The sequence below is a fragment of the Panthera onca genome, chromosome F2 (genome assembly GCF_046562875.1).
Source record: "Panthera onca isolate mPanOnc1 chromosome F2, mPanOnc1 haplotype 2, whole genome shotgun sequence".
NCBI classification, from domain to species: Eukaryota; Metazoa; Chordata; class Mammalia; order Carnivora; family Felidae; genus Panthera; species Panthera onca.
Genome location: NC_138356.1, coordinates 49235465 through 49377283, shown reverse-complemented (window position 1 = coordinate 49377283; position 141819 = coordinate 49235465). Strand labels below are relative to the sequence as shown.

At 40.4% G+C, this 141819-nt stretch overlaps 3 protein-coding genes and 1 long non-coding RNA gene across 6 annotated transcripts; 1 reads left to right on the top strand and 3 right to left on the bottom strand.

Moving 5' to 3' along the window:
* Nucleotides 1-45219: 45219 nt before the first annotated feature.
* Nucleotides 45220-52786, bottom strand: LOC145713443 (uncharacterized). Its single transcript, XR_014136518.1, has 2 exons — nt 46448-52786; nt 45220-45725 (listed from the first exon to the last, which is right to left on the bottom strand). It is a non-coding gene; the product is annotated as an uncharacterized LOC145713443 (long non-coding RNA).
* Nucleotides 52787-53171: 385 nt separating this feature from the next.
* Nucleotides 53172-80913, bottom strand: DCAF13 (DDB1 and CUL4 associated factor 13). 2 transcript variants are annotated; one of them, XM_078441661.2, is made up of 11 exons: nt 80565-80911; nt 77725-77924; nt 77040-77147; nt 72768-72857; nt 71151-71306; nt 66996-67073; nt 64832-64914; nt 60384-60548; nt 55384-55519; nt 54049-54212; nt 53172-53349 (listed from the first exon to the last, which is right to left on the bottom strand). In XM_078441661.2, the coding sequence occupies exons 1-11, from the start codon at nt 80632-80634 to the stop codon at nt 53262-53264; spliced, it is 1338 nt and encodes a 445-aa protein (XP_078297787.1). In that variant the 5' UTR covers nt 80635-80911; the 3' UTR covers nt 53172-53261. The 2 variants fall into 2 exon arrangements, with proteins under 2 accessions (XP_078297787.1, XP_078297788.1); XM_078441662.2 differs by lacking the exons at nt 77040-77147; nt 77725-77924 and having other exon boundaries at nt 80565-80913.
* Nucleotides 80914-81037: 124 nt separating this feature from the next.
* Nucleotides 81038-101867, top strand: SLC25A32 (solute carrier family 25 member 32). 2 transcript variants are annotated; one of them, XM_060611068.2, is made up of 7 exons: nt 81038-81299; nt 85656-85806; nt 87539-87624; nt 88935-89095; nt 90015-90128; nt 90673-90818; nt 101733-101867. In XM_060611068.2, the coding sequence occupies exons 1-7, from the start codon at nt 81146-81148 to the stop codon at nt 101779-101781; spliced, it is 861 nt and encodes a 286-aa protein (XP_060467051.1). In that variant the 5' UTR covers nt 81038-81145; the 3' UTR covers nt 101782-101867. The 2 variants fall into 2 exon arrangements, with proteins under 2 accessions (XP_060467051.1, XP_060467050.1); XM_060611067.3 differs by lacking the exon at nt 101733-101867 and adding an exon at nt 91736-94672.
* A 1690-nt stretch (nt 101868-103557) lies between these two features.
* Nucleotides 103558-114872, bottom strand: CTHRC1 (collagen triple helix repeat containing 1). Its single transcript, XM_060611070.2, has 4 exons — nt 114528-114872; nt 109963-110184; nt 107147-107363; nt 103558-104090 (listed from the first exon to the last, which is right to left on the bottom strand). The coding sequence occupies exons 1-4, from the start codon at nt 114678-114680 to the stop codon at nt 103948-103950; spliced, it is 735 nt and encodes a 244-aa protein (XP_060467053.1). The 5' UTR covers nt 114681-114872; the 3' UTR covers nt 103558-103947.
* Between the last annotated feature and the right edge of the window lie 26947 nt (nt 114873-141819).

Here is a 141819-nt window from a genome sequence, read left to right as displayed (position 1 = left end):
CAGTGTTCTTGCTATTACAAACAATGCTGCAATGAACATCTTTTTTACATTTTCTTGTGTATTCATGCAAGCATATCCTAGAAGAGAAATGTCTAGGTCAAATGGTAGATGCATGTTACATTTTTTAGTGATTGCCAAATTCTGTCCTCTAACAAAGGTTGCACAAACTCCCACTCCCACCATCTATTCAAGAGTGTTTCTTGTTTCCCTATGCCCTTACCAGTACTGGGTATTACAACTATTTTAAATCTTTGCCATTCTAATAGATGAAAAGTAATATCTTCTTACCGTTTTAATGTTAATTTCTTTAATCATGAGTAACAAATGTTTATTGGCCATTTATGGAGAGTGAATGAAAAATGTCTGTTCCTCTCCTTTTTTGTCTTTCTGGCACCAGTTTAGAACAATTCTTTGCATATGATGGAAACGTCTTTTGTCTGTCACATATGTTGAGAATATATTTTCTAGTTCGCTTTTTTTCTTTTAAATATTTTTATGTTATATCTTTCTCATATAAATGTTTCAATGTTTCATGTTGTCAACGTTATCATCATTCTTTTGTTCTACAAAGTATGCACTTGTACCATAAGAAAGGTCTTCTGATCTCCAAAAGTATTTTTGAAAGTTTATTCATTTTCCCATTGGCATTTTCATGGTTTCATTTCTTTTTTTCAACTAAATATTTTATCTCTCTGAATTGGGTAGGGGGACACTGTAAGAAATGTAGTACAAAAAAAGAAAGAAAGAAAGAAAGAAAGAAAGAAAGAAAGAAAGAAAGAAAGAAAGAAATGGAGTACAGATACAGATTTTTTCTAAACAGCCAGTTGCCCCAAAATGATTAATTGAATAATCCATCTTTTTCTGATGTACTTAAGACACCCACGTGCATGCACATATATAAACAAACTTTGTTACTAGCTATATTACTATTGTCATGCACAAGGTAAGGTCTGACTAACAGATTTGGCAGGAAAATAAACAACAAGCCGTTTTTTAGACTCAGTTTACTACCTACATTCACAGCAAAAAGAAGAGAATCCAAAGGTACGAGCTCCCTGGGGCCACGGGGCATGGCAATACCAAAACATAAGAGGCCTGACCACCACCACACAAATAATGGGACACCCTGTTGCTGAGAAGCCAATGTCATGTTGCAGCTAAGTAGTTTTATAAGCTGCAGCTGTGCCCTAAGCAGGGACTGAGGCAAGTCCGAAAGCCTCATACCTCATCAGAACCTAGGAGGTGATGAGAAACAGCTCATGACATCCTACCTTACAGATATAGGGGCAAATGGGAATGACCATGTAGCCACAATTTATAAGCCTCCCATGCTCCCGTGTTCTGGAAAAAAATCAAGCATTCTGCCAAATCAGCCGCGGTTCAGTCTTGCTTGCTTAACATGACCTATGTGGATACATGCAAGGTCATCAAGGGCCAGCATGAAGCTGTTCCTCTACAACTGTTGAAATATATTCTTGCTGCTCTCATGTGAAACCTGATGCCTCAATATATAGGATTAATGAACCCATAATAGTCAGCTCGAATATTTCTGAGAGAAATTTATATCATGTAGTTGAATAAGAGTATTATCTGGCCCACACAGAGGGAAGGAGTAAAAACCAAATGAATTATACTTGAAAAGTGAAATATTTCTCCAAAACTTTTTTAAAGAAAGATTGTAAATAGAAATGTTAAAACCAAATGTATAAAAGAGAAAGAGAAGTGTCTAAATGGCTTATGTTTTTCTAAAGACCAAATTGATTTATAATTTATATGAAGCAATTTTTTCATTAATAACATACCAATACATTATTATCAGTGAAGCTGAGAGTTTAATGAAAAGATTTCAAATGACTACACTAATTGTTATTGGTATGTTTCTTTCTTAGACAATATCTTCTCAGAGTAACTAATCCATTTTAAAATAATTTTTACATTAAAATGTTATTATATCCAAAACATTAGCACATTCTATATAACCATATTCATTGGAAATATAAATGTGTTGATTCCTTAGGAATCTTAAATATACTGAACTTTTTAATGCTATATTTGCATACAAAAATTTCCGGCAATATGTTTCTAAACCATTATATTTATCAAACGTCACATTAAAAATAAGCATTGGGGTGCCTGGCTGGCTCAGTTGGTAAAGTGTGTGACTCTTGATCTTGGGGCTGTGAGTTTGGGCCCCATGTTGAATGTAGAAATTATTTAAAAATAAATCTCTTTTAAAAATCTTAAAAATAAGCATTTATCCTATGAATAAATTTAACCAAGGAGGTGAAAGACATGTACTCTGAAAACTATCAAACACTGATGAAAGAAATTGAAGATAACACAAATGGAAAGATATTACATGCTTATGGATTGGGAAAACCAATATTGTCAAAATGTCCATACTACACAAAGCAACCTACAGATTTAAAGCAATCCCTAGCAAAATACCAACAGAATTTTTCAGAAAACTAGAACAAACAATCCTAAAATTTGTAGGGAACCACAAAAGATACCAAATAGTCAAAGCAATCTTGAGAAAGAAGAACAAAGGTGGTGGTATTGGAAGATTTCAAGATATACTACAAAGTTGTAGTAATCAAAACATTATGGTACTGGCATAAAAATAGACACATAGATCAATAGAACACAACAGAGAGCCCAGAAATCAACCCACATTTATATGGTCAATTAATCTACGGCAAAAGGAGGCAAGAATATGCAATAAGGAAGACAGTTTCTTCAACAAATGGTGTTGGGAAAATGGGACAGCTACATACAAAAGCATGAAACTGGACCACTTTTTTACACCATACACAAAAATAAACTTAAAATAGATTAAAGACCAAAATGTGAAATCTAAAACCACAAAACTCCTAGAAGAAAACATAGGAAGTAATTTCTTTGACATTGGCCATAGGAACATTTTTTCTAGATATGTCTAATGAGGCAAGGGAAAGAGAAGCAAAAAACTACTATTGGTACTACATCAAAATAAAAAGCTTCTGCACAGCAAAGGAAACAATCAACAAAACTGAAAGACAACCTACTGAATGGGAGAAGATATTGGCAAATGGTATATCCAATAAGAGGTTAGTATCCAAAATACATAAAAACCTTATACAACACAACACCAAAAAACCCCCCAAATAATCCAATTAAAAAATGGGCGGAATACATGAACAGATATTTCTCCAAAGAAGACAAACAGATGGCCAACAGACACATGAAAAGATGCTCCACATCACTCATCATCAGGGAAATGCAAATCAAAACCACAGTGAGGGGAGGCCTGGCTAGTTCAGTCTGAGAAGCATGCAACTCTTGATCTTGGGATCATGAGTTCAAGCCGCACATGGGGTATAAAGATTACTTAAATAAATAAAACTTCACAAAAAAAAACCAAAACAAAACACAATGAGATCTCACCTCACACCTGCCAGCATGGCTAAACTCAAAAACACTAGAAACAAGTGTTGGCAAAGATGTGGAGAAAAAGGAAACCTCATGCGCTGTTGATGGGAGTGCAAACTGGTGCAGCCACTGTGGAAGACAGAATGGAGGTTTCTCAAAAAATTAAAAATGTATATACCATATGATCCAGTAATTCCATTACTGAGTATTTACCCAAAGAACACAAAAAAACACTAGTTTGAAAAGATATATGCACCTCTGTGCTTACTGTAGCATTATTTACAATAGCCAAGATAAGGAAGCAACCCAAGTGTCCATTGACAGATAAATGGATAAAGAAGAAGTGATATATTTATTACATATATATAATATGTATATAATAGAATATATATAATGGAATATTACTCAGCCATAAAAAGAATGAGATCTTGCCCTTTGCATCAACATGGATGGAGCTGGAGGGTATAATGCTAGGTGAATTAAGTCAGACAGAGAAAGAAAATGCCATACGATTTCGTTCATTTGTTGAATTAAAAAAACAAATGAGCATATTAAGAAAAAACAAACAAACAAACAACAAACCAGACTCTTAAACACAGGGAACAAACTGGTTGTCACCAGAGGGGAAGTTGGTAGGGAGATGGATGAAATAGATAAAGGAGATTAAGAATACACTTACTGTTAGGAGCACTGAGTAATATATAGAATTGTGGAATCATTATATTGTACATATGAAATTAATATAACTGTTAATTAAATTTCAATTAAAAACATGTATGTATTTTTTTTTTTTAATTTTTTTTTTCAACGTTTTTTATTTATTTTTTTTGGGACAGAGAGAGACAGAGCATGAACGGGGGAGGGGCAGAGAGAGAGGGAGACACAGAATCGGAAACAGGCTCCAGGCTCCGAGCCATCAGCCCAGAGCCTGACGCGGGGCTCGAACTCACGGACCGCGAGATCGTGACCTGGCTGAAGTCGGACGCTTAACCGACTGCGCCACCCAGGCGCCCCTGTATGTATTTTTTAAAAACAAGCATTTTTTGAAAACAAATTTATATTGTAAAATTTATTTGACCCTGTTATTCAAAAATGAAGATTCTTTAAAACATATTAAAACATCTTTTTTTCATATAAGAGGATATTTCTAAGTGAAACAGGGGGATTTTTTTTAAGTTTATTTTTGAGAGAGAGTGAGTGGGGGAGGAACAAAGAGAGAGGGGGACAGAGAATCTGAAGCAGGCTCCCACTGTCAGCACAGTGAGATCATGACCCAAGCTGAAGTCAGACTCTTAACCGACTAAGCCACCCAGGCGCCCCAAAGAGGAGCATTTTTTAAATATTAGCCTGCTGCTGGGCTGATGGCTCAGAGCCTGGAGCCTGATTCCGATTCTGTGTCTCCCTCTCTCTCTGCCCCTCCCCCGTTCATGCTCTGTCTCTCTCTGTCCCAAAAATAAATAAAAACCGTTGAAAAAAAAATTTAAAAAAAAAAATAAATATTAGCCTGCTTGTTGCCAATTCAACATGTGAACATCTAGATTTACAGAAAAATTAGGATAATTTGTTCTGTAAAAGAAACGCCTTTCATAATAAATTCAGATTCAAGTAATATCTTTCAAATTCTTACTATACAACAATTACCTAGTATGCCTAGTATGCTTCCAGACACAATATCTCATGTGATTCTCATGAGCCTATATGAAACTGAACTTTTCTCCTATTCTTTGACATCTGTGTCTAACCATAGTGAAGTGTGGGGAAGTGGCAACAGATTTAGCAGAGTGGATTAGGTCAAAACACTAGGTGCTTGCTAGGGGTGAAGTTGGGGGTGGGGTGGGGTGGGCAGGGAGGGAGGATATTAAAGAGCATGAAGTGGAATGAACCCTAAAACCATAGAAAGGCTTCAACCTGAAGGCCCAAGATGAAGCAACTAACAGAGGTGAGGTTTGGGGCTGAAAGAATTGGTTGAAACATCTGGACAGGAAATGATTAGACTCCTAGGTTCCCTTCTCACCCTCATAAAATTTGTGACTGCACATCCGCTCACACCATCCTCCACCCAACCGTGTACCCAAACCCTGTCATTTAGATACCATAGATATATGGGGGCCCCAAACCAAAGAGGCTCTGGACTAAAGTTCCCAGCCTTGGGGGGGGAGGTAAGAAGACAAAGGGCTAACATAAGAAATTAAGAAGATCTAATGGACCCTCTCTCCTACCCTGGTTCCAAGACACAGGCACCAATACCTGTTATAGTTGATTAAAAAGTGTCCTCCAAAAATTCACGTCCACCCAGAACCTTAGAATGTGACCTTATTTGAAAATAGGATCCCTGTAGATGTAATTAAAGTAAGAAGACATCATACTGGATTAGAGTGGGCTCTACATCCAATTATCAGTGTCCTTAGAAGAGGAGAGGGCACACAGAGACACACAGAGAGAAGGTCATGTGAAGACAGAGGCAGAGACTGGAGTGATGTAGCTACAAGTCAAGGATTGCTGGGAACCATCTGAAACGATCAAGGATTTCTGGGGCTGTCATATACAATAGCTAATACTTGAGCCAGTGTATTTGGGGATATCTTTGTCACAATACCTTAGCCTCTCTCCTACTGGTTCAGTACTATTTTGCTTTTTAAAATTACTCTGATAGAAATAAAAGTTTATTTTAAAAGCAAAAAGAGTCTAGGAATAGAATGAATATACGTGTGTGTGTGTGTGTGTGTGTGTATAGATATATAGATATAGATATAGATATAGATATAGATATAGATATAGATAGTATCTCTCTCTATATATATAGTATCTCAAAATACCAGGCAAGCAGGATTTGTAAACAAATGAGATTTAGGGGATTTATAGGTCTTACATATTCTTCCTTGGTGCATATACAGCTTATTCTTTGTTTGGAAGGGGCACAGAAAAATGTAATGTACCTTGCTAAATAACAGTAGACCATAATCATGGTTTTCTAATCCCATCTGCTTCTCAGGAGAACAAAGGTCTAGGAGGCTTCTGCCTTCTTCCTGTAAGAGACTGTCCTGAGGGCTCTACATCATCATCACATTTTGCTTGTTTGCTACTTGGTGGAACTGGATTGAACAAACTATGCTGCTATGTAATATATTGATTAAAGCGTTTCCCAAACTCATGGGCAGCAAACACTCTCTTCCTAAGGGAGAGAGAACAAAAGACAAGGGTGTCATGGTTCAGGTATTGTCCTATACCTTCCTGCTGTTCCCACCTCACTGCAACTGTTACTGAGGAAGCCACATGCCATCAGAGATTGATAGCTTGTACAACTAGCAAGAGTAACAGTAGCAGTAACAGCAGCAGCTGTAGTAACAACTGTAGTAGAGGATAATGCCATCTGAGTGTGTGTGCCAGGCACTGGGCTAAGTACTTCAAATACAGTATCCTCCTTAATTCCCACAAGAACCTCAGTGTAGGTACTATTCCTGAAGGAGGATAAAATAAAATGATTATGACTGTGGCTTTAGAGCCAGACTTGCCTGGGATTGCATCCGGCTCGACCCTTAGCTGGCCACGTAATCTCAGAATTACCTAACCTCTGCCACCTGTAGAAAGAGGATAATAGTAGTCCTTATCTCCTAGGGTGTTTTGGTGAGCAATTTATGAGTTAATACGTATGTATAAAGTTCTCAGAATAGGACTGGTCTAGAACGTGCACTGTGAAGCCAGACTGCATTTACACCCCAGCTTCACCACCTATGAGCTATGTGGCCCTGGACAAGTTACCTAACTTACCAGGGCCTGCGTTTCCTCCACTGTGCAATGAGTGTGGAAAGAACAGTACCTACACCTCAGAGTTTTTATGAGGATTAAATGCATTGTATCTGTAAAGCGCTTAGAGCAGTGTCTGGCAAATAATAAGCTTCTCCCCATTCTCTCTCTCTTCTCCTGGGACTCCAGCTACATGTGTTAAACCGAGTCACTGTGTCCCATTTATCCCATTTACTCTCTTTTCTGTGTTTTCCATCCCATTTTGTTCCGAAATTTGAATAGTTTCTTCTAACTCTTCTTCCAGTTTGTTATATCAAAAATAAATACGGACATGTACCTTACTGTTCTAAATGAACAATTTCATGCACTCTGAAAAAAAAAAATAAGTGAAAAATACTCTGTGCATAGCATATACTTGACATATGTTAGCTGTGACAATTAACCCCTATATAACATTAGAGGAAACCAAAACTTGGGAAGATTAATTCACTTTTCAAGGTTGCACAGCTAGGGGCGGATGCAGCCAGGATTTAAGCTCAGAGTCCATGCCTTAATTACTTTAATTATCATGCCACGCTGCTATTGCCAGAAAAGAGCTACCTTGTTCTTGAGGGTGGATACTGCCTTTGTTATCCAGCCTATGTGTGTGTGTGTATTTCAAGGGCTCTTTCAGAGTGGGGTTCATTTCAACCCAATCCACCCTACCTATACAATCCTTAATTTTGCTCAAAATACCCACCTCACAAATAGAAAGCCCAATACTTATCTGTCATTCTGTATATTTAGTCAGTGGGATCTCCCCCCACCCCAGAAGAGATGATCAGTGAAACTAACAGTTCTCAAGCAAGCAGACTGTGATTCCAGAATTAACCTCATGCTGCTGCCATCCTGAGCCCTTGGGCTGAGATGTGGCTCTGGTGGAGGAAATGAATGAATCATCATTTGTTTTTTTTTTTTTTTTTTATTAGTCTTTAGCTATTTGGAACAGCAGCACTTTATATAATTAAAGGAATCCAAAGGAAAAAAAATAAAAGAAATAGTGATTTCTTTCTTTGCTGATAAAGCCAGAATGTATTGACTAGGTGAGAAAAGAGAGAGGAAAAACTTTCCGATGATTCTCTATAAACAGTTCTGCTTAACTAAAAGGCACAGATAGCAGGAAATCAGATTAAAGACTGGAATAATAGGGGCGCCTGGGTGGCTCAGTCAGTTGGATGTCCAACTCTTGATTTCGGCTCAGGTCATGATCTTGTGGTTTTGTGGGTTCGAGCCCCACATTGGGCTCTGTGCTGACAGCACACAGCCTGCATGGGATTCTCTCTCTCCCTCTCTGTGTCTCTGCCCCTCCCCCATCTCTCTCTCAGAAATAAATAAATAAATAAGCTTTAATTAAAAAAAATTGGAACGATAGACTACAAAGAAAATGTATTATTTTGTCCCACCATCCGCTTCCCATCAAACACAGACATATACACATTATCTTTTTAAATTTTTTTTAAATTAACATTTATTCATTTTATTTGTATTTTTTAAACATTAATTCATTTTAGAGAGAGCTTGAGCAGGTGGAGGGCTGAGGGAGAGGGAGACACAGAATCTGAAACAGGCTCCAGGCTCTGAGCTGTCAGTGCAGAGCCTGACATGGGGCTTGAACTCACAAGCGTGAGATTATGACCTGAGCTGAAGTCAGACACTCAACCGACTGAGCCACCTGGGGGCCCCAAACATCTTTTTTACAGTAAGTTCAATGATTTCATTCTGTGTCTCCAACCATCAGCTCTTTTTTTTCCAGTTTATTTTTCCCCTAAAATATTATATTCCATCAGCTTTGATGATCACATCTACAGATAACACCTGAATTTTCATGTCTTTTGTTTCACATTTGTTACTACTTCTTAGAAATACCTGAATACTTATCCCGCCACAAGCCCAAATTAAAAGTAAACACAATTCCAGTTCTATCGAGGATGTAGGAAGCTGGAAATAATATTGTTTGCACCCTAATAAAAGAGAAAAAAAAAACAGGATAATCAACATAATCATACCTTTTCTTAAACCTGTCAAAGAGCTGATATCACAGGCAGCAAAGTACACTGAAACCCAAGGAAAGACAGAAACTTCCAAGGAGAGAGAGGTTGAGAACATTGGCTCACTTGTGGCAGAGCTTAGGAGGAAGAAACTCCAGGTGTCATACAAGCGAGTAAGAAAAGAATACAACTAATGTTTCTTTAATGCCCAGTGTGGGGCTCCAACTTATGATCCCAAGATCAAGAGTCACATGCCCCACCAACTGAGCCAGCCAGACACCCTGGAATACAACGAATTTTTAAATGAATTGCTGAAGTGAGTGTGGGCCGGTGAGAGTGTTTAGAATCCCTGGAAACTGCAGACACAAAGGGAGATCACATCCACTTACGGTCTTTCTCCACGAATATCCACTGAGCGTGCATCATAGGTGCTTCATGTATGTGTAGTGGAGAGAATATGGGGTGTGAACCAGGCCATTCCACAGAGACAGGACACATTTAGAGATAAACATCAGAGACACCTTGATGGGAAAAAAGCCTCAGAGAACTACAAACAACCTGGGAAGGAAGATAGAAGGGGCAGGAGGGGGACATGAATTCTCACTTAATTTGCCTCAGAGACCAAGGGTTTTAGGCATCGACCATAGCGTGGCTCCCTTCCCACAATTTCCTTGGCGGTGGAATGATGACGTGGTACTTGCTAATGCCATGATGGGAAGATGGAGAGGAAGCCATGTGAAATCAAGACTGAGAAACGGTAGAGAAGGAAGACGAAGTTTGACAGCCTCTTACGCGGCTGTTCCTTTCTCAGAAAAAGCCTTATCCATCACCCGCACCACCCCACCTGCTCCCTCAGGCTTATATGTGCAAATGTCAAATTCTGCCTACATTTCTAGTGGCAAGTATATGTTGAGGAAATTCTCACCTTATTACCTGCGATAATGGATCATCTTTTTCTCCCCTTATCCAAATGCCCCCCTGAGTTTTCAGCCTACTTACTGCACTAAACAAAGAGCCCGGGGACAGGTAGGGCACTAGACAAAGAGGCGGGAGAGTATCCCCGGGTTTGTCTTATCTGGTTGATGACTGTCCCTGAGCAAGGTGCCGTCTATTACTGACACTTAACATCAGTCTCCCATTTCTGAGATAGCACAGTGTCATATGCCCTGTGTTCCCTTTGTCACTCAGACGTCCGATTCTACCACCACGTCCTTTCATTTCAGTAAACCTCCAGATCTTTTCCATATCCCCAAATCAAAATTTTGTGCTGCCTATGATATGATTATGTGCTGCCACCGGTTTCAATTAGCAGCTTTTTTTTTTTCCACATGTTTATTTATTTTGAGAGAGAGAGAGGGGGGTATGTGTGAGCTGGAGGTAGGGGCAGAGAGAGAGGAGAGACAGAATCCCAAGCAGGCCCAGAGCTCAATCTCAAGAACCCTGACATCATGACCTGAGCCGAAATCAAGAGTCAGAAGCTTACCTGACTGAGCCAATCAGGCACCCCAGCAGCTTTCTTTTAAAAAGACACCATCTCACTCTTATGTGGATCCTGAGAAACTTAACAGGAACCCATGGGGGAGGGGAAGGAAAAAAAAAAAAAAAAAGCAAGGTTAGAGTGGGAGAGAGCCAAAGCACAAGAGACTCAAAAACTGAGAACAAACTGAGGGTTGATGGGGGGTGGGAGGGAGGGGAGGGTGGGTGATGGGTATTGAGGAGGGCACCTTTTGGGATGAGCACTGGGTGTTGTATGGAAACTAATTTGACAATAAATTTCATATATTGAAAAAAAATTTTTTTAAATAAATAAATAAAAAGACACCATCACCACCACCACCAAGAACAAAAAACTATTTTAACACAGAATTGGTCTTTGAGGGGAGGAGCTCTAAGAAAAGTGTGTTCTGAGTTTTATCCATCCAAAACAAAAGAACTTAAAGGTAACTTGGGGCGCCTGGGTGGCTCAGTCTGTTAAGCATCTGTCTTCGGCTCAGGTCATGATCTTGCCGTTTGTGAGTTAAAGATCCACATTGGGCTCTGTGCTGACAGCTCAGAGCTTGAAGCCTGGTTCAGATCTGTGTCTCCCTCTCTCTCTGCCCCTACCCCGCTTGTGCTCTGTCTCTCTCTCTCAAAAATAACTAAGCATAAATAAAAAAATTTAAGGGCGCTCTGGTGGCTCAGTCAGTTAAAGTGTCCAACTTTGGCTCAGGTCATGATTCCATGGCTCGTGAGCATGGAGCCTGGAGCCTACTTTAGATTCTCTGTCTCCCTCTCTCTGCCCCTCCCTAGCTCGCACTCTGACACTCTCTCTCTCTCTCTCTTTCTCTCTATCTCTCTCAAAATAAATAAACATTTTAAAAAATGTTTTTTAATTTAAAAATAAAAACAAAAAACAGCTTCATGATTTTTAACTCATTAAACCCAATTTTAACGGACTGTGACTCAAAATTCACTGTCAGGTTTAGTGGTCATTAAGCTCAGTTCTAGCCTTGGTCCCAGTTCTAGTCCTTGGTCCCAGCTGAAGACCACTTTCTCTCTGCACCCTCCAGATGCTGCTTGAGCAGTTGTCTTTGATTCCATCTGAACTCTCTTCATCAAATTTCTCATCTCAGGAGCCCTTCGGTCTGTTCAGACGAAGTGATTTAAGCTTCTGCTTCCTCTCTCCAAGCTTTTTCTGGATATTTGTCTATATAAAGCTAATGTACTTCTCCCACTGGACTCCGCTAGCATCCTTCCAACCTCCTATCCCTGTGGGTTTCCCATTTTTCTGGAAATTTCCCCAACTGTCTCGTTAAGTAACTTCTACATTTCATTTTGTCCATCTTCTTCTCTCACAGTTACACCTCCAGAGACTTCATCCTTTCCCTCTCAGAGCAACATAAACCTCACTTACATTTCAGTTATTCTTACCTCCATATGGGCAGGAACGCTACACTCTTAAGTCCACACATTCATTGGGAAAGGGTTATCTTTTTAATTTCTTTAAGATTTTATTTTTTTAAGTAATCTCTATGCCCAACATGGGGCTCGAACTTACAACCCTGAGATCAAGGGTTGCAGCTCTACTGACTGAGCCAGCCAGGCATCTTGGGTTATCTTTTATAGTCACAACTTTTAATCAATGAAAACCCTGTTAGCAAAGATCACTTTACATCTGGGCCTGAGACCGAGACAGGAAGGCCCCGTCTCAGGTCGTAGATTAGGGCCTGGACACAGAGACGCTGAAAAATTGCATGGAAGAGTATAGTAATTCATTAAGTTTCCAAATAGGATATAGCTCCAAAATTGGGCGATGAGGTCACGGTAAAGTTAGCTTCTGGTATAAAAACTGATGGAAATTAAATTCTGCATCTGCAGAAATGACTCGATCTAAGTCATTTATAAACATGTCCCAAACAGAACCATTGTCTCTTAGTCCAGTTGAGAAAGTCACTGGATTTCTCAAAAAAGACGTATAGACTCTTCAGAGATATTGCCAAATGCCTCCGATTTTTGTTGTGCTGTCAGAACAGAAGGCGGATTGGAAATGTCCCTTAGACCGAAGGAAGAGGAAGGCAGAAGAACAAGCTGATATTCGTTTTATCCAGCCTGTGCAGATGGAAGGAGCACTTTGACTTCGGAGGGCCAATGTCAATTATTTAGTTAAAATATACCTTTAATAGAGCAGGGGCAAGCTACACTTAATTTTATAAAAATAGCCAGTAATTACATCTCACTATTTTTGTTGTCATGATTTTCACCAAGCGTTGCAGTAGGCAGAAAGAACTAGGAAGAGGAGTGGATAGGAATGTCATGGGTGAGGAGAATAATGTACATTTAGTGCCAGATAGGAAAATAAATTGCTAAATGGAAGTTTCAAGAGGAATGCAACTCAGGAGTGGGTGAAGAGAAAGGAACACTAGGAGAAAGGCAAGGCTGACTTACTGATAAGAGGAAGTTAGGATGAGGCATAATCACAAGAGTGTGTTTACAGATAAATGCCGAATCTGAATGCTTGAATGAAGAGGAAAATTGGGAGAAGACGTCCATGTAGAGCTTGCCATAGTAAGCATTTTTTTCCAAATGAAGTTGATACTTTGTAAAGTCAAACAATTGAGGGGTAAGCATTTATAACCAGTCAGAGTAGGAGAGAGGGAATAGAAGGTGATTAGTTGGATTTATTAAATCAGCTATCAAGGCATTCTGCATAAACGCTGCTAAAGTTTTGTCACTCAATGTAAGACAGATAAATTTAGTGTTTCCCAAATTTTGCTCTTTGTTTACTTACCTTCATCATCTTTGCTATATTCTCATACCACCTATACTCTTTTGTGAATTTCTTTAAAGTAGCTCACAAATTCCTTGAAACCGTTCATTACAATATTTTTCATACCTCAGCTTCACCCTAAGCAATGGTATCTATGACACCATGAGTTTGGTAGGCTAGTTAGATATTTTTCAAACACGCATTGTCGTAAATGTATAACCTTAAAAATTAAAACTCTCCATCTGGGTAACAGCTGAAGTCAACATCTGTACTACTGGTGATACACAGATCCCAATCTGAAAAATCTTAAGATATATATTGTTTGTCCACAGTAATGCTGTGGTTTGGCATGCAAGAAGGGAAGTGTTAAATGCACTTAGCTTTTTTTTTTTTTTTTTTTTTCAGGCTCCTTCTTGCTTTTTGAAAGAAAAAAAACAAGAGAAAATAAAACACCATTAAGTCCCTCCTAGTTGGGGTGACTCAAAGGCTAAGTTTGAGGTTGCTAAACTCCTGAATCACTCAAAGTGTGATTCGGCATTGGCCTCTGGGCTTTAGATTAATAGGAGAGTAAGATCTTCCCTAGTAAGAAGGAAGTGTAAGCAGAGGTATGTATAGATAGAGTGATGCTTCTGGATACTCTGAGCATGCTTTGTCCAGGCTGCAACCTACCATAGAGAAAAGCTGTACACAGGGATTAGCAGTGTACCCACTGAAAGACAGAACCTCTTTGGGGCTGATCACCTGATACTTATATGCAAGTACTCTCCTATGATGAGTGGAGAGGGCCAGGCGAAGATCCAAACGACCTGGAACTGTCACATGCACTTTTACTGTATTTCTACCAACATACAGTGCCAAAAATTTCTTCTCCCAAGTGGATTTACCACTAAGATAGCAAAGGTGAAGCAAAAAGCCAATGTTGGTCTCTGGGCAGATTTAATTTCTGTAAATCCTACAACTGGCACCCTAACTGATAAAGCAGCCTCTTGTGAGTTAAGTTAGAATGAAATGAATTCTGGGGCGCCTAGGTGGCTCAGTCATTTAAGCGTCCAACTCTCGATTTCAGTTCAGGTCATGATCTCGGGGTTCACGAGATTGAGCCCCACGTGGGGCTCTGCACTGACATGAGGAGACTGCTTAGAATTCTCCGTCTCCCTCTCTCTCCAACCCTCCCCAGCTCATGCTCTCTCTCTCAAAAATAAACATTAAGGGGCGCCTGGGTGGCTCAGTCGGTTGAGCGTCCGACTTCGGCTCAGGTCATGATCTCGCGGTCTGTGGGTTCGAGCCCCGCATCGGGCTCTGTGCTGACAGCTCAGAGCCTGGAGCCTGTTTCGGATTCTGTGTCTCCCTCTTTCTCTGACCCTCCCCTGTTCATGCTCTCTCTCTCTCTCTGTCTCAAAAATAAATAAAATGTTAAAAAAAAAAAATTAAAAAAAAAATAAATAAATAAACATTAAAAAAAAGAGAGAATGATATGAATTCCTCCTAAGCTTGAAAAATTTTTTTTAATTTAAGTTTATTTATTTATTTTTAGAGAGAGAGAAAGAGAGCAAGCACAAGCAGGGGAGGGCCAGAGACAGAGGAAGAGAGAGAATCCCAAACAGGTTCCATGCTGTCAGCACAGACCCCAATGCAGGGCTCAAACTCACGAATCATGAAATCATGACTGGAACCTCAATCAAGAGTCAGAAACTTAACGAACTGAGCCACCCAGGCGCCCCTTAACCACTTTCTTAATACATAAAAAATAATTTCTCAACCTGTAAAGCTAAAAATCTCTGGAGACTATCCAAGAAAATCATTCACATTTGGGGCATAGGCTGGTCAGAAAGTTGTCCTACTGTCTTTGAAACCTTAGTAGGTATGATAGGTACAAATTTAATCTCAAGTCCAGTTTTCCAAAGGCTGGCCCTGCTGTTGCATAGCATTAGGAGGGCATCCTATTACTCATTTCAATGTTGTGTCTAACATCTTACTGATGACTACTCTGCCTTGATATTCAGTGAAAGTTATTTGCTAATGGAGCTGCTTGAGAACTGAAATGAATTTATGTGGTAGCTAAAATATTTTGAAACACAGCAAAGATTGGTTTGTGCTATAAGCCTTCATTTTGTAAGAAGCATGGCATCATGTCACAGAACCGTCCACCTGTCTTCCAAGGGCAGTGTTGACCTTCTTATTAAATTGTCTTTTTCTCACTTAGCTCATCAATTAACAATCTCTGTTAATTAGATGCTAAGAGGACAATGTGATGTCTAGGTAGCAGAATCCTGGACCAACTTCTAATTATATAGTACTGAAAACAAAAAGTCTTGAGTGTTAGATAAGCTACAGCAGCGCTACTCTGGAGCAGGTTAGTACATAAACTTTATTCCTTTTTACTTTTCTTTGCAGCAGTCACGCTGTGCTAACTTCACAAAAGCATTTGATGCTATAAAACTCTTAGAAGAAAACAGTGTGGTAAATCTTCATGACCTTGGATTTGGCAATGGATTCCTAGATATGGCACTAAAAACATGAGCCAACACAAGGAAAAACAGATAAACTAGACTTCATCAAAATTAAACACTTTGGTGCATCAAAAAACTGAAAAAACAAACCAAACCACATGATTGAAAAGAATATTTGCAAATCACATATCTAAGAGGGAACCAGTTCCCAGAATATATAAAGAACTCTTACGACTCAACAACAAAGACAAACAACCCAATTTAAAAATGGGCAAAGAACCTGTAAAGACATTTCTGCAAAGAAGATATGCAAACAGCCAACAATCCCATGAAAAGATGCTCAACGTAATTAATCTTTAGGGAAATGCGAGCCCAAACCACAATGAGATGCCACTTGATACCCACAAGGATGGCCATGATAGGCCTTTTGTAGCAACGTGGATGGAACTGGAGAGTGTTATGCTAAGTGAAATAAGTCATACAGAGAAAGACAGATACCATATGTTTTCACTCTTATGTGGATCCTGAGAAACTTAACAGAAGACCATGGGTGAAGGAAAGGAAAAAAAAAAGTTAGAGAGGGAGGGAGCCAAACCATAAGAGACTCTTAAAAACTGAGAATAAACTGAGGGTTGATGGGGGGTGGGAGGGAGGGGAAAGTGGGTGATGGGCATTGAGGAGGGCACCTGTTGGGATGAGCACTGGGTGTTGTATGGAAACCAATTTGACAATAAATTTCATATTAAAAAAAAAAAAGGATGGCCATGATAAAAAAAAAAAACAAAGGGAAAGCAACTGCCAATAAAGGTGTGAACACACTGAATCTCCTGTATGTTGCTGATAGGTATATATACATAAAGTGGTACAGCTACTGTGGAAGACAGTGTGGTGCTTCCTCAAAATGCTAAACATAAACTTACCGTACGACCCAGCAATTCCACTCCCAGGTACGTAGCCAGCAGAATTTTAAACAGGTACTCAAACAAATACTTGCACATAAATTTCAATAGCAGCACTACTCCCAAGAGTCCAAAGATAGAAACAACCCAAACGTTCATCCATAAATACATGGATAAACAAAACGTGGTACATCAATACAACGGAATATTATTCAGCCATAAAAAGAAAGAAAGTACTGATGCATGCTGTGATGTAGATGAAACATTATGCTAAATGAAGAAGCCAGAGACAAAAGGTCACATATTATATGACCCCATTTATATGAAACATACAGAAGAGGTAAATCCATAAAAACAAAAAGCAGATTGGTGGTTGTCCCAGGCTGGAGAGAGAGAATGGTCAGTGAATGCTTAATGGGTATGGGATTTTCTTTTGGACTGGTAAAAATGTTTGGAATTTGATAGAGATGGTGGTTGCACAACATTGTGAATTCACTAAATGCCACTGAACTGTGCACTTAAAACTGGTTAATTTCATGGTATGTGAATTTAACCTCAATTTATAACAAAAAGCAGTTGATGATTGCTACTGAATGATCTAACATGCAAATCTGGAGCCAGAAACAACAGAATGCCACATTGCTGTTTACACCTATGACTTTTGATGACGTATATAGCCCACTGAATTGAAATAATTTTCCAAAGAATCATAAAAGGCTATCTTTTCAAGGGAATCCTTTTTATGACTGTGCATGCTCGAAGTTGAGCTGACGTCTGTTAAATAGCAGTATAAATTATTTAGCTTTGTTCCCCATAACTGATAGAGAATTGGATCAGAACAAGTGACATTAACTTGAACATGACTATCTGAAGTGACGGGAGATCGTGGGAAACTTGATAGTGTCAAATGATGATGCGGATAGATACATGACATTGCAGCTGGCAGCTTAGAAACTATAGAAGTACATCTGTCATTCTGGGGAGTACTAATTAGAACCAGGGGAGTAGACAGAAGAAGTGCTTCGGAAGAGCTTTACATCATTCCAACAAAAACAGATGAGTCTGCCAAGAGAGCATGTCCAATCACTGGGGATACAAAATTGGGGTAGAAAAACTAAGAATACTTACAGAGAAGATGTGCATTCTACTTTATGGAAGTCAGTTTCATTAACTTTCACAGAAAATTCCTTGATATGAGCTATCTGAACCTCTGACACAAAGAGATTAAATATTCTCCTTCTTGGTCTGTAATTGGCCTCATTTCCCAAACTCCTTAAAAGTTATCACCCTAAGGATGATTCTTGAAGTGTGTTACATACACGTCTTGATGATATGCTGTTTGCATAATACCAGACTATCCCCTTTGGAAGTGTACAGCTTACTAACTGAATTGAAAACAGCTTATAATGATTAATACAGATGAAACAATCTCACTTAAAACAGACTAGAGATAAAATGCAAAGTAGTAACATCGTTCAGGTGAGGGTGGTTCTCAGATTGAAACTCAAACCAAACCTTGTATCAGTTAGGATCTTTTCTTGGTTATAAGCATTCAGAAAATCAAACTAAAACAATGGCTTGAGTCAATAGGGATTTATTTCTCTCATTATAATTAGAAGATAGGAAATAGGAAGTTGTATCTCCTTTATGAACGACATCATCAAAGACCCTGGACTTTTCTATCTTCCTATTCCATCACCTTTAGCCTCATATCTTGGACTCATGGTCACAATATGCCACCACAATACCAGACATCACTTTTACATATAAGGCATAAAGAAGTTGGTGAGGGTGGGGGCGGGGGGGCGGGGAGATAGGGTAGCACCAACCACATCTGTCCCTTCATTAAGAAAAGTTTTCCCTGAAACCTCATAGTAAACCTCTGCTTATGCCGTATTGACCAGAACAGATTCACATGGCCGGTCCCAGCCATAGGGAGGTGGAAAGAAGATATTTAGCATTTCTAGACTCTGTAGTGGAAGACTGAAAATGGAGAAGAGGGAGGGGAATATGTTTTAGGCTAGTGAAATTTCACTGTTTGCCATGCTTTTCCTTGTACAAACATTAAAGAGATTCTTAGATGAAGAAATAAAATAACTGATTTTTGCATAATAAAGAATATGAATACTGCATGACTCCTATTTCAACTCTCTTAACCTATGAAGTATGTAATTCCTTAAGTTTTAACTTAAATTCAGGAAAAAAAAACTGATACAAAAAAGAAAACTGATATGCTACCTAAATCTACCTAATGATTTGTGGCCTTCAGGTCCCAAAACACCTTCATGCATATTGACTAATGTGGTTTTACTACACGTAAGGGAAGGACATTGGGGTTGGAGATGAGGGAAAGATAGGAAACGAGCTATGTGATCACTTACTCACCCAAATTTAGAACTTTAAGGTTCTTGATTTGAAGTTCAGGATGTTTGGCAAGATACTTTCCTCTACTATTCTTCCTCCCTTTAAATGCCCAGTTAAACACATATACTTCACACACACACACACACACACACACTGATATAAATAGTTGCCACCAGCACAAAGTAAGGAAGCAATTATCTAAATGTTGGCATGAGCAAAGGAAGGTCGTGACTGAATCTCCAGTGCTCAGGAAAAGAGGGAAATTATTGTTTTCCTAGGGAATACAAATCTCTTTTAAGTTATCACATCTGAAAAATGAATTTATGCAGCAATATTTCAGGGAACGGTAGTCAGATTTATGATGACATAAAATTCACTCAATTTTACAGAAAAAAAAAAATACAGCTACCTCTTTGTTATCCACAGAACCTATCTTACCCAACCAGGCAAAATAAGCTTAACCTTGACAAATTTTCTTCCTGCAGCAAACGTTTGCATCAACTGGCAGATTTTCCCGGCGGTGGATTTGTAATTACTTTCTGAATTTTGAAAAGCAGATTAAATGACTACATAAGGATCCGAATATTACCATCCGCAAATCTTTCTGCTAACTGATTACTATGAGTTATTATTGAATGAATTTTCCACGTTTCATAGGCATTTCCTGCACTGGTCTATCCTTTGCAATACTACATATCACCTCTGACAAATGATTCAAAAATAAAATATGAGCTTCAAAGAAAATAAAGCCAACTATATAATAAAATAGATTTCAAGGACGATTTTTATAATATCTTAGGAGGAAGAATTTAAAAATACATTTTCCAAGGCAAAAAGATAGCAGCTTTTAAGGTTTTGCACATAAATGTTAAAATAAGTTTTATCAAAAGAACAAAAGTCTTCATAAAGTGCAATGTTTATAGTTTAACATTTGAACTTTAATAACTTAGGTTGCAACTGTGATAGAAGTAATCTGTAAATATCACTTAGATATTAAAGAGATTCTTAGATGAAGAAAAAAATAACTGATTTTTGCATAATAAAGAATCTCTTTAATCACTCTTGATCTCGGGGTTGTGAGTTCAAAACACATTCTCTTCTCCTAGGTTGAAATGGACTTTTAATCTGCTAGCCAAAGGGCATAGTTTAACTATCTCTATGGCAACCATTTTTTTCTTTTATTGCAGCATCTGAAGAAAGAACACCCTGTGTACAGCTAGGTAATGCGGTTGTCCTAGACTTTAATAAATTTGCTTTTCCGTGCTATTTACAGATTTCTATCATACCCACAATCTTAGACATTAAGTTTGAGAGATACACAGAGTCTTCATAAAGTTCTTCTACAGATATCTGGTTATATTAATCCCCTTTGGCAAACTCCTATAGTACAATGTTTTATATTTGGAAAGTACATTCTAATCATTTCTGTTTATCTTCTCAATATCCGTTATGATGGGGTAAGTTCTGGACGGGGAAAGTGTTGGCGAATATTGAAGGCTGAGGAGTCTGTCGGCCTTTCATAGAGATTTGATAAGAGCGATCAGAAGTTGAGAAGACAGAAAATTATCTTGTTGGAAATTCCTTAACAAAGTTGGGCAGAAAAGGAGGCAGAACTGAGAACCTAATGTTGGAACTCAGAGAAAGAAAGAGACCTTCTAGACTTACTAGCTTCCAAGCGTGGAGAGTAACACTGGCTCATAATTGGTGAGCTTAGTGTGCTAGGCACTGGGATAAGTATTTTGCATCACTTATTGTCACTGAAATCGCACAACAACCCTGTGAGATATTACTACCATTTTCAGATAAGGAAAGGAGGTTTGTGGAAATTGCTCAATAAAATTTAGGTTTTCTGGGGTGCCTGGTCTGGTCCAGTTGGTAGAACATGCTACTCTTGATCTCGGGGTTGTGAGTTCAAGCCCCACATTAGGGATAGAGCTTACTTAAAAAAAAAAAAAGTTAGGTCCTTTCTCTGCTATTCTCCATTATGATGATGTCTAACATATGATGAGCATTCATTCAGTCATCTTTGATTTCATGCTACAAGTATTTAGTGTACAACTACTTAGTGCTAGGATAAAGTGCTAATCATTGAGAATACCAAAATAAAGAAGACCAACATAAGCCCTACCCTCACAGGGTTAACTTTGCTAGTCTAATGTTGCACAGAGTCCATGTTCAAGAAATGATAATAGCTAATATTTTCATAGAATGTATAATATCAGGTCCTGTTCTAAGTGTTTGACATATATTAATTCAATTACTTTTCGTAACAACCCTATAATGTAAGTATTACCACCACTTCACAGATGAGGAAACTCAGTCAAGACTAGAGGTTGAGTAATTTACCTAGAGTTACATTCCTTGAGATTGACAAAGTCAGGACTTGAACCCAAGTGGTCTAACTCGAGGGACCATGATCTCAGCTAATCTACTATTCTTTCTTTCTAAAATTGCTTATTGAAATAGTTTGATTGGAGCCCTCTCTCACTGATTCCCAGGCCTGCAGGATTTTAAATGAGGGATGTATTTCTCTAAGAGAGAGTTCAAAATAAGAAAAGAAAGAAATAACGCCTGCTTCTTAGGTTATTAAAAAAATTAAAAAAGGTGGGGGGGGGGGTGGAGAGCTTTGGAGGATATAATAAAGCAGAGAGGAATTGCGAATACACCCAAGGATAAAACAGATATGGTCCATATCCTCTTAGAGCCCACAGTTGGCAGAGAAGTCCTCTGGGATTACATCACAAGGGACTTATCTGCCCTATGGGGACAGGAAAGCATTCTCTGAGGAAATGATGTTTGAGGTGACCTGAAGAATTTGGGACAAGCCCCCTGAGGCAGAGGGAACCATATGTGGAAGTTTGGGGCAGAAGAAAGTACCATGTAATCAAAGAATTGAGAGAAGTCCAGTTGGCTGAACACAGAGATGGAGGAGGAGTGTGGCATGAGAAAGAAATGTGATGGTGATGGAGAGAGCAGACTATACAGAACCGTGTAAGCCATCTTGAGGCTTTGGGTTTTATTCTAATGGCAAGAGTAATGGCAACTGAAAGGCTTTTTTTCCTTTTTTTAACTTGAGAGAGAGAGAGAGAATGCAAGCGGGGGAGAGGGACAAAGGGAGAGAGAGAGAATATGAAAATCCTAAGAAGCCTCCACGGTAAGCACAGAGCCTGACACAGGACTCGATCCCATGAATCCCAGATCATGACCTGAGCCAAAATCGAGAGTCAGATGCTCAACCAACTGAGCCATCCAGGTGCCCCTGAAAGGTTTTTAAACACAGGATAGTCACCATGGCAAATCTGATTTTTGAAAAGATCACTTTGCCAAAGAGTAGAGGACAAATTAAAGGGGGAAAAATTTACGTAAAAAGAGACATTAGAGGAAGAGCTAAGATGGCAGAGGACCCTAGGCCTGCCTCCTCCCTTGAAAACAACTAAATAAATATCAAATCATTCTAAATACCCAAGAAATCGATCTAAGGACTGACAGAACAAAATGCACAAGTAGAAGGAGAGAAGAGGCCACCTCATGGAAGGTAGGAGGTGTGGAGACATACTTTGGGGGAGAAAAGGATCAAGCGTGCTGTGGAGGTGAGGAAGCCCTGTTTAAGAGAGAGGAGAGAGACAGAGACAGACAGAGACAGAGAGAGTGAGAGAGAGATAGGAGCGCACAGGGGATCACACAAGGAAAACACTTCTCCAAAGACACCGACTGGGAAAATGAGAGGGGCTGATTTTTGTGAGTTTTATAACCAGTGGAGCTCAAAGACTGGAGTTTTAGAGGTCTGGGGCAGTGGGTGCTGCAGTGCTCTTGTGGAGAAGGAGTTCAGATAGCTCACTAGTAGTGGGTGTGATCTGAGGATTTCCCTGGGACACAATGGGAGAGATGGCTTCCCCTTCTTGGATGCATCTGGAAGAGGTGGCATCGTCTTTCTGGGGACAAAAGAGCCGGTGCCATTACCATCCCCTCCCCACTCAACATACATGCAGAGACACCTGCTGAGGGTGGCTAACCTGAACACTGGCTCTTTGCTAAGCTTTCCTCCAAACTCCATGCCCCTACACTTTGGTGCTACTGCCCTTCTGGGACAAACTGGCATCAGTCTCAGTGCAGCAACACTCTCCACCAGAGGTTTAGAGCTTTAAAACTCAGCCAGCCTGCCTGGGATAGAACACAGGTGCATTGCACTGCCAGGCAGACAGACAGCCTGGGCATAGATAGAGTGAAAGCAGGAATCTGAGAGACACCTGGGACACAGGAGGGGAGATTGTTCTTTCTTCTGGGAGGGCTTCCCAGACAGTGGAGGGCATGAACTTCCCTCTTCAAGGACAAGAAGAGGGTTGGTGTCATTTCTCTTCCCCAGCCCTCAGCGTAAACAAACTTCAGTAAGCAGCACAGAGCCAACAATGGCAGCCTAAACTGCTTACACCAAGTCCCTCATCCCTGCACTCTGCAGGTGCTGCTTTTCTAGAGGAAGCATGCCTGAGAACCAGAACAGTGGGTCCCTCTCCCAGAACACCAGCACAAATCCTCCATGTGCACCATGTCTACTGACCATAGAGTTCTGCAAAGCTTCAGCTCTAGTGGAAATATATCAGACCTCTTTTAACAAGCAGACCAAAGCACACCTAGCTAAAACTCATCAAACTCTTGCCAAGGTCCAAACACTACTCTGTGCAGGCAAGGAGAAACTCTGCAGAAGACTGACTGAGGGAAAGAGCAGCCAAAACACAGCAGCAGACTACACACAGCATACACCAGAGACACTTCTTGAGGCTTCAGGCCCTGGACATTATATGACCTCTTCTTCATAAAGCCATTACTCTTAAGAGCAGGAAACATAACAGGCTTTCCTAACACAGAGAAGAAGATAGATATCTAGACAAAATGCCAAGATGGAGGAATTCATCCCAAAAGGAAGAACAAGAAAAGGTCTCGGCCAGGGATCTAACTGAAAGAGATATAAGTAATATGCTTGATGCAGAATTTATTTTTTTAATATGAAATTTATTGTCAAATTGGTTTCCATACCACACCCAGTGCTCATCCCAACAGGTGCCCTCCTCAATGCCCATCACCCACTTTCCCCTCCCTCCCACCCCCCATCAACTCTCAGTTTATTCTCAGTTTTTAAGAGTCTCTTATGGTTTGGCTCCCTCCGTCTCTAACTTTTTTTTCCTTCCCCTCACCCATGGTCTTCTGTTAAGTTTCTCAGGATCCACATAAGAGTGAAAACATATGGTATCTGTCTTTCTCTGTATGACCTATTTCACTTAGCATAACACTCTCCAATTCCATCCATGTTGCTACAAAAGGCGAGATTTCATTTTTTCTCATTGCCAAGTAGTATTCCATTGTGTATATAAACCACAATTTCTTTATCCATTCATCAGTTGATGGACATTTAGGTGCTTTCCATAATTTGGCCATGTTTGATACAGAATTTAAAGCAACACTCACAAGGATACTAGCTGCGTTTGAGAAAAGCATAGAAAGCACCAGGGAGTCCCTTGACATAGGTATAAAAGACCTAAAAATTAGGCCAAAATAAAAATATAATCAAAATGTGAAAACTGGATGTAATGACCACAAGGATGGAAGAATCAGAAGAACAAATAAGTGACATAGCAGATAAAATTATTGAAAATTAATGAAGCTAAAAATAATAGGGAAAGAAAAATACTGAATCATAAATGTAGACTTAGGAGCTCAGTGACTCCATAAAGTATAATAACTTTCATATCATAGGAGGCCCAGAAGAGGAGAGGGGAAAATGGGCAGAAGGTTTATTGGAAAATATTATAGCTGAAAACTTCCCTAATCTCGGGAAGGAAACAGACATCCAAATCCAGGAGGCACAGAGAATTTCCATCAAAAACAGGCCAACACCAAGACATAAATTTGCAAAATTAAAGATAAAGAAAAAAAATCCTAAAAGCAATAAGAGAAAAGAAATCCCTAACTTACAAGGGAAGATAAATAAGGTTAGCAGCAGATCTCTCCACAAAAATTTGGCAGGCCAAAGAGAGGGGCAAGATGTATTCAATGTGCTGAATGGAAAAAATGTGCAATCAAGAATACTCTATCCAGCAAGGCTATCACTCAGAATAGAAGGAGAGAAGAAGAGCTTCCCAGACAAAAAACTAAAGGAGTTTGTGACTACTAAACCAGTCATGCAAGAAATATTAAAGGCGACTCTTTGAGCGGGAGAGAAAGACCAAAAGCGGCAAACACTAGAAAGGAACAGAGAAAATCTCCAGAAATGACTTAAGACATAATAGAGAGCGCTAAATTCATATTTATCAATAATCACCCCAAGTGTAAATGGACTAAATGCTCCAATAAAAAGACATAGGGTGTCAGAATGGATAAAATACAAGACCCATCTATACACTGCCTACAAATGACTCATTTTAGACCTAAAGACACCTGCAGATTTAACGTGAGGGGATGGAGAACCATTTAGGATGTTAATGGATGTCAAAAGAAAGCCAGAGAAGATATAATTCTACCAGATAAACTAGATTTTTTTAAAGTTTTATTTATTTATTTTGAGAGATAGCTGTCAGCTATTTTGAGAAATAGTTGTCAGCATGAGCCTGATGTGGGGCTCAATCTCACAAACCATGAGATCATGTCATGAACTGAAATCAAGAGCTGGTCACTTAACTGACTGAGCCACTCAGGCATTCCCAGACAAACTAGATTTTTTTTTCAGACAAACTAGATATTAAACCAAAGACTGTAACAAGAGATGAAGAGGGGCACTATATCATACTGAAGGGTTCTATCTAACAAGATATCTCTTACAATTGTAAATACTTATGCTCCCCAATTTGAAAGCACCCAAATATATAAAACAACTAACAACAAACATAAAGGAACTCATTGATAATAATACAGTTATAGTAGGGGACTTTAACACCCCATTTACATCAATGGATAGATAATCTAAGCAGAAAATCAACAAGGAAACAATAGCTTTGAATGACACACTGGGCCAGGCAGACTTAACAGAGATATTCAGAGAATTTCATCCTAGAGCAGCAGAATACATATTCTTTTCAAGTGCACATGGGACATTCTCCAAACTAGAACACAAATGGGGTCACACATCAGGCCTCAATAAGTACAAATGATTGAGATGATACCATGCATATTTTCCAACCACAAGCTATGAATCTTGAAGTTAACCACAAGAAAAAAATTGGAAAGACCACAAATATGTGGAGGTAAAGAATATCCTACTAAAGAAAGAAGGGGTCAACCAGGAAATTAAAGAAGAAATTTAAAAAATACATGGAAATAACCAAAAATGAAAACATGACAGTCCAAACAAAATCTTTGGATGCAGCAAAAGTAGTCATAAGAGGGAAGTATATAGCAAGACAGACTTACCTCAAAAAGCAAGAAAAATCTCGAATAAAAAACCTGACCTTATATAGCTAGAAAAAGAATAACAAATGAAGCCTAAAAAAGCCAGCAGAAGAAAGGAAATAATAAAGATTAGAGGAGAAATAAATGATATAGAAAAAAACCCAAAAAACAGAACAGACCAATGAAACCAGGAGCTGCTTCTTTGGAAAAATTAATAAAATTGATAGACCTGTAGCCAGATTTATCAAAAAGAAAAAAGACTCAAATAAATAAAATCACAAATGAAAGAGGAGAGATCACAACCAACACCAGAGAAATACAAACAATTATAAGAGAATATTATGAAAAATTATATGCCACCAAATTGGGCAATCTGGAAGAAATGGATAAATTCCTAGAAACGTGAAGCACTTGGGTGGCTCAGTCGGTGGGGCATCTGACTCTTGATTTCTGCTTAGGTCATGATCTCACAGTTGTAAGATCAAGCCTCATGTTGGGCTCCACACTGAGCATGGAGCCTGGTTGGGATTCTCTATCTCCCTCTCTCTCTGCCCCTCATCTGCTCATGTGCGCACACACACACACACACACACACACACACACTCTCTCTCTCTCTCTCTCTCTCTCTCTCTCTCTCTCTCTCAATAAATAAACAAACAAATAAATAAACAAACAAACATTTAAAAAATTCCTAGAAATATATAAACTATCAAAAGTGAAACAGGAAGAAATAGAAAACTTGAATAAAACAATAACTAGCAAAGAAATTGAATCAGAAATCAAAAATCTCCTAATAAACAAAAGTCCAAGGCCAGATAGCTTCCCAGGGGAATTCTACCAAACATTTAAAGAAGAGTTAATACCTATTTTTCTCAAACTGTTCCAAAACATAGAAATGGAAGGAAAACTTTTAAACTTATTCTATTATGTCAGCATTACCTTGATTCCAAAGCCAGACAAAGACCCTACTAAAAAAGGTAATTAGAGGTCAATATCCCTGTTGAACATAGATGCAAAAATTCTCAACAAGATACCAGCAAATCAAATGCTAGCAAAAAGAATGATTCACCATGATCAAGTGGAATTTACTCCTGGGCTGAAAGTGTGGTTCAATATTTGCAAATCAATCAATGTTATACACCACATTAATAAAAGAAAGGATCAGAACCAGATGATCTTCTCAATAGATAAAAAGCATTTAACAAAGTATAGCATCCATTCTTGATAAAAACCATCAACAAAGTAGGGATAGAGGCAACATATATCTCAACATCATAAAGGCCATATATGAAAGACCCACAGCTATTATAATCCTCACTGTGGAAAAACAGAGTTTTCCTTTACAGTCAGAAACAAGACAGCCGTGTCCACTCTTAACCACTGTTATTTAACACAGTACTGGAAGTCCTAGCCTCAACATTCACACAACAAAGAGAAATAAAAGGCATCCAAATCAGCAAGGAAGAAGTCAAACTTTCACTATTTGCATGATACTCTATGTAGAAAACCTGAAAGACTCTACTAAAAAATTGCTATAACTTACACACAAATTCAGTAAAGTCACAGGATACAAAAATCAATGTACAGTAATCTGTTGCATTTCTACACACCAATAATGAAGCAACATAAAGAGAAATCAAGGAGTTAATCCCATTTACAACTGCACCAACAACCATAAGATACCTAGGAATAAACCTAACCAAAGAGGCAAAAGATCTGTACTCTGAAAGCTATAAAACACTGATGAAAGAAATTGAAGACGACACACAAAAATGGAAAAAATCCCATTCTCATGGATTGGAAGAAAATGTCTATATTACCCAAAGCAATCTACACATTTAATGTAATCCCTGTCAAAATACTAACAGCATTTTTCACAGAACTAGACCAAACAATCCAAAAATTTGTTTGGAACCATAAAAGACCCCAAATAGCCAAAGCAATATGGTATCACAGTTCCAGACTTCAAGTTGTATTACAAAACTGTAGTGATCATGACAGTATGGTACTGGCATAAAAACAGAGAAATCAATGGAACAAAATAGAAAACCCAGCAATGAAACCACAACTATATGGTCAACTAATCTTCAACAAAGCAGGAAAGACTATCTAATGGAGAAAAGACAGTCTCTTCAACAAATGGTGTTGGGCAAATGGGACAGCAACATGCAAAAGAATGAAACTGGACGACTTTCTTACACTACACACAAAAACAAATTCGAAATGGATGAAAGACCTAATGTGAGATAGGAAACCATCAAAATCCTAGAGGAGAAAACAGGCAGCAACCTCTCCGATATCAGCCATAGCAACTTCTTACTAGATATGTCTCCAGAGGCAAGGGAAACAAAAGCAAGATAAAAAGCCTCTGCAGGGGCACCTGGGTGGCTCAGTCGATTAAGTGTCCGACTTCGACTCAGGTCATGATCTCATGGTTCATGAGTTCTAGCCCCACGTTGGGCCTTGTGCTGACAGCTTGGAGCCTGGAGTCTGCTTTGGAATCTGTGTCTCCCTCTCTCTCTGACCCTCCCACATTCATGTTTTCTCTCTCTCTCTCAAAAAATAAATAAATAAATAAACATTTAAGAAAAATTTAAGGGCCGCCTGGGTGGCTCAGTCGGTTAAGCGTCCGACTTTGGCTCAGGTCATGATCTCACAGTTCGTGGTTCAAGCCCTGCATTGGGCTCTGTGCTGTCTGCTCTGGGCCTGGAGCCTGCTTCAGATTCTGTGTCTCCTTCTCTCTCTGCCCCTCCCCTGTTCACGCTCTGTCTTTCTCTGTCTCAAAAATAAATAAAAACATTAAAAAAGATTTTTTTAATAAAAAAAATTGAAAAAAGAAAAATTTTAAAGAAAAATTTCTGCACAGCAAAGGAAACAATCAACAAAATGAAAGGACAGCCTTCAAAATGGGAGAAGATATTTGCAAATGTCGGGTTAGTATCCAAAATCTATGAAGAACTTATCATACCAATACCCAAAAAAAACAAATAATCCAGTTAAGAAATGCACAGAAGACATGAATAGACATTTTTCCAAAGAAGACATACAGATGGCTACAGACACATGAAAAGATGCACAACATCACTCATCACCAGGGGAATACAAATCAAAACTACAATGAGATACCACCTCACACCAGTCAGAATGGCTAAAATTAACATAGGAAATGACAGGTATTGATGAGGATATGGAAAAAGGGGAACCCTCTTACACTGCAAACTGGTGCAGCTACTGTGGAAAACAGTACGGAGTTTCCTCAAAAAGTTAAGAATAGAGCTACCTAGGGCACCTGGGGCTCAGTCAGTTAAGCATCCGACTCAAGAGCCCACAGCAGTCTGTGCTGACAGTGCAGAGCCTGCTTGTGATCCTCTCTCTCTCTCTCTGCCCCTCCCCTGCTCCCTCTCTCTCAAGAAATAAACACTAAAAAAAGAAAAATAGAACTAACCTACAATCCAGCAATTGCATTACTAGGTATTTACCCAAAGGATACAAAAATACTGATTCAAAGAGACATAGGCACCTCAATGTTTTTAACAGCATTATCTATAATAGCTAAATTATGTAAAGAGCGCAAATGTTTATCAACTGATGAATGGATAAGGAATTGGTATATATACACTGTGGGTTGTTCTAGTTCTGTGAAAAATGCTGTTGCTATTTTGACAGGGATTGCCTTAAATGTGTAGATTGCTTTGGGTAATACAGACATTTTAACAGTAGAATATTACTCAGCCATAAAAAAAGAATGAAATCTTGCCATTTGCAGGGGCATGGCTGGAACTAGAGTATATTATGCTAAGCAAAGTAGGTCAGTCAGAGAAAGACAAATACCAAATGATTTCAGTCATATGTGGAATTTAAGAAACAAAACAGATGAACATGAGGGAAAAAAGAGAGAGGAGCAAACCATAAAACAGACTCTTAACTACAGAGAACAGACTGAGGGTTGCTGGAGAGGAGGCAGTCGGGAGATGAATTAAATAGGTGCTAGGTATTGAGGAGGGCACTAGTTGTGATGAGCACTGAGTTAAAATCTACAAATCACTGAACTCTGCTCCTGAAACTATTATTACTCTGTATGTTAATTAACTGGAATTTAAACAAAAACTTGGAAAAAAAAAAAAAGGCCATTAGGAGGCCCTTGCTGTGATCTGAGTGAGGTTTGATGGTGGGCTAGATTAGGGTGATGACAGTGGGGATGAAGAGGACAGGGTAGATTCCAAGATAATTAGGAGGTATATAGGACTTGATGACTGATGGAAAGACAGAAAGGAACCAAGGACATCCAGAGGTAGATGTCTAGTCTCTGGGTAATTATCATATTAATCAATAGAGCAATGCTAGCATGTTGTAGGGCAGGTAGAAGGCGCTGAGGAGTGGGAGATAGGATGATGGTATGGCAGCTGGAAAACAGGCATTGATGCCTAGGATGACAGTAGGAGGAGAAATGTTAGTGGGTACGGTCAGTCTTCAAGCTGGGGAAGGTGGTTCCTGAAGCCTCTTTGGCATTATTCAAAATTATTATTCAAAATAATTTGAATTATTATTATTCAAAAATAATTTCCTTTTTTACTAATTTGCTTTAGCTATCTGGTGCTTAGTTACGGCTGAAGAGAGAATTTGAGAAAACATTTTAAAATGGAGAGCAGTTACTAGTCAATTCACGTATTAACATCCCAGTGATATTTTATCAACTCAGATCGATCTTAAGTCATCACTGCTAACATTAGCTCTCTTCCACTAGAAGGGCAGTCCCTAACCTACCTGAAATTGTCTTATGAAAGCTTAATTGTAAGGACTCTTGTCTTATGAAAGCTTAATTGTATAGGACTCTTGCAATATAATTTCTAGTATAACAAGTTACAAATGTGAATAAGTTCCCAAACTAGCTCATAAGAATTTATTTGAAGGCTTAATAGAGCTAGAATAAGACTCTCTATAAATCATGTTGAAGAGATTCATCACATTTATCCAACAAACTCAATTGAGTACCTATGATCTGATAGACTGTGTTTATGTGTTGAGAAATCAAGCAATAAACAACAGCAATAAACAGTCCCTTGCAGTCCAGTTGGAAATAAGAGGATGAGCGTCAGAAGTAGTGATAAGAAGAAGCAGCAATTCATATGCAAGATACTCAGATCAATAGATTGTACAGGGTTTACTATTCTTTGTAGGGCTTCCACTCACCTTTTTTTTTTTTTTTAAAGAAAAATAATTCTCAGAAAATCAAGGTTTACTTACAAAAAGCTATTCAATTAGACTCTTTTCTCATACAACTACCGAAAGGTAATTTCCTAATGAATTCGTTGGCCAAGAGCTATATACTTGTTCTTGAAAACAGACAGAAACTGACTATTGCTAGCTTCAGCAGAAACATAATTTGTTGGAAAGGTATAGGATAGATCACAGATTGGATATGAAGGCTGGAGTCCAAGGCCAGAAATTCGATAGTAGCCAGGAAGGTTGGGGAACTGGAAACAGGCCAAAGTCCCACTGCAGGAATGGTCTGTTTGGGATGTATTGATGGATACAACTGCCACTGCTGCTTTCCATTGCTGCTGGATGCACCTCCATGTGTCAGTTCAGAACTGTGCCTACATAATGGTTTCACTTACCCCAGATTCAAAGCACTGGGCAGAAGCATCTAATTGGCTTTGCCCGTAAGGGAATAGGGAGAGGGAGCGTCTGGCTCCATCACTTCCAAGAATCACACAGTGCAGATTCCATCAAAGTAGATACTGGGCAACCACAAAAAGGACAAATGTCCATTGCATACTGCTTATGATAATTTACTAAAGTGTTACTTTAATGAAGGGGTAGAATTTCAGCCAAGAATTTCAGACATGTTTGTAAGGGCAGCAAAGAAAGTCTGCTCAAGGGTAACCTCCAATGGCTGATTCAAATTACAGACTCCATCTACGTCCATCCTTGACTTTGATTTTTAGGTCTTTAAGCAAGCATCTTGCTCTTTGGCTTGGGTGTGTCCTTGTCTCATTAGAAACCCTCAGCCCTGTGGAGGTGTGCATATGACAACTTTAATAGACCCATTTTCCATACGAAATGACTGAGTCTAAACAGGTAAGTGTTTGGCATATAGTCACACACTATAGGCATGATTGGTTATTATGTAATATGGATTTGGAGTAAATAATTTCTTCTACCTTATTTACTCCAATTTAAGCAAAACATGATTAGTAAAAATTATTTTAAAATATGTATTTCCTCTAGGAAATAGTTCACATTTTTTCCTCATAAAATGAATGATAGTGACTCGAAAATCCCCAATGGATGAATAGGAAATTTTGTTACAATAAAGATTGAGTTCATTAATTATAAATCGGAAAGGATAATGCTATTCAAAGGTTCCCATTTCACCTGGAAAGAATCTAATTAACAAGATTGCTTTTTATAATTTAATTTTCTGACCTATTTCCTTATTGCATTGCACCTGGACCCAAATACTTTGTTCTAGTTACTTGTTATATTTGAGCTTGAAATTTTTATATTTGGGATTCTATGTACTGTGATAACACATGTAAGTCCAAATGAATTTTTAAATTAAATTACAAATATTGAGAACAATAGCTTTGTGGAGCATGTATTACCATCATACCAAACTCAATATTTGGGTTTATATTCCCTACCAATTCTAATTGGTTAAGGGAATTTTCTCACAAATCTAATGTTGTGATGTTTTGATTAAGGAAGCTTTGGGGAAATAAGTTTCTTCATGAGGAAGTTCAAGGTGTTAAAGCCAATAAAAAGCTTCATAAAGCATGCGAGGCAAGGCTTCCTGAACGTGTTAGCAGGACAACAACACCTCTGTACATAGCCTCTATTTTATCCCTGCTAAGGTGATAAAATTCCTTTTGAGGTAATTACAAAGTCTGCAAAGTTTGTGTTCTTCTCGGGTGCAAGGCATGCTGGGATCTCGGCAGCAAGACAGAAGCTCAGGCTCTGCAAAATGGGGGCCGCAGTTGCTGGTCATGGCTGTGGTTTCGTGAGCCTGGCAGAATTCCGGGGCTCATCACTGGCTAGTCAGGGCATGGAGGGAAGGTTTCTGAGTGTGGAAGTTTAGAAGCCAAAGAACTTACCAAATTCCATTATCTCAGTAAGCAGGGCATGGGCTAGTAAGATCCAGCATGGGGAAGCCAATTTGGTAGGAGATAGTTAGGGTTCCATGGCACTACTCACCACAGAGGACTCAGGGTAGAGACACATGGAGAAAGGATGACAATTAAGATCTATATCCAGATCCAAGGAAACACTGAGGGTCTAGGGATCCTGATGAAGTTCCAAGCCCCCTTTATACTTCCCATTTCAGGAGAACAGAGGCAAGACTGAGCCTGGGAGGGTATTTGGGGTGATCATCAGGAGACCTGCTGTTGAGCAGCTAGGAAAACAGAGGAGTCAAAGTGAGTTAAGGTTGAAATCAGCCTCCTCTTTCTGTGCATTTTATCAACTCAGAGCGACCTATCCCCTACTTCAGATTCCCAAGTCCCTGTTTTCTTCACTTCCTTGCCCATATCAAAATGCTGAGAGAATACTGCTATTTATTTTGATGATTAATTGAAATGTACTGAACAATTAGTGGCTTAGTACCCACAGCTCATTTTGAAAACTCCCACCTCTAGCTCACGCTATGCAAGTAGTCAAGAGCAGACCTGTTAACCTGGGCCTCCAAGTGCCTCTGACACAAAGGACTCTGCCCTCAAACAGCTGATCCCAAATAAGAAGGGGTTTTTTCTCTCTGGGAAATGGAAATTGAAAGACACAGAGGTAAGTAGCCAAATGAGAGAGCACTGGAACTGAAAAGTCATGTCCAGTCAGGCTGGGGCAGTTGTTTGGGGACAGAAAGAGCTGACATTATAGAAGAATAGAAATTATGAGCAAGGAAAAGAAGCCAGTGGGTAGAGAACCCACAGAGCAGATGCAGAAGGAGTCTCATTTCCTTGTGATCTTCCAATGCCCAGCTCTAGAGCCCTGAATATCTGGCTCAGAGGTACTGGGGTTCTTGTCCCTGGGTTTCTGAGACTCTTCCCCATATATTTCTTTAACCGCCCTGAGGAAAATGTTCCTTGCAACAAAATGATCCCCAATCTACAACAAAGCTATACTGTGTTTAAATCAATGTATTAACCCAACCAATCATTACATATTAATCTTTGTGTTTAGTTGCAGTAAAGAGAGATTTTATTTAGTGGGGGCAGGAGAGAGGGAATCACAAAATCATTCAGGACTAGCTTTAAAGCTGGCCCTAAAATATATATATAATTTCCTCCTTTGGTTGGGTGAACTTGGGAGTAAAGATCAGAGGAGATGTCTTCCCTTTTTGCTGGTGTCATCTTTTCTTCTGCTCCTTCGCGCTTACATAGGCACATGCGTGTGCACTTGCTGGCAGTTTATTTTGTTGCTGGTGGCTGATCTTGTCATGGGCCTGTCCACCCAGATCTCTAGCACACCCTGCTCTGCCTCAGTGCCTCCAATTCTCACACCAACCTTCATCTTTTTTCTTTTGTTTTTGTTTTGAGAGAAAGAGAGCACACAAGTGGGGAAGAGGGGCAGAGGGAGAGAGAGAGAATCTTTTCTTTTAATAACTTTTTTTAACATTTACTTTTGACAGAGACAGAGAGAGATAGAGCACAAGTGAGGGAGGAAAGAAAGAGGAAGTCAGTCATAGACTCCGAAGCAGGCTCCAGGCTCCAAGCTATCAGCACAGAGCCCAATGCAGGGCTCGAACCCACGAACTGTGAGATCATGACCTGAGCCGAAATCAAGAGTCAGATGCTCAACCGACTGAGCCACTCAGGCACCCCACCAACTTTCATCTTTCCTAACAGTCACTCTTTCTGTCCTGTGCCCTAGACTCCTAAAAATGTTTTTTGGTCTTTCGGAACCATTCATCCTTAGTACCTAATAAGATTTCTATAATTCTTTTATCTCTCTGGAGAATAGAAGCCCAAACTTTATGTATTATTTGTCCTAGGGTAATCAAGTTCTGATAATATAGCATTCCTGCAACAGTTTCTTTCATTAATAGTGACATATCTGAATGAGGGATCACAGATTTATTTTGAAAACAGCCCTGCTATATTTCTGCTCACCCATGCAATATACCAGAACTAGCTGGCATTTGATAAACATCATTCACCTCCGGAGGGCTTCTTCCTTTCCCAGCAGGAAGATAGGGTTTTCCGCATGGCTGCTGCTATGGTGTCCTGCTAAGGCATCACAATGGATTGCGATTACTTGTTTTCATGTCTAACTCCTCGGAGACTGAGATCCTTGCAGAAGCTTTTACAGATTGAACACAGAGTACAGAGACTAAATATGGATTATAATAGGGCCTATAAAGGTTCTATTATAATAGAACCTTTGGGGTTCTTAAGAGAATTAAATCAGCTTAAATTAAGCACATGTAAAGCATTTGCAGTATTATGAGTGTTCAGTAAACATGAGCAGCCATTGTTATTATTACTATTATTAATAATAAAATTTGCCTCCTTATACCCAGGTTTCTGTCTGGGTATCTTTGTGGGTGATGTGCCATTCAGAAATAGGTAATGTACAGGAGATGAAATCTGGGAGTTGGAGCAAAATAATGAGTTCATTTTTGGACATTACCTTCACTGCCTGTGAAGAAACCAGGCATACAGCTGACTTAAGACACACACCCATAGCTGAGACTCAAATGTCAACTAAATGAAAAAAAGTTCATTCAATAAATCATTCATTCATTCACTCATCCATTCAATCAGTGAAAGAGTTCTTGTACCTGACTTAACCCTAGCTATTTAATAACTTTGAAGAAAGGGATCAAAACAAACTTAATGTTTACTTTAAAACGTATGTCCCATTGGGGCGCCTGGGTGGCTCAGTCAGCGAAGCATTGACTTCAGCTCAGGTCATGATCTTGCGGTTTATGAATTTGAGTTCCGTGTTGGGCTCTGTGCTGACAGCTCAGAGACTGGAGCCTGCTTCGGATTCTGTGTCTCCCTCTCTCTCTGCCCCTCCCCTGTTTGCACTCTGTTTCTCTCTCTCTCTCTCAAAAATAAATAAACATTAAAATATATAAATAAATAAATAAATAAATAATAAAATGTATGCACCGTTGGCACCATTATGTGTCATAATACTAAACACCTGGAAAACACTGATCCATTATGTTTTAAAACTTCCTTCACTATGGGGCACCTGGGTGGTTCAGTCCGTTAAGTGTTGGACTTTGGCTCAGGTCATGATCTCACTGTTTTAGGGTTCAAGCCCCACATCGGGCTCTGTGTTGGCAGCTCAGAGCCTAGAGCCTGCTTCAGATTCTATGTCTCCCTCTCTCTCTCTGCCTCTCCCCCATTCGCACTCTGTCTCTGTCAAAATTAAATAAACATTAAAAAAAAACTTTTTTTTAAACTTCTTTCACCAAATAATCGAATGCTTATTTAGTTCCTTCTATTCTGGGGCCTTAAGGCCCTGTATAAATCACCAATGTTCAGGGGCGCCTGGGTGGCTCAGTCGGTTAAGCGGCCGACTGGCTCAGGTCATGATCTCACGGTCCGTGAGTTTGAGCCCCGCGTCGGGCTCTGTGCTGACAGCTCAGAGCCTGGAGCCTGTTTGGGATTCTGTGTCTCCCTCTCTCTGACCCTCCCCCATTCATGCTCTGTCTCTCTCTGTCTCAAAAATAAATTGGGGCGCCTGGGTGGCTCAGTCGGTTGAGCGGCCGACTTCGGCTCAGGTCATGATCTCACGGTCCGTGAGTTCAAGCCCCGCGTCGGGCTCTGTGCTGACAGCTCGGAGCCTGGAGCCTGTTTGGGATTCTGTGTCTCCCTCTCTCTGACCCTCCCCTGTTCATGCTCTGTCTCTCTCTGTCTCAAAAATAAACGTTAAAAAATAAATAAATAAATAAACGTTAAAAAAAAATCACCAATGTTCACTGGGTTGCTAATTTTGGATTCACTGCTCAAACATCCAAGCTAACCATGAATGTCCTCTAAAGACTTAAGGTGCCTGATTTCCTTTTTTCCTATGACACGGTCCTTAAGTCTCTCTAGTATTGAGATGTCATACCAACTTTAAAAAAATCTCCCTAATCTATTCGGGAATTGTAAAAATATAAAAGATAATGAAGGTGGAGGAGATGGAGGAGGAAGGAATGAAAGAAGAAAACAAAGGGCAGAGGGACAAAGGAAGGAAGGGAGGTAGGAAGGAAAGAAGGAAGACAGGACAGAAAGACTGTTCTACATCCACATCACTAAATGGGTAGCAAGTAGGGGGAAATCACTTGCTCTTTCCCTTCCTTTTTACTTTAAAAAAATTATTTTTATTTTAATTCTACTATAGTTAACATACAGTGTTATATTAGTTTCAGGTGTATTCTCCTTTTTTCTTTTTTAAGATTTTTATTTTAAAGTAATCTCTAGGGGCGCCTGGGTGGCTCAGTCGGTTGAACGGCCGACTTCGGCTCAGGTCATGACCTTGCGGTCTGTGAGTTCGAGCCCCGCATCGGGCTCTGTGCTGATAGCTGGGAGCCTGGAGCCTGCTTCTGTTTCTGTGTCTCCCTCTCTCTCTGCCTCTCCCCCATTCGTGCTCTGTCTCTCTCTGCCTTTCAAAAATGAATAAATGTTAAAAAAAATAAAAAATAAATAAAGTAATCACTACACCCAACATGGGGCTCGAACTCACAACCCTGAGATTAAGAGTCTCATGCTATACCAACTGACCCAGCCGGGCACCCCCTTCCTCTTTTTTTAAAATAAGATGATGAATGGGGATTATAAAAAAAAAAAAAAAAAAGGTTGAATAACAATCTGCTTTCTCTGGTTCCATCAAAGATAAGGGCTGTAGCAGTGACCAAATGGCAAGACTCAATTACAAGGCATTTGATGCAACTTTTCTTTCCTGAAGGTTACTATCAGTCTTTTGTATTCACTAGCATTTCTCTAACTCCTTAACCAACTCATTCACATCACCTCTATCCATGTTTCATTCCTCAGGGTTTACCCTAACAACCTCATTTCTTAAAACATATCTTTGCGTTTTATTTGAAAAAATTTTGACTGAAAAAGTTACATTTCGAAGTGATCAAAATCATGTTCCCATGTCCAGATTAATAAAAAGCTTGAATTACGAGTTAATCGCTCATGTCTTTATCCAGTCAGGTTCTGTTGACTGCAATTCACTGAGACATCACTATGGAAACCACAGTAGTACCAGTGACTCAGCAGGTGTTACTTCCTCTCAAGTCAGTATTACCCAATGCCCTGACAAGATGCCAGGCAAACACCATACTCTGGCTGTTTCATTTTTTACACGGTATATACATTGACGTTCCCTGGGCTAAGGTGCAAATCAGACTTCAGATCAGCCAAAACATGAGCAGGAAAAACAGCGAGAGAAAGATCAGTCAAATGATGGAAGAGAAAGAAAAACAGAAGTAAACTTCCATTCTACTCAACTTTGTAAATCAGTGAATGCTGGCCTCAGTGACTGGAACTGATTACTCAGAGGAGGCTGAAGGGACGGATGTCCTTTCCTGTTAGCCTCGTTCTTATTGGCTATAAGTGTAAGATGTTGCTAGATAATGAAACAGTTTTCCTGACCTGTTTTCTTTCTTTTCTTAATGAAGTATAAATGTCTGGAGGGAGTATAATGCCCCCAAAGGGACAAAACTGGCCCCAGTTGAGACCACAGGGCTAAAAGTAAAAAAGCCCTGCTCTGGGGTAACTGGGAGCTCAGAATCCAGACTCTTCTTAAACATTTTTAAGAAAAAAAAAAAAAAAAAAGGTTTTTAATTAAACTCTTAAACTTCAATTCTAGAGCATTAAGATTCATTTGAGAAGTGGGTCCCGTCCCTGAATACTTGCAATATGTGCCAAGTGTTTGGGTTTTTTTAAAATACTATTTTTTTAAAAAGCCTAGATGACATGATATTACTAGGAACTCCACCAAAAAACTATTAAAATAAATTCAGTAAAGCTGCAGGATACAAAATCAACATTAAAAAATCTGTTATGTTTCCATATACTAATAATGAACTTTCAGAAAGAGAAATTAAGAAAACAATCTCATTTACAATTAAATCAAAAAGAATAAAGTACCTAGGAATAAATTTAACCATGGAGGTGAAAGACCTGTACATTGAAAGCTATAAAACACTGATGAAAGAAACTGAAGATGACACAAATGAATGGAAAGATACGCTATGCCCATGGATTGGAAGTACAAATATTGTTAAGATGTCCATACTGCTCAGAGCAATCTATAGATTCATTGCAATCTCCATCAACCTCCAATGGCATTTTTCACAAAACTAGAACAAATAATTCTCAAATTTGTATGGAATCAGAAAAAACTCTAAATAGCCAAAGTAATCTTTAGAAAGAAGGACAAAGCCAGAGGCATCATGTTTCCTGATTTTCAACTATATTACAGAGCTATAGTAATTAAAACAGTGTGGCATTGGCATAAAAGCAGACACACAGATGAATGAAACAGAAGAGAGAACTCAGAAATAACCCACACTTATGGAGTCAAGTAGTGATGACAAAAGAACCCAGAAAATACAACAGAGAAAGAACCGTCTCTTCAATAAATGGTGTTGGGAAAACTGGACACACACATGCAAAAAACTGAAAATAAACCACTATCTTAAATCATACCCAATGATGAACTAAAAATGGGTTAAAGACTTGAATGTAAGACCTGAAACCATAAAACTCCTGGAAGAAAAACAGGCAGTAAACTCATTGACATTGGTCTTGGTGATGACTTTTTGGATCTGACACCAAAAGCAAAAACAAACAAGTGGGACTACACCAAATGACTACACTGCAAAGGCAACCATCAACAAAACAAAAAAGCAACCTACCAAATGGGAGAAAATATTAGCAAATCATATATCTGATAAGGGGTTAATATCCAAAATATATAAAGAACCCATGCAACTCAATAGCAAAAAAACAAACACTCCAATTAAAAAATGGGCAGAGGATCTGAATACACATTTTTCCAAAGAAGACAAAGATGGCCAACAGGTGTGTGAAAAGGCACTCAAATCACTAATCATGAGAGAAATGCAAATAAAAACCACAATGAGGGGCACCTGGGTGGCTCAGTTGGTTGAGCGTCTGACTTTGGCTCAGGTCATGGTCTTGCAGTTTGTGAGTTCAGGCTCCACGTCGGGCTCTGTGCTGACGGCTCAGAGACTGGAGCCTGCTTCACATTCTGTCTCCCCTTCTCTCTGTCCCTCCCATGCTCATGCTCTGTCTCTCTCTGTTTCTCAATAATAAATAAATGTTAAAAAAAAAATTAAAAAAAAAACACAATGAGGTATCACTACACACCTTTTAGCATGGCTATTATTATTACTATTTTTTAATGTTTATTTATTTTGAGAGACAAAGTCAGAGAGCGTAAGTGGGGGAAGGGCAGAGAGAAGGAGAAAGAGAATCCCAAGCAGACTCTACACTGTCTGTGCAGAGCCTGACGTGAGACTCAATCTCAAGAACCATGAGATTATGACCTAAGCCGAAATCAAGAGTTGAACACTTAACCAACTGAGCCACCAAGGCACCCCAAGAAAGGCTATTACTTAAAAAAACAAACAAACAACAACAACAACAACAACAAAACCAGAAAGAAAACAAGTGCTGGCAAGGATGTGGAGTAAAGGGAACCCTTGTACACCTTTGGTGAGTATTTAAATTGGCAAGGCCAATATGGAAACTTTATGGAACTGTATGGAGGTTCCTTAAAAGATTAAAAATAGAACTACCATATGATCCGGCAATCCCACTTCTGGATATATGTTTAAAAGCATTAAAATCAGGATCTCAAAGAGATATCTGCACTCTCTTGCTCACTGCAGCATTATGCACAATAGCCAAGACATGAAGGCAACTTTACTGTCTATCAACAGATAAAAGGATTAAAAAAAACCCCACATACACACACAATGAAGGAAATCTTGCCATCTGTGACAAAATGGATGCGCTTTGAGGGCATGTGTGCCAATCTCAGCTTATCAATAACCAATGTTGTAGCTAAGCCAGCCCGTGTGGTTCTTATTATGATTGCAAGACGCCCTCAGCAATAACCATAAGGAAACTTTGAAAGAAACAAGGTTAATTACTTATAGGACCATCTGTGGCTACACAGAGAAATTTTACAGAGAAAAAGAGAGAAGGCATGTATGGGCCTAGGGTTCTGCTTTTTAATAGGGTCGAGGATGAAGGCCTAGCATTCAGGCTCACTCTTTATTGGTGAATTTAAAGCAGAAGAGAGGAAATTTAAAGTGTGGAAAGAGAAACAAACAAGTGGCCCAAGGAGTCAATTCTCAAAATCAACCAAGATCTCTAAAATAAAGACGACTGATAGGGGAGGGGCGTTATGGCCTCTTTATCAAGTCCTATGGTGGGCAAGGGCTTTATTCAAGATAGCCACCTTTGAAGTAGATGCCCCAGCAATCAAAGCTGGCACTTGCACTACAAAAAGTAAAGCCAAAGGTCAGGGCTTTGGGGCACCTGGGTGGTTCAGTCAGTTAAGCATCTGACTCTTGACTTCAGCTCAGGTCATAATCTCAGGGTTCCTGGGCTCCAGCCTCGCATTGGGCTATGCAGCCCGAAGACTGCTTGGGATTCTCTCTCTCTCTGCTCTTCCTCCCCTCATGTGCATGCTCTCTTTCTCTCTCTCAAAATAAATAAATAAACATTAAAAAAACAAAACCCAAAGATCAGGGCTTATACTACAGGGAATTATGCTAAGTGAAATAAGTCAGACAGAAAAAGACAAATATCTTATGATCTCACTTATATGTAGAATCTAAAATAAAACAAAAACAGGGGTGCCTGGGTACCTCAGTCGGTTAAGCACCCGACTTCGGTTCAGGTCGTGATCTCACAGCTTGTGGGTTCGAGCCCCATGTCGGGCTCTGTGCTGACAGATCGGAGCCTGGAGCCCGCTTTGGATTCTGTCTCTGCCCCTTCCCTGCGCACACTCTCTCTCTCGCTCTCTCAAAAATAAATAAACATTTTTTAAAAAATGATAAAAAAATAAAACAAAAACAAGCAAAAAACTAAACTCATAGACACAGACAACAGATTGTTGGTTGCCAGAGGCAGGGTTGGGGGGAGTGGCAGGTAAGCGATATGGGTGAAGGAGGTCAAAAGGTAGAAACTTTCAGTTATAAAGTAATAAGTCATGGGGATGTAATGTACAACATGGTTACTATAGTTAATAATTCTGTGCTGTGTGTTTTAAAGCTGCTAAAAGACTAGATCTTAAAACTTCTCATTACAAGAAAAAAAGACTGTAATTATGTATGATGATCATTTCACAGAATACACAAATATTGAACCATATGTTGTACATCTGAAACTGTTACATGTCAATTATATGTCAAAAAAAGTTTTAACCTATACATTCATTTCATCAACATCTTTATCTGAGTTGATAACTCAGTGGTCATAAGTGATAATGAGCTCTGTGATCTTTCACCTTCCATCACTCCCCTCTGTATTCCCTCCAAGTAAAAATGGAAAAAGATAAGGGTGAATATCTAAACTTTCTTTTTTTTTTTTAATTTTTTTTTTAACGTTTATTTATTTTTGAGACAGAGAGAGACAGAGCATGAATGGGGGAGGGGCAGAGAGAGAGGGAGACACAGAATCCGAAACGGGCTCCAGGCTCTGAGCTGTCAGCACAGAGCCTGACACGGGGCTCGAACTCACGGGCCGTGAGATCATGATCTGAGCCGAAGTCGGACGCTTAACTGACTGAGCCACCCAGGAGCCCCTGAATATCTAAACTTTCAAAAGTGGTCAGATGGTTTGTGGATAGGCCAGAACCATGAAATGGTATCTTTTTCGCCATTGAAAACTCTTGTCTATCCCCTTCAATAAGTAGAAAAATCTGTGTTCTTTTTGTGTTTTATAAAATTGAAGAAGAAACATATCACAGTTAAAAAGAAATTAAGCAACAGGAAAAACTGAGGCTTTGTTTCTTAATAGCATGATTTGATATATGTGCACTCATCCCCATTCCTTTTTTTGAAACTTTTTTTTTTAGTTTATTTATTTATTTTGAGAGAGAGGGTGAGCGGGTGTGAGCAGGGGAGGGGCAGAGAGAGGGGAAGAGAGAGAATCCCAAGATCCAGGGCTCAAACTCACAAACTGCAAGATCATGAACTGAGCAGAAAACAAGAGTTGAACCCTTAACTGATTGGGCCACCCACGGTCCCCTTTCCCCATGCCTTAAGAATCATGGTTGGGACCTGCTTGGTTATACTGATTACTTTTCAATGAAACAATAAAATCAGAAAGGGATTTTATATTATCTATTTGCCCTAACTTTAAATATTTGACTGTATTTCTGTGTATGCACATAAATTCATGATTTGAATCAATTATTTCAATTAACTGATTCAAACTGAGGTGTGGTATGAATGACAAAAATAGCTTGCATATTTTCATAAAGGTGAACTTAAGCAGTTATGTCATAAAGTGCCATGGCATGAATTTAATCAATTTTTTATTTTATCAAATAAATTTTTTGATGTCAACACCATCAAAAATTGAGTTACATGTTTTTATTCATGCACATGAACAATACACTTTTTAATATTTCAGGACAAAATATGTTTTAAAGAGGCACTTGTAAATAGAGACATTCTGCATTCTCAGGCATATGGAGGACAAAGGAATTAGGAGAAAAGTGTTAAGTCATGAAAATATGTAACTAAAATCATCAGCAAACATTCTACCAAGACCCCAAGTCTGGGTCTTATTTCATGTCAACAAACATTTAATGAGCACCCACTATGCGTCAAGTGCTAAATGTTGAGCTTGGCTTCTTTCTCTGCCATGGTCACTTCCAATTCCGTGACAGTTCATATCACTTAAGACCAATATTTAAATAGCACTTTGCAACGAATTGCACTTTCACTCACATTAAGTTCAAGGTAAGTAAAAAATTACTGTGTACTTATTAAATGATCTGAGACTTCCTCTGCAGAAATATCAACAGACAATAAGAATGACAATGGGTATGAGAGCCGGTAGCTGGGGCAGCCATGGAACTGGGCCACTCAGGTCTCCTTCAAGAGGACTAGCAGTGGGGAACGTGGTTGACCAAGAAGCCAGCTGCAGCCCCAGATCCACCTCAAGGCTAGGCTTTCCTCATCTGTTCCCAGCCAAGACTGAGCACATAGCGGGTCTTAGTCCTGGCCCATTCCCGAGGGATTAAGGAATGCTTTAATAGGCAACTTTGGCTCAAGAACTCCCCAGTGGCTCCGCTAAAGCTTTCTTAGAACTGCACTGCCCCCGCCGGGGGCTCTCCTGTCACAGGTGTCAAGCGTAGAGCCCAAGACAGAAGGTTCTCCCTGTGTACTTCTGCTCCTGCCTTCTAACCTTCACAGATACTTCCTTCCAATAAATCTTTGGCTTGTCTAACCCTGTCTTGGCATCTGTTTGTCAGAGAACCTGAACGGAACCTGGTAGTAGAAGGGGTGCTAGAAAATAAGAGGTCAGATGGAGCTTGGAGACAGGCTCACTCACTGCCTGGCTGATAAAATGGCTCAACTGAGTGGCTCAACTGCTGAAGATTTCAGTGTGAAGACCCAGGAAAATGTCCAGATGGGAAGAACTACCCTTGCAGGTATGACGATACCAGCATTTTTGTTTAAGTTTATTTATTTATTTGGGGGCGGGGGGGGAGAGAGAGAGACAGAGAGAGAGAGAGAATGAACAGGGGAGGGGCAGAGAGAGAGAGAGAGAGAATCCCAAGTAGGCTTCGAGCTGACAGCTGACAGAACAGACCCCAACTTGGGGCTCGATCCCTCGAACCGTGACATCATGACCTGAGCCAAAATTAAGAGCCAGACACTCAACCGACAGAGCCACCCAGGCACCCCAATAATTCAAGCATTTGAAAGTGACGAGGGCACAATATCTCCAAGGACAACAGAGTTACTACTTATTAAAGTGGTACTGGTGCCCAGCCAAAGAATAATGAGAAACTAAGGGCCATTAGTTAAAGGCTAAATGTGAGAACCAGAGTCTGGACTCTGCTAGTTTACAAAGCAACCCTTACCTCCTGCAGTGAAGGTGTGGACAAAGCTGGGGAGCAGACATAGGACTTGACAGTGGGAGTCGCAGAGCTCCTGAGACATTTAAATCCTCAGCCAATGAAGGTCTGTTTTGCTAAAGAAAGGGCTCTGTAGGGAAAACACAGAACACTGAAACATGAGGTGGGAGAACTCCAGGGATATTCCGATGATTTGGGCAATGCAAATCTCCCTGAACCTCTAAAGCTTGGAGAGGTGGTCCAGCCCTTCCCTGTAAGAGCTAGCACTTCTCCTGTATGGGATGATACCACAGAGGCATCTTCCCTGCAAGGCAACGGTACGGAGCACTCCCTGTCTACACTCTGGACTGCTAGGCCAATAACTGGAGTTAAATTCCAGCACTTCTTGGTTAGGGATATGTTGAGCCTGACAAGAAAAGAAATAGATTACACACCAAAGGAGCTGCAAGAACTAGCATCTACTGGCGGGAGCCAAGGGAGTACTGCTGGGATTGAATTTCAAGGGGGTGGGAGTTTATTTTATTTTATTTTTTTTAATTTAATTTTTTTTAACGTTTATTTATTTTTGAGACAGAGAGAGACAGAGCGTGAACAGGGGAGGGGCATAGAGAGAGGGAGACACAGAATCTGAAACAGGCTCCAGGCTCTGAGCTGTCAGCACAGAGCCTGACGCGGGGCTCGAACTCACAGACCGTGAGATCATGACCTGAGCCGAAGTCAGACGCTTAACCGACTGAGCCACCCAGGCGCCCCATGGGGGGCGGGAGTTTAATACTGAAAGAGGATGAATCATTCCTTTTGCCATGGGATTTAGCACCTTGGCAAGGACCCTAGGGAAAGGGGGACACTCACTGTTAGGATGGCTCCTAGAAGCCTGGAGAAAGTGCTGGCCAATGTTGAGCCAAGTGGAAACACTGTGCTACCCTGGTAGCCTGTGGAGGAAGGAATAAAGAGCTGAGGGAAGTTGGCATGATGGATGGATATATTATGTAAGGCCAGAGACGACCGGATTATGTTCATGGGAAAGCCTAAAAGACACACCAGGTGTGGACACACAAAGTCCCCAGGAATGTGCTGGTGAGAGGAACACTAACATCACCAAATAGTTCAGTGCTGGTTCTCCTCTGCAGCCCAGAGCTGATCGTAGGAAGAGTCCTCAGGGCAGTGAGCTCATTAAAATCCATCACGATCATGTCCTTGCGCCCCAAACACACCAGTATGAGAGGTCAAGTGGTGGTGCTTAACTATTAAAAGCTAGGAGGCAGTAATGACCAGCAAGGGTAGAGGGGCAGCCAAATAGCCTTAATCTGCAGGGAGGTTGGGAAATCATTAAAGTATGGTGTCCTTGAGGCAAACAGATGGATATTCATTAATGGTACTCTTTGACATCTACAGCCAGAAGAAGGCAAGAATGGAGGAGACTGAGTGTCATCACACAAAAAAAGGTCCAATCTCTTGCTCAGTTACCAGACTCGAGCTGGAACCGCTGATCCGAAGAGGTAGCTGGGTCCCTGAGGGGAGGGACCTTGCAAAACCACAAGTATATGCTATAATGGTTTCTCAAAAGGACCTACAGTCATTTACTTATTGTAACTGTGCACTGGAGAAAGGGGAATACCACGATATGGCAAGGATTATTGGACCCAGGGTCTAACATTTTATTCTCAAAGACCTGAGGGTCATCATGACCCCGTTAGAATGACAAGTTCTGGGGAATCTTATAAGTGGAAAAGTCTAACTTACAGTAGGTCTACTGAGTCCACAGACTTATCCAGTTGTCATTTCCTCAGTTCACCAGTGTATAATTAGAAATTATATAGTCGGCGGGGGGGGGGGGGGGGGGGAACTGTATGGCTCAGTCAGTTAAGTATCTGACTTTGGCTCAGGTCATGGTCTTGCAGTTCATGAGTTTGAGCCCTGTGTCCGGCTCTGCACTGACAGCATGGAGCCTGCTTGGGATTCTCTCTCTCCTTCTCTTCCTGCCCCTCCCCAACTTGCACTATCTCTGCCTATCTCAAAAAAACGTTAAAAAAATGATATACCTGTAGTTGGAATAACTACCCTATTGGGTCCTTGACCATAGGATAAGAGCTGTGAAAAGAAAAACAAGTAAAAAGAGCCTTAAATGCCACCTCATCCCCCCAACCAAGATAGTATATCGAAAGCAGTATTTATTACACTGGGGGTGGGTGGACAGGCAAGGAGCAGGTATGGTCTCTTCATATCTCCATTTAATTTGCCAGTCTGACCTCTGCACAAACCAGATGGTATGTGGGGAACACTGTAATGTGCACCACTGCAATCAGTCAAAAATTATAGTGCTGATCCCAGTTGGAATTTGTTGGTAGGCCTCAGGTACACAGTATGCAGCTGTCGATTTGGCAAATGTGTTTTCTATTCCAGTTAGAAAAAATGATCAAAGTTCACACTCACATGGAATGAGCAATATTCACTTAATTTTGTCCTAGGGTTTTTAACTGTCCTGTGCTCTCTCATGGTCCAACAAGATCGAGGCTGACTGGACATCCCACAGAGCATTTATACATTGCATTGATGACTTCCTGCTGACCGGACAGGACAAGCAGGAGATGGCTGACATGCTAGAAGTGTTGGTAAGGTACATGTGGTCAGAAGGACGAGAAATTAATCCGATCAAGGTTCAGCACCTGTCGTGTTAGTGACCTTTTAGGGGTCCAGTGATCAGGGGCGTGCCACCGTTTCTCTTCCAAAATGTAACTGCTGCATTGAAAGGAAGCACTGTGCCTAGTAGATACATCTGAGTTCTGCAGGCAACACATTTCACACCTAGGAATACTTACTGCTTTGGCTCATCTGCTGGGTAATACAGAAGGCTACAGGTCTAGGCTATGGTACAGGCAGCCCTGAAGTACAGGATCGGAAGCATCACTGGTGTAAAAAGATGTAGTGTGAAGTTTATGGTAAGCCCCAGTGGGAGAATCAGAAGACCTTAGGATTCCAGAGCAAGGCCATGCTATCCGCAGTGCAAAATTATGCATTTTGGGAAGTAGCTCCTGGCACGTTTATTGAGCTCTGATAGACACAGGATGCTTGACGATGAACACCAAATACACCATTTGTTCACAACTGCCCATTTTTGAGCTGAATTTAGTCAGAACCACCAAAACATAAAATTATATGAAGTCAGAGGCAGTCCATCAAAAGACTAGAACGCTACATCTGAGAGGACCAAGCAGGACCACAGGGCACAAGGAAGCCATATGAGCAGGTAGCATAGACCTCCATCCGCATCACCGCCACAGTCGCATAAGGGTCATTCCCCGCATTCGTACCGACAGCCATGGGGGTTAAACCAGCTGAAGGAGGTGGATAATGACCGAGTTAACTGATAGGTTGGCTTGGCTCAGTATGTGGGCACAAGGCACAAATGGACCATGGCTACGCTAAAGGCACATGAAGGGATGGCCTTGAAAAACAGTGGGAAGACCTTCCCAATGGGTAGATCTATAAGCAATGTACCTGGTTATCATTTTATGCAGAAGTGGCCTTAGGTGAGATTCCTGGGCAGTGGTCAATGACTGGTCAGGGTGTGGAAGGAAGAGGGCCAGGAGATCTGATAAGGAGGTCTGGAGTAGAGGTATATATGGATGAACAAGAGGGAGTCAAAAGTAGATATTTTGTATAACCCATTAATGCCCATCAAAAAAATTCACAATGGAAGAGGCTCTGAACCACCAAGTAGACAAAATAACTCTGTTAGTTGGTATTAGCCAGCCTGGAAGAGGCACAAGGGGCATATGGATGGAATGACTTGTGGCAGAGATAGAGGCTCTGAATGAGCGCAACAGATGAATTCCCACTCACCAAAGCTGATCTAGCTATTGTGTCTCCGACTGTCCAAACTGTGCCAGAGACCAGTATTGTGCTGATATGGCACTATTTATTCCTTGAGAATAACAAACAACCATTGGGTGTCAACAAGACTACAGTGGATCCCTTTGATCCTAGAAGGGCCACCAAGTCATCTTCACAGAGACACCTATGCCGGCATCCCCAGATATCAGTCATAAAGCGTCAGTCAGCACCACAATCTGAGCATTAACAGAATGCCTAATTCACAGGCATGAGTCCCACTCACACGGTATTCATCCAGGAAATCTACTTCAAAGCAAAGCAGGTAAAAGACTGGGCCCAACCAAAGGACCCCACTGGTCAAGTAACACACACAGTAGAGAAATATGCAATCTCGGGGCACCTGGGTGGCTCAGTCAGTTGAGTGTCTGACTTCGGCTAAGGTCATGATCTCAGTTTGTGAGTTCAAGCCCTGCATCGGGCTCTGTGCTGACAGCTCAGCCTGGAGCCTGCTTTGGATTCTGTCTCCCTCTCTCTCTGACCCTCCCTGTCCCGTGCTCTCTCTCAAAAATAAATAAACATTGAAAAAAAATTTTTTTAAATGCAATCTCATAGATCAGTGAAATGGCCTACTAATGACATAATGTAAGCACCAGCTCAGATACAATATAGTTGTAGTACCACCTTCTGAATGCAGTAAACCCATCAAATCACAAACCTTTACATGTATCTGAGGACCAAGGGAGAAAAGGAACAGCTCCATCATTCCTGGTGACCTAGTGCTTACCATTCCTAACACTCTGGCTCTGCAGGGTTAGAAGAACTGCTTATCAAAGGGGTACACACTCTTGCTACGGAACACAGCAAAACTCCCACTGAACTCTTAAGTTCTGACTATCATCAAAGTATTTTGGACTTCCATCCAGCAGGCTAGAAGAGTGGTCAGCCTGCTGGAAGAAATAATTGACTTTGACCAGAGGCAGCTGGGGGGGGGGGGGGGGATAGAAGAAATATATGCAGAACGCAGGCAACCCCTTTGGTGCCTGCTGGTATTCCCTTGATTCACAGCAGCTGTTAATGGATATGTGCAGCAACCCCAGTCTGAGAAGGATACGATTACCAAAGGTTCAGGCTCCTCAGGAATAAAGGTTTACGTCACACTATTAGATTAGCCACCAAAACTTGCCAAGGTGATATCGCTGTGAATGAGAACATTTTAAAACGGATGACAGAAGATGGAGAAGATGAATACTAGTCATGGCTCTTCAGAGGCAGGGGTTACTCACCATTCAACCAGACTCCTTCTTCTAAAAGAGGTGCATGGAAATCACAGAGGAGTTCCTCCCCAAACCTGTAAGAACTGGGTCTGTGTGGCACAAGAGGTGCAGCAATAGAAATGCTCTGCTCACAACTCCTTCAAGAGCCGGCTGCAGGAAGTATGGCTGCCACCACTGCATTTGCTGTTAAGGTCATGCTTCCCCACGGCCGCTCCCTGCCACTGACTGAGCACAGTGAGGGTACTAGTGCTGGCCCATTCTTGAATACAGGACTCCTCTGACAAGCAACTTTGGTTCCAGGACCACCCATTCAGCCTGGCGCGACCTTTCTTAGAACCACACGGCAGCCTGAGGCTCCTCCCACCCAGGCCTCCTTTCTTCCTCCTCCTCACAGGTGTCAAGCCTACAGTCCAGACACAAGGCTCTCCCTGTGTACTGCTCCCTCCTTTTTATCCTTTACAGACAGTCCCCGCCCATAAATCTCTTGCACATCTCATTCCATTTAGGCATCTGCTTCTTGAACTACTTCAAACTAACCACGGCTCGTGTTTTTGGAACAGTATTTGCATATTTCTTTGAAACTAACACCTGAACTAATAGCAGTGTAGGTGCACAAGATAACTTGGTTCATCTGAAAATCAAGTCATTAAGGCCTACAACAGATCATACGGATTAAAAGGTAGATAGTTGATCTCTTCTCAGCTTTAAGAAAAATATAGTAAAATATTCAAGATATCCAAGAAAGCATTAAAAAATAGAATGAGCACACAACTTAAGAGATGACCTCAGTAAAAGGGCTGAAGTCCCCTGTGTATCTCACCCTGACTGTGTCCTCCTCCCACGCTCGGATATTGATCTTTATCATCCCCGTGCGTTTACATTTTTACTACAAATGTATGCATTCTTTTTTTTTTTTTTTTTAAAGTTTATTTTGAGAGGCAGAGAGAGCAGGAGCGGGAGAAGGGCAGAGAGAGAGGGAGAGAGAAAGAATCCCCAGCAGGCTCTGTGCTGTCAGCACAGAGCCCAACGTGGGGTTCAAAGTCACCAACTGTGAGATCAGAACCTGACCCAAAACCAACAGTCGTACGCTTAACCGGCTAAGCCACCCAGGCCCCCCCATATATATGCATTCCTGAACGTATATTTTTGTGTTTTTATTTTTTAAATTTTTTTCTTATTTTAGAGAGCGAGAAAGAGCGAGCATGAGGAGGGGGAGGCAGAGGGACAGAGAAAGAATCCCAAGCAGGCTCCATGCTCAGCATGGAGCCAGACATGGGGCTTGCTCTCACGACTGTGAGATCATGACCTGGACCAAAATCAAGAGCCAGACACTCAACCAAATGAGCCACGCAAGTGTCCCTATTTTTGTGTATTTAAAATAAATCTCTACTTAAAATTTCCTAAAATTGAGGTGATATATATTCATAATAGAGTTTATTAAACTACAATTTTTAAAAAAACAACATATGGCACAAAGAAGTATTTATGATTTAGTAAGATTGAAGAGAAATCATTTAGCAGAAGTGGATCAAAGTTATAATGCTGAGATAAAGGATGTTTCATTATCTTGACCATAAACTGTAATTATTTAAAAAGTTATATAAATTCAAGGTGATCATCTTTAAGGTCTCAAAAAGCCAAATACAAATAAAACACAGAAAATTAATTGAACTGAAAAAAGTTCTGACATAATTCTTCCCCATGTTATGTGTAATCATAGGAAGAATCATTGCACTAATTATCCAAAGTAATATTAAAGGTAACCAAAGAGATGTCTGGTCTTGAATGTAAATTCAAACATAGAGTATATCTATAATAATAGGTCAAAGTGAAAGTATATCCGCATTTTCTTTTTTTTTTTTTTTAAATGTTTTTATTTATTTTTGAGACAGAGAGAGACAGAGCATGAGCAGGGGAGGGGCAGAGAAAGAGAGGGAGACACAGAATCTGAAGCAGGCTCCAGGCTCCGAGCTGTCAGCACAGAGCCTGACGCGGGGCTTGAACTCACGAACTGTGAGATCATGACCTGAGCTGAAGTCGGACGCTCAACCGACTGAGCCACCCAGGCGCCCCTATATCCGCATTTTCTGTTAAATTTTTTTCAACGTTTTTTATTTATTTTTGGGACAGAGAGACACAGAGCATGAACGGGGGAGGGGCAGAGAGAGAGGGAGACACAGAATCGGAAACAGGCTCCAGGCTCCGAGCCATCAGCCCAGAGCCTGACGCGGGGCTCGAACTCACGGACCGCGAGATCGTGACCTGGCTGAAGTCGGACGCTTAACCGACTGCGCCACCCAGGCGCCCCTATATCCGCATTTTCTAAAAGGAGTAAGTTAGTTTGCAAATACTGTATTCTTCAATGACATAAGAAAGAAGATCAAGAATAAAATGTTGGACAGTCTTATCAACCAGGCCACCTTTCAGGACAGTTTTTACTTCCTCTACACATGTAACTGAACTGTTCATTATTATTCTAGAGCCAGTATTTTTATTTACATTTGCAAATCAAAGTGTAACAAATCATCATGTATCAGGAACGGTAGGAATACCAAGTGTTATTTCACAACTGCCACTATGTGTTTCTTCTTCTCCGACACAATCGATACAGATCCAGGCTTGCTATGTTTGAGACGATTCACTTCCCTAGAAATAAACAAAATATACATATATAAGCAAGCTTATGAGAAATCACCTTAACCAAAAAAAAACTGTCTCAGAAAAATCAGTCTTTTCTTTCACTAAAAAAATCCCTGCTGAAAAAAAATGTTTTCACAATCAGACTGGGCAAAAAGTACCTAGATATCAACTTCTGTTAACTTATTTAATTGCTTCTCTTATTATATAACAGTGTCCTTTATATAATTCTACGAGGAAATTGGCGGTGGGAGCTCTGCTTTAGATCCACAATTCTATAATGAAGCATATTAGAAAATTTTTATTTAAGAAATGGTGCTATGAGTTCTCTGCATTCTTTAACTTGGAAAATATATAATACCTCTTAATTACAGCTTCATTAGAAATCATTTTTTAAAACATGATTTACAAGTGTCTCTAGTATGAGCAGAAATGCTTTCTTATTTTGATGGAATTCAGTTTTACTGGTTGCCCTCTCAACATAATTTCAAAACTAGGTAATGAAAATTCTCTGATAATCATTGCTTCTTCCTTCTACCAGGAAAAAGAAAAAAAATAAAATAAAAGCTCAGGGAAGTGTTCAAAAACATCTCTAATGCATAACATCAACTATTCCCTCGAAAGGCAGGGTTTGGTTTATTTTCGGTGAGACGAGAGGGGGAAGTTAGAAAAGGGTACTGAAATAGAATCAAATGCCCCAAATCATACTTTCGTCGACGAGCTTCTTTCATGATGCGCTGTTCCTGAATCTGACTGTAGATGGATTTTGGTAGATGTCGGTGACGAGCAATGCGTTTTATATGAGGATGATGTTGAAATTTCTCTTTCAATTTCTGGTTATAATCTTTGGCTGCTTTTTCTCGTGATGTAAGCTGGAAAAATGTATTTTGATAATTCAATGAATGCCCTGTTGTTTTTCTTCAAATAACAAAGCTAGGAAGCACCCTTTCCTACAAAAATTAAACTTCTAGGACATGCAACCGAAATTGCCAATGTAATTCTACCCTTTACGAGGTCAGGTTAGAAATATCATCTCTGCTAACACTGAATTTCCTTTTGGGCAGTATGTACACTGTAGACAGATGCCACCAAGTGACAACATCAGTGCTGAGGAAATAGGGCTGTGTGGACCACTGAATTGGACCTTCTCTAGACATAAATAACATAGAAAAAGCACCTAAGTTAATCGCTCAACATTCTGGGGGGGTGAAAATCACTTCTGAACACAGGAAAAAAAAGCATTCAATTCTATAATAATAAGGCTTCATTTAACAATGTTAAGGATGATATGATTTAAAGGAACTTACAATGAATTGAAAACTAGGCATAGTATAATACTTCCCAATCATTAAACCTAAAATAAAATTGTCTTTAAGAGCCGTTTATCATATCGTGATTTTCCTATTGGAGCTACGGAGAAAATAACTCACGCTTAAACTTTCCTTTTTAAACTCAGTATTTGTTGCTGATATAAACACTCTGAATGTTTCTAATATTAAACATGAAACATTTAGAAAAACATCAAAAACAAAACAAAAGCCAACCATAACCCCATAACCCAGAGACAGCTAGCCAATGATAATGTTTGTTATTGCTTCTTTCAATCTTTTTTTTTATAGTCTGAAGCTTTCTGTATTTTTTTTTGAAGTTAGCATTTCACTGTCTTTGATATTAAAAGACCTCACAGGGACTTGAAGCGTTTGATGTGCCTGATTACTATTCCTTTAACAGAATAGGCATTCTCAGTTCTAACCTTCTAAGTCTCTACACCTTCTCTCCTCATCTCAAGGAAAAAACAAAGAATCAAGAAGGCTCAAATATTACCAAACATTTGAATTAACAAAGGTCTTTGAGGTGCCTGTAACATGAAAAAAGTAAATCTCAATGCAGCCTTGTCTGTTTTGTTGCTAACATTTCTTTTTATCACAACTATGCCAGTTTGATCAAAATAAAGTACTTCAAATAAATTCTCCTTACAATATAATCATACCCACTAAATTAGAAACTAGCTTTACGACAATGAAAGAAAATGGGATCTCTTACCACACCCAACTTTTCAGAAGCATTAGCTTTCCACAGACGAATGTTCATTTCATCAGATCCACACATAATATATTTGCTGTCAGAAGTCCATTTTACACAGATAACATGTTGCATTCTCTTTGTGTGATAGACTTCCCTACAGAAGAGGAATTAAGGTAAAATTAGGATTTTGATACAGAGTTTCTTTAACCACTGCCCATCAAGTATCTGGGTAGCATTTTTGAGTCTGAAGAGAATATAAAAGGGAAATTCAAATTAATTTTTATGTACCTTTATTGAACTAATATAACAAGGTTCTGTGCTAAGGAGTTAGAAAAAAAATTCTTGTCCTCAGAGAAATTACAATCCAATAAGAAAAATAAATATAAACTAAGCAAAACTAGATGCCCGGAGAAGTTCACAAAATTACTGAAGACTGATAACACGAGTAAAATATGCTGAGCTACAGTTTTTTAAAAATAAGGAATCAGGGGCGCCTGCATGGCTCAGTTGATTAAGCGTCCGACTTCACCTCAGGTCATGATCTCGCGGTTGGTGAGTTCAAGCCCCGCATCAGGCTCTGTGCTGACAGCTCGGAGCCTGGAGCCTGCTTCAGATTCTGTGTCTCCCTCTCTCTCTGGCCCTCCCCCTCTCGAGCTCTGTATCTCTCTCTCTCTCTCTCTCTCTCTCTCTCAAAAACAAACATTAAAAAAAAATTTTTTTTTTAAATAAGAAATCAATTATCTCCCTCCTTCCAAATCAATGCGGGTAAACAATCACTTTTCCCCCCCATTTTACTGCAAAATAAAATAAATGCAATGGCATTCAAAGAGCACATCCTTATACGCTGAGCCTAATGTCTGATTTCTGTTTTGGTTAAATTGTTTAAAAACCTCACTTAAATGAAGTAAGAGTAGATGATTTCCATGTGTGAACAGAAAGGGAGGGTTACAGAAGTGTCTGATGAGTTAAGAATCATTTAATAAATGGAGATGTAAAATATCATACCTATCTGGAAAGGCTGTGAAACATGCTAAGTGAATTCACAGAAGACACTATATTGGGAAGTGTTGAGAGAGCATTAAAAAACAAGTAAAAGACAAGGTCAGGAAAAATAGAGGCTTTTGGAGAAATGAATTTTCCACATCTGGGTTAGATGATTCAAAACGCAGATGAGCGAGAAAGGAAACAAACTCAGCATACTCTGCACAGAAAAAGAATACTCATACATGATGACCAGACTAAACAGAATCCAGATTTATAAAAAATATCTGAAATACACTCACAAAACTAGTTTTTTACACTGTTTCTAATGGAAATGTTTTAAGCACTTAAGTGAACATATACAGAAACCCTAAGAAATCTATTTCTGAAAGGGGAAGGACGGTTAGAAAGAATATCCTATGAAAATGAAAACTAGAGGAGATAGACTTTTTCTTCTCCTTCCAATGCTCTGCTTTTATAAGATTCAGTTCTCATAATCTCACCTATTTAAGAGGCTCCTTTTTTCATTAGCAATATAATGAATTTAAACGATAGAAAATTCAATCAGGCTTCAGTAACCATTAAAAATAATCTCTTCATGTATTAGACCAGTCAAATCTAGTGATTAATTACTTAACCAAAATAGATCCTCTTTAACGGTAAACTATGCAGAGTTTTTCTAGATTTGTTTATGCATGTTTACGAAGCTCACTAAATGTGATACTGTTAGGAGATAAATACATTTTAAAAACTTATATTCTTTAGTATACAGTCAAATTATGCCATGTGAGGGGTGCCTGGGTGGCTCAGTCAGTTAAGCATCCAACTTCAGCTCAGGTCATGATCTCACAGTTTGTGAGTTCAAGCACCGCACGCTAATAAATGCAGAGCCTGGAGCCTGCTTCAAGTTCTGCGTCTCCCTCTCTCTCTCTCTCTCTCTCTCTCTCAAAAAAAAAAAAAAAATTAAAAAAAATTAAAAAAAAAATTAATCCATGTGAATGCCAGTCATTTACTTGTTTGCTTAGTAAATATTGAATGAAATCCCAACAGAAGCCTAATTTTAGGGCACCTGGGTGGCTCAGTCAGTTAAGCATCTGACTCTCGGTTTGGGCCCAGGTTATGCATGAGATCAAGCCCCAAGTCCCGTGTTGGGCTCTGTGCCAACGGCACGGAGCCTGTTTGGGATTCTCTCTCTCCCCCTCTCTCTCTGCCCCTCCCCTACTTGCTCTCTCTCTCAAAATAAGTAAAATAAACTTTGGGGGGGAAAAAAGCCTGATTTCAAATACTGACTTACCTGCAGCTTTTAATAATCTATTAAAAGTTTACTTTAAAAATACACTTTAACCATTTTAAGGTCTTTCAAAGAAAAACATTTTAAAAATAAAGATTCTTCAAAGCACTAGCTATGTTATTTGAGGGTTTGTAATGAACCAGATAGAGCAGACCGCAGAATTAACTCAAACTAGCTTTTAAGCAGATGAAGGCAAAGGTCAGAGGAAATACCACTTACATCTAAATCCAACAAGTAGCATATACTACCACTGTGATTACAAAAATCTCCAAACGACATCAGCAGACAGACAATTCCCTGGAAATGGGGCATAATTCCTTACTCCATACAAGTTTGGAATTACTTGAGCTTTTTAGACAGACCTACATTTGGCTGCCCACAGTGGCTTTGCAATAATTCAGCTTGAACTCAGCTGCAAAGGCCTTGAGATCATAGGTGTCTAAACATCCTAAATGCTCTTTGTCTTTCTTGTTCTTTTCCCATTCTTTGTGCCTGCTTATTCATCATGTTAGAAAAGTATTGTCCTACCACCTTTGGAGGTTCTGATGCAAAGAAAATAATGGAAGGCCACATTCCCTTGCTTCTTGGTATCTTCTAGGGATGTAAGAATAGAAACTATCGGCCCTGCCTTGGGCCTGACTGAATAATCCCAACAAACCATTCATGACAGTCTGCAGAATATCAAGTTGTAAATGAGGCAACAGCCATACGGAAACCAACACCAGGAGTTCTACAGTGGAGAGGATGGAGTGAAGATCAAAATCATCACAACACTCTAGTCGATATGCTTTTGATTCAGGCATCTTTTTTTAATTTTTTTTTTTTTTTAAAGAGAGAGAGAGAGAGAGAGAGAGAGAGCGCGCAAGCAAACAGGGGAGACGGGCAGAGGTGGGGAGAGAGAATCCTAAGCAGGCTCCACACCTCAGCGCTGAGCCCGGTGCCGGGTTCCACGATCCTGGGGAATCATGACCTAAGCCAAAATTGAGAGTCTGACACTCAACCGACTAAGCCACCCAGGCACCCCCAAGCACCTTTTTAATCAGATACACAATGATGATGACAATGATACGCTAGTAATCAACGATACCAAAAGGGTGAGGAATCAGTATGGACCCCACAAATTACAGGGTAGAAAGATGCAACTATCGCAAGTAAAAACACCAAAGAGTTAAACAAAGCAGGCTGGCTATCACCGAAAAAGGTGTGGATGAGTTGCTGGACTGTCAGGAGGCACTATCTGAAAGATCTTTTGTTTCGGAAACAAGGCTGGGACTAAGGTGAAGCAGGTGCAGTACAGATGTGGGGCTGGCACCTGCACACCCCTAACAACCAGTACCTCCTTGAATTCTGCACCGAGGCACCTCACTCAGATGCGTCCTAGTGCTGACCCTGCTGGAACAGAACAACGGTGAATCAGGAGAAGGACACAACATGCCTCTGAAAATGAACGTCATTCTTTCAAAAGACTCCAAAAGCTTCAGCACTGTAGAAGCTAGGCTAGTTATCAGCGGAAGTAGTGATCAAAATTCTCATCACTGCACTAAAATGGTGAGACTTCTCCAGACTGTGTCATTACAACACCAAAGTGAATAATCTCTAGATTTTTTTTTTAAGTAAAGGACGGATCCCCGAACAACTCTGCTACCATCAATCTTTATGAAGCTGGGTAAACTGCTCTACCAGCTCCACGTTGCTGTCTTCTGGCACAAATCATCAGCTCCCACCCTCATTACACACGTTCTGTCTTCTTTCCTCTCCCAGATTCCATCACTCCTCTCCTTTCCTTTCCTACCTCCAATCACTCTGTTATCTTTCAGCAAGTCCATCTTCTCCCTACTGGAGCTTGAATTCCACTAAGCAAGAGTAGGATATTCAAGTATACGTATAGATGTCTATGTATGCATGTGCTGTATATATATATTTATATGCTATTTTAGAGAGAACGTTCACTTGGATTAATTTTAAATCTTAGTATCAATATTATTATTGTATCAAAATGCAGACAGTCATATCTTCACATGTGAGCAACACCACTATACTACTTTATCATTTTTTTACAACTTTATTTTAGAGAGCATGCATGTGTGTGTGAGTGGGGGAGGGGGGTGAGAGAGAAAGAGAGACGGAGGGAGGGAGGGAGGGGGATAGAATCCCAAGCAGGCTCCGTGCAGTCATTGTGCAGCCTGATGCGGGGCTCGATCCCATGAACCATGGGAACATGACCTAAGCCAAGATCAAGAGCAGGACACTGACTGAGCTACCTAGGTGCATCTTAATTATCATTTAAAACAAAACAATTTTTAAGTAATCTCTATGCCCAACATGAGGCTCAAACTCATGACCCTGAGATCATGAGTTGCGTGGAGCCAGCTAGGCTCCCTAATTACCATTTTTTATGGGGAAATTTCCTCCAGCTTAATTGGGTTTTGCTTTGCATATGCTTCCCCAACACATATAAAGCATTACCAAAGAACAAGAATATGCATGAAAGTGCTTTGTAAACCACAGCACACTATACAAGAGGCTATTATCTTACACAGGAAATTAGGTTTTCTATTCCATGAAAGAAATTGCCCAGTAGGCTTTTTGCCCATAGATGACACAGTGCAAGCTGGTATCCCAAGTCACAATATCTGGGTTGAATTCTACCCTATACACATAACCAAATAACCTTTCAAAAAAGATAAAGGACTGATGATAAAGACAAGAAAAAAATCAAACAAATGGTTTATTGGTAGTCACATACCTGCTTCTACTTTTGTCCACAGGAAAGATTCGAATAGATTTATCAAAACTAGCAGACACAAACTCCTTCCCAGTGGGAGAATAATCCACATCAAGCACCGCAGATACATGATCCATATGTACCATTACAGGAGTGTCCAGTGCACGCATATCGAAAGTATATAAGCTGTAAAAGAATTTTTAAATTATTTCATACGAGTGTCTATAAAGAAGAATATGTGGTACTAATGAAACTAAGACCATTAGCCAAGTTACACACATCTAAATATACAGCCTCTTTACATGGAAGCTAAGGGATTGGGAAAAATACTACCAGTTTTTCTTATTCCTTAAGATTACACTTAAACACTTTTATCTTCATAAACATAAACCTCATTGTAGAAAATGTGAAACTTTCAAAAAAGTACAGAGTACAAAACCTACCTTTAATTCTACCGCCCAGAGAATATCAGTTAGTGCCATGTAATTACGTCTAAGCTTTTCACCATGCTAATATTTAAACACATACTTTTAACAAAATTGATAATATTGTATAAAGCTCTGTAGTCTCATATTTCATGTAGCATATTATAAGCACTTATGGTCACATATTATTTAAATAAGTTAAAAGAACATAATTATTTAAAAATTTATTTAAATACATTTGCTTATAATTTGTTAATAAAAAATTTCCAACTTTCAATTTTAAATAATATTTCAATGAAATGCCAGTATTTGAATTTTTGAAATTCAATCTTTGAGTGGAACAGACTTAATTAAACCTGGACAAATTCCTATAAGTAAATTACTAAATCCAAAAGCAAGAGCACTTTTAAGATTTTTAAGTTGACAAAACATTTCCAATAAAGTTCCACTTTTATTAGTGATATGTAAGAGTGACCATGGCTTTTCCAAAGGGCATACTAAAAATTAGAAAACTATATGCACGGTTGGTTAAAAAAAAAAAAAAAATCATGATTTTCAAGATTTAAACACCCTTAATCAATAGCTAAAAGAATAATGCTTCAAATGAGCCAACATGCACAACAGACAATAATAAGAGAGAGCATTACTGTAGTCAAGTTCCAAATATCAAAACACTTCAAGATGCTAAGATTACCGAGCAAAAGTATGAGGAGAAACAGGATATCTACATAATTTCAAAGTATCTCCCCAAAGATAAATGTGAATTACAAAAGGAAAAACATAGTAACTTTACAATGCAGAAACTTGGCAGATACCACCCTAAGTGATCAAGATCAACACCACCGGTAATTAGAGTGACATCATGTACCCCAAAGTGATGAACCAAGAAGGTCACATCAGTTTTGTGGTATTCTTGTAAAACATGCAAAATCTCAATCTAAATAATGAGAAAACATCAGTCAGCCCAAATTAAGGACAGTCTACAAGATAATTGACAAGTAAATCCTTTTCGAAAGTACTATCATAAAAGATTGGGGGGATTCAGAACAGTCACAAACTGAGCAAAGGAGACATGACAATCAAATGCAGTGTGGGATCCTGCACTGGATCCTAGAATGGACAAAGAATATTAATGGAATGACTAGTGATGGAATAAAGTCTGTAGTTTATAGTATTGTACCAATATTAATTTCTTGGTTTTCCTAATTCCATTATGGTTACGTAAGATGTTAACATTAAGGGAAGCTGGCTACCACACACCATTTTTGCAACTTTTAAATAAGCCCAATATTATATCAAAATGTTTAAAAAATTGATGTCACACTTCAAAAAGAATATTTTTTTAACACAATTGTTGCAAGAAGTCACTCATGCTACTGACAAAATATCCCCAATAACATAAAATTCTCAAGAGAAAGTCATTGTTCTTTTTTAAATCTCTCAACCATAGTGCCAGGTGGCTCAGTCGGTTTAATGTCCTACTCTTGAGTTCAGCTCAGGTCATGATCTCACAGGGCTAGCTCTGCATTGGGCTCCACGCTGTCAGCCTAGAAGCCTACTTGGGATATTCTTTCTCTCTCTCTCTCTCTCTCTCTCTCTCTCTCTCTGTCTCTCTCTCTCTCTCCCTCTCTCTCTCTCTCTCTCCCCCTCTCTCTCAAAATAAATAAACTTTAAATACCCCAACATACCACAGGATTGTCAGCCAATGCCATTCTGATCTCTGAGGTTACATTTCTGAGTTGACAACTGCTTTATTTTCCTTCTCTAGAGCAGTGGTTGTCAACCAGCTTTGCTTTGTTTCAGCATATTCTGTTTTTTTAGTAAATTCTGTTTTAATCTCTACCCAAGAAAAATGTTAAGAACTTATTCAAAATCTAAGCAAATGAATCCATTTGGATAGACAATGTTTACATACACAAAGTTTGGTGTTATAGGATTCTTTAGGGATCATCTATTTCAACTCTATTATCTTATAGATGATGAGACTATGGCACAAGTTAGTTTACATGCCTACTCCAAATTTCTACAGCAGTTACTGGTTGGGTCTAGACTTCAACTTGCGTTTCGAGTTCAGAATTATTAGACTATTTAGCAGGCAATAAAAGAAAGAAAATATAAAAAATATATACTATGGCAAGATCACTTTCAAGTAAGAGCAATTATAGTAGTCAAACAGTCACCCCTTATAAGCGATGTGCTCTTTGTTTCAGGTGCCATATGAAATTCTTTCCAAGGCAAGAATGGAGAAAGCCCAGGGGTCTGTAAAAAAGGTATCTTGCCGGGGCGCCTGAGTGGCTCAGTCGGTTAAGCGTCCGACTTCAGCTCAGGTCGCGATCTCGCGGTCCGCGAGTTCGAGCCCCGCGTCGGGCTCTGGGCTGATGGCTCAGAGCCTGGAGCTTGCTTCCGATTCTGTGTCTCCCTCTCTCTCTCTGCCCCTCCCCCATTCATGCTGTGTCTCTCTCTGTCTCAAAAATAAATAAACGTTAAAAAAAATTTTTTTAAAAGGTATCTTGCCAAAATAGCTAATTAGAACAAACTTCAGAAACCTTAATAAGGCTGGTCAGCAAAATATTATATTATTTCTTTTAACTGGAATAAGGCCATTTAATTTCAAAACGTTGATAAAGACTAAAAGAGCTTCAATTAATTTGGTTTGATATTCCTTGCTAATGAGAATTCAACTGAGTTTGAGTACAGAAAACCATAATAGATGTTTTTAGTTGGTACCACTAAAACTTCGTGTAATAAATCCTATTTCTGAGCTAATTTATGTTTTCACAAATAATAATAGTGGAAAGAAAAAGAACTTAAATACAGAAGATCTAAAGTTCAATCCAATGAGAAACTTCCAACTTCTCAAAAAAACATGTGTTAAGAATCTACCACAAGCATTACACTACAACACACGCTTTGGATTTAAAAAAAGAAAGAAAGAAAGAAAAGAAAAGACACTTTTTCCTCCCTAAGATTAAACTCCCAGCTTTAACATCTTCATCTCTAAAAAGGGGATAACATACATGTCCTACCTCCTTATAGGGATACTGAAAAGATAACATAAGACAGCCAATGTGAAATGCCTTGACAAGTTTTAAGGCGATACATAGGGATCATAAAATTCCATCTAGGTCAAAAACGTAAGGCTAAGTCACCTTTACATGGAGTCATAGAATAACATATCTGTAAATGTTAGGGTAAAAATTGAAACTGTATTTTTCCTTTTGTCTTGCTGAAGTAATAGTGATGCTGATAACATGACTACATGAGCATCAGCTTTGTGAAGAGCTACAGATTTTGTAGGTAAGTATTTTTTTTAATGTTTATTTTGAGAAAAAGAGAGAAACAGAAAGAGGGAGGAAGAGCAGGGGAGGGACAGAGAGAGAGAGAAAGAGAGAGAGAGAGAGAGAGACACACACAGACAGACAAAGAGAGAATCCGAAGCAGGTTCTATGCTGTCATCTCAGAGCTTGATGTGGGGCTGGATCCCACAAACCATGACCTGAGCTGAAACCAAGAGTCAAATGCTTATTAACCAACGGAATCACCCAGGTACCCCTGTAGGCAAATATTTTTAGTTTCTATTAAAACATGTATGGTTCAGTCATTATTTGCATGGTGTAAAGCAGAAAGCAGCCAATTTTTTCTAGAAAGGGCCAGATTATACATATTTTCAACTTTGTGAGCCACATGGCTGCTTCTGCAACCACTCAACTAAGGCACTATGGCACAAAAGGACCCATATTCAATACATAAATGAACACAGTTATATTCCAATAAAAGTATTTACGAAAACAGGCAGCAGACAGGATTTGGTCTTCAGATCAGTTTTCTGTTCCTGGTCTGTATCATTTTGAAAACTCAATTTTTTTTTCTAACAAGTTCTTCCCTAATTTGGGAAATATATATACTTTTGAGCGAAACAAATGACCATTTTCTACCTTGTATATCAAGAACTACTACCTATGAAAACATATTTCATTAGTATGATTTATCCAATTGAGCCATTTCTGATAGAAATAAGCAAGTTATAAAAAGAAGAAAACTTACTTGTAATCTTCATTTGCTGCAGTAAAAATGAAAGCTTCCATAGGGTTCCAACAAATTGTGTTTGTTCTCATATCTAAGATGACCTGGAAGGGCAGAATACAGTAACCCATTACCATGAAATCAATTCCCTCTCAAATGGATAAATCTCCCACTTCATTTCTTTTCCTTCTTTTTCACTGATTTAAGCACATATTTAGCAAACACCCATCATGTGCACAGTACTCAGCTCCATGCAATAGGAAAGGAAATCAATCAATAATTGTTTCCTGAGTACACAGAGTAGTAGATACTGAAAAATATAAAACTACTTAATGGTCCCTCAACCTCAAATAACTTATTATTGAGTTTAGTCAGGAAAAGGAGATATACATAAGAAATACTAAAATATTAACAAAGAAACAGTAAATGATCAAGTATCAAATTGGGGGCAAAATTAATGACTTTAGGGTTTAAGAGGAGAAGAAAGGTTTCAAAAGAGAAGCACGACTTGAGCTGACCTGTGAAGGAACAGTATATTAGTGTTTCTCAACAAGAACACTGCTAGCATTCTGAACAGGATGATCGTGTGTTGTGTGTAACTGTCCACTGTAGATGTTTAGCCTCTCAGGCACCTGTCCACTAAATGCCAGTCTCTATAATGCCTCTCCCACATTTTTAAAAAGACACCCCTGGTTGAGATCTAGTACACTGAGGAGAGGAAAAAATAGAAGAAACAATGATAGTCTAGTATACAGAACAAAGAATAAAAAATAGCATCTCTGCATCCATCAAGGTGACCTGCCTATGACAACCCCTATTTAAATGTTCTCTTACTGACTGAAACAAACAAATAAATAGAATGCAAATAGGGACCAGATTTGGAAGGCCTTGAAAACCAGGCTATAGTTCTTTCCTTCAACCTAAAGTTATGGAACGCCATTAAAAAACAGAGAATGAAGGGCAGAGGAGGCAGAAACTACTACTTATCACACTAGATTTCATCTTAGCATTCTGCTAAATGTTTAAAATACCATGTCTTATTTTCACCAATGTGCTGGAAAGTAATTATTAATATCATCATTTTATAGGAGAAACAAAGATTAAGCTACCTGCTCAAGGTCTAAAGGTCTCAAAGTTCACGTGAGATGTGCCCACTAGATCATCATGAAGGAGTGAAATGATTAAAGCAGTAATTTGGAAAGATGATCATATTTATATAGTTGAAACTTTAAGGAATGTACTCCACTTCTAATATTTTGGAATTTATTACATGTTGTGAAAATGGTTTAGGAACAACAAAAATATTAAAAGCATTTCTTTTCCATGTGGATTATCACAATGGCCTCATGGCACATGAATGGTGTCTAGGCCCTTCTGCACCCTCAGATTTGGAGCACCTGAAATCAACTTTATACGTACTTACAATGGCACTCTTCTCTTTACTGACAATACATTTCTCTGTCGATAGTCAGCTTAAGGTTGTATTAGCTTTGATATCTAAGTCCTAGAATGACTGCTGGGAAATCTGCCACCTTGAACAAGATATTATTTATCTAAATAAAACAGCATGTAATTAAACAAATAAAGCTGGTTATGTGAGTCAGTTGCAAAATGTTCTGGAACAGAATACTATACGTATCATATGATAATCATGGTGTGTGAAGTAATGGGATGCAACACTTAAAAAGTCTGAACTCAGTGGGGCACCTGACTGGCTGAATCGGTTAAGCATCCAACTCAGGTCATGATCTCGCAGTTTGTGAGTTCGAGCCCAGCATCAGGCTCTGTGCTGACAGATCAGGGCCTGGAGCCTGCTTTGGATTCTGTGCCTCCCTCTCTCTGCCTCTCCCCCACTCACGCTCTGGCTCTGTCTCTCAAAAATGAATGAACACTAAAAAAAATTTTTTTAAAAAGAACTTTGAACTCCGTTAAGTCTGAATTAGATACCTAAAACTTCCTGGCATTAAAGAAAATACAAAGATAACTAGGATACAATACCTAGTGAAAATGTAAGGGTCTCTAAAAAGGAACAGGCGCCTGAGAGAATGCCATTATGATCACTTTGGCTTCTAAAAACATATGAAAAAAAATTTAAGAGAAAAACATTTGTTCCATATTTTTTGTTACTCACTCCATAGAAGAACACATTAACAATTGTAAAAGCAGAAAAGAAACTGAAACTCACCTTTTTCAGGGGAGTAGCTTGCCTCATGTCATATAGTACTATATTCCTATCAGAAGCACAACTTCCCAAGAGAAATGTCTGAAAAATAAGTACAACCATCTCCAGTTAAAAGCCAAGCTTGGCAGCAAACCACGTCCATTCAATGAACAAATGATTCAATTACCCTTAATGTTTAAGATACAAATTTATAACATTAAAGTCCATTTTAAGAGAGTACAATGAATCACTCAATCTCAGCAACCTTAGTTAAGTATCTTCTTTTTATTTATTTTAGTTTTGAGAAAGAGAGAGTGTGAGTTGGGGGAGAGGGGAAGACAGAGAGGGAGACATGGAATCCGAAGCAGGCTCCAAGGCTCTGAGCTATCGGTACAGAGCCCAAAGCGGGACTCAAACTCATGAATCATGTGATCATGACCTTAGGCGAAGTTGGTTGCTTAACCGACTTGAGCCACCCAGGCACCCCAAGTCAAGCATTTTCACTGCTAAATACCCCTGTGTATATTTTACAAGGTAGTGTTGCAGTGTACAGATAAATCTGTGTTCTTTTTACAACTGAACACATTTTATTTATCCATTCTTCAACTTAGACCTATTTCCTATTTTTCAGTATTATCAATAACACTTCAGATAACATTTTCATAAACGCCAATTCTTCTTTTTATAAGGTTAAAATTTCAGTAGTGGATTACTGAATCAAAAAGTATTGGGGTGCCTGGGTGGCTCAGTCGGTTGAGTGTCCGACTGGCTCAGGTCATGATCTCACCATGAGTTTGAGCCCTACGCTGGGCTCTGTGCTGACAGCTCAGAGCTTGGAGCCTGCTTCTGATTCTGTCTCCGTCTTTCTCTGCTCCTCCCCCACTCACACTCCCTCTCTCAAAAATAAATAAACCTTAAAAAAAAAAAAAAAAAGTATGAACAGGGGTGCCTGGGTGGCTCAGTTGGTTAAACATCCGACTCTTGATCTTGGGTCAGGTCATGGTATCAAGGTTTCTGAGTCTGAGCCTTGCATCAGGCTCTGTACTGACAGTGTGGAGAATTCCTGGGTTTCTCTCTCTCTTCCTCTCTCACTGCCCCCCCCCCCCCCACTTGCTTACCTGTTCTCTCTCTCTCAAAAAAAAAAATAAATATAGGGCACCTGGGTGGTTCAGTGGGTTAAATGTCCTATTTCAACTCAGGTCATGATCTTCCGGTTTGGAGTTTGATCCCCACACTGGGCTCTCTGCTGTCAGTGCAGAGCCTGCTTTGGATTCTCTACCCACCCCTCTCTCTCTCTGTCCCTCCCCTGCTCATTTTCTCTCTCTCTCAAAAATAAAATAAAATATAAATAAATAAATACACCTAAAAAATTTTTTAAACAAATGCATGAATAATTTTACGGCTTTTGATGTTTAGGACTAATTGTTTTCCAAAGAGCTGTATCAATATACACTGCAGTGTGGAAATATGTCCATTTCACTGCAACTGGAAGCATTAAGTAGTGGCATTTAGAAGTTCATTTCTGTATGGCAATATTTCCTAATTATATAAACTAGTGCTTTTCAGTAAACATTTCCTCATGTTCATTAACTTTGTATAAACTAAGCCTATTCTTTGTCCAATTGTTTCAAGATGTTTCAAACATTTATAAGTCAGTCATAGTAGTATTGAAGGTGCTGATATAACTGACCCTTGGCATTATATGAAATCAAGCCCCCTACCTACCAGCAGGGCCTGAGTCCCACCAGGCCTCCTTACTCATGGTTCCTGACATAACTCTTGGCTTCTGCCTATCACTTCCTACTATAAGTGTAGGAGGAACAAGAAGAGTTATTTACTGCACAGTTGCATGACCAGCTAACTCCTACTCTGTGTGTGTACACAGCTCAAATAAAACATCATAAAGCTAATGCTACAACCATGAACTCAGTCCTTTCCAAAACCTTCCTTTTTAAATCACTTCCTCAGAGACTTTCCCCTAGTTAGTGACTCCTTTCAACTTTTCTTGGTTTCTCAAGAACCCAAGGTCTGACTAGGTTCCATTTCTAAAAGTTTATGAGACCTTAATCTGAGCAAAGCAAAAAATTCTACCTAGACTGAAAGTCGACTTTTACACTATAAAATGTGGTAATACTCAGCATAAAATTTTTGGCTTTATCAAAATGCTAGGCTTCAATATTTTAACAGGAAATTAATTATTAATGATTAGAGGAGACAAATATACTCCATTTGTTTACAGCCACATCCCTTTCCCATTAAGTTTAGTATAGGATGAGAGACAAGCATACCATTTGTTTCTACCACTAAGTCAGTTCATAAGGGTAATTTAAAGAAAAAATAAATAAAACCACATGGCTGAACAAATATAGCTGTTACACAGGCAAGTTTGAAAAACATGGTCACTATGTCATCACTAATAACTAATTATGATTTTGGAATTAATCATCAGCTCTTCTGACACAGGTGTTCACCAAAATAGACAAGCAAGATACTGTTTATCTCTCGCAGAAGTAGAAATCAGTATCTCTGTTCTGTTTATTTTTTTAATAGTAGTAACATCATCTTAAATTTGGGTAGCATCTTTAAAAAATATTCACATTTTTATCACGTTTTACCCTCATGACAAACCTATAATGTATACTGAAAGATCTAATTAATCTCATTTTAAAAATAAAGAAACAAATATAGAGGAGTGTGACTTGTATAAGGTCAATGCCAAGGTACACCAGCACCAAATACATTTCCAGTTTAGCTCCACACCAAGTAGGACACAAAATGTTCCTAAAAATGGCTTGTGTTTGTCGCCACCTGCTTCTGTCTATTGTCACCTTGGCCTGGCTCTGCAAAGCTGACTTGCACTTCAGGCCATATCTCACTTCTACAACCAAAAGACGACGGAGTGAAAAAGATATAGTACTGATAAATACTCTGGACTAACGATCAGCAAACGTTTTCTGTAAAGGACCTGACAGCAAATACTTTAGACCTCATGGGTCATTCTGCTGTCATAGCAGAAAGGCAGCTACAAGCAATATGTAAACAAAAGGGTATGGCTGTGTTCTAACAAAACTTGATTTATAAAAACAGACAGTGGGCTCACGAACCATAGTTTGCCAACCCCTGCTCTAGACCTGTAGACTCTCTCAGAAGTGTGCAGAAAGGTATATGCTCAGGGCAGGAAGGGTGTCCTCTGACGGTATGACTTCTCAGCAGCACCACAAGGCCAAACTCTCATCAAACTACAGCATCTCACGTTCCAATACTTCATACAAACAATTTTATACCCTGCTACTTTGACTTAACCTTTCTTCCACTTTACCAGCTCGGGTGTCTGAGAGTATAAAATTTACATATCAGGTTATTTATTCTTTAATACCATCTAACATACCATCTAACGTGATAATTTCCTACTAACTTCTAAGATTAGCTATACATGAAGCAATTTCCTTTTTTTTCTGCGGGGGAAAAGGCATCTTTACTGAGTCTTCTGGACAATGAGTTTACCTATTGTTACGTATTCAGAAATAGCTCATGGAAAGGTCTGAAGTCCAAAGGCTAGATTAATCTAGGCTTTAGGGCAGCCTCCTTTCCTAAATTCAGACCTGAATAACCAATAAGTAGTGGTTAATCTCCAACTCTTTCCTTAGACCTGGAAGGACTTAGGAATCATCATATTAGACTTCTGAGCAAAAAAAAATGAACTATCATCATGCAGGATAGTAATCATTACTATAAACCATTAGTGCCCTCGTCACTTACAAGAGAAAACAATGCCAAATGCCTCTTCTGACCTTGAAGAGAATTAGGAAATGAACATTTTCCCGAAGATACAACGATGTAATCTGTGGAACATGAGTTTTGAAGGCATGAGTAAAACTGAAGTTTCACCAGAACTTGCTTATGAGCACATGCACACACCCTCCTGTAACGGAGTATAACACTGGTGTAATGGTGTATAAAGTGGGCAAACACGTCAAGATCTGACCAAAGGTATCAGAACTCAGGTACAATCTGGAGAACTAACCAAATGCCAGAAGCCCATTAAGATTAAAAAAAAAAAAAAAAAAAAAAAAAAAAAAAAAAAATTCTTATAACACACATTCAAAAGTTTCCTAAACAGAGCTAAAATTATTAAATAAGGAAAGAGTAAGCAGAACATATTTCAAAAAGAAGCATTACCTCAATCGGGTTAAATTTAACACTACTTATACTGTCGAATCCCCAGGTCATTGAACATATAGGACTTGTTCTTTGTTCATCCCAAATGTCTACTTGCTGTCCACATGTGGCAAAAACAGCTTCCTTCCAGTGATGATCAATCCCTGTATATACTGTCTTTAAAAGCAAAGATGTTGCTATAAATGGATTTATCATTAACATTTCAAATCTACATAATATTTTAAATAATACTCTCATTTTTTTTTTTTTTAAGAAAAAGTCCCTATTTACAAAGAAACTTCTTTGAAGCCTTTCCTTAAAGGAGGAAACAGTACCATAAAAGGTGAGGATTCTTATCACACCTTCTGGAAAAAACATTAACAGGGGATGTATTTAAATTTAAATACTTATCACTGAAGTAATCCTTAAATCATCATTGGGTATTTGAAGGACCTTGGTTGGAACCAATTAATGAAATGCAAAGGTAAGGTCTAAAACACTTAGTTCCACATTTAACACGTGAAGTACTGATTCCCAGGCAGAAAACAGAAACCAACAACTGGATTAAAATTTAGGGGGAGGAATAAAGCTGGCAAGGGTGGATGCTAATATTGTTAAAATCAATAAAATGTCATAAATTTTGATATCCACTTAAAAGATCTATTCAGGGCCAGATTAAAATTTGTCTTTGTACTATGTGGTAAAAAAATGTTTGCAAAGCAAATAAGAGGGAAATATTTAGCCAATACTTTAGGCTTTTAAGAACTCTTAGCAGCATCTGCAGGCTTCCAATTGTTATTTATGAAGGCAAGTCTGACAAACTTTTCCATAGTAAGATTTAATCCCCACTACCACAAATATAGAGGTTAAGATGAAATATTTCAAAAACATTTGGAACTCCTGGAGAAAAGACATTTTACAAGAGGGAAACCAATTTTGTTTTAGGAATTACTGATTTGCCAATTATTTCCATCGTATACTCATGTCCCACCTCTATGTGCCCTTAAAAACAATCTGAAGAGCAGAACTTAAATATATACCAACATGATACTGAAATGGCAAACTGATTTTTAAAATGCATATATTTCAAGATTAAATTGAACTTTAGAAGTTTGCTTAGTATCAAAATGTAAACATTATAAAACACAGGTAGGCCATATGATCTGAATTACACTTAAGCTATAACTAAACCATATCGCGTGATTTGCAGAATAATGTTGTAAGAAATATCAATGAGATTTATACGAAAAGCATCACATTATAATACCTCTTCACTGCCTAAGGGATTCTTTCAAGTAAGACATTCTGAGTTTTGTATAAGATCTATAATATAAATCAGAGAGAATCTGAAGCATTATTTTTCGTATAGATTTTCTCCCATGGACTTGCCACAGAAAATGTTTCACTGCATCCTTTAGCTAAACACAGAAACTGAACCCAATACAATGAACACCAAAGAACCATTCAAATTCTTCAGCTGCAAAGGACCTTAAACTGCATTAAATATTGCTTAAAATAGGTCAATTATTGCAGGCTCAAGTCTCATTTACATCTTTTTTTCAAATTAAAATTCTGAAATAATTTTAGTAAAAGAGAAGAATTTTAATAAGCAAATATAAGTCAATTTTTTTCTTGTACCTTTCCTAATATTGTATGCAACGGTTCCTCCTCTTCTCCATAGCCTGGTCCATCCATTTTCCACTGCTTCACAGTTTTGTCATCACCAACCTAGAAACATTTATTATTAAGATGATAATGGACAACTGTTATAAACTGTAAACATGCTAACATATACATCAAATGATAAACATCTCTATTTTAAAAAATGCACATCCCGTATACTTCCAGTATTGTATTTACTGATACGTTAATATCCCAAAATGTTATAGTAAAGATTTGTGACAAATACATACAGTACATAAAATTAAAATAAGACAGTGTGAGTAGAGCAGAAGGAGAGCACGAACAAAGGTCATAAGTTTGGCAAAAAAAAAAAAAAAAAGCATACTGTAAAAAAGATGGCATTTCAAATTAGGAAGAAAAATGAATTATAATAAAATGGTATTTTGATATCATGTTACTCATTAAAAAGTTTGAACCAATCTGATACGTGACATAAACATAAAATTCCAGGGGTGCCTGGGTGGCTCAGTTGGTTAAGTTTCTGATTCATGATTTCAGTTCAGATCATGATCTCACGGTTCATGAGTTTGACCCTGCATCAGGTTCTGTGCTGACAGCGCTTGGGATTCTTTCTCTCCCTCTCTCTCTGCCCCTCCCCTGCTTGTTCACACTCACGAGCGTGCGTGTGCGCTCTCTCTCTCTAAAACCATTTAAAAAAAAGTTTTAAAAAGCCTTAAAGAAATAAAAATAAAATTCCACATAATTTTAAATGTAAAAAATTAAATACAAAATATAAAGATACTAAAGAGAAGTCATTTTTTTAACCTTGGCATGGGTAAAGTACTTCTTTGCATGACATAAGATTCCAAAAACCATCAACTCACTGGTTTTCAAGCCATGAAATGCAGACCTCTGAAGGAGCTTGAGAATTTTTCAGGGGTCCACAAGGTCAAAACTATTTTCATGATATTGTAAAGACATCGTTTGCCTTTTCACTGAACTGACAGTTACGCAGATGGTGAAAAAGCCATGAGGAGTAGGGCGTTGGTGTCTTAGCCCAATCACAGCAAGGTAACAATGGTAACTTAGACTTGGGTATGTGGTAGATATATTCAAGATATTAAGTAAAAACTAATCTGCAAAACTGAATGCACAATATAACTTAATTTGGGATTAAAAACATAAGATAATCATACGTAGGGTATAAACAATTGTATATATACACCAAACCACTAGTTTTCCCGAAAAGCAGAAATACAGGATACGTTAACTTTCTCATTTTTTACGTTTATGTTATATGCAATCTACATCTACTTCTTAAATAAAAATATTAACAAAAATATGTATTTATGTATGAGAGAGTATAAATTTAGCTCTTTCCTTACAGCAAATTCAAAAGGGAAACCCTTCCTGCAAAACAATTCATAGTGCCCATGATATCAGAATAGAAGGGTAATTAGGAGAGAAGTTTTGGTACTAAGGTCAAATAGGAATTTCTTTTGTTGAGGATGCTAACAGAATCCTTAACATCCTTATAATAGAAAAAAGTATTTAATAAGGCAGTATCTTATTTAACAACCTGAATCTGAGCTACTGGCATCAGACCAAAACCTTAATTCTGGAAAGCCAATTCTACCGAGAGCTAGTAAGATGTAATTTAGGCACCGGGGTCTTGGCTAATCTGGCTTGACCCAATGGAATATTAGTATTTATGGAAGACAAGATAAACTGTTATTGAGAATTCCCACTCTAAAAACTGTTTCTTTCAACCAAGCTTCTCACAGCGTCCACAAGCTCAAGACCGAACTTCCTTGTAATTGACTAAGCTACTCTATACAATCTATTGAGTACAAGTCTTAGCAAATCATCAATCCTGAGAAAGGTTTAATAACATTTTGTGGAAATGAGGAGCCAAACAATATGTGCCTGGCCAGAATATCTTATCTCAAGGCTGAGTAAGCTAAAGAAAGACCTATTGGTGCTACAAATTGGGGTATAGTAGATATTATGAAATTTAGGTAATAAAGATTTACCTTTTGAAACACTGTAGATTAAACATTTTTTGAAACACTAAGTGCTGAAATTCTGCCAGCAAGCAGTTTTCACAGGTCTTATCCCTAAGCAAACGTGACTTTAAGATATCTGAAGAAAGGGAGTAAATAATGAATATGAAACATCTTTCACCCTTTACTCATTTTAGGCACTCAAAAAAAAAAAAAAAACAAAACACAAAAAAAACCCAGCCAGTAAATCCTCTGGGATATTAAACTAATCGATATATTCAGAAGAATAACTAACTGGATGGTAGCTGTGGTCAGTTTGCTCCAACTTCCCATGCAATTCCTTCTACAACATATGGTATACAGGGTCATAAAGCTTGTGTAAAGCCCTTTAGTGAAAAGCACCTGAATTTCCTGCGAAGTAGCTTATTTTGGTTTTTGACAGCAAGTAAGTTTCTCCCTACACCAAAACCAAAACTTTTAACATTAACACCTATTCTTAATGCTGCTACATAGAACAACACAAAGTCCACTTCTTCTTTCACACAACACTTTCAAATATTTAAAGCTTTCCCAGAAGTCATCTCTTCCCTTCACTACTCCTTTCCATCTGGCCCTGGCAGCCAGCATGCTACTCAAGATTTACAGGGCTGGTTAGTGTGTATGTATACATCAAGTGCCATACATATACATATACACATGTCAGAACTTCTGAAAGCATAGACACCAAATTGCCGACAGTGTGAAAACTGAAAGATTAGAATTACGGGACCTTGAACTATTTTTTATAGGTTCATGTTTCTAAAATATTTCTTTGTCTTCATCCTCATCATTCTTTGTAGTAGTTCACACAACCAACGACCCTTTCCTCCTGGGACATTAAGCTCATTTCCAGGCTCTTCTAGCTTTCTGGCTACTCCCAGAGTTCTCCCACTTCCTAGAGGCAGGCTTTCCCCAAGGCTATTTCTCTGACATTTCTGTATGTCTGTATTTTCCCTGCCACTTTTCCCTAATAATACGATTCCATGGCCTTAATCACTATTCCTGTATTGATGAGACCAAGTTTAGTTCTGACTTCCCTCCTGAACCCCAGACCTTTATCTAGAAGGGTCTGACAGACCTCTTCACTCAAATAGGCCATTGCAGTCCAGTTCATCCATCATACCATATCCTTCCCATTCCCACTCTCCTCCTCTAAAGTTTCTGACACTCCTGACTTCTCCATTTCTGGAAGGAAGAGCAATCTTCCTAAGCACCCCTCAGTTGTCAAGTCTGTCAAACCTCCAAAATGTTTTTAAACCTAACAACTACTTTCTATGATTTTCCCTCCCCAGCATGGATTCCTTATTGCTTACTCAAATTATTAAAACAGCCTGTAAACTGATCACTTACTGCTGTCAAATTAATTATCTCAAAGCACAGCTTAGATTCTGTCATTCCTATTATAAAACGTGCAGTGAAATTGAGCAGATATTTGTAGGCCAATGTTTATAGTATCATTATTCATAAAAGCCAAAAGGTGGAGACAACCTAAATGTCCACTGATAGATGGATAAACAAAATGTGGTATATATGTATAATAGAATGTTATTCCATCTTAAAAAAGAAAGAAATTCTGATACCTGCTACAACATGGATGAAGACATTATGGTAAGTGAAATAAGCCAGACACAAAAGGGCAGCTATTATTTAATTCCACTTATGTGAGGTACTTAGAATAGTCATAGAGACAGAAAGTATGATAGTGGTTACCAAAGGCTGGAGGCAGAGGGGAATAAGGAGTTACTGCTTCGTAAGTACAGAGTTTCAGTTTTCGGAAGATGAAAAAGTGGTGACGGTTGCTTAGTAATGTGAATGTACTTAATGCCACTGAAATGTACACTTAAAAATGATTAGAATATAAACTGTACCTCATGTGTATCTTAACCACACGCACAAATCCTTCAATAATTTACTATCTGGCAAAATAGAAATTACTGATTCCCAACCCTGAAAATCTTCCAGAGAAAACCAAACTATATTTCCAGCCTCACCTTACATTAATCCCACTTCTCAATGTTCTATGGAATGTTAGTTAAATAACATGTTAAGTAATCATTTATTAAAAAGATCAAAAACTTTGGAGAAGACTGGAGTATACATAAAGAAAAGAGGACTTTTCAAAGTTTTAAAATTTATTTTGGGCCGTGAAACTTCAAACGCCTCATGGAATAAAGGAACTCAGGAAACATTAAATCAGTCTTACACGTGTTGAAAAGAGTTAATGACTTAACTGCATCATACTTACAGTAAAGAAAGAAGTCCCACAAAAGCGAGTACATACTCCTCGTACAAAACCCTCATGGGCTTGTATCGTACGGATACATTTTCGTTTAGTCAAGTTCCAAATTCTAACCTATGACAGAGCATACCAGGAAATTTCCGTGAACTATAAACATAAAATGTTCAGGCAGAGGCACACTACATTCCAAGAAAAATAAATTCAACACTGAAAAAGCTATGACTCACCCCACCAGACTGCTAAAAACAAAGTCCTCCAGTTTAAAATACTGCAGTGCATATGGATAAGTGTATCAACAAGCAGAAAATTCAATCTGTTAAGTACTCTTGTTGATTCTAATTTAAAGTGTTTCAAAGCTCTCTCTTCTTGCCAAAGTGGAAATAAGTGTTGAATCATTAATAACATCCTCTGTGAGAAAAAAAAAAACAACCCTCACAAAACGTTTACTACTGTAAACATGCTTTATTGTTCACTGTCAAACTGAGCATTCGGCTGCTACATTTCTAATTTCTGAGGTTTAGATGAGAAACCACTGTAGTAATTCAAACACAATTCATTCTTGAGAATTAACAGAAAATAGGACAAAAAAATGAAATCGAACCAATTAAAATCCACCATAACACGAAACTGAAGAACATCTGTAACGTAACTATTTTTAATTTAAAATATCAGTGTTTGAAATGACACTTGCCTCTCCATCACATGCCCCAGAAAGGACAGTAGCCAGGCTCTTTGGGTGCTTTGCCAAGCAATTGACTCCATCTCGGTGACCATCCAGGGAAGCAAGGAATGGTTTTGCAAATACCCGTTCCAATTTGGTAGCATTTAAAGCTCTTACATACTCTCGCGGGACTTCAAAAGGATGTAAGGTAGGATCATAGTTTCTTGGAACTGAAATAAAAATGACTCCTCTTAATAAAACAGTTCACTTTTAATATTTCCTATGGCCTTCCTCAAGTAATCATTCAATTTGCTATTCAATAAGCCTCTGTTAGGAACACTGTTCTATACCTAGCACTGTGAAAAATACAAAAATAGATGACCTTTCACTCAGAAACCTTTCAGTAAAAAACTACGGGAAAAACATGGAAGGCATACATCTTGCAGAATAATTAGACCCTATAGATACCCTCAGCTTTTCCTTTTACAAGTCTTACTACATTCTTTAACTGCGTCGTAAACCTTTCATGGACAGGGATTCCACTACATTCCTCACTTTACTCCTTATGTGTTGCACAGTGCCTGGCACAAAACAAACGCATGATAAATGTTTGCCCAACTGAGCTCTACGTTCCTTTTGAGGCAGGAAACACAACTCATCTCCAGTGCTAATCACTCTGATAGGCACACAGTGTTATGATTATGATTGTAGTTACTATTTACTGAACACTTCCCACATGTGTTTACTTACTTAAAAAACAGTTTACAATGTACAAGGCACAGTTCCAAATACTGTGTATTAACTCACTTAATATCCAGACCCTATGGGTTAAGTCCTATTACTATTTCTTATTTTACTGATGGAGAAATTGAGGCATAGAGAAGTAACTTGCCTATGAAATGATGAAGCCAGGATTCAAACCAAAGCAGGCTGATTTCAGAATTGGTGTTCTTAACTATTATGCTATGCTGCCAAACAGGTTCTCAGTTAATAATTGTGCTTAGGAAATAATTCTAAGCCCACATGTCTAAAAAACGCTTAATGTTTAAAAGTAAGTGCATCTTTGGGGCACCTGGGCGGCTCAGTGGGTTAAGAGTCCGGCTTTGGCTCAGGTCATGATCTCGCAGTTTGTGAGTTCGAGTCCCGCGTCGGGCTCTGCGCTGACAGCTCAGAGCCTGGAGCCTGCTTCAGATTCTGTGCCTCCCTCTCTCTCTGCCCCTCCCATGCTCATGCTCTGTCTCTCAATAATAAACATTAAAAAAATAATAAAAAATAAAAAAAGTAAATGCATCTTCTTACCCCACAACTTCACCTTTTCATTTTTTTCTGACTCCCTGTTAATGGTACTATATCTAACATTCAGTCAAAATTTACAAGGAAATAACACCTAAATAAGAATGAAAGAATAAAAAAAAGGTAACAAACGTCTTCCTTGATTTATGTTTCACAAAGCTCCAATACTTCTATTTTTCCATTTTGCTATTAAAACTTCCATCAGAAACTATAAAGAAATAGGAAGATACTATAGAAAGTAAGACCCTTAATAACATCAGACGACTAAAAATCTCCTCATGTGGAGAGTCTATGACCAGCCAATCACTTACTCATTCCTCCATTTATAAACTTACAAAGCAACCACTATGTGCCAGGTGCTGTCTAGGCACAGTGGGTATAGAAACAAATCGGATTCTTCCCTTCTATGCAAACTCAGTGTGATGAAAAAGATAACCAAAATAATCATCATGAGACAATGTGATACATACACACTCTGATGTCAGCACGAAAATATGTGATAAAAAGCACAGAAGGGTGCTTTAAATGGAAGGGTCTACCACGGGAGATAAATATGGAAAGACTGTTGTTCAGAGAAAGGAGCTAGTGTAGACCGAGAAAGCGTGTGTGCCACAGGAAGCCTGAAAGAGAAATGTCGGAAATGCACTCAGATCTGCAAGAGTAAATGTAAGCTACTTGCAAGAAAAGTAGTGACTAGTGAAAGGAAGATGGAACCAGACGTTCAAGGAATAGGGATGATGTCTTGTCCAGGTGACATAACCTAATTTGCATTTTAGAAATATTACTACCTTGATACTTAACCCATAAACATCTTGTGAGAAGAGACCACATATTCCCCTCTCAGCATTATTCATGTATACGTTGGATAATCTCTACTATTCAATCAAAATAACAAAGTATCGTCCCAGCCTCATCTTCTATGGTTTATCCCCCTTACTCAAACTGATGACACGGCCCTTCTCGTATGCTTTATCTTTATTCCCGCCTGAAGGCCTTTGCACCTGGTATTCTCTTTACACATGGTTGGTCCCTTGTCATTTAGATACGATCCGCTATAATTCAGAATGTTAATGGGGGAACAGACCAGTAAATAAGATCAATAAAGAAGCCTTATTAATTTCATTTTAGCCATTCACGCATCAAACTTCTTCACAAGCATTAAGAAAACTTGATGGCTTTAAGTTTCACCTTTGTCTCTTCCACATTTAGAAGTATGTAATTTTGACGAAAGAGATTTAAAGAAGCCTATCAAACCCTTGAATCTACGAGTTTGGCTTTCAAGTTCCACTTCTCAACAACTGGAGCCAGAAACATCGGAGAGCAGCCGCTGAAGGGGGAAAGCGGAAGTATTCCAGACATAACCAACTTTCCCACGTGCCACTAGAAAAAGTTCTTCAAAAAGAGCCTTGAGGAGAAATTATCTGCTACCCAGTCCCGCAACGGCCTTATCTGCACTAAGTCTGCCTTGGCAAAAGGGAACAGGGAAAGAAAGAGACTGGAGCGTCAGTCTTCACCCAGCTTTATTCGGTGGAAGCCGAGTCCAGACTGAAGGCTGGTGACTCCCTAACTTGTCTCACCTCTTTGTAAGTCCAGCTTGGTTTCGCGGACATAGTTGTCCGGGTTCCGGCTCAGCATCTTCACCTTCATTTTGGCTGCTAGGTGTGCCCGACTCCGAGCCTGTCCTCCAAGTTTGGGTTACCCCCGCCTCCTCCGGCACATGCTACTTCCGCTTCTTCTAGACTACTTCCTGTCATGTGACTTCCACGGAGTGGAAGCCAGCCCCCTCCGCAGCACCCTGCGGCGCGCCGTAGTTTTGCTGACAAAGGTTGGTCCGAGGCGCTTTCTCTGCCGTACTCTCGCGTCCGCGTCCCTCGGCCAGAATCGGCAGCGGACGGGGGCGGGGCGGGGACTTGGCGGAGGACGGCGCCCCGCCTCCTTCGCTCTCTCCGCTGGCGTGACGTGCTGCCCTGCCCCTCTCACGCTAGCTCTGCGTTGGGGTCTCTCCGCTTAGTTACCACGTACTTGCGCCCGTCCCGGAAGTGGGCTGGCCTCCCCCTGAGGTTTCTGCTCCTAAGGGGTGACCGTCGCCAAGGTGGCGGTCACTGCATCCCGGCCCACCTCCGCGGCCCTGGGCGTGGTATCAGCGAGCCCTGGGACTATGACGGGTCAGGGCCAGTCGGGATCAGGGTCGTCGGTGGGGAGCACGATATTCCGCCACGTCCGGTACGAGAATCTGGTAGCGGGCGTGAGCGGCGGGGTTCTGTCCAACCTCGCGCTGCACCCGCTCGACCTCGTGAAGATCCGCTTCGCCGGTAAGAGGCCACTCAGACCCCGGGCTCCTTATCCTTGCTGGTATCCCGAACTGGGTGATAAAAGCGCAAAAGGAAGCCTTGCTCCCCCCTGCCTCCTTCATACTACCAAGCGAGCGTTAAAGAAAATGCTGTTCTGGCTCACCTGGAACTAGGTTTGAGGAAGGGGAGCGTGGGAAAGGGATCGGGCCGCCGTCGTCCCGCTCCCCGAATCTAAGGGATGGAGAGCAGGGGTAGAAAAGCCTGAGACAAGTTCATATTGGGTACGATGCGGGACTCAACGCCTGATTTGTAAAATAAGAAAAAGATTGTCACGTTTTAGGGCTTAGCCCTCACACGTGCAAATCATTCACCCTTGGAGGTACTTTGAAATCTTAAGGTAGCCACGTGTTTGGCAGTTGCGGAACCGTTGCTTAGAGTAGGGCGTAATCTTCAGCATACGGGATAGGATTCTCTTGAAGGTTTTTGGTGTTTTATAGTGTGGTACAAGATCCTATGAAGGAATAGTTAGCTCGAATCCAAATACTGTGTTTTAAATTTACGTTTCTTGAATTAAGTGCATTGAGTTAAGTGAATCTGAGTTTTTGCAAAGTACTTTAGAAGTTAAACTCAACAGTAAATTCTGGAGGAGATAGTTTCAGAGAAGGTCTTGATAACTACTGGGAAACTGTTTTCTGACGTTTGGTTTTCTTACTACCACAAGTTCTGCCTTGAGAATTAGGTCTGCAGAAGTGGTCCATCTTCAAGAGTCAGAACAATAATACGTATTGTTCTCAATATTTGTCGACCGCTGTATGGAATACAAAGTACTTAAAGTTCTTGTCCTCAGGGAACTTACAGTGTAAATTATAGGCTTGAGTCTTAGTCACATAAAAGATAATTCTAGACAACATGAAATCAAGAGCAAAATGGAATAAATCCAAATACGAGTAGACTATCAAGAAAATTATAGATTGCTGATGACCATCTGTATGGGTCCCATTAGATCTTGAAGTTCCACGTAGAAAGACTGATAATTTGATAGTTGGAAAGAAGACAAGCCATTCTATGAAGGACAGTCAGTGAAAATTATGGAGTATACTCCCTAGAAGAAAACCCAGAAAGGCATGTAACTTCCGTGGAGTTTGTGAAGTGTGCACAAATAAAAATTATAACAAGTAACATTCATTGAGCATTTACTAAGAGCAAGGCAATGAACTTAAAGTTTTTAGTAAATTCTCTGATTTACTACTCTGAACAACCCTGTGAATTTATTATCCCTGTTATACAAATGAAAATAATAGAAGTTGACTAACTTGCTGAAGTCACAAGTTTATAATCGTAGCTGTGGGATTTGAGCCCAGCCAGTCTAATTCTGGAACCCTTTGACTCTTAACCATTCACCATTCTACCTCTAAGAATTCCAAGTAGACAGTGGCTTGAACATGAAGAGAAGAATTTTGGACATGGCTGTAGGCTTGTATGACTCGGTGTCTCTAGGGTTTTGTCTAGGAGAAGAGGTGACAGTTGAAATGATCATGGAGGAATAGTGTTGGCTTGGTGAGTTTAAGATTGTGCTATGAAGAAGATTGTGCATGAAGAAAGGGGATTCATGGTGTCTGAAAAGATCGGTAACCTTCCCATTTCGGGGAAAGTCTTAGGAGACCAGTGTGGCCAAGATTGGCAGGTAAGATAATCGAGATTAGATGGGAAGACAAAATTAAAGATCTAGGAGTCAAAGGACTTTGTCATAATAAAGTGTGAAGTGGTGATAGAAAAGGAAAATTTAGGAAGATGAATCAAAATAGTTGATTTGCCTATGTATGTATAGTATTGCAAGACCCAGTGGCTTAAACTAATACTTCCTGAATGTTTGCTAGGCATGATTTTAATGGCTTTATATTTATTAACCCATTGTAATTTTTAGAGTTAGGTTCTGTTATTTCTCCCATTTTGTGGATGAGCTAACTCAGCCACAGAGGAATCAAGTAACTGACTCAGGGTCACAGCATTAAGTGTTGCAGTGGAAGGGGGCTTCAAAGGAAATTTGGTGGCCCGAGAAAAAAGAGAGGAAAATCAGGAGAGTGTGGTGTAAAAGTAGCCAACAAAAGTATGTTTAGGAGGTAGACAGTCGTAGGTGCTACTAAATGGTTGGTGAGAAAGAGAGGACTCCCAAAGTGCTCTTTGGGGTCTTTGGGGCACTTGCAGTAGTGGGGTGGAGACCCAAATCAGATTTCAGTGGATTGGGAGGGACACAGTTCAGACTGTAACAGGTTCTTGCCCTATTTCCAGCCAAATTTCCTACCATCCCTGTATACTGTAGCTATACCAAGTCCCTAATGTTCTCCCGAACAGTGCCAGGCACTGCGGTGCTTCCTTGGATTTACACCAGCTCTTGAGCTTGTCTAGAGATAAACCTTTCTCTCCTTTCCCCAAAGACAAGTTTCTCATCAATCTTCAAGGCTCTATGCTAACGTCTTCTCTCTCATTTTCCCCGTCACTCGACTGCATGTCCCCAGTTCCTTCTGTACAGAACATTTATTTGTGTTTCTTCTGTAATCCTGTAGCACTTCATTTACCATAGTGCTCATAACTTTGCCGTGTTGTTGCTGCTCTGTTTTGTCTTGAAGACTATATCTGACCTCACGGTCAGGATTTGTGTCCTACTTAAGTTTATATTGCCCCTTTGCCTGGCAATATAAGGAGTCAATAAATAGTTTTTTTTAAATAAAATAATATGCGTACAAATGAATGTTTTTCATGTTTAAAGATTTGTCCCTAACTAGGGTAGATAAGATTATAGTATCGGGGTAAGTATAAGGTACAGAATAGTGTTGCCTATTACTGAGACTAAAAAGTCTTACAAATTAAGTGACTTGTCAAAATAATGAAGAAATCAGTGGTTCATACCTATGAAAAGGCAAAGATGGTTTTTTTATGGTTTTGTTTTTTACCTCAAGAGAGAGATTATGTTGTGACTTTATTATTTAAAGGAAATGTAAAGGTACTTAGGAAAAAAATTATCAGAAGACTAAAAGAAGTGAAATTCAAGGGAAGCATCAGAAAGATTATGAAATACACAGCCAAACATTTCCTGAGAGCTAGTCCCTCTGTTACTTGCTTTTAAATTTGTATAAACTTCCCAACAACCTGTGAGTTAGGGGATATTTATCCCCATTTTTTTTTTTTTTTTTTAATGAGGATGCTATAACTCAGAAAGATTAAAATCGTGTAGCTAATTAGGGAAGTTAGATCTCAAACCCAGGTCTCCTGACAAAGCCTCATGTACTTTAATCTCATTTCATGGTGTAACATTATCAGGTTAATGATGAAAGAAATTGGCTTTTCTCCCTTTCCCTGGTAATGGTAAACAGTGATTCTCAGCCAGACTCCATTATGCACAATGAAGTAGCAGCAAAGGGGACGGTGAACTGGGCATACTTTTACATGGCTAGAGGACTGTTATTTGTATAAGCTTTCTAGAGGGCAGTTTCAGTATGTATGTATAACCTTTGACCCGTATTAGTGCCCATTCTAATAGTTAATTCTAAGGATATAGCAATTTGTATGAAATGTTATACAGCATATTCACTAGAGACCTCTTAATAGTAAAAAAGTGAGAACAACTTTCAGGTCAACTAGGAGAATGATTAACCAAATGATAGGGTATCTATGAGAGGGAAAACCATCATATCATTTTTAAAAATCTTTTGGAGGCCTATTTAATAACAGGAACTCTCACAATATACTCTTGAGTGAAGAAAAAAGTATGCAAAACTATGTATAGTAAAATATCAGTTTTATAAAAATATCATCTAGATTATAAATTTGACATTCTCTTTCATTCCGTTTCCGTGTAGGAAACAGAAGGCACAATCAAAATAAGATAATTCTGGGGCATGGGGGGTGCTTGAAAAGACTATTTACAAAGATATGAGATTATAGCAGAACCACTGGGAATACTGCAATATTCTGGAGCTAGAAAGAGCTTGGGCTCTTGCCACCTGAAGGGCCAAAGGTCAAAGGGAGAAAGTCATCGAGAGAGGGCCACCTTGAGAGGAGCCGTGACTGTCAGTAGAGAAGTTCAGTCCAGGGGTGCCTGGGTGGCTCAGTTGGTTATGCGTCTTGAATTTGACTCTTGATTTTGTCCTAGGTCATGATCTCACAGTTCGGGAGGTCGAGCCCCTCATGGGGCTCTGCGCTGAGAACGCAGAGCCTGCTTGGGATTCTCTCCTGCCCCCTCTCTCTAAATAAATAAATAAACGTTAAAAAGAGTTTTCTTCTGAATTTACCTCCTTCATATGGCTGTGTGATGTCTATGTTTGTATGTGATTCGGGGCTAGAACCTTCCTCTCACCTAATTTTGTGCCTTTACTGCAGTGAGTGATGGATTGGAACTGAGACCAAAATATAAAGGAATTGTGCATTGCTTGACTACCATTTGGAAACTTGATGGACTACGGGGACTTTACCAAGGAGTAACCCCAAATGTGTGGGGTGCAGGTTTATCCTGGGGACTCTACTTTTTCTTGTGAGTAGATCTGGGAGATTTTACAGTATTAAAAAGAAACTTGGTTTTTAGTGATTTTACATTTCAGTTGATGAAGCAAGATGAGTCCTTTAATCAGTTTCTTTGAATGGGAAGGGTCAGAAAGAGCACAGTGTCTATTTCATTCTCTGTCAGCTGTTATCAGAGGCATTTGGTCTGGAAGAAAGTTCTTAATAGGAAGAAGGTGAAAGGGTGAGATGGAGAAATGCTCTTACCTACAGAAGCCACTTCTGTGAGTTGAGTTCAGGAAGGTGGCTTACCAAAATACTTCGGATTCCTGATGAAGCAAGAAAGCCGAGGAGGACAGGCCTCGGGGTCCCCATAAGAACACATACCAAGGGAGCTCTCTCTTGGGAACAGAAAGTAAAAAGCCAGTGCCTGGCTAAAAGAGTTTGAGGCACATCCCATCTTGCCTCTTAACTTGACCTGCACCGTCACCTTCCCTCCTTCATCATTTCCTTCCTCCCTCACCTGTCAGGTCTCCTCACCGTCCTCATGTCCATTGCAGAAGCCACTGAAAGCACCTGTGACAGGTACATTGAGCTTAGTGAGTGTGCCCGAGTGTGGGCATTCCACAGATGCCTCTAATAATCTGAAACTGAATCCAGGAATGGAGAGGCTTTTCTTTGTTTTAATACATGGCATTTTTAAGAGAACATCAATACCTGGCCTATCGGCCTTTTTCTCTTTTGTGTTACATATTTGACTTGCCCTCCAATAATTTTATGGCAGTATGCAAACCACAACCTGAAGATATTTTTAAGTGAATGCAAAGTAACATTTAACCTTCGTATGGTTAAAAAATGTATTTTTCTGCAGTTCTAAGACAAACCTAGATGTGAAACTATACATCTAAAATTTCTTCTTTTATGAATTTGGAGTTGTGTAGTCTCTCCAAAGAGAGTTTCTAAGGACAAGCCCTATGAACGCAAGGTGTGTGTAATGAGAATTTCTTATAAAAGTATGCTTGTTTCATGTTAGAATGGTATTGGTAGAGTTTGGAAGGCTTTTTGTAGCTGAAGTCTTCTTCCCAGAGGAAAATGGAAATTGGAGCTAGAGAGAATAGGCTGATTCGACTTCTCTGCTGAGAAACATTGGGTGGCCTCTCGATTTTCTGCCAAGTAAAGCCCAAATGTCAGTGTGCCACTCAAGTGTGATTCAATTTTCCATCTTCTCCCTCCACCCTTATTACAGCCTTTGCTCATGTTCATCTGTTTCCCTGTTGAAACTACCCGTCTCCATGCCCGGCCAGTGCCACCTCCTACACAAGCCTTCTGTGATCTCAGCCGTAGTTTCTCAATCTCTTATGACACCGTCTGTATTGTCTTTATTATGATTACTTGTGTGCTGCTTATGGTCCTTGTAGTCTGCTCCATAGTCCCTGAACATATCGTTTTGTCTTGTGTGCCCAATTGCCTCACCACTGCTACAGCCTTCCCCCTCCCAGTTTTCCTATTGTTTTTCTTAAGTGATGAGTACGTGATGAAAATATTTTGCATGTGTAGTGCTACCCATATACATTTGCAGGAAGGGGTGGCAAACTCTTACGGTAAACCATTTCCAGCAAATCCACTCTTGAAACTGTGCTTGCCTTGGGCATGGACGTTTACTTTTGGGGTACTGCTGTTAAATTACACACATTTTCAAACAGACTTTACTGCTTTGTGATACCTATTCAAATATTTATCAATCTGCTCATGTTTAATTCTTTTAGTTACAATGCCATCAAATCATACAAGACAGAAGGAAGAGCTGATCGTTTAGAGGCAACAGAATACCTCGTCTCGGCTGCTGAAGCTGGTAAGGCAGTGTGTGAAATATAAAACATCAACTTTTTTATTTTTGAGAGAGAGAGTGCATGCAGAGGACAGGCAGAGAGAGAGGGAGACACAGAATCCGAAGCAGGCTCCACTCTCCGAGCTGTCAGTACAGAGCCCGATGTAGGGCTCACACCCACAAACTGCAAGATCATGACCTGAGCCAAAGTCAGACTCTTAACCAACTGAGCCACCCAGGTGCCCCTAAAACATTAACTTCTAACTTGATTTTCACTTTGGGTTTTTGTTTTATTTGCCTTTTCCCCCCTTTGAACGGTAGAGTTTAATTATGCTTATCTATCTAATCAGTTATCACATGGAATATCTTAGAAAGCAACTGTTCTTATTGGTTACTCTGGACAGATTGCAAGAATTTTAGTTATCACAAAGGAAGTAAAATTTAGAAAAGTTACAACTTCCTGATAGTTTAAGATAATTTGGTATATTTTCTTCAATTAAAGTATAATTTCAGTTTTTAAATTAGACAGTTTAGTACCCTTGTTTAACTGCCTCATGGATGTGTAATATTTCAAAGAGTGAAGCAAAGTAGGACTCATGTCTTTATAACTCATACTTTGACACCTTATTTACTGATAGCTCTCCGAAAAAAATCTCATTTTGAATACCTAGCTGCTAGCACAGACCTGAATTACCATGGGACTTAATAAATGTTTGAGGAATAACGGACTATTGAGGAAACTCAGCAAATGGAAAACTTAACATATACAAAATTGTCACTTTCTGTAAAGAATGTAAAATTTATTTTATAAGTTCTCTAATTTTTGAGATGCGTAGCTACTTTGAATGGATTTGAGGAGGGCTGTGGGAAAGTCGGGGTGGATATGCGTGCACATGCAGAGATTATTGAGGTGTTGGATTCCTGGTCCTTTTCCCCTGATCATCAGCCCATCTGGGTCATACCATATCCTTCTCCTAAATGTTTATATCTCCTGTCAGAGTCTGCTTCCCAGGACTTTCATTGTTTCTCTACTCCAGGCTGTATTGGTTAAGAGCCAGGATGTCTCTGCTGTCCTCAACACCTCAAAAGGAAAGCATTTCACATTTCCAGCTCCCTTTTAATCTACTTCCCACTAACTGAGGAACTTTTTCTGACCACCAAAACTATGGCTACGCTTTAACCCTAAGACTGTGCCTCAGAGACTTGCTCTCACTGTTGTAGGTACAGCCCCTGGGCAACCCCATTGTTTATATTACTGGACTGTCATTAATCTGGATTGTCACAAGTGGCAAATTACCTGTATGCTGAGTAATCTTATTTAAATTTGGTTTTAGGAGCCATGACCCTCTGCATTACAAACCCATTATGGGTAACAAAAACTCGCCTTATGTTACAGTACAATGGTGTTGTTAACTCCTCACAACGACAGTATAAAGGAATGTTTGATACACTTCTGAAAATATATAAGTATGAAGGTGTGCGAGGATTGTATAAGGTAATGACTTATCAATATATTTTGGATAACCGAACACTGTAACTTCCCTTGGCTCTATTGTCTGAGTTCTGAAAAACCTGTAGTCAGTCCCGAAAAGAGACCAGACTCAGGCAAGAAGCAATTGAATGAAAACTGAAATTCTGGTTTATATAATATGGAAATTGTACTTTCATCTGTTTATCCTCCTTACCGTAAGGTATGTCATCATGACCCTGGTGGGTGCGAGAAGGCCTGTCTAAAATTTGGACAGTAACCATTCACTAAGTCACACATCACAGTCACTCATTCCTTACTACCCTCCTTAGAAACTGTGGTCCCTTGGGAACTTGCTTGGTGCTTAGTTGTTGTTGTTGTTGTGTGTGTGTGTGTGTGTGTGTGTGTGTGTGTGTGTGTGTGTTTATTGTTCCCTGATGAAGTCTTGGGATGATGGGGAGGTTCATGGGGTCCGGAGCTGATGGCCAAGAAAGAATTCTTCAAGAAGTCTTTGGTGCAAAAAGGTGATTTTATTAAAGTGTGGGGACAGGACCCATGGGCAGGAAGAGCTGCATTGGGGTTGTGGGGGGTGACCATTTTATGGAGTTCAGGGAGATAAAGTCAAGAGGGAGTTTCCAAAGAGACTTTCACATGTTGAAGACTTGTCTAGCTAAGGTTATATTTCCCTCCAGCAAGGCATTAACATTAAGACAGTAGGGAGTTCTTGGACTTTAGGCTTTTGATGCGATTGCCTTTTTCTGGTAAACTGGTGGAGATTCTTACCAGTTTAACCATTTGTTGTTTGTCCTTTCTTGTTTTTGGGAAGCCTGGAGTGTCCAAGGAATATCACACATGTCCCACCTGAAACGGGGGATGGGGGGTGGGGCGGGTACTAACTTGTACTTTGCCCTCAGCTTGCCTCATACTCCTTCATCATTCCCTTTAGGGATTTATTCCTGGGCTGTTTGGAACATCACATGGTGCCCTTCAATTTATGGCATATGAATTGTTGAAGTTGAAATACAACCAGCATATCAATAGATTACCAGAAGCCCAGTTGGTAAGATGGTTCTTTAAAAAAAAGGATATCATTGGGGCGTCTGGGTGGCTCAGTCGGTTAATCATCTGACTTCAGCTCAGATCGTGATCTCATGGTTTGTGAGTTCGAGCCCCACGTCAGGCTCTGTGCTGACAGCTCAGAGCCCGGAACCTGCTTTGGATTCTGTGTCTCCCTCTCTCTCTGCCCTTCCCCCGCTAACGCTCTCTCTCTCAAAATGAAAAACGTTAGAAAAAAATGTAAAAAAAAAAAGATATCATTTACTTTTGTGGGCATTTAATAGATGCAATTTTATCACGTTTACTTTGGTAATGTTGCTATGATGATGACTACCACTAATTTAATTTATAGTTAAATATTTTATAGGCAAATGACACACAAATATTAATAATAAAACCCCTTATTTGCACAGAGCTTGTGTTAAGGGGGGAAACCATATTTTTCACTTAAAGATCCATTTACATGTTTTCCTATGTAATTTTTATTTCTGTATTTTTAAAGAAATCCTGTTTTAAGGAAAAACAAATGTTTTGTGTTGTCATTTTAGAGCACAGTAGAATATATATCTGTTGCAGCACTATCGAAAATATTTGCCGTAGCGGCAACATACCCATATCAAGTTGTGAGAGCTCGTCTTCAGGATCAACACATGTTTTACAAGGGCGTGTTGGATGTAATCACAAAGACATGGAGGTGAGAGCATGCGGTATATCAGAATGGCTCTTAGGAGGTACCTTGCATATCTCAGAATGTCTTGTTGCCATTAGTTTTATAGTAAAGGCCAGCGTGCTGTGGTGAAAACACGGCTGGTGGCCCCTGCTTTTCCATTTCCCATTTACTACATAAAAAAAGACAGACTTAATCTCTCTGAGGCTTGATTTCTTCGTTTGTAAATTTAGAATATCTAGGCTGACGGGGTTGCTATAAGAACCAAATGAGATCTGTACGACAAATTAATAAAATTTAGTGGTTATAAAATACTTGAATGGCATTGAATGAATATAGGAAGTCATAAAAAAACGTAGTTGAATGCAGTTAAGCTGCTACTTGCACAATAACTTGCAAATACTTGTCTCTGTGTATTAAGGAGGTTCTTGTTCTTCAGCATGTAGATAAACGTTTATAAGGTAGATATCCCCATGTTTCTCTTTAAAAGGCCAGAGCAGAATATTTAGAATGTTTAAATTTAGTTCACTGAATATTTATCGAGAACCCAAGTGACAAGTTCCTACTCTAGGCATTAAGGAAATAAAGTTTTATTTTATGGGTGCTATATTTAGTGTTGTCTGCCATTTATCTAAGCTGTAAGATTGTTAATGCCTATATTAGATCAGTTAATACTCTTGCATGTTTATACATTTAGAGACATTTGAAAGATTATCATTAAAGCACTACTCAGTTTTGAAGTGTCCCTACCCTCTCTTCCCGAGTCAGTCCACGGAAGGAATGTAAAATGGCTCATAAACTACCTTGCTTCAGGATGTTGAAAACATGGACTACAGTCACAAGGAGGTTTGACTGCTGGTTCCATGCCATATGTCAATTAAGCGTTTGTGTCTTCAGGCCAGCTATGTAGGAAATTAAGCATTTATCTATGTTTCCTTTTAAAGGAAAGAAGGCATCGGTGGATTTTACAAAGGAATTGCCCCCAATTTGATTAGAGTGACCCCAGCCTGCTGTATTACTTTTGTGGTATATGAAAATGTCTCACATTTTCTACTTGACCTCAGAGAGGAAAAAAAAGTAAGCTAGAAGATCATCTCAATTCGTCTGCTTAACGCGGCAGTTGCTCCTTTGTGTTTGAGGTATAAACCTCAGAAGAATGCTGCACAGCAACATGGTTCATAATGGAAATTGGTGTATAATCCTTAGAAGTCAAAGAACTGCTAAGACTTTGCAATGTTGTTTTGCTCTTTGCCTTCCCCATATGTGTGGGACTTGGCTACCTCTGCCAGAAATGGCTCCCATCCACATGACAGTAAAACTGACGTCAAGTGGAGAATTTCACAAATTTCTCTATTTTAGTGTTCAAGTAGAAGCTGATCACAGCATTTGCTAAATGGATTAGATGAATGTGCTTCTTTTTGTGAACTCATTTGCCTGGATCGGCTTTAAAATCAGTCTGTGTGCAATAGCAAGAAAATGGCTTCTGAAAAGAATTGTCGTTGTTTCAAGAGTAAATTAAACTTGAAGGATTTGCTGGAAAAATTGTTGCTTAAATCCAGACCATTTTTGAATTGGGAAATTTTGGTGAGGGGAAAAAAAAACAACAACACCGTAAATGTGCGTTAGTTTAAATTCAGTTGGAATGTGCTAACTAGGGAAATTTGAGACGTATATACTTCTATTCATTTGAGAAATATATTTGTTGTCATTCTGTCATTAATTTTTTCCCTGGGGGCTCTTCCATAACTTAAAATGTAATTGTGGATCCAGTTATTATATTTTTTGACAATGGTACTTGCTGTTTCTTAAACTTAACAAAATCTGAACTCAGATGCAGCTGTGTCTGCCCTTATTTAGAATATTTGGCTGTAAGTCACTAATTGGCTATTAATCACTAATAGATCACCTCACACACATACTGGAATGATTGGGATCTGTATGTTGAGAAACTGTGTGGAAATGGGAAACTTTAACTTCTTATTTCAACTATGAGATGTATGGGTCCAGATCCCAAATAAACGATTAGTCTAGGTTAGTTGCTCATATTCAGGTTTAAATACAGGTTACACTAATGGCCGTTATTGATTTAACTTTTATGAGTCATTATAAATATCTATAAAAGCCTGTCCCCAAAGGATGCCAGAATAATATTTTTATTTATCATAAACTTCTATGAATGCTGTTGCACTTCCATCTAGTTGTAAATAAAACATTGTGGTTTTCAAAGCCATATTTAAATGGTTCTTCGAAGATAGGTCTATTTTTTATATTTTGAAAATGGCATTGTTCTAAAAATGTGGAACAGTAAGTAATTGTATTTACTATAATCTCTTGTAACATGCACAGAAATACTTTATAAATTAAATGTGATGTATTTTTTCATCCTTCTGGGTTTACTACTATAATTCATCTGAATCCCTGACGTTAGTCCCTATACAAAATACTGGCTGCAGTTGCTGTTTGGAATTTTAGAGGTAGTGCCATTATTTGAATGCTTCTTGTGTACCCCCAAATTAATAAAACATAATTTCTGTCTTCTAAGAGCATATAAGTTTGCAGAATAAATAAATAAGTGTGAAATAACTCCAACCCTAGATGAACGGGCAAGAAGATTTCTACAAGGCCCTCTAAGGGTTCTGAGAAAAGAGAACTCATTCAACAACAAATCGTAACTGAGTTCTTGCTCTGTGCCAGGTATGTTACCAAGCACTGAAGATACAGCAGGGAATAACCCAGACAACATTCCTGCCCTCAAGGAATTTTCATTTTAGTGTGAGTGACAGAAAACAAATATATGCATAGTACAGTTTCAGATATTAAATGCTATAAATAGAACTAAAACAGTTGGGAATAGTGTTGCTATCTTAGGATGGTTAGAGTAAGGAAAGATCTCTTTTGAAGGGGTAGTGTTTGAAACATTTTGAAAGAAGTGAGGAAAGCAAACCACTATGGGATAGAGGAAACACAGTCTTCTAGGCAGAGAAAATAGGAAATACAGAGGCCCTGAGGCAGGAATTAATTTGGCTAGAGGGAAGGAGTGAGGTTAGGGTGGCCCATACTGTGTGGTGGAAAAGAAATGCAGGATTGGCTTCAAATTTCAGCTTTCCCCTTTGCTGTTTGGCCTCAGGCCAATAGTTCACCTCTCTGTCTCAAGTTTTCTCATATGTAAAATGGTGATTTGATTTGTTCTTTGTAGATAAGGAGGATATGAGGATGCTTGGGCTAGTGATTTATTGAGGGAGTGCTCTTAGGAGACTCTAGAAGATGAGGAAGAAGTTTATCATCACCCTGACCCTATGGGACAATGCACTATGTGTTGGACCACAGAGGTTGTCCTGCCCTGAGGTGAGAGCCTGGGCTATTATGTTCTTACATCAGGCAGAAGAGGGAAGGTTAGGTCCCTTTCCTCAGTCGAAGAGCAATCCTCCAAAATAAGGTGAAGGGGAGGAGACAGCTGTTAACAGCTGGGATATGGGTGCACCAACCCTGTAAAAGGAATTTGGTGGGTCAACAGCATCTACAAATGAGGCTATTAAAAGTATGTAGCTCATAGGATTATTGATCAGATTAAATGGATTAATCCATGTAAAGTGTTTAGCAGTGTCCCTGGGCCAAAAAACATTAGCATGGGCCAGATCTTCTAGCCCATGGTCAGGGGTTTAGATTGTGGGGGAGATCATTCTAGTGATTGTATGAAGAAACAATTAGGAGGGGCGCCTGGGTGGCTCAGTCGGTTGAGCATCCGACTTCAGCTCAGGTCATCATCTCACAGCTCATGGGTTCGAGCCCCGCGTCAGGCTCTGTGCTGACAGCTCAGATCCTGCTTCAGATTCTCTCTCTCTCTCTCTCTCTCTCTCTCTCTCTCTCTCCCCCTCTCCCTCCCCCTCCCCCGCTGGTGCACGCTCTCTCTCTCTCTCTCTCTCTCTCTCTCTCTCTCTGCCCCTCCCCCGCTGGTGCGCACGCGCTCTCTCTCTCTCTCAAAAATAAACATTAAAAAAAATTTTTTTTAAAGAAACTATTAGGAGACAGACAAGAAACAGGGTTACTAACTAGTTAGGAAGCTTTCACAAATACCTAGTCAAGACCTGTTGGGTAGCGTGGACCTGGTTGATGGGAGTTGGAGGTAGTTTATAGCTTGGGGGTGGTGGGGGGGGGGAGACTAGAACAGGCTTCATGGAAGGGAAAACTTGAAGCTTGGCCTTGAAGGTAGAGATTTCAAAGGGAACCACGGGGGAAAAAAGAAAGCATAGGTGACCTGTCTTGAGCAGTGTGTTGTCAATGTGGTAATAAAAGGAAGAAATGGAAGAGACAGCTGAAAGATTGGGACCAGAACATGAGAACTTTCAGAGTCTCGCTAAATGTGTTTGGGTTTTATGTGATGGATAAAAGAGAAGTGAGTCTCAGAACAGAGAGACCCGGCTACATCTTAGGGGTGACAGAAGACCAATCAGATAAGAGGAGCAAACTCTGAGGGAAGGGGTTATCAACGGTGTAAATATTCTAGTGGGTTGAAGATGAGTGTCACTGATAACTTTCAGCAGATTCAAATTGTAGAGGCTGAAGACAGATTGCAAGCAGCTAATCCGGGTGGGGCAGATTGCAAGTATCCATTTCACTCTAGGCTCGCTCTTGGATTTCAGCAGATAAAGGAAAGGTAGAGAACTTTAGCTTGAAAGAAAGTGCTGGGAGTCTAGGAAGGGGTGCAGGTGGGGGGGTGGGGGAGGTTGGCCAAGGGAAAACCAGAACATGATTGTAAGAATGCTTGAAGATTAAGATACGGACCAAAAGAAAGCTTGTCGGAGCTCTGCATCAGAGAACGAACATATGGTAGAATGTGAACCCAAGATTGTGTTGGGTGCCATGCCTTGTGAAAAGGTTATATTATGTTTCCTTATGTGCTTTTGTAATATGGCAATTTTAGAAAGTCATGTTTTTTAAACACCATAGTAGAAAAAGGGTACCGACTAAAAAATATGTTCGAGTTCATGAGGCACCAGAGCAAGGTTTGTCTTTTGAATGTGGACACGTCACCGAATGTAAAATCCTCCAGGTAGAGTATGATTACCCCTTCAATAGCAAGGCCTCTTTGGTGATTATAAAATTGCTTACGGAAATAAAATACCGTGAAATGATTTATTTAACCTTTGTCTTTTGTAAAAATGTGTTATTTAACATGCAGAAAATGTGAGGTTTTGGGTTACTTTGGGTTGAGTCTTGAATTTCTTTTCAAATGAGTGAATAAGAAACAGACTGTGAAAGTACCTGTCATGAATACCTCTTATTGGCTGCTTGGCATCTGTTTTTCTTCCTTCTGAGACTAGTAGCTGGAATTTCTTGTCAGAACCTCCCCACTCCCTCCGTTCTCACCTTTGAGATTTAGACGGAATTGGCCTCACCTGCCCCAGAAGATGGCCCTGATGAGCAGAGCCAATCTGAATGTGCAATCTCTGTTCATAATGAATGTTTGGAATTGACACAATTACCTAAACTGGTCCAGTCAGAGTCACTCTTAAAAGCTATTTTTTTTTTTTCTGTGTATAGTGACAAAGATTCTCTCTCTGCTGTTTCACAACTTAGGATTTGTGTAATTCACAGCCCTCCTCAAAGCCAATTTAAGATCATGAGTTGGGGAAAGGAAGTTTGTCCAAAATGGAGCCAACACCAGAGAGGACAATAAGAATTGAAAGAAAAGAAACTAGGTCATAAGTCATGTTATAGGAGATTCTAGATCCGTTCCGACCCCTAGCTACATGTACCTCTATAGTTTCCCATTGAGTGAACCAATAAATTTCCTTTATTTTTTAAGCCACTCTAAGGTCTGTTACTCACTGCAACTGAAAACTTCCCCGATGACACAGAATCTGTGATCCAGTCCCTGAAGTCTATAGGTCATTTGCCCATCAGCTATCATGATGTTGAAATCTTGTTTCTATGGAAATTGATGTCACCTTTAGGAAAAAGCACTTTGTGATCCTTCCATATGTTGTATAGGTTCTTGAAAATGTTTATATCTTTAATAGAAAACATTGTTACTTAATATTTATAAAAAAAAGTATTCAACTCACTCTGAAAAGCATAAAAGAGGAAGACTGACCAGGAGACTTAGATAAAATCTGCTTACAGTAGAAGGCCCAACTGTACAAAAGATAGATGATTTGAAAGTTGTCCCCAGTATATTTTCTGACATCAGATATTACAAGATTTTGTGTTTATATTGAGTTTCACTATATGTTAATTGTGATGTTAGGCTTGTTCTATTCAAGGCTAGAAAATAATAAAACTAATTCACACCCGGCATGTCAAAAAAGCAACAAGATGCTTTTGTTAAAGTGATTCACATTAACCTCTTTCCCACCCAGGTTTTAAACTAATTCATAAATATACAAGGTAAGCGGAGCATGAAATATTATCCTTAGTAGTAGTAAGGCTGAAATTAGAGAATGAGACTTCTGTGTCTGTGGGAAAGAGGCCTTCCTTAAACCAAACCTCAGAGGCATACAGATATACCTATCCAGCCACAGACAGCACTGAACCAAGACTCTTCTTACAGCCTGTCCTTGTACAACACAGCAAGGAGAAATGGGGCTGAAGTCATGCTCTCTGTGAGCAGCTTGTCCCCCAAGAGGAGAGAAAGAAAGCACCACTCATGCTCCCTTCCTTGTCCCCAACTCCAACCAGGTAAGTCACACCTGTCAAGTCTAAGTCCAACCCGGAGACAGAACAGACAGCAAATTTAACCAGGAGAAGATTAGGTAAATGCATTATGGGAACTCTAAACAGTACCCGAAGGCCGAGAGAGAGTAGCCAAGGAAGGACAAGCTTGGAAGAGGGTCCCCTCTGACATTCAGACTTCTTGAAGAAGGTGCGCTTGCAAAGCACTGGATGATGAGAAACTCTGCTGGGTTTCCTGGGCCTGAGCTGGTTTAGAATTACCTGACAAACAGGAAATGATCCCCAAGGACACAAGCAAGCCAAGGCTAGTGAGCAGGTTGCCAGGGAAGTTGGGACATTTTTGCAGGTGCAAAACCAGGGCAGACTTTGTTCACATTGGAAAGGCTACAGGAACAACTCTGTAGGGGCAAGCAAGCCGAGACTTATGGATGGGCGCACTGGGGAGTCAGGGGCGCTGCCACAGCAGAAGCCAGGACTCTGTGGTGACCCTCTCAACAGCAGCAAGATAATTAGGCCTCTTGGGGTGGGGCTGCAAGGTAGTTAAAGGACTGCATTCTGGATATGCAACTGGAGCAAGGCACCACCAGACAGACACACACCCTACTGACATGAGCAAGAAAATGCAAATGGCAGCACTCTGAAACCAGGAAGACCAGCTTCCTTCTGCGATGTTCCTCTAGTATGCTCTACTTAACGGGGTTATTCTTTTTTTTTTTTCCTTTTCTTTTTTGAGAGTGCAAGCAGGGGAGAGGGAGAGAGAGAGAGAGAGAGAGAGAGAGATTGATTCCCAACCTGGCTCCACACTCAGCGCAGAGCCCAACATAGGACTCGATCCCACAACCCTGGGATCACAACCTGAGCCGAAATCAAGGGTTGGATGTTCAACTGACTGAGCACCCAGGTGCCCCATTGATAGGCTCATTCTAAAGGAGAAAGAGAGTCCAGTCCATTGTCACAGAGTAGGTACTGAAGAATGAATTTAGAGCTCCGAAGTAATAAATGGATAAGTAGCTTAATTGACCCTTTTGAGTATTTGGCTTCCATTTGCACCCTTTTACACACAATCTAATTCCTGCCCAACAACAAAGCAACTAACTCTGTATTTTAGCCCAGCATGATAGAGCTATCCTGATAGGTGAAGTGCTTGCTCTTCCCCCAAATGAGAAAACACAAAGCACAACAGTCAGTGAATCCATTGCTGGATATATTAATTCCTCCTCAAATTCAGTCATGGTCCCACTGAATATTTTCTTAACTGAAGATTACATTGTAAAGTTGACCTCCACCAACTTTTATATAAAATAAAAATGGGAAGGGGAGAAAGGGAGAAAAGGATTAGCCCATATAAATAAACATGCATAGAACAAAGAGAAAATATCCAAAGTTACCACAGTCTTGGTTTCTGTCATTGTTCACAAGGTCATAGTTGAGATCTATAGCTTCTGCCTTTACCCATTCCACATTTTCCTTGACCACAGCCAGAGCTCACAGTTCTGGGTTCTTTACCTGGTGAAGTAGATCCAAATCCTCCTTCCCAAAAGGTCTGGGTCCTCAATCACTCTGACTTTTTTGGTTCCTGTAGCTTTCCATTAATCGTGGGCATGGAGGAGAACCTGGGAAAGTCTCCTGCGTTCCAAACATAGTCCTTGCTTCCACCAAAGCAGCAAACAATTTCCCTTGGTAATTGGGAGCCATCAGTAAAGTCAATAGATTAACCTGTTTTTCACCTGTTGGTTCAGTGGTCTAAAGAGTGCAAAATGGTCAGGTGGCAGTCTGTGTATACGTAGGCTTCTAACACGGACTCCGTGATCCCTGCCCCCTGATGTAAACAACCTATTTCTGCTTATGTATCTTTGGGACCAGTAAATATATCTGGATATAAACTCCCATGACTATGTTATATGGCAAAAGGAATTTTATAAGTGTAATTAGGGTCTGTAATCAGTTGGCTGTAATCCAAAAGGAGATTATTCTGGGTGGGTCCAACCTACCTAATAGGCAACCCTTAAAAGCTGAAGCACTCTCTTGCTGGTCTGGAAGAAAAACAGCCATGTTGTAAGAGGAGGGGCCACATATCCAGCACCTGGGAGGGACCTTTAGGAGATGAAAGGAGTCCTCAGCTGACAGCAAGAAAACAAGGTTTTCTTAACAACACGACTGCAGGGAATCAGATTCTGCTAACCATCACATAGCTGAGAAGAGGATCCTGAGCCTCAGATGAGATGACTGAGCCAACACTTTCATTTCAGCCTGGTGACACTGTGAGCAGAGGACTCAACTAATCTGTACCTCGACCCTTGACCCACAGAAACCATGAGACAGATAAATTTGTGTTGTTTCAATCTACTACATTAGTTGTGCAGCCAACAGAAAACTAGTACAGTCTCATCTTCCAATTCAGTGGAACTATTGTTGTGTCCCCGGCTGGAATTCCCCGCAGGGAGAATAAGATCTCCAAACCGGCAGAGTTCAACATTGTCAGCAAGGGAAGCAAAAAATCTGCAAATGAGTTATTAGGTATAATAGTTTGAGAAGCTATTCTCATTTCGAGTGCTTGCATTCTGGCTACAGGAGAGAGAACAGCACGTAATGATTTCTGGTCCAAGCATGTACTGCAACTTGTAAGACAGAGCCCCATCCTTTTAGGATATTGTCTGCCAACTGGTACCATGATGAGTCCTCAGTCAGCCATTTCACCTTTCATTTAGACTAGCCTGATAGTCTAATGTATGAGCTATGTGGTAATGCCAGTTAATTCCATGGGGTGAGCCCGATTGTTGCACTTCTCTGTTGTAAAATGCGGTTTCTGGATCCGAAGCAGTGCTGGGTAGAACGTCATGAGAGTGGTTAAGGCATTCTGTGAGTCCATGAATGGTATCATGGGCACAGAGAGCAATCTATATCCTGAATATATGTCTATTTCCATGAGAATGAATCTCTCCCCTCCAGGGTAGAAGAGGTCCACTAAGTGGCTCACTTGTCCCCTCAGGGAATGGTGCCAGTGTTACATACTCAATGCTAGACTCTACTCAGCAGTAACACTAGCCAGTCCAGCATTTTTTTTTTTTTTTTTTTTTTTTTTTTTTTAAGAAAGAGAGAGAGAGAGAGAGTGCTCAAGTGCATGAGAGTGTGGGGAAGGGGCAGAGAGAGAGGGAAAGAGAATCCTTAACAGGCCCCTCGAGAAACATGGAGCCCAACATGGAGGCTGGCGAGGGGTCCGATCCCACGACCTTGAGATCACGACCTGAGCCGAAATCAGGAGTCAGACGCTCAACCGACTAAACCACCCAGGTACTCCATCAGGCTAGCCTTTAAGATTCTGTGTTGTTGAACATAGCCTCCATCTTTGCCACCATGGCTTCTTTGTTCGTGGGTCCATTGAACCAGCACTGGAGTGGCTGGGGAAAGAAGCTGACATTGACAGTGTGTTATTTTGTCCGTCTCAGTATTAACAGCCTCCTCTGCAATGGACATCCTTTGATAGGCATTCACATGGGACATAAATATCTTCACAACCTTTGCCAATTCAAAGACGTCTGAACTAATGTTCTTGTCCCCACCCAAAATGTCCTTAATCTCAGTCCCATTTCTCAAAATTTTTACCCATCTTGGTTAACTTCTGTCTTCAACATTATTTTATCGAGATTCCTTCTCACCCTCTTTTCCTTTCCAGATTATTCTGAAGCAAATTCCAGACATCATATCACTTTACCTTAAATATTCCAGTATTATTATCTTTAAAAGATAAGCACTATTTAAAAATAACCACAATATGGGGCACCTGGTGGGCTCAGTCAGTGGAGCATGGGACTCTTGATCTCAGCGTTGTGAGTTCGAGCCCCACCTTGGGCATAGAAATTACTTTAAAATAAAATAAAAGAAAAAAAGAATTTAAAGGGGCACCTGGGTGGCTTAATCGGTTGGGTGTCCTATCTCAGCTCAGGTTCGTGAGTTCAAGACCCACATTAGGTTCTCTGCTGTCAGTGCAGAGCCTGCTTCAGATCCTCTGTTCTGACCCCCTCTCTGCCCCTCCACCACTCATGCTCTTTCTCTCAAAAATGAATAAACATTTTAAAAAAGAAGTTAAAAAATAGCCACAATACTTTTATCACACCTAAAAAATATGTAATTATTTGATATCAAATATCCAGTTAGTGTTCAAATGTCTTCAACTATCTCAAGCATCCAAATAAAGTAAAAACATCTAAATGGATTGAGATGATAGTAAATCTCTTTTAATACATGTTTTTTCTTTCTCTTTTCTTGCAGTTTATTTGTTGAAGAAACCAGGTTGTCTTTCAAGTTTCCCATAGTCTAGATTTGCTATGATTCTGTCATGTCAATTAGCATGTTCTTCTATCCCTTGTATTTCCTAAAATCTAATGGCTATATCTGGAGACTAAATCAATCCAAGTTTGATTGTTTCTTGGCAAAACTACTCCTTGAGTGGTGTTACGTATTTTCATTAAGAGATACATAGTCTGGTGCCTCACTTTTTGGAATGTTATCAGTCATTGATGATCGTTGCCAGATCTCTTAATACATGAGGGGTTGAAAATTTGATATTCTAATTCTATCACTCTTCATTTGTTACCTATGCCAATACACCCTATAAAATACTATAAAACACACACACACACTTTTATAAGGGGAAATGTCCCTTCATCAACAGTTTGGTTACCCAGAAATACAGTTCATATAGAGAAAGCAGAATAAATGCTTGGTTTTTTCCTATTTACCAATTTTCACAGTGACAAGTTGGTTTCCTGGCATCCTCCAGGTTGACCAATGAATTTTATGTTCATCTCATTATGAACTCCTGCATTAAAACACATTTGACGTGTTGCAAACCATTGTCATTATTTTTTTTTATTTAAAAAAAACCCTTTTTTTAATGTTTATTTATTTTTGAGAGAGGGAGAGACAGAGTGCAAGCTGGGGAGGGGCAGAGACAGAGAGGGAGACACAGAATCTGAAGCGGGCTCCAGGCTCCAAGTTGTCCGCACAGACCCCAACGCGGGGCTCGAGCTCACGAACCGTGAGATCATGACCTGAGTGGAAGTCGTACGTTCAATCGACTGAGCCACCCAGGCGCCCCAAACCATTGCCATTATTATCTTTACTGATCCTTAAATTGTATTATCTTTGCCAGTGGGAATCAATTCAAGTTGGCTCTTGGCTCCTTTTCAGTTATCTTTCATAGTTGCCTTGTTTTCCACTATGCCAAGATGTTCCAGACTCATACTGCACACTTCCTGCCCCAGAGCTGAAATCACCCATTTTTCCAAGCAGCCTTAGTTCCTTTTAGTAGGAAATGGAATGTGTTACTAGACTGGTCATCATTTCTAGGTCATTGTTTGCAGGCCAAAAACTAGGAGACTTTGTTATTGTTTTTTGTTTGTTTTGTTTTTTTGGTTTTTGTTTTTAAGAGAGAGAGAGAGAGAGCACGTGTGTGTGCACATAGGTGAGGGAGGGGCAGAAAATCTTAAGCAGGCTCCATGCTCAGTGTGGAGCCCAACTCAGGGCTCGATCTCACAACCATGAGATCATGACCTGAGCCCAAATCAAAAGTCGAGTGGTTAACCAATTGAGCCGTCCGGGTGCCCCTGTTGTTATTGTTTTATAGCCTTATTTAAGATAAAGTACTTTAGTGAATCAGGATTCACTTAATTTTATCAGTCTGATACCTGTACTTCCTTCATCATGAATTCTTTCTGATGACCTCAGCCACAGGTAATACAACATCCTTTGAATTATGCCAACCCCTTCAACAACTTTTATGACAATCAACATATTGATCTTTGATTTAATGTTAATTGTGTATATATTTTATCCTCCCTATCAATTGGAAGTAAGCAGTTGGGAGGGCAGAATTCACATCTTTTTATTCTTTGTTAGAGATAAAATTCCTAAAGTACTCGTTAATGTATTTCCTGACACGTAAATACCCCCCTTTCCTTTATACGCCTCAAAATAGGAAGCAATACGTGTACTAAAATTTAATATATATATGATTATTAATTGAACCCAACTTTTCAGGTATAAAGTACTAAGGACTCTAACTTTAGTAGCAATTAGGTTAAAGATATTAAAATAGTCTGAAACAAGTTTTATTTCACAGATATAAAACAGTTCTGAACATTTACAACTTATACAAAAACTGGTAGCCTTCTGTTTTAAAAGGTGCTATCCTAAGACAATAGGAAAAGTTCAAGACTGCGATGACGTCCCAAATTACGGGTTCAGGGAATGGGGAATACGAAGAACGTATTCTAATCAACTACAAAATCCTGAAACCAGTTTTGATTGAAGGAAAATGAGTAATACTGGATTTTCAAACAGTGTGAAATCACACTTTGGTCTGTAAACACATTTAGCTTTGTTTTTTATTCAGATGTATACATTAGACATTATATAAAACGCCACTAAAATGAACCCTTCAAAGGTTTAATAAAAAAGAGGTAGGGAATGAAAATTAAAGAATCTATTTTGGTAGTTCTTCAATAATAATGCGAGACACTGAATTCCATCCAGTAGAGGCATCTCCTTTCGGGTAATCCGAACAAGTCCCAACCCAGATAGCAACATCCACTAGTCCGGCACCAATTCCTTCACAAAGTCCTTCCACTGCAGAACAGAGATGAAAGGTACATCTTTCTTTAGAACGAAAAGCAAAAATCTTCATCTAAATTTTAGTGCTTTAGCAAGCTGGATAACGAATCTATTTAATGTACGATGAATTAAAAATTCTAACACTTAATCAGGACTTCATAGAGATAAGTTCTCTTTTTCTTACCAAGTAAATATTTTTAAGAGATGTATTCCTATCCATTCGATGATATAAGCTTAACAGATAGTTTTCTTATAGGTTTTGACCATAAAAGCAGAGTCTGTTTAGTTCCTGAAAGTTACTGTTTAGGTGACTGAAAACAAAAGAAGCAATTTATTTGACTAAACACAGGAAGCCTACACTTTTGAAAGCCAAGAGTTTTATTTGATATGCAGGTCTTTTTTAAAGGAAGTCTTTTCCAACACTTACCTATACATTTGATGGCATTCACGGAGAAGAAAGGACTTTTAAAACATTAAAAGAAATTCTAGCATAATCATTATACCAGTCCTCCAATCTGGGAATCCCATTTTTCATAGAATTTCCTCACGGTGAAAAAACAAGCAGCCTTGTTTTTCCTCTGTGTTCTTCTGCTTTATAAATATACACATTTTCTCAGGGTCTCTGGACTTTCACATGCTAATATACAACTTGCATTCCATCTTACCATGGTTCTTCTATATTAAAAAAAAAAAAAAAATCCCCAAGGTCATTTTAACAGACAAAAAGATATGTGTCTGTGTAAGGAGGAAAAGGCACCAAAGGTTGCCAGATTCTTTAAGAAAATGGGTCCCGATATATGAGTAGTGGAGGGATGCCATCATGCGACTGGTCAGATTTCCCATTTGGTAGGTTAGTACAATCCAGCTGAGCCTCAGTAACGTAGATCTGAAGCTATCTCCTTCTTTTAGCGGACACATCAGTGAATCTAAGGTAAGTCCCTCAGAATCCAGTGATACGACTGTGGTTCAGGCCCCTTTCAAAGCGGGGAGAACTAAGCAGTGCGGCCACAATTCCATTTAACCTAGGGCCACACTTGGTGAAAATGCCCAGAAATAATACTCGTGTGCTCCCAAGTTCTGCAGATCCACGGCCTAGAAGCTTGCTCACCTCACACTGCATGATGTAATAAGACAAGTTGGGGTCTAGCATCAGTCTTGCAGGAGGAGTCAAAGGGTCACTTTGTGGTCTTTAACATATAACATAATGTTTTTTGAATGAATGAACATTTTTGCAATGATAATATACTATTGCAATTTATTAAGCATCTAAAATATGTTGGAATTGGGAGTTCTAGACCTATTTTCCTCCTAGACCCAGGTAACAAAGTAGCATTCAAATGTTTTCAAACTCCCATGGATATATCCAAGACTTTCAGTCAACCTCAATGTGCTAAGTAGGTCTCCTTTCTCTCAAGAAAGAGTAACAGTGTGAGAGGGAAAGTGACTTTATTATAGGGGTAACCTTCCATAACCTTAACACAGAAACTGTTATGAGTAACAAATTACTTCTGACATTCCACCCAACAGATCACACCAAATGAGTTTCCACAACATGGTTGGGAAATGCTATATTAAATAATTTATAGGGCATATGCATGTATAGGTCACAGTTCATGGGCCTGAGGGCCCATATCATAGCAAGATATTAGCTCAAACACCTTAAAGGTAATACAATAGAAAGTAAGTTACTCATTCCAACGACTATTTAACACATATCACTTCCTAATCAAATCTTAATTTTATATCCAGATTTTTCTTATTTTAGAGACTGCTTCTCAAGATGCAAAACATATCATCCTTTCCAGCACATGTATCTAAGGACTTAGTGATGAAGCTTTTTAACCAGACCAAAGAGCGGGTTGGGGAGACAAGAGGGCAGGCAAGGAGCTGGTTTCTGCTTTCCTGGACACTGACTCTACTGTCCTGGGTAACACACTTTATTTCCCTGGACCTTCTCTATGTGCAAAAAGAGGGGATTAAAATATCTTCTTTATATCTGAAAGATATGGCGGGGATCTGAGGAAGAATGTGGAAGGGACGCCCTTAATTTCTTAGGAATAAGAAATGTGAGATACTGGTTTCTGGGTTCAGTATCTGACTTGAATCCCCAAAGCATGCTGAAATATAATTTCCTCTGGTTTACAGTGGAGGGATCTCTTCTCTTCCCTCTGCCATTTTTAAGTGCAAGATTAGTGAGAAATCCTTGCAAGAAATCAGGGAAATGGAGCTGGTGATATATACATCTTGTGATTCTCCCAGCATGGGCGGTCATGCTGTGCGATCCCACTGCAACTCAAGAAACCAAATATTGATAGTGGTACGTCTGGGTGATGGCTTTAATCGGCAGCCCCCCAGTTCTATTTCTTGGTATCGTCCAAATTTTCGTGAATGAGCCTTAAGACAGAACAAACCAACCAAGTTTTTTCCCTTACAGTTTAAGCAAACACTGGTTGAAATGAATGTCATTCTTTCACAGAAACAGAGAATGCAATATGGCCATGTTCTCTTTTGCAAGTTCAGCAGACCGTATCCATCCTTTTAAGGGACAAGGCAGAGAAGTAATCTCCTTATCAGTCTATGCTAGTGGATCTCATGAGCATTAAAATAACTGGAAGAGATTCTGCAATCCATTCCCTCAGCAGCCTCCATACCCGTTAAGTCAGACCCCCTGGAGGGGTGGTACTCAGGTACAGGGATTTTTTTAAAGTGCCCCAGTTGAGCCGAATACGTAGCCATGGTTGAAAACCACTGCTCTATGGCATTAGAGACTGTTTTGCCATTTCATCTAACTCAGTAATTTTCAACCTTGGGGATCTTTTAAAAAATACAGTCTGATCCACAGAGATTCTGACTCAGTTGGTCAGAGGTGGGACCCAGGCATCTGCATGTTTTTTTTTTTTAAAGATCCATTTCAGGGAATTCTGAAATGCAACCAGGATGAAGAATCATGTGCTGAAAACCTGCTATAGGTCTCCTTCTCAGAGGCTAGTGAGCCAGCATGCCAGCGGATTCAAAACCAGTTTTGGTCTCTAAAGACGTAAGGCACATCATGCAGTCACTATTCTACATACCAGAAGAAGTGCGATGAATATTAATTGTTGAATTGAGTTCAGGGCTTCCTTGGTCCAAATAAATTATGGCTTCAATGGGAAGAGGTCCTGAACATTCAGCTCCGTTGAACGTGAAATACCAACGCTGACAGCATGCACTTCGGCATTTTAACCGAAGTGAGCCGCTGAACAAAACTCGTAAAGCACTGTTGGAGCGCATCTTTGTAAACGTACACTCCTGTCACAAACACAGAAACAAGGTTTTATTAGCGTTTTCAACTTTCATTAAAATTATGCTTTCAGGGCTGCCTGGGTGGCTCAGTCGGTTAAGCGTCTCCCTTCGGCTCAGGTCACGATCTCACAGTTCATGAGTTCGACTCCCGTGTCGGGCTCTGTGCTGACGGCTCAGAGCCTGGAGCCTGTTTTGGATTCTGTGTCTCCCTCTCTCTCTGCCCCTCCCCTGCTCACACTCTGTCTCTCTCCTTCAAAGATAAATAAACATTTTTAAAAATTTTTAAATTATGCTTTCAAATTGCACTGTGAATTTTATTTAACTTTCCTCTTCTTCAAACTACATTATTGTTTTTATTTTTTATTTATTCAATTTTTAATTTATTTTTAAAGTTTATTTATTTTATTTTTGAGAGAGAGAGAGAGAGACAGTACGAGTCGGGAGGGGCAGAGAGGGGGAGAGAGAGGATCCCAAGCAGGCTCTGCATTGCCAGCACAGAGCCCCATATGGGGCTCAAACCCACAAAACCGTGACATCATGACCTGAGCCGAAACCAAGAGTTGGACGCTTAACTGAATGAGCCACCCAGGTGCCCCTCAAATTACATTTTAAAAAGCTTAACTTTTACAGAAGGAGAGAGGTTCTCTGCAAGATAGATAAACGTCTGATATGAGGTACTCTCAGAAAATCAAATTACAGCATTCTTAAAATTATTCACGCCATTGAAGGTATCTTTTGGTTTTACTCAAAACAGCTAGTCTTCCGTATTTTAAACCAAACCAATCTATGTATTGACTTTTTTTTTCCATTCCAAAAAATATCTCCTGAGCCCTTTATGCTGGATGTTACAGTCACAGCAGTAAATGAAACAGAATCTCTGCCCTCGTGGACTTTATATTCTAGACCAGCCCTGTCCATATTCTAGACTAGCCCTGTCTCTATATACTTATTCTTGACCAGTTTCTTTTTTCGAGCAACAGCAAACAGTACCAGGGGTGAAGCACAGGTGGGGGTTTTAGTCTTTACCTATCTGACACAATTAGAAAGCCCGGGTCTCTTTCTCTCATTGCTCTTTGCAAAATTTGTCTCCCCACTGGCTCACGGTCTACTATCTTTCACTTGCAGAAAACTCCCAAATCCATTCTGACCGCTCCTAAGAAACTTAAAAACATATTAAATATGTAGAGTCCACATGGATAGTTGTAGAACTCAGCGATTTTTGATGAACTGTAAGTAACCAGTCCGTCCGAACAGACAGTCTCGAACGGTTTGCAATCGAGCAGGCGTGAAAAAGCTGCGGCGAGGAGCATCTCAGAGTGTTCCGAAAGTAAAATCTCTTCTATTTGCATTGGCTGATGGTAGGAGTAGTTACTATCAAGGGATAATACATTGTACATACAGAACCAGGTACGGCACTGGGCAACAAAAGAAGAAAGAGGCTTAGAAATAGCACCAAGCTTCTTCAGCTCTGTGCCATCCCGATCGTCTTGCCAGTTGCTTTTGAAGCAAACACTAATTAAAGTGACTAGAATCGTGAATCAAAATGCTCTGCCACACAGGCTCTTTTGAGTACTTTTCCCCCACCTCACCGTTACAGACAATTTTTTTTTTAATTTAAGTTCATTTGTTTGTTTGTTTGTTTATGTATGTATGTATTTATTTATTTATTGAGAGAGCAAGCAGAGGAGAGGCAGAAAGACAGGGAGAGAGAAGCCCAAATAGGCTCCACGCTGTCAGTGCAGAGCCCAAGCTCACAAACTGTGAGATCATGACCTGAGCTGAAATCAAGAGTCAGATGCTTAGCTGACTGAGCCACCCCAGGAGCCTCACAAATTTTTTTTTAAAATTTTGTTAATGTTTATTTATTTTTGAGAGAGGGAGACAGAGTGCAAGCTGGAGAGGAGCAGAGAGAAAGGGAGACACAGAATCTGAACCAGGCTGTCAACACAGAGCCCGACGCGGGACTCGAACTCATGAACTGTGAGTTCATGGCCTGAACCAGTCTGACGCTTAACCGACTGAGCCACCCAGGTGCCCTCACAGACAAACTTTAAATGCTCACTGTAGTATATCTCTGGTCCATTCCACCTCCCATAAGCTTAGCAATTTTAAGCCACACCTGCTACCCAGAATAAGGACAAACACCAATAGACTTCCCACTTTGAGATAATTCCTATCACAGGGTAGTTTCTTGGAAATTTTTTCCCACTCTTTCGTGGTCTGGAGCCACAGCAGAATTTCTTACACTAATTTAAATTTAAATTCACTTTAGGACAAGACTGGAAGGTTGCTTACCATCCAACACAGACACTCACACTCTCCCTTTTTGTTTGCATTTAAAAAGGGGAGAGTAAGTTATGTTAGATATTATCCGGGCTAAAATAACATGGTGATTTGTCTTAGAAATACCTTTATAAAATCAACTTTGAAAGGTTAGCTTTTTTTTTTTCATTAATCCTAACTTAAAAGCTACAGGGTCCCTACTCCTTAATTTTGTAAAAAGTCTTTTAGTAAAAATAAAATAAAGTCTCATCCAAAATTCACACTCAACTATGAAAACTCTTAAGTTTTGCTTCAACTTTAAAATAATTCAGACTTCACTTACCGCAATTTTGCCAAGATCAATGCCGTAATTCAGTGAACTCCACGAGCACTGTTTGTAGTTAGGTGTCCAGGACTCCTCAAAGGTTTCCCTCAGGCATTCTCCCTTTTCTCCTTTGAATCCATCCCGACCGGGGATCCCAGGGGTCCCAGGAATGCCATTGGCCCCAGGGCTTCCGTCTCGCCCAGGCACCCCTGCAGGTCCTTGTAAGCACATTCCATTATACTAGAGCAGAAAAAGGAAATAGGGACAAACTCTCACCACTTACGATTCCAAGACTCATTCTGATTAGAATTGCATTTATTTTTGAGCACCGGGAGTGCAGAATCTCTTCATACTACTGGTTCATGTTCTAAATGAGTTATTATATGGAACTAATTTTAAAACGATTTCTAAAATGTTAAGATTTCTTTCCTGTTCTTTTCATTGCACAGACTGTAGGCACGCATGCACACACACAAGTCAAAGATGACACAATGTTTTCATTTGCCTGCTTTTTTCTACTGCTTATTAAAAGTATACACAATTTTTAAATAGCTGTACTTCAGCGTGAACATAATTGAATACACTGCCATTTTCTTCTGACCTTATATGCTGTAAAGGGACTTGGATTTCAGAATGATACTTTAAAAAATTTTTATGCAACCATTGCATTATTTGGGGATACTTAGGCTGTTCCTATGTTGTCTGTCATTAATATTGTAATGAAAATCTTCATACATAGAGCTTTCTTCATCTTTTGAATTATCTCCCTAAGATATATTCCTAGTGATAAAATTATTTAAAAAGCTTAGTTAATAATTATCTTAAATGGGCGAAACCTTTGAAATGGATCGCACATCTCCTGCTTCTATTTTTATGTGAAGGGAGTGTCACTAGGTTAACACGTCTGGCCTCCAACCTCACTCCTTCTTAGGAGTGAATGACATGGTTACAGGTGACCGCTGGTTTTCATTAGGGTGGCAGGAATCTATCCAACCTCTTAAGTGCTATGATTATTTCTCGGTGTCAGGTAGAAGTTAAGAGCATGAGTTCTTGCACCAGATTCTCTGGATTTTAATCCTGGCTCAACCACATATTAGCTCTGTGAGATAAGGCAACTGACTCAACATTTCAGTGCCCGTTTCCTTACCTGTAAAATGAAGAAAATAGTAAAGATTCTTACCTTGTAGGGTTCGTATGAGATTGAAGTGAGATAATATATAAAATGTGCTTAGAGCAGTGCGGGGCACAGTAAGCAGTGTATGTCAGCCGTAAGGATTCTTATTATTCCCCCAAGACCATGTGAGGCAGTGATACTGGGCAAGTATGTCTACTCCCTCGGGTGGACCTTGCCAGGGTCTAGAGCTGGGAAAGGCAACATTAGCAAACCTGCCAGCCAGCACACATAAGCCACTCATACCAATGTAGCTGGATAAGTGGTAAGGGTGATATTTTATCTCCGTCTACTTCCCATGTCTATTCCTGAATTCGTCCACTTATTAGGGCCCTCCAAACCACAAATGTGATCCACTTAAATTTTTACTTTAACATTCCCCTATTTGTGTAAAGTATACTGTCATTCTATATAAAGATCCTGTCCAGTGAGAACAACAACAACAACAACAACAAAACCCCAAGATTCCTTATAGATTCAAATAACTTCAAAACTTATCTTTCAATTTCGCCATCTGGGATTAGACATGGTCATATTATAAAATCCAGTAATGACATTGCCTAGGAAGGATCCTCATGTATATAATGTTTCCCAATCAATTTCTTTTCCCATCGCCAGCTTTAGGTTTGTTTTTTTACAATTTATTTTAGAAAGAGAGAGAGAGAGAGAGTGCATGAGAGCAGGGGAGAAGGGCAGAGGGGTATAGAGAGAGGAGAGAGAGAATTTTAAGCAGGCTCCATGCTGATGGGGGGGAGGGGAGGCTGGATTCCATGACCTTGGGATTATGACCTGAGGCAAAATCAAAAGTCAGATCCTCAAGTGCCAGAGCCACTCAGGGGCCCCTCATCTTTGTTTCAATTTTTTTTTTTTTTTTAGCGTTTATTTCTGAGACAGAGAGAGACAGAGCATGAGTGGGAGAGGAACAGAGAGAGAGGGAGACACAGAATCCGAAGCAGGCTCCAGGCTCTGAGCTGTCAGCACAGAGCCCAAAGCACAGCTTGAACCCACGGACCACAAGATCATGACCTGAGCCAAAGTCGGATGCCCAACCGACTGAGCCACCCAGGTGCCCTATGTTTTGATAAATGATTTATGTCATGACTTTGGCCACTGCCATTTTCCTGATGTAAGAAAAAAAAAGCACTATTTATTTATTGCCAAGGAAATAGTAAGAAAAGTATTTAATAAAATTTCGAAAGTATTTGAAGACACGCTAAAATACAAAATATTCTAAAACAGGGGTCCCTGGATGGCTCAGTTGATTAAGCATCCAACTCTTGATTTTGGCTCAGGTCATGATCTTACTGTGGTAAGATCAAACCCCAAGTTGGACACCATGCTGAGTGAGCTTGCTTAAGATTCTCTCTCTCTGCCCATCTTCCACTCGTGTGCTCTCTCTCTCTCAAAAAAATAAAAAATAAAGAAATAATCTGCATTTCAGTGACCACATAATTATATTGAATTTGGTTCCACAGGTATTACATCTGTCTTCTCACTTTAAAATGCTAACCCTTGGGGTGCCTGGGTGGCTCTGTTGGTTAAGTGGCCAACTTCAGCTCAGGTCATGATCTCTCCATTGGTGGGTTCAAGCCCAGCACAGGGCTCTGTCCTTACAGCTCAGAGCCTGGAGCCTGCAGCCTGCTTCTGATTCTGTGTCTCCCTCTCTCTCTGCCCCTCCCCCACTCACACTCTCTCTCTCACTTTCTCTTAAAAATAAATTTTTAAAAGTTAAAAAAATAAAATAAAATAAAATGCTATCCCAGCACATGCTTAGTACTAGGCAGGGGTTCTAGAAATGTCGGTAGAATGAGCCCCTATTTCTCTCCATGGCCACCAGGGGGCAGAGCTTGCTGGAAGCTTGAAAGGAACGCTTTGACAGATTCTGTACAAAGAAGTTGCTTTATAGAATCTGTTGAAACCTTCTTAATGACCACATGAACATTTTTTTCTCTAGCAAAACCAAATCCAATCTACAGGATGCACCTGAGCTTGGCTGCACAATAAGCTTTTCCAAGCAGGGCGAGATTTGTGGGAAACCGCAGGTACTGAAAATCCATGGAGGAAAAGAAAAAATTGCTAGCTTTATGGAGAAAAGGGGTATTTTGTGTATCATAATTGCAAATTCATAAATGCAAACTGCAGATGAACCACAACCATTTGGTACAGTTTTAAACAACTTAGACACTTAAAATAGAACTGTAGCCCTGAACACATTGTCTGCTTTGTGGAACAAAATTACATAGCACATCACCAAAAAGTGCAGTGTGCAAGGGCAGGAATTTTTTTCCAGAGCCTTTGAATCTGGCGTAGAACTAGCTGCCAGGGAGTCTGGTTTATTAGCTCAGTTTATAATGGCAACTTAACAAATTCAAAACGGTTTTTATCAAAACAATGCCCCCACTTTATGCCCTGCAATGCCTGTAAACCGTATTTGTCTGCAAATAAGATTGGCTTAAGGACTTAAGTTTATTATGTGCCAAGGAATATGGTAGCTTGTGAAAGGACAGCTCTAGACACAGGGCTAGGTTTGTTGATTTTCGGAGGGAAAGAGCTTTAAGCAAACAGACCTTCCCATAGATTAGCCCTTCAGAAAGCACTTGGGCTATTTGCTGTCCTGGAAACTGTCTTCTCCCTTAGCTCCACTGTGATGCTCCAGCTTGGTGGCCACAGGCTGGGGACTGAGGGTATCTGGAAGAACTGACTACCTGTCTGTCTAAACAGAACAATGAAATGGGTCCTTGGAGGGTTAGTGCGGGGTCCCTTCATTTTCCCCTTCTGGCCTTAATCCCTCTGAACCATTCCGGTCCTGAGCTGTGGTCGTCCAGCAAAGTAAATTGCAGCCCATACTTCCTAGGAAGATGACCCACATGACTCATAGTATTCAAGTTACAAAGAGTTGGACGGATGCTTTGTAAGGGTTGTTATTCTCTCCTGCAGGCAGACGTGGCCACCAGCCCCAACACAGGACACGTCACAGGGCTCTGGGCCAGGCCCACCCAAGGGATCAGCGAGTCTAGGGTCTCCCAGGCAGCTCCCAGGCCCACCTTCCAACCTACCTAAGCTCCTCCTCCTACTCTCATTGCCGCCCTAACCCTCTCCATCTTCCTGGGGTGTGGAGGGCCCTCAGAGACCAGAAATTATTGGGCGTCTCCCTGTATTTTGGGGCGTCCCACCCGACCCACGTCGCATCTCCGTTCCACGATGGCCCTGCCATTAGGGTCTCCCGTGCGAGTGCCACGACCTCACCGCACGCCTAGCGCAGGTCCTACCTTACACGTGGACGCAGACAAAGCGGGACACCCAGTCGCACGCACGACCCACCTACACAACTGTACAGACCACCCCACCCCCAACAGCTGGACGCACGTCCTCCCGGTGCGGCCCGCGGCTCTGTCCCCGCCGCCGCACTCACCAGGTCCACCACCTCCCTCTGCCGGAGCAGCGCCTTTTGCTTCCCCTTGGGGGTCTCGGAGGCGCTCGACGGCGCCCGCAGCTGCAGCAGCAACAGCAGCAGGAGGCCGAGGAGCCGCTGCGGAGAGGCCGCGGCGGGGCCGTGGGGGCGCATGGCGCGCAGCGGCCCGGGGAGGCGCGGAGCAGGAGGAGGAGGAGGAGGAGGAGAAGGAGGAGGAGACGCGGAGCCGGGACCTGATCAGAGTCTGGCCCCGCCGTGCTCCCAGGCCGCCGCAGGCTGCATCAATGCCCCTTTCACCCGCGCGCCTCCCTCCGACTCCCTCTCCCTCCCGCCCCTCTGGACACCCGAGTTTCCATCCTGTAATAGGCCAGAGCCCCTACCCCGAGCCCGACACGGGGCGGGCCGAGAGCCGAGCCCGCCCCCTCCGGCGCCGCCGCTCGGCCCGCCCGGACCCTCGCGGAGAAGCCGCCTGCCGAGTCCGGGCCGGTGGCGGCGTTCCGGCGGCCACAGGTGGAAGCTCGAAGGGCGGGAGTGGAGACGGCACCGCCTAAGTGACCCCTGAGAGGCAAGTGCCCTAACCTGGGTCCACGAACCACCTTCAGGGGTTGTCAAACTGGCACTGCGGGCAAGCTCTTTTTAGGAGGTGACATTGGGAGGCGCAGAACCATAGGTATCATCAGGTTCGCCCAGAGGTCCATGACCCAAATGACTAAGATTCAGTGTTTCAGAGCCGCCTGCTTGGGCTCAGTGGGTTAAGCCAGCCAACTCTTGATCTCCCCTCAGGCCATGATCTCACAGTTGGGATCCAGGGGGCCTGGGGCTCAGCCCTGAGAGCTGGGAGCCTGCTGGGGATTCTCTCTCCACCTCTTTCTCTGCCCCTCCCGCCTCTCAAAATAAACAAATAAACATTAAAAAAAAACCCAAGATGTTTCAGAAACAAACAAACAAACAAACAAACAAACAAAAAACCACTCTAAAATGCAGAGAACTCGTGGTTGCCAAAGGGGAGGTGGGTGGGGGGATCTGTGAAGTAGGTAAAGGGGATTAAGAGATACCAACTTCCAGTTATAAAATAAGTCACAGGGGTGAAAAGGAACAGCATAGGGAATATAGTCAACCATGTAATAGCGTTGTATGGGGACAGGTGGTGATTACACTTATTGCGGTGGGCACTGAGTAATGTATAGAATTTTTGAATCAATATGCTGTACACCTGAAACTAATATAACCTTGTATGTCATTATACTTCAGCAGACATTTTTTTAAATATAAAAAATTTAAAAAGAACTGATGTTTCATAAGTGCTAACACTCACTAAGCCCCAGGAACCACACGAAGTCTTTTACACATACTCTGTGTCCTCTGGACAATCCTAGGGGGTTGATACCTCCTCTATTTGCACCATTCACAGATGTGGAAACTGAGGTTCAGGGAGGGTAAGTTACATGCAGTGGTAGAAATTCACTACTGAGTGATCATTCTTGACTTCTGACTGATACTATCTTTTTCTAACCCCATCTGTCCTCCTCTGTCCATTCTGGAAGAAAGCATCCCTAGGGGACCCAGGCCACCCACCAGGTAGGGTCCTTTATATGCCACTGGCTGGAATCCGGCAGGACAGTTTTGCTACACCTGTAACAAGGTGGAGATTATTCATAGAATGGCAATGCTGCGGAGGCGAAATTCAACTCAGCAAGGTCTCTTTAGAGACCCAGGCAGTTTCCTGGAAGTTATAGTGGTCTCAGCTGATGGATATTAGAGAGAAGGAACCGTGTGGAAAGGGAGCAAGTCGGGGCATTTGGAGGAATGCTCACTAGTGGGCCAGTGTCTAACTACAAGTAAGTTTCATTCCTGTTTGTCAGAAAGAGGCAAAAATCCAAATGGGTTCTGAAGCTAGGACTTGCTACATAATTTGCAGGGTCAGTGCAAAAGGAAAATGCAGGGTCCTTTGATGAAAAAAAAAATTAAGAATTTCAAGACAGTGTTAACAGAACCGGACACCAAGCGTGGGATTCTTTTAAGCAAAGCTACACAGATCGCTCACCCATGAAACAGCCCTGTGTGAAGCTGAACAAGGTCCCAGCTGGTGCCTTTCTGTGGCCAAACCACCGTGGTGGTAGCAGTCTACAGGCTGGAGAGGAGGGGAGGGCGCCGCCAGAGTCTGGCTTCTAGCCAATGGCAACTCCTGCTGCTGCTACCACCCAGGGACTTCAAATGGCCCCTCTCTGTAAATTTTGGGTCCAGATTCAGGTTTCAGCAAACAGCTAATCCTCTATTAACAGCCATGCTTTTTTTTCAGGTGTACAGCATAATGATTTGACAACTCTATACGTTATGCTGTGCTCCATCTGTCGCCTAACATCCGTGAATTTTTAAAGAATGTTTATTTTTTTTATTTTTCAGAAAGACAAAGCCTGCGTGGGGAGGGGCAGGGAGAGGGAGACACAGAATCGGAAGCAGGCCCCAGGCTCTGAGCTGTCAGCCCAGAGTCTCACAAACTCACAAACTGTGAGATCATGACCTGAGCCCATATCCGTGCATTTGTGAGCTACGTATTCGCATAACTAATCAAAGTACACTGTAAGATGAGTAAACCAGATATCATCATATTTCAAAGATAATCTATAATAATGTATAAGTGCCTTTACACCATACAGAGAGATTTCACATGTCCTGTGTCCTAAAATTATCACAAATCTATTCCCACTATGGGTTTGGTTAACTTCACTCTCTCTGTGCTTACTTTTATACCTGTGTTGGTTTGCAAAGTCATTTATCCTCCCACCTCTGGAATTTACTATCTCAGTCCAGTCGAGTTTTCTTGGTCCAAAACTTAGGTCTGTTTCTACTGTTAGTTCCAATTAAAGAGTATGGATTAGTGCCTTGGGTGTTATTTCCAGAGTGACCTTTCTCACAGATTTCCAAATGTTCTGCGCATTTTCTGTTTAAATATTTTCCTTTTTTTTTCCTAAAATATTCGGACTATTAATGCATTTCTTGTCTGTTATAAAAACTACTTTGAGATTGGCATCTTTAAAACATTTAATCTTCCCCTTAGGCACATACTATATCTTCCCAGTTTTCCAAATCCTCTTTTATGCATCAGTAAAATTTTATAATTTTCTTAATATGGCTATATGGCTATTATGGCTATATGGCTATTATGGATTTTGCTGCTATCCCAATCGACTATACTAGTTTTCTATTACTATGTAACAAATTACCACAAGCTCAGTGAAGTAACACAACACAAATTTATTACCTCCCACTTTTGTGGGTCAGGAATCCAGCTCGGATTAGTGTCGTACAAAGCTGAAGTTAAGGGATCAGCCAGGTGAGTCCTCATCGGGAAGCTTGACTAGGGATAGATACACTTCCAACCTTCCTTAGGTTGTTGGCAGTACTCATTTCCTTGTGGTTGTAGGCCTAAGACCCCTGCTTTTTTTTTTTTTTCTGTTTGTTATCTGGGGGAAGTTCTCGGTTACCAGAGGCCCCTCTCGTGTCTTTACCACGTGGTTCCTTCCAGAGGTCCTCCCTGGAACACTTTGAATCTGTGGCAAGAAGGAGGCAGTGCCTTTTAAGGTCTGATGTGATTAAGGCAGGCCCATCCAGGGTAAGTCAAAGTCAACTGATTAGGGGACTGAATTCCACCTGCAAAATCGCTTCTGCTGTCTAATATAACATGATCGTGGGAGTGATATCCATCATCTTCAGCTTTGCTCATACTCAAGGGGAGGGGATTATATACCACAGGCAGAAATTTTCCGGGGTTGTCTTAGAAAGCTGTCTACACGTGTGTCAATGGGCTGTGACTGGAAGCGTTTGATTTTCATCACTTGTTTCCTTATAGCATGAAAAGTCATGTTTTATAACATAAGAAGATATGGCAGGTGGCAAGAAGATCAAAATGGTCAATAAAAGTATTCTAATCACACTAGTGGTAGGAGCCAGCCAGCAGAATTCTGTATTTCCCTGGTAGGAAAGCAAATACAGAAGTCCTCAAGTTTTAAACTGTTAAGTGTTCACATACCTCTCAATCACCCTTTTTTGCCAAGTGCATCTTCCATGCATCACTTGACGATGAACACTTCAAAGTGTCACGTAATCACGGCCTGCTGGTCAAAAATTCCTTTTCAGCAGCATCTCTTAACTCCGTAAATGGTATTCGTGCAATTGGATGGTTTGTATCTGTTTTTATTATTTTCTAAAAAAGAGCCAAAGGGAAAAGAAAGGCAGTGATGTAAATAAGAACTGATAAATTTAGTATGGCTGAAATAAATACAGACATAAGTGGGCTGAAAGTACCATTTAAAAAACAAGAATCGAGGGGACACTTACTGGAATTAATTTAGAAGAGTCTATGTGCCAGTCAAGGTCTAGTCAGAATAACATAAATCATGCTACATATTTCAAGCAGAGGAGATTTAATAGCTGCTATCAAAAGAAGCTGGAGGCTAAAGCTGTAGCTATCCTCTGTTTAGTGACTTACTAAGTACTTTCACTGGGTACTTATGGAGTGCTCTCTCTATATTGGCTATTATCATTTTTATTATAAAAGTTGGAGATCCCATATAAAATTAAAGGAAGCCATGATTCAACAGATGACACTTAACCTATATGTCAGTTGTATCATTCAGCATCCAGTTAGGAAACAGAAACCATGCTGAGTATTTAAAATGAAAGGGATTTAGTGAAGGAAATTGACTACAAAGGCTAGAAGCTCAACAGGGGACAGTGAAGCAACCCAAAATTGGCCCTAGCCATAAACTACTGCCACCCTTAAGCTGGAGAGACACAAGGTGACCAGTCAAAGCCGGAATCATGTTGCGTTTTTTTGTTTTTTAATGTTTTTTTTTTTTTTTCGAGAGAGAGAGAGAGAGAGAGAGAGAATATGAGCGGGAGGGGCAGAGAGAGAGAGGGAGACAGAGGATCTGAAGCAGGCTCTGCCCTGTCATAGTAGAGCCCCATATGGGGCTCAAACCCAAGAACCGTGAGATCATGACCTGAGTCGCAGTTGGGACGCTCAACCGACTGAGCCACCCCTGTGTCCCTGGAATCATGTTGGGTTTCTCCATTGGAAACTGGAACCATGAGAGATGAAGTCACTGCCAGAGAAGGAAAATGAGCATATCCTGGCTTTTCCCTTCTTGCCTCCTCCAATCTCTGATTGCTCAAACCCAGCCAGAGGCCCCCTGAACCGGGAGCCTGGGCAACAGCCTGCAGAGGTCAGCCTCATATAATAGAGAGTGGAGCCGGAGAAGCTTGAAGGATTTGAGGGCAAACAGCACCCATCAGTCCTGAAGGGAGTGCTGAATTCCCCCCTCCACTGGCTTATATTCACATGTGTACACACAGGCAGCTCTAAAATCCAACATCGCAGTGGCTTCTTCTGCAATCCGAAATGCCTAGATTACCAGACTGTTTGGATTGGTCTTAAACGGCTAATCTTTCCACATCCGGCGCGGATAAACATTAAGCATACAGCATGTTTATGAGTGATTGGAATTTCTATAGTTCTAAGAGAAGAAAAGTTGATGGAAAATTATAGAACCTAAACTATTGATGAGAGAGAAGCATTAAGTCTCTTGCCTGTGATTACAGTAAGTGCATTCTTCATGCATTCTTTTTTATTTGTGTAAATTTATACAACTGGAAGCTGGAATGCTCTGCAGGGCTTGAGGGCAAGCGCTGGTGGTCTGTGTTCAACCTGGAAGAGTTACAGTTCGTTTATTCTGAATCATAGCATGCGACATGCTTTCAACTTGGGTAGTCGTTCATTTCCTGCCGAATTTTCTTCCTTTTCTTAAGTTACCCGAAACCGTGCACTTTCTTCCCCTCTTCATTATGCCCTGTGTACAGAGGTTTTGAAATCAGCATCCTCTGAACAGACGCTGCATTGTAAGAATTCCTTAGAAAATGTTTCACGATGGAGATTTGTGTTTCAAAATGGTCAAGATTAAAGACATCACTGGGCAGTTCAGATGACTCTTTGCAGCCTGTGTGTCTCTTTCAAGGCACAAAGAGCCGCCTGTTTTATGATAAAAGAAAGCCAAAGTAAGCAGGATATTTGGAATTACATCTTAAAACATTTAGGTTTACAAAATGCATCCAGGTCTCCTGTTTCCCTCCACAGATCTCCACCCCCATCAGCTAAACCAAGGTTTCTGGTTATTTTTTTCCCCAGTTCCTCCTGACAGTTATGGATGAGATTGCTTTGTTGACATAAAGTCGGGTCATTGGAATGAAAATTGAAATGAGCCCATAATATTAATTCCTTCCTTCTCCTATCAGAGTTCTTAGTAAATGACCAAGCAAGCTGAATGCAGTTTCACCTGTCCCCAAACGGTCCAATAGAGAATGCTAAACAGTGATAACATGGGAATTGACTGGTGGCAGGAGGGAGAAGATAGAGAGGTTTGGATATAAATCAAGAAACGAATAACTGTCCAAAGAAAAAACAGAGTTAATGGAATAATTCACTATTTTTAAAATATTTTTAAATGTTTCTTTATTTTTGATAAAGAGACAGAGTGTGAGTAGGGGAGGGGCAGCGAGAGAGGGAGACACAGAATTTGAAGCAGGTTCCAGGCTCTGAGCTGTCAGCACAGAGCCAAACATGGGGCTGGAACTCACGAACCACGAGATCATGACCTGATTCGAAGTCAGACACTTAAACGACTGAGCCACCCAAGCACCCCAAAATTCACTATTTACTATGGCATAGAAGTTACAAGTTATATGATTTGCTAACCACCATGTAGAAAAGTATCATGGCAAGTTCTCTTCCCATGTTCCTTACCATGATGTGAAAATAACCCTTTGATGATATTATCAGATACTTTAGTGGTGTTATCAGTATTACAAAATTATCAGCATTGTCAGAAACACCCCTTTTCCTTCTAACTCTTGGCTACATTAGTGATTCCTATTTTTATGGACTGTTGACCTCCTCGTAAATTTACGGATTCTACAGAAGTCATGATTTGCTATTTATAGATGACCTAAAGGCAGAAGAGGTAGTCAAGCTGCTTGCACTAAAGCCAGATGGAAAAGATCTGTTTGGCATCAGTTTCTGAGGAAAAGATCTGACTGGATAGGTCTCAGGCGTGGGGGACAAGAGGGAAAACTGAATTAGCCACTTGCTAAATGAAAACCAGATAATTATTATACAGAAGAAAGTCACCTGAAATTGAATGAGAGACAATAAAAATTCTTACATCCATTAAACAGATATAAACATCCACCGACCCCAACCATATAGAAATCTTCTCCTGGATCTTAAGTTCACCAGGTAATTGTCGCAGCATGTAGTTGTATATGACTCCCACACCAGGGGTGATAAGAGATATCTTAGAGCTTGATCCCCTCATGGTTTTATGGCAAAATCTCATCCTTGAGGCATGGAGTCCTTGCCATGGGCCCTGATTTTTTGTTATTGAGGTTATATTGACATAATAGAACATGAAATCACGGTCAGGTGTGCAACATAATGATCGGATACTTGCCTATATTGCAAAATCGTCACCACAATAAGCCTAGTTAATATCCACCACCACCCATAGTTACAACTTTTTTTCTCGTGATCACCACTTTTAAGGTCTACTCTCTCCAGAGCTTTGAAATATGCAGCACAGTATTATTAACTATAGTCATCATGTGGTACATTACATCCCCAGGACTTATTCTATAACTGGGAATGTGTACCTTTTGAGCCCCTTCACCCAATTTTTTAGATGATTTCTCCTCTGGGCATGAGAAGAAATTTGCACCCACGTCCCCTTTCATTTAGGTAGAATTCCTCTAAGAGCCAGGTCACGTACTCCACATCTGCTTGACACGTCCCCAGGAGCTTCTGCTTCTTGGTCATCCGTTAGTGTCTGATGGCATGTCAAGGTAGAGTTGGACTATTACAGCCTGGGGCTGTGTCCCAATCCCCATGCCTTGCCAGCCCATACTCATGCTCACCGACAAAGGCAAAGTCCTGCTTTCTGCTTTGAGGGTAATCCTATTTCTCTATACTTCACTACTGAACACCCAGGCAATCTTAGTGACACTGTAACCACAAGAAGAAATAAAGGCATTGACAGACATCAACGATCCTGCATGGTCAAGAACCCTGCTGGAGTGTGGTGTTCAGTCCCAGACAACACATTTTAAGAGGAACCTCGGCAAATACAGTATGGGATGCTTCTCAGCAGAGTGAGCTTGATTGGGAGGGAGCTCAGAAATCATCCCAGAGAGGCACAGTTGGAAAATCGGAGCAGGGTGGCAAGGAGGAGACAAGGGCTGTCTTGAAAGGGAGCCTTGATGTACTGCGCTCAGGAGGATGGTATAAACTTCTCTGAGATTTTCTGCAGCGTTCCAGGAAGTGCTGATTGGAAGTGATCGTTGAGGGTGCTGTTTGCATCGTAATAATAGTCCAGTTGCCCCCCGGGGGTGAGCAGAGGCCGAATGTGCAGTGGTAGCTTTGTAAGGCCTCTACTTGAGGGGAGTTTGCATAGGCAGTTGGTTGATTCTAGAAGACAATGATTACTACATCCCAGAAATAGCATATAAATTGGCAACATCTAAATCCCCAAAACTGAGCCTAATAGGTAGTGAGTGTCTCGGGACTGAAATTGGATACCAGCTCTTGAAACCGTCTTGGGGTGGGGCACCTGGGTGGTGGCTCAGTCGGTTGAGTGTGGAACCTCGGCTCAGGTCATGATCTCACAGTGTGAGTTCGAGCCCCGCATCGGGCTCTCTGCTGACAGCTCAGAGCCTGGAGCCTGCTTCGGATTCTGTGTCTCCCTCTCTCTCTGCCCCTCCCCCGCTCATGCTCTGCTCTCTCTCTGTTAAAAATAAACATTAAAAAAAAAAAGAAAGAAAGAAAGAAAGAAACTGTCTTGGGGTGCGGCCAGTTTAAGAGTCACAAGAGTGTGGGGGGCAGGCCCCAAGCTTTATATAAAGCGGGGCTCAGAGACACCTTTTTCCTCTCAACTGTATCTCAGGACTTTTAATTTTGAAGATACCCATGGCCCCCCAGCCCCGCCTTGCCCAACAACTTGCCAACTCTCTCCTTCACTTTGGATTGACTCTGCCCCCTGAGTTAGCTCCATTATTCCTGGAAGTCATTCAGTCACTCATTTAATGTTTATGGAGCACCTACTATGAATTAGGACCCTGTGCTAGACCCTTGGAATGAAAAATAAGAAAAAGGCACAGTTTCTGTCCTCAAAGAGGTCTGAGTCTGCTGAGAAGGACAGCTTCTAAACATAAGAATGCAGAACAGGGTGAGTGCAGGTTGCCTGAAATGGGGAGGGGGAAGGGAAGAGGCGCTGCCATGGAAGGCTTCCTGGAGGAGACGACGTCTGGCCGTTTGAGAGAGTATGGCACGGAGAGTACTGAAAGGAAGAGCATTTGGTCAAGGTGACGGCCTGGGGACTGGCACAGAGGTAAGGAATAGCCCCCGATTCAGGGAACTACAGCCACGGGGTTGCCACAGCTTGTGGTGTCAGGTGGGGAGTGACCCGCCATGAGCTGGAGAGGCCGGCAGGGTTTAGAGCGAGCTCGGTATTCCTGGCAGAGGAGATCGGGCTTTGTTCTGTAGCTGGTGAGAAGCCTCAGATGCTTTGTAACCAGGACCGGCCTGGTTTTAGATTGTTTAGGCAGAACCTTGGGGCTGCACGTGGGGGCTGGACTTGAGGGAGCCGGATGGTAGGTGAAAGATCATTCAGACCAGCACCTCTCCGCGATGGTACCGCGTCCTGATTCGATGTGAGAACGAGCTCCGCGAGGGTCCACGAGACTGCCCAGGACCTGATGCCTATTTTGTGTGTACCCCATGCAGGGATCCAGATTTGCACACTGATAGCTGGGTTGGTGAGGAGGGGATGATGAAGATGAGAAAAATCTAGAAGATGCAATCGGAGGATCTAGTGATTAAGTGGTCCTAGCAGGTGATGTGAGAGAGTGAGGAGGGATCTCCTCTCCTGCCAGGATTTCTAGTGACAGCTCATGGATTGGGATGCCCCCAGGTGAGTCATAAGCGCAGGCGAAAAAACAGTTTTCAGGGCGCACAGAGGAAAGGCCGTGTGAGCACACAGCGAGAAGGAGGCCATCTGCAAGCCAAGGAGAGATGCCTCAGAAGAACCCAGAGCTGCTGACGCCTCCGTCTCAGACTTTTATCCTTCCGGGCTGTGGGAAAAGAAATTTCTGTTGTTTAAGCCACCCCGCCTCTGATATCTTATTACAGTAGCCAAAGCAGACTAAGGTCCATAACCCAGCACCGGGGCCAGGACCTCTCAACACTTAGCTTCAGGAGTCTCAGCACATGCTTCTCCTCACTTTGGAGAAATGGTGGCGGACCTATGTCCTAGAGCAGTGGCTCTCAAGCTTCAGTGAACATGAGCATCACCTGAAACTCGTCAAAGCCCATTGCCGGCCCCGCCTCCACACACCTTCTGAGTCAAGAAGTCTGGGGAGGGGCCCGAGAAGCTGCATTTCTAACAAGCTCTTAGGCTGCTTGGTCCGATTTTAATTTTTATCAATTCATTTTCAAACAGCAATAATTAGCCCCACTATATGGTAGAATAAATAACATTTTACTGAAAAATAGCTGTATTTTCTAAAACAAAAAGTTAACAAGGAGAGTAGCACCACTGTGCATCTTTGCAAATCTTTTTGCAGCTAGATTCCCATATTTGCTTCTGTACTCAATCTGTTGCCGTATCACGCATCATGTGGCCTCTGGAAAACTCTGCTGTGCACACGTGACAGAATGAGGGTGAAAAAGACAAATAACATCTTATTATTATGAAAATCATTTCAATGTCACACTTTTCCTGAAAGTGTCTCAAGCACACCCAAGGGTCTCTGGACCACGCTTTGAGAACAGATGATTTATGGGATGGGCAGAAGAAAAAAAGCCCCAAAGAAGAGGCCAGAGAAATAGGAGGAAATCCAAGGGAGGCCTTGTAACAGGAGAAGAACCTTGGTCTGTGCTCTGATCAGAATTCAGCCAGCTGGGTTGAATTCAGTCTCTCTGACCACACGCACACGGGTGAGCATCCATGTGCCTTGGCAGTGGAGAAGTTAAAATCACGGCAGAGAGCAAACATCTTTAGTAGAAGTTTAGAAGTTTCATCCTGTTCAAGCATACGTTGGGCTTCCAGATTCTTGGACTGTAAGGTCCTGCTCCTCAACCCAGGACTTTGGCACAACATCCTCCTATGACTCTTTGGGGATCTCCTCAGCTATGGAGTTTGTTTAGTTTCTTGGAGCCCTAGTGCTGTTCTTTTCTTTCCTATGTGCTTACCTTTAACCTTTGTCCACAGCATGCATTTCCTTTTCCCCAACCTCTATACCAATCTCGGCCTTCAGAACTGCTTAGCCAGCCCTTAGTTCTTCTGGTCTACTATTTCCCTTACATTTATACTCTAAAGTATAGGACTTCATGGGAATATGCCTTTGAAACTCACCTATAATTTTAAAGCCATCCGTTTCCAGTCCAAGAATAGGTGAATTTTGGATTTCAGGACACACACTGGGCAATAAACAGTTCTTGAATGAATGAATGAATGAATGAGTGAATAAGTAAATAAGTAAGTAAATAAATAAATATTAGCATTCTTCCAGAGGCAGAGACATGAAATGACCCTGTGCTGTGTCCCCTTTTCAAGAATGAGAAAATTTTTTCCAGAGTCCTTCTGGCACATTTCCCTGTTGTCTCATTGGCCAGGATTGTTGCACATGCCTGTTGCCTAAAACAAATCACTTGGCAAGAGACATTGGGCTCACGAGGCTAGAAAAAGACTATGCCTTCCCTGAAGGACGTGGCTGCTTGGAGGACAGTGAGCAACATTTGGGTTCTATTAGCAAAGAAGAAGGGCCAGTGGCCCTGCTGACTATTCAGCAGACTGCTGAGAGTGTCGGCCAGAATACAGTCTCCCTCAGGGTGATAATCTTACCATTTTCCCAATCTTGTCACCCACAGGAAAGCCCTTGGTTTGTTTATACAATCTACTGTCCTTGATTTCAGCTCTGGGGACCTTTTGGAAATGGGAGACCTCCAGGAAACGGGCTTAGGATACAACACCGGGGAAAGTAAGCCTCTAAGTTCAAAGGATGTGTTGCAAATTTCCATTTACAGATATCAACCTAGGATTCTACTCTCTTCTTGCACCGGTAGTTTTCCTAGTACGGAAAGGCTAATCAGAGAACCCAGCTCTGTTTTTCAGGGAAGTAGCCCCATCTCAGTGTGGTTTCAGTAGAATGTCCCTGAGAGGATCCATTTTCATGAGTGTTTTATGCAGAGACCAAGGAGCTTACACAAATTTCTGGCTCACTCAGTGTCTTGCCTGTAATGTTTGCTTCCTGCCTCCCCAGGGATCTAATCTCCATGGAATGTGCTTTTTTTCCCTCCTGGGGTGATCATTCATGGGGCCCTACTTACTGAGGAGCCTTGTGTAAATCTGGAAACTACCACAGAGAAGCCAGGTTTTCAGGTTAGTCGTTTTGCCACAGGCATTTTGTTATCTCTTGATAATTTCTCAAATGAAATTTAGGCTCTCTCATGATGCTTGTATTCTCTGCTAGACTTGTTATAGTTTTAGGGTTCCTGAAGGATTGGTCTATCGGCAGAAACCGAATTATTAGGCATTTGTTTCCAAGCTGCTATCAATGATTGCTACCATACCTCTGTTATGATGATTGTTATTACACTTTAGTTCACTGGTTGGTTGTTTCCACACTGGTTTTTATTTCCACTGGTGTGGTATTTATTTCCACACTAAAGAAAAAAGTATGAATCCTTGTGGTAAATTTCTTCATTTACAGAGTTCTCCACCAATTTCTTTATTTAAAGAAGCGTAAGATGATTATTCCATTCCCTCTTCTATTCTGCCTGCTGTACTTAGTGCACCAGTAAAAATAAGATGTGTATGCAGTTTATAACTTTACAGATTAATGGGTCTCAGTAAAATACCTCCCCAATTGGTTGTCACCTTTCATAAAACAACATTTAAATATATGTATTTGGAAAATTTGACTTAAAAAAATTTTTTTTAATATTTACTTTTGAGAGAGAGACCAACACGAGCAGGGGAGGGGCAGAGAGAGAGGGAGACCCAGAACCCGAAGCAGGCTCCAGGCTCTGAGCTGTCAGCACAGAGCCCAACAGGGGGCTCGAACTCACAAACCTTGAGATCATGACCTAAGCTGAAGTCGGATGCTTAACTGACTGAGCCACCCAGGCTCCCCTAAAAATGTTGAGTTTTAATTAGGTTAAAGATTTTCATTGGAAGTACCTAGAGAGCATACACACATTTAGTAATTAATTTGTTTTCACTGCCATATTTTTAGTTTCCCCAAAGATTGCCAAGATGCCAGGGACTGTATCTGACATTTCTTTGTAACTTCCACAATACTTAAAACAATGTGTTGGGCACATAACATAGTGATGTTAAATAACGCATATTGCATTGAACTGAAATTCTCAGCTTGCCTTCATATGAGTTTCAGAGAATAAATGGATAGAATCAGGTTGGGAAAAGGATCAATGTCTTTCAAATAGGTCACCAAAATGAAGTTAAAAATTTGGCTCTACAATTTTTGGCTCAGAAAACAAACAACCTGATTAAAAAATGGGCCACAGACCTGAAGATACATAGATAGCAAATAAGCATATGAAAAGGTGCTCCACCACATGTCATTAGGGAATTACAAATTAAAACAACAACGAAATACCACGGCACATGTATGAGAATGACCGAAATCCAGAACACTGACATCACCAAATGCTGACGAGGATGTAGAGCAACAGGAACTCTCGTTCACTGCTGATGGGGATGCAATGGTACAGCCACTCTGGAAGATAGTTGGCCACTTCTTACAAAACCAAACATACTTCTTCCATGTGATCCAGCTATTACACTCTTCAACATGAGTTGAAATAAGTTGAAAATGTCCACATAAAAACCTGTTTATAGCAGCTTTATACACAATTGGCAAAACTTGGAAGCAACCAAGATGTCCTTTAGTAGGAGGATGGATAAATAAACTGTGGTACATTGAGAGAAGGGATATTATTCAGATCTAAAAAGAAATGAGTTATCAAGCCATGAGAAGACACAGATGAAAATTAAATGGATATTACTGAATGACAGAAGTCAATCAAAAAGCCTGCATATTATAGTATGATTCCAACTATATGACATTCTGGGAAGGGCAAAACTGTGGAGATAGTAAAAAGACCACTGGTTGCCAGGGGTGATAGGGGAGGGATGAATAGGCAAAACCCAGAGAATTTTTGGGTCAGTGAAACTGTTCTGTACGAAACTATAATGGCAGATACATGTCATTACACGTCTGTCAACCCATAGAATGTACAACACCAAGAATAAACTATAATATACAGTATAGACTTGTGGTGCTAATGATGTGTCAATGTAGTTCATCAACTGTAACAAGTATACCACTCTGCTGAGTGATGGTGATAATGGAGGAGGTTGTGCATGTGTGGGGTAGGAGGTATGTGGAAAAGCTCTGTACCTTCCATTCAGTTTTGCTGTGAACTTAAAGCTGCTCTAAAAATTGAGTCTGTTAAAAAAAAAAAAAAAGATGAGTATGATTGGATGGACTAGTACAAGTTGACCAAGACCCCCATAAAGTGATGGTTCTGGGTCATTGTTTGAACAGTGGCTTCCCAGAATTGCCGTTTTCCCCATTGTAAAAATCACTTTGGCTGTGGCAATGTGCAAAGCAAATCCAACTGGGAGTGACATTTCTTTAAATACAAAAGAGTATAGGAACTCAGGGCATAACCAAAAACTTTAAACCTTTTGTTCTAGAGGCTCAGTATCTGTTTCATTGTCTTTACCAGACCCCAGAATGGGAAAATCTTTCGGCTTATCACTTATTATCCTGTGCTGCCATCATTCTCCCATGTTTATAGCAGAATTTTCAAGGATTTTGTACTGAAGGTTGAGGTCCCTATAGACATAAATCACATTTCCCCAGCCAGATGGTTACCGTTGCTTCCCTGCTGACTCTTGACCATCAGTGATTCCCAGATGTACACAACTCCACATGTATCCTACAATATCTTCTTACTTTGCTATTCATTTTACAGTATAAAGAAGCTCGTATTTAGGCTGGTTTGGATGGAATAATGCAACTCTAGTTGAGGTCTTCAAAAAGCCTGAGATACACATTCTTATAATATTTCAACAAACGTTTATTGAGTGTCTTGTATGTGACAGACACTCTGTACTGGGGCTATGTACCACCCCCAAGGAGTTGATTGTTATATCAGTTAAGATGCTTCCCTCAGTAAGTAACAGAAAATTCAACTTAATGTAGCTTAAGTAAGGAGATTTATTTTCTCACTTAACGTGATGTTCAGAGGGAGGGCTTCTCCAGGGTTGGTTAATTCAGGGACCCAACCACATCATCAAGAATTCAAATGTTTTCAATATTTATGTTCTGCAACTCTTAGGCTTTTGGCTTTTATCCCCATGTCATCATTCCCCCCTGGGGAGACAGCTGGTCCATGTGCCCCTGCTGGAGGCAGTAATATCTAGAGAAGAAGAGGACCAACTTTTGTGGTATCTCCTTGTTAAGAGGAAGAGAATATTTCCCAGGAGCCCCCTGCCCTTTCACATCCCATCGGCCAGAAGGGGGTCACAGACCCAACCCTAAAATATTTCTTAACCAGGAGGAGATGACCATAATAACCAATTAAGAAGAAACACCATGCAGAAGAGAATTGCTACTTGAGTAGACAGGGGTTCTGTAATGAAAAAGGAAGGGAGCAATGAATGCTGAGTTGGTAACCAACAGCTTCTGGTTGAGGATACAGATATGTATAACCAGATGTTCAAGATGACTGTTCCTTCTTCCTTAGAACTCTGAATAAAGCTGAGCAGCTAACACCCACACATGCTATGGCGAGATGCTGGACGTGCCTATACAGCCTTTTGACCCCTCAGCAGGCCTCGCCTTATCATTCAGCCACTTCTAGACTATTTACTTGTTGTGTACTTATCTGTGTCTGGCTTCGTTTGGTGAGCATGTTTTTAGATGGATTCATTACTGCAAGTATCTTTTTATCACTGAGCAAAATTCCAAAGTCTGTTTACCCAGTCATCTGGGAAGATTATACCCCTTCAGCATTTACAGCTGAGAGTGAGCAAGTATATCAGCTCCTTTCTAGACAGCAGGGTTTGGCTGCTGGAGCTCCGGAGCCAGGGGCTCTGAGGTGCTCCTACTGCAGAGAGATGACCCCCGAGCCAAGAATGTGCTGAGAGAAGATGACAGTGTGCCAGTGAGCACCCCCTGCTGCTTCCACTGGTGGAGGGGGCCCAGACTCAAGTAGGATTATCCTGGGGGCTCTAGGGGATTCCCTAATAAGGCAGGTTTCCCTCCCCTTATAACTTGTCCCCAGGGCTCCTGTTGTTCTTGAACTTTGCATCAGAAGCAAGAATTCAAGTTATACCACGGGCAGCTGCTAAGATATTTTTCTCCTCCTACTTGACAGAGTTTTGGAAAACAGAACGCAGAGGGAGACAGGGAGGTTCCCCTTCTGTCTGAGCCCAACAGGGTGCATTATTAGCAAACTCTTGGCCTTGAAGTTAGGAGTCAAGCCCAGTATATCTAAGTCAATTCCAATTTTCTGTTGGAATTATGGTAATCCTAGACCTCAGCTCATCCAGGACTATGAGCTAAACATTTAATTCCTCAGTATATTTAACTCATGTGGTTATGAGTCACTGTTAATACGTTCAACAGATATGCTGGTTTCCAAGCTGCATATCCAAAGTAAGGGTTTTAATTGTTTTCCTTAGTGATTTGCTCATGTCTGCATACCAGCAGTCAGGCTTGACTGACCAAAGCCATCTTGAAATATTTAACTTAGAATTCAGTATAGGACTAAAACTTGTTAAACATTTCTAAGATTTCCACCCAGAGATACAGATCCTTCATCAAAGTTAAGCTCCAAACCAAGTTACAGTAGGAGGTAAAACCAACTATGTATTTTATACATTAATATCATCTATGGAATGAATGATATTTTACATGTCATGTAGACATTTTTATGCATGTAAAACACAAGCATACTGTGTCTTTTACAAAACTGAAAAAAAAGGAAATATTTATCTGGTGAGCAATAATTTTGAAAATTCTAGAGTAATATTGATAACAACAAAATGCACGAAGCCGCTTATCTTCATATGGATGTATATATCTTGAGCTGCAATATACCTTCACTTATCTGAAGTGTGAAATAAAACAAGTAATGAAAGTTTGCACAAAAGGCTGTTCTTTCTTACCACTTTGAGCATGCCCCATGGTCCCCAATTTTGGAGGTGTATGGTAGCATATGCTCATTTTGAAGTCAAACAATATTGAAATGTATAAATCTGAAAGTACAAGGTTTCCTTGTTATTAACCTTCACCATGATCTCACTCCCTAAAAGAACTATTGTCTATAGCTTAGTGCATGTCTCTGGTCATCAAATATATACATGAGATAGTGTTTGAATACAAGTTAAATAGGATTATTGTATACATGTGTAATATTGTGACTTATAATAAAAAATCTCTATTTGGTCTTGGTCCCCATTTTGGCACAGAGTTTCTAAAACTTTTGGAATTTCTGCAGTGATAAGAATTAAGAGAGGGGGACAGAGGATCCCAGGCAGGCTCTGTGATGACAGGAGACAGTCAGATGCATGGCTCAACCTCAAGAACTGTGGGATCACGACCTGGGCTGAAGTCAGACTCTCAACTAACTGAGCCACCCAGGTGCCCCATAATAAGAGTTTTAAATTTGTCTTGATATTCATAACAAATCCCTTTCAACCACACCCAAGTTTATGTTAATGAGATGACTTTTGTTTTTGTTGTTGTTTTTGTTTGTTTTTTTCAATATATGAAATTTATTGTCAAATTGATTTCCATACAACACCCAGTGCTCATCCCAAAAGGTGCCCTCCTCAATACCCATCGCCCACCCTCCCCTCCCTCCCACCCCCCATCAACCTTCAGTTTGTTCTCAGTTTTTAAGAGTCTCTTATGCTTTGGCTCTCTCTCCCACTCTAACCTCTTTTTTTTCTTTTTTTTCCTTCCCCTCCCCCATGGGTTTCTGTTAAGTTTCTCAGGATCCACATAAGAGTGAAAACATATGGTATCTGTCTTTCTCTGTATGGCTTATTTCACTTAGCATCACACTCTCCAGTTCCATCCACGTTGCTACAAAGGGCCATATTTCATTCTTTCTCATTGCCACGTAGTACTCCATTGTGTATATAAACCACAATTTCTTTATCCATTCATCAGTTGATGGACATTTAAGCTCTTTCCATAATTTGGCTATTGTTGAGAGTGCTGCTATAAACATTGGGGTACAAGTGCCCCTATGCATCAGTACTCCTGTATCCCTTGGGTAAATTCCTAGCAGTGCTATTGCTGGGTCATAGGGTAGGTCTATTTTTAATTTTTTGAGGAACCTCCACACTGTTTTCCAGAGTGGCTGCACCAGTTTGCATTCCCACCAACAGTGCAAGAGGGTTCCTGTTTCTCCACATCCTCTCCAGCATCTATAGTCTCCTGATTTCTTCATTTTGGCCACTCTGACTGGTGTGAAGTGATAGCTGAGTGTGGTTTTGATTTGTATTTCCCTGATGAGGAGCGACGTTGAGCATCTTTTCATGTGCCTGTTGGCCATCCGGATGTCTTCTTTAGAGAAGTGTCTATTCATGTTTTCTGTCCATTTCTTCACTGGGTTATTTGTTTTTCGGGTGTGGAGTTTGGTGAGCTCTTTATAGATTTTGGATACTAGCCCTTTGTCCGATATGTCATTTGCAAATATCTTTTCCCATTCCGTTGGTTGCCTTTTATTTTTGTTGATTATTTCCTTTGCTGTGCAGAAGCTTTTTATCTTCATAAGGTCCCAGTAGTTCATTTTTGCTTTTAATTCCCTTGCCTTTGGGGATGTGTCGAGTCAGAAATTGCTACGGCTGAGGTCAGAGAGGTCTTTTCCTGCTTTCTCCTCTAGTGTTTTGATGGTTTCCTGTCTCACATTCAGGTCCTTTATCCATTTTGAGTTTATTTTTGTGAATGGTGTGAGAAAGTGGTCTAGTTTCAATCTTCTGCATGTTGCTGTCCAGTTCTCCCAGCACCATTTGTTAAAGAGACTGTTTTCCATTGGATGTTCTTTCCTGCTTTGTCAAAGATGAGTTGGCCATACTTTTGTGGGTCTAGTTCTGGGGTTTCTATTCTATTCCATTGGTCTCTGTGTCTGTTTTTGTGCCAATACCATGCTGTCTTGAGGATGACAGCTTTGTAGTAGAGGCTAAAGTCTGCGATTGTGATGCCTCCTGCTTTGGTCTTCTTCAAAATTACTTTGGCTATTCGGTGCCTTTTGTGGTTCCATATGAATTTTAGGATTGCTTGTTCTAGCTTTGAGAAGAATGCTGGTGCAATTTTGATTGGGATTGCATTGAATGTGTAGATAGCTTTGGGTAGTATTGACATTTTGACAATATTTATTCTTCCAACCCATGAGCACGGAATGTTTTTCCATTTCTTTATATCTTCTTCAATTTCCTTCATAAGCTTTCTATAATTTTCAGCGTACAGATCTTTTACATCTTTGGTTAGGTTTATTCCTAGGTATTTGATGCTTCTTGTTGCAATTGTGAATGAGATCAGTTTCTTTATTTGTCTTTCAGTTGCTTCATTATTAGTGTATAAGAATGCAACTGATTTCTGTACATTGATTTTGTATCCTGCGACTTTGCTGAATTCATGTATCAGTTCTAGCAGACTTTTGGTGGAGTCTATCAGATTTTCCCTGTATAATATCATGTCATCTGCAAAAAGTGAAAGCTTGACTTCATCTTTGCCCATTTTGATGCCTTTGATTTCCTTTTGTTGTCTGATTGCTGATGCTAGTACTTCCAACACTATGTTAAACAACAGTGGTGAGAGTGGACATCCCTGTCGTGTTCCTGATCTCAGGGAAAAAGCTCTCAGTTTTTCCCCATTGAGGATGATGTTAGCTGTGGGCTTTTCATATATGGCTTTTATGATGTTTAAGTATGTTCCTTCTATCCCGACTTTCTCGAGGGTTTTTATTAAGAAAGTTTGCTGAATTTTGTCAAATGCCTTTTCTGCATCGATTGACAGGATCATATGGTTCTTTTCTTTTATTAATGTGATGGATCACGTTGATTGATTTGCGAATATTGAACCAGCCCTGCATCCCAGGAATGAATCCCACTTGATCATAGTGAATAATTCTTTTTATATGCTGTTGAATTCGATTTGCTAGTATCTTATTGAGAATTTTTGCATCCATATTCATCAGGGATATTGGCCTGTAGTTCTCTTTTTTTACTGGGTCTCTGTCTGGTTTGGGAATCAAAGTAATACTGGCTTCATAGAATGAGTCTGGAAGTTTTCCTTCCCTTTCTATTTTTTGGAATAGCTTGAGAAGGATAGGTATTATCTCTGCTTTAAACATCTGGTAGAACTCCCCTGGGAAGCCATCTGGTCCTGGACTCTTATTTGTTGGGAGATTTTTGATGACTGATTCAATTTCTTCACTGGTTATGGGTCTGTTCAAGCTTTCTATTTCCTCTTGATTGAGTTTTGGAAGCTTGTGGGTGTTTAGGAATTTGTCCATTTCTTCCATGTTGTCCAGTTTGTTGGCATATAATTTTTCATAGTATTCCCTGATAATTACTTGTATCTCTGAGGGATTGGTTGTAATCATTCCATTTTCATTCATGATTTTATCTATTTGGGTCATCTCCCTTTTCTTTTTGAGAAGCCTGGCTAGAGGTTTATCAATTTTGTTTATTTTTTCAAAAAACCAACTCTTGGTTTCATTGATCTGCTCTACAGTTCTTTAGATTCTATATTGTTTATTTCTGCTCTGATCTTTATTATTTCTCTTCTTCTGCTGGGTTTATGCTGTCTTTGCTGTTCTGCTTCTATTTCCTTTAGGTGTGCTGTTAGATTTTGTATTTGGGATTTTTCTGGTTTCTTGAGATAGGCCTGGATTGCAATGTATTTTCCTCTCAGGACTGCCTTCGCTGCATCCCAAAGCGTTTGGATTGTTGTATTTTCATTTTCGTTTGTTTCCATATATTTTTTAATTTCTTCTCTAATTGCCTGGTTGACCCATTCATTCTTTAGTAGGGTGTTCTTTAACCTCCATGCTTTTGGAGGTTTTCCAGACTTTTTCCTGTGGTTGATTTCAAGCTTCATAGCATTGTGGTCTGAAAGTATGCATGGTATGATTTCAATTCTTGTACACTTATGAAGGGCTGTTTTGTGACCCAGTATGTGATCTATCTTGGAGAATGTTCCATGTGCACTCGAGAAGAAAGTATATTCTGTTGCTTTGGGATGCAGAGTCCTAAATATATCTGTCAAGTCCATCTGATCCAATGTATCCTTCAGGGCCCTTGTGTCTTTATTGACCATGTGTCTAGATGATCTATCCATTTCTGTAAGTGGAGTGGTAAAGTCCCCTACAATTACCACATTCTTGTCAATAAGGTTGCTTATGTTTGTGAGTAATTGTTTTATATATTTGGGGGCTCCCGTATTCGGCACATAGACATTTATAATTGTTAGCTCTTCCTGATGGATAGACCCTGTGATTATTATATAATGCCCTTCTTCATCTCTTGTTACAGCCTTTAATTTAAAGTCTAGTTTGTCTGATATAAGCATGGCTACTCCAGCTTTCTTTTGACTTCCAGTGGCATGATAAATAGTTCTCCATCCCCTCACTTTCAATCTGAAGGTGTCCTCAGGTCTAAAATGAGTCTCTTGTAGACAGCAAATAGATGAGTCTTGTTTTTTTATCCATTCTGATACCCTGTCTTTTAGTTGGCACATTTAGTCCATTTACATTCAGTGTTATTATAGAAAGATATGGGTTTAGAGTCATTGTGATGTCCGTAGGTTTCACGCTTGTAGCGATGTCTCTGGTACTTTGTCTCACAGGATCCCCCTTAGGATCTCTTGTAGGGCTGGTTTAGTGGTGATGAATTCCTTTAGTTTTTGTTTGTTTGGGAAGACCTTTATCTCTCCTTCTATTCTAAATGACAGACTTGCTGGATAAAGGATTCTCGGCTGCATAATTTTTTCTGTTCATCACATTGAAGATCTCGTGGCATTCCTTTCTGGCCTGCCAAGTTTCAGAAGAGAGATCGGTCACGAGTCTTATAGGTCTCCCTTTATATGTTAGAGCATGTTTATCCCTAGCTGCTTTCAGAATTTTCTCTTTATCCTTGTATTTTGCCAGTTTCACTATGATATGTCGTGCAGAAGATCGATTCAAGTTACGTCTGAAGGGAGTTCTCTGTGCCTCTTAGATTTCAATGCCTTTTTCCTTCCCCAGATCAAGGAAGTTCTCAGCTATTATTTCTTCAAGTACACCTTCAGCACCTTTCCCTCCCTCTTCCTCCTCTGGAATACCAATTATGCGTACATTATTTCTCTTTAGTGCATCACTTAGTTCTCTAATTTTCCCCTCATACTTCTGGAGTTTTTTCTCTCTTTTTCTCAGCTTCTTCTTTTTCCATAATTTTATCCTCTAGTTCATCTATTCTCTCCTCTGCCTCTTCAATCTGAGCCGTGGTTGTCTCCATTTTATTTTGCAGCTCATTAATAGCATTTTTAAGCTCCTCCTGGCTGTTCCTTAGTCCCTTGATCTCTGTAGCAATAGATTCTCTGCTGTCCTTTATACTGTTTTCAAGCCCAGTGATTAATTATATGACTATTATTCTAAATTCACTTTGTTATATTGTTTAAATCGTTTTTGATCAGTTCATTAGCTGTTGTTATTTCCTGGAGATTCTTTTGAGGGGAATTCTTCCATTTCATCATTTTGGATAGAACTGCAGGGCACTTCCCCTGTGCTGTCTTGAATAACTTGTGTTGGTGGGCGGGGCCGCAGTCAGACCTGATGTCTGCCCCAGTCCACAGTCAGACTGGTGTGTGCCTTCTCTTCCCCTCTCCTAGGGGCGGGATTCACTGTGGGGTGGCATGGCCCATCTGGGCTACTTGCACACTGCCAGGCTCGTGGTGCTGGGGATCTGGCGTATTAGCTGGGGTGGATCGGCAAGGTGCACAGGGGCAGGAGGGGCAGGCTCAGCTGGCTTTTCCTTCAGAGGTCCGCTTCGGGAGGGGCTCTGTGGCACCTGGAGGGAGTCAGACCCGCCGGAGGGATGGATCCGCAGAAGCACAGTGTTGGGTGTTTGCGAGGTGCAAGCAAGTTCCCTGGCAGGAACTGGTTCCCTTTGAGATTTTGGCTGGGGGATGGGCGAGGGAGATGGCGCTGGCGAGCGCCTTTGTTCCCCGCCAAGCTGCGCTCTGTCGTCGGGAGCTCAACAATTCTCCCTCCCGTAGGAGATGACTTTTGGAAAGCTCCTAAAGATGGATACTGGTTGCCAGGGAAGAGACCACGTGATTAGAGGGTTGGACCTTTCAGTCCTACCCCCTGCCCTCCAAGGAGAGAAGAGGGTCTGGAGGTTGAATTGGTCACCAACGGCCAGTGATTTAATCAAGCATGCTTATGTAATTAAGCCTCAATAAAAACCCCAAAAGGTGGGGTCTGGACAGCTTCCCGGTTGGTGAACTCATGGAGGTGCCGAGTGTCCCTCAGAGAGCGTGGAAGCTTTATGCCCATTTCCCCCAAGCCTTGCCCTATGTACCTCTTCATCTGGCAGTTCATCCGTATCCTTTATACTACTCTTGGTCATGGACTGGTAAACACAGGGAAGTGTTTCTGAGTTCTGTAAGTGGTTCTAGCAAATTAATTGAAACTATGGAGGTAGTTGTGGAAACCTCCAACTGTAGCAGTGGGTCGGAAGCCCAGGTGACAAGCATCTGAGGTGGGGGCAGTCTTCTAGGACTGAACCCTTACAGTGGGATCTCTAGGCAGGTGGTGTCAGAACTGTGTGAAATGCTGGATGGTGTTGAAAAAACACACAAACAGTGGAACACATCATATTACAACCTGCTTTTTTCACTAATGATACTTCCTGGACATCTTTCCCTCTGAACATTTATAGTCCCTCATTATGCTTTATAATATCTTCATAGCATTCTAATGAATGGAATAAATTTTATAACTAGTTGCAGATTTATAGAGACTTAAGTTTCAGTTTGAAATGATGCTTCAATTAATATCATTGAAAAATAGGTTCAATGCTAATTCCTATCTGAATTTATCTTATTTGAATATTGAGTTCCTTGCTCATTGTCTGACCACCCCAGGAATATAAGCTCTGTGAATGCCTTGTCCCTTGTTCCCAATTATATCCTTAGCACCTGGGACAGTACCTGACAGATAATATCAGTTGTTATCAGGCACTAGGTGCAAGCTTAACATGGGAGCATATTGATATTTCTAGATCCTTTCCATAATCCGAGGACAACCCAGAAATAAGGTGGCCACTTCTGGCCATCTCCCTACCTAGTCACCTGGCTTAGCCAGTAACAACTCCTTCCTGCCTACGCAGTGCCCTTGTGGAGATTCTGTTTCTCTAAAACCTTGAAAAATTCACAGTTTGAAAATTAGGAACCCATTCAGATCTCAGAAATTCCACTGCCAAGAGGCTCCTTTCCTCTTGGCAACTTATCTGACTGTATGAGGTCGGTGGGGAGCCAGAACACATTCGATCACTCATATCCCTTGACCCCTTTGCTCTTGGTAGGATCCGATAGCTAATTTACCACCCATCTGTATATCTTCTTTGGTGAGGTGTCTGTTAAGGTTTTTTGCCCATTTTTTAGCTTGGGTTGTCTGTCTTTTTGTTGTTGAGTTTTAAGAGCTCTTTGTAGATTTTGGATAACAATCCTTTATCAGAAGTATTTTTGCAAATATTGTTTTCCAGACTGTGGCTTGTTTTTTAATACTCTTGATAGTGTTTTTCACAGAACAGAAGGTTTTAATTTTAATGAAGTCCAGCTCATCAATTGTTTCTTTCATGGATCGTGCCTTTGGTGTTGTATCTAAAAAGTCATCACCAAACCCACGGTCATCCAGGTTTTCTCCAATGTTAAAACTCCTAGGAGTTTTGTAGTTTTGTGTTTTATATTTAGGTCTAGGATCCATTTTGAGTTACTTTTTGTGAAGGGTCTAAGGTCTTGTGTAGACTCTTTTTTTTTTTTTGCATGTAAATGTCCAGTTGTTCCAGCATTTGTTGGAGTGAGTTTTTTCAATCTTTATTCTTTCCCAACCAACTGTGATTAAAACCACAGAACTGAGAAGAAAGTATAATCTATCCTTTTCCATTTGATTTATCAATAGATTTACCACAAACCTCTATGGCTTCTTTGGGTTGTTCCTCATTGAGTTTCACCTCCCCTAAGTTTTGAGACTGTATGCCAATTTTTGTGTTTGAGGGTCCTGAATAAATGATACCTTGTTTAAAAGCAATTAAGAAGTTGACAAGAGTCAGGCAGGTGAAAACAACAACCCTACTTTTGTTCATGTTAAGCTTGCACCTAGTGCCTTATTATGAGTCAAATGGGCTTGCTTGGGCTCCTGGCCTTCTAACCCTACTGAGTTTAGACCTTAAAACAGACCACCTAAGGGAAAACAGCTTACACCTACTACCCTCCCAAACACGCACATTTGATATTGATTTTAAAACCTAGAATGCTGGGGCACCCAGGTTACTTAGTCGGTTGAGCAACCAACTCTTGGTTTCAGCTCAGGTCATGATCTCATGGTTCGTGGGTTCAGGCCCCACATCAGGCTTTGTGCTGACAGTGGGGAGCCTGCTTGGGATTCTCTCTCTCCTTCACTCTCTGCCCCTCCCCCATTCACTCTCACTCTCAAATAAATTTAAAAAATATTTAAAAATTAAAATAAAACCTAGAATGTTAAGCACACCTTTAGTTTGCCTTAGTAGAAGGTCCTTAGAACCAGAAAATGTCCCTGTTTCCAAATGCAGAGCAATATGGAATAGGCATCTCAGTAAAATGTGAAAATAAGTTTAAGGTTGTATTGTTGTCATGGGCCCTTGTTCTTTATACGAGACACATGATTTTAACTTGTTCTATCTCGAGTTCCACCCCATGAGGACCTTGCCTGCAGCCTGAAGTACAAACAGCTGACTTTATCAGCCTGCATCCCACAGGAAATGATGGCAGGGAGTGGCGGGGGACGGCAACACATACTTCAACTCATAAGAGGAACACAATTCAATATGGACACCAGCTTCTTGTTCTGCAGAAACCATATAACTGCCCAAAATGTAGAAATAAAATAGCTCTCGGGAGTCACCGAGTTCAGGATCTATAGTGTGTATGTAATCTTGTCAAAATACAGCTCACATGTTCTTCTTGGCTGTATTCTAGAAGTGAGTGGTAGATTCGGTAGCGAGAAAGGAATCGCTCGGAAAGTTCCCGTCGTCTCCCAGGATACAGCTGGGCCTTATCTTTGGCTGATGCCCTCTTGATTAAAAATAACAAATCTCTGGCTTAAGTGTCACGTGGGTAGGAACGTTAGTTTTGCTCTGGGCAAACACATTAAGAGGAAAAGTTGACTCGTGCTCTGGAGAGAAAGGACTAGGGCACTTTCTAAACTCAAGACCTAATCTTTTAGTAGTTTAGGCAGCAGGCAGGTACAGACAAGAGACGTATTCCCTTCACAGATCAGCCTAAGTTTGGAACTACCCAGCTAGGAAGGAGCTGCTGATCAAAACTGGGTTGTTCCACCGACTACCTCATCGTGGCTTCAAGAACGGAGCCAATTACAAACAGCCAACATCCCTCTCCCGTCCCTCAGTCCAGAACTCAGGAGGAGCCTGGGCCAACTGCCTTGCTCTCAGGGGCGTGGGTGAACACGCCGGGGCGTCTCTAGAGAAGGACAAGGTCTACTTTCTGCTGAAAGCCGCCAACGCCCCGACTACCCCTGACCGTCAGACCTCAGACTCTTGCAATCACTTTTGAAGTTGGTGAGTACAGAAGCAAACTGTAGTGATGAATTATCCACCGCCGGGGGCACTTGAAATGGTAGCGGTCTATTTGGGCTGGGGGAGGCGGAGGAGTGGTGGGTGGCAAGAATTTGCTGTGGTGGTTATTCTGCTGACTTCGGCCTTCCTTTTTGCCCCCCAATATCACATCTGGGGGGTGGGTAGTCTTCTGGCCTCTTCCATCTCCCAGTGCTGGGATCAAGTAAGCAGGCCGAGGCTTTATTCGTGGGGGTAGAGTAGAGCCTGGGGAAGGGACTCAGGCCAAAAAGTAGGCACACAGGTTCTCAAAACACACGGGGGACTGC

Coding starts and splice junctions, on each gene's coding strand:
- DCAF13 (XM_078441661.2), bottom strand. CDS start 80,634: ATGAAGGTGAAGATGCTGAGCCGGAACCCGGACAACTATGTCCGCGAA. Junction 77,925..80,564: donor CAAGCTGGACTTACAAAGAG/GTGAGACAAGTT, acceptor TTTTTATTTCAG/TTCCAAGAAACTATGATCCT. Junction 55,520..60,383: donor GTGGACAAAAGTAGAAGCAG/GTATGTGACTAC, acceptor CCTCTTCTGTAG/GGAAGTCTATCACACAAAGA.
- SLC25A32 (XM_060611067.3), top strand. CDS start 81,146: ATGACGGGTCAGGGCCAGTCGGGATCAGGGTCGTCGGTGGGGAGCACG. Junction 81,300..85,655: donor CGTGAAGATCCGCTTCGCCG/GTAAGAGGCCAC, acceptor CCTTTACTGCAG/TGAGTGATGGATTGGAACTG. Junction 90,819..91,735: donor GTAATCACAAAGACATGGAG/GTGAGAGCATGC, acceptor TTCCTTTTAAAG/GAAAGAAGGCATCGGTGGAT.
- CTHRC1 (XM_060611070.2), bottom strand. CDS start 114,680: ATGCGCCCCCACGGCCCCGCCGCGGCCTCTCCGCAGCGGCTCCTCGGC. Junction 107,364..109,962: donor TTGATCTTGGCAAAATTGCG/GTAAGTGAAGTC, acceptor TGTTTGTGACAG/GAGTGTACGTTTACAAAGAT. Junction 104,091..107,146: donor TATTCATCGCACTTCTTCTG/GTATGTAGAATA, acceptor TCTGTTCTGCAG/TGGAAGGACTTTGTGAAGGA.